The sequence below is a fragment of the Tetrao urogallus genome (assembly GCF_951394365.1).
Source record: "Tetrao urogallus genome assembly, chromosome: 1".
NCBI classification, from domain to species: domain Eukaryota; kingdom Metazoa; phylum Chordata; class Aves; order Galliformes; family Phasianidae; genus Tetrao; species Tetrao urogallus.
In genome coordinates, this window is record NC_136813.1 from 15,247,582 (window position 1) to 15,377,468 (window position 129,887).

General features: G+C 38.6%; 1 protein-coding gene across 1 annotated transcript; it reads right to left on the reverse strand.

Moving 5' to 3' along the window:
- Positions 1-30,979: 30,979 nt before the first annotated feature.
- On the reverse strand, positions 30,980-116,622 carry GUCY1A2 (guanylate cyclase 1 soluble subunit alpha 2; the record flags this gene model as incomplete). Its single annotated transcript, XM_079548077.1, has 5 exons — positions 30,980-31,187; positions 40,799-40,953; positions 71,084-71,227; positions 85,144-85,629; positions 116,566-116,622. 5 exons carry the CDS (start codon positions 116,620-116,622, stop codon positions 30,980-30,982), a joined length of 1,050 nt encoding a protein of 349 aa, XP_079404203.1.
- Positions 116,623-129,887: the final 13,265 nt, after the last annotated feature.

The window sequence follows — 129,887 nt, forward strand, 5'->3', positions numbered from 1 at the left end:
TATAGCTACCAGATATTGTGATGGAGATAGTTATCAAAGCTAGATGTGAATCATTCTATTACCTTTACAACTTTTCTATTCATGCCTGCTTACCTGGTGAAACCACTGGCCCTATTTCCCTGTCTTACTGGGCTGCCCCAGAGCATATAAAAAACTAAACTGCTGATGTGTTTCTACATGTAATGTGTTAGTCATTACTGACTGAGTACTATGAAATCTAATATGAGAAGAAATTGCAGAAATAATAGTTAGACTTACTGGGGAACTGAATATCTGATGCAAAATTCTACCTGATCAGTTAATAAGATGTGAAGAAGAAAAGCATCCACTGTGTTTACTTACTTACTAAGTCTTTTGAAATGAATTATTTTAAGATGATTATTCCATCTCTGAAAAAACAGCAATTATTCTTAGAGATACAACATGAAGGCTTTATTAGTAAAGAAAATCTTACACCATAGTGGTGCACAAACATACATACAGAGAGAACGTTTGCTAAATTAAGTTGGTTTATTGAGATCTTTACATAGGACAATTCTTGCTGGGAAAATAGAATCTCTCAAACAAGATGGTCAGCTGCTGTTTGGTTGATATTGAGGGTCTACAAGTGACTTGGCAGCAGCAACTTCAATTGGATTAGGTGAGACACCCCAAACTGCAATGGATGGGTATTTCTTGTATCCAGGCAGGCCATGGTTCTACATGATTGCTCCTACACAAGCAAGGTCTAAAACACATACAAAAGGCTCTTTTATGAGGCATCTGCATTCATCTGCAGAAATGGCTTCTACTGAGCACATGGTTTGTATTTACAGTTTGGTCAGTTCTGCAACAGGAATGGCCTCAGGGAGTCTCTGGGAAAGCCTCGGTCTCCACATGGAGCATTACTCAGCACTCGCAGGGAGGACAGTGGTGTCAGGGAGTTGGTCTACGTGCAATAGTGGCCCCTGGGTAGTCTCCAGGGTTGCTCAAAATCTCTACCTGGAGAGAAACTCTCAAAATTGATCAAATACTTCACAGTGAAGGCAGTTGGAGTTTGAAAAAGCACTTCGCACATCAACTCATTGAACCAAGCCAGTCCTGTGCCTCATCTGCACAGAGGCAGGCTGAGGAGTTCCTGGTCACCACAGGGAATGAATGGCTAAGTGCCCTACCAGTGTACACTGGCAGATCCTTGCTGTCACAATTATAACTACTGGGCAATCTTAAATTTCATTTTTCTTAGAATGGTTTGGGCTGGAAGGCACTTTTAAGATCATCGAGTTCCAGCCCCCTGCTACAGGCAGGGACACCTCCCTCTAGACCAAGGTGTACTCTCTCCTCTTCATGCCAATCTCCCTGAGCAACCACTCATCTCCAGATCAGATTTACATGTTAAATTGTGTAATTCTTTTGACAGTAGATGTATTTGTAACCAGAACTTCAAAGGAAGGACAGAGATCAAATCTGAGTCTTTTGTCAGATATGATATAAATTATTGCAGCACAAATTTTGCATTTCAGCATTAAAATGACATTCAGTCTCCCTTGGGATGTTTTGATTTCTGAGATTGTCTCAGGTTTATTTTTAATTTTCATGTCATTATGAAATGCACAAAAGATGTGACTCCACCTTAAGCCCATTGCTGCTGGATGTATCTGAAGACACTAAGCATTTGCTTATGCTGGAGCAGAGGAAAATAAAAAAAAATCTCACAGCTTTCCTGACAATTTAAAATACCATTTACTCCCCTGCACAATAAACCCCTACTTCTTCCCACTCTGCCTTTATTTGACTTGTTTCTTTTGTTCTGTACTTCATGCATAATTTCACACCTGCACGATTTCCAAAGAGCTAGGAGATTTTGTTTATCATTTTAAACAATAAAACAGACTACTCAAAGAAACAGATGGACAGCCATTTTGCAGGCTGAAATGAATGGGCCTGGTCTGTTAATGCCAATAGTTATTTCTTTTTTGCAGCCAGCTGAGAAATGTTGTACCCTCAGTAACAATGTTAAAAGGCCGACAAAGCAAAAATCAAGTGTACAAAACCCCACAAAAGGAAGAGTATAAGGAATTTATGCACCACTGAAGTACATACCAAGAGTTTGTCTTGTGATGAGTACCAAGCGATTTGAAGAAAAGGATCCTTCTATAAGTCCTTTGGGGTTAAGTGTGATGTTTGATTTCCCTGGTCAAGTCTATGTACTGCACCAAGTTGGTGTCTGGTGAAATACAGCATGGATTAAGGGCAGTGTTCCTGGTCTGATCTTATCAAGATGCCTGAAAGCAGCATGTCATGAAGGCAATCAGCAACCTGGTATGGAAGATGAGACTTCACAGAATCACAGAGCCAAAGAGTGGTTTAATTTGGAAGGAACCCCTGGAAGTCCTTTGGTTGAATTCAATTTTCCCCATGTTTCATACCACTGTCACGTATGGCCTGGTGTATACCAGTCATGCTGGTGGGTAATAGGTGGTGGCCAGGCTGGAGATGGAATGAAGAGGATGGATCAGTCAAAGCAAGACTATTGCCTTATTGCCAGATATTTATTATATAAGAAGCCAAGTGTGCTATTATTTCCCTTTATCAGAAATAAGGCAATAAGCTGCTAGCAATAGGTTTAGGTTCAGTTTTAATCAATGGGTGCATCTCCTTCTCAGCTTTGCATCATGATATCGCTGGTGAACCCGAGGGGTCCAAATAGGAATGTAAGATCAGGCAGCAAGGACAAAAGGACTCCTGTAAAAGCAGCTGTGCTCCCAGAGTGCATCTCACTTGGCATTTTCTTAACAGTTTCCTGATACTGTTCACAGCGTACAAGACTGTGATCTCCTGTTTCCAGGGGAATATACCTGATGCAATGCTGTTACTCTAAGGACTTGTGCCATCTCTAAGAACTAAGATTATTCCCCCAAATGCAGCTAGATTCAGGACTTTTTCCAGAGGTTGTTAAATATCTGAGCAGCTTTGGACAGAAAAGTTCAGCCTTTGAGATACTCTCCTGTCTATCTGCTCTACAAAACTGTCTAGCCTATGCCAGGAAAGGGGTTTAAGTGCAAATCAGATATATGTGTAAATCTAGAAGTTTAAATCAGATTCTACAAGCATGCAGGGAAAAGCATTACACAACGTTGCCAAGAAAAAGCTCTGAGGAGTTTCTTTAAATGTCTTTCATTTTTTTGGAACTCGATAAATGGCTGAAATCTTCTTGGAGAGGCATTCAACAATTCCAAGGCTCTGCTACAGCGCAGCTAATAGTGTGCCACAATGGGATCATGACATGCAATAGCGGCACAGCACACCTCATGAGGGTAGGTCACACTATTGCAAAATAATTTATGCAAGGCATTGCACCATCGGGTACTATGGAGGTAATTATGTTTATTATCTACGAGCCTACGGTGACACAAATATGCACTGCAAAAGCTGTATCTCACCAAAACAGCAGTCACCCACTGATGTGGTCATGGTTGTTTTACTAATTACAATAAAGTAATATCTCAGGAAAGTTATGAAACCTGGTAATGCAACAGTGCCTGCTACAAGATTTTAATGTTCCGTTATTTATTAGTTTATTGCAATAAGAAAGCTGAAGCATCATTCTCCTACCAAGACTCCAGTCTATGCCTGGGTTTACTCCAGTCCTGCAGAGGAGGACCATTAAGTGCTCCATGTTAACCCCTGGCAGATCTGTGTCTGAGTCCTAGTGTTGAGACCACAAACTGGCGATCGTCATTTGGCGGAGGAGCAAGTGTAGAAACTATCCTGTTGGATGACAGTGAAGATTAGGCTGTTCATAGGGTTGCTTTCTAGAAAAAATGAACTTGAACCTAAAAAGTGCCATACCAGAGCTTTAAGTCAATCTGGGTTTATTTCTGTAGGGCATTTTCTGCTGAGAAGAGAAAGATGTCATTAATAAATAAAGCAAAAGTAAATCATTAGATGAGGATTTTCATCTACAGCTGTGAAGTTCAGACTGAGTGGTAATGGATTTTCCTGATGTGAAAATAAGAGGGGATGTCATAGCACATAATATCTTCGGGCTGTGTTTATGTCTATTGCAGGACAAATCCACCCTTCTGACAATGAGCAGGCAGTACCAGGCAGGGCAAGGGGCTGCAGAGGTGCCAGACACAGTTCCCCTAACAGATAATTTGCTTGCTGGTCTACTAGCAAAACCAAAGGACAAAATGGACCTGCTCCCAAGGCACCAAAACTTCCAACACGGCTTACTGTGCATTAACAACAGAAATTGTACTCTGGGCCTTACTTTGCTTAAGATCATAGAAACATACAATATCCCAAGTTGGAAGGGGCCCATAGGGATCATTAAACTCTAGAATCACATACAAAAGGTTTAAACCAATCGCCTCTTTGGTGTCTTCTAACTCATCGTAGGACTGTGAAAGTGTTGTAATGTGAATTCTGTTGTTGCTGTCTTCACAAACTGGTGTGGGCTGTACCTCACTGTTCTGTTATCTCCTGGAGCTCTCCTGGGGTAGATTATTCTTAATTTTTCATTGTCTGAGGCCATATCCCTTTGGACTTCATTTTCTTTCTTCTCCTTACCCCAGTATTTCCCCCGTGACCCTTTTCTCAGTCTCTGAGTATACCAAGAGAAACAAATTTATGTTTTAGCCACTGTGAAAAATGAATTATCTCTGGCAGACTCATTTTGTACCAGACATCATCACTGAATGAGTCAAACTGGGTTTCCGTGCTAGCAGCTGGAGAACTGTGTGCAGTCATGAGATTTTCAAAAGAAAAAGGAATTGTTTGGGTTTGATTGTTCAGTAACTTGCCTCTTAAATAGTTAGGAAAATAACTTACATATTTGGTAGAAGTTGCTACAGAGAAATTTAAAACCATCTCAGCTCAATCAGGACCATGAATAGCAGAAAGAAAGAGGCTGAATTATGAACACCATTACTTCACATGAAATGGCAAATTAAATTCTGTTAGAACACAACAAATCTGCACAAAAGATGAAAGCACAGGTTTCCTTTTCCCAGGAGGGCAGCCTTACCTGCCTTCGTGTCATTGTCCCCTGTCACTTCTTGGTCTGGTATATTCAGGGAATGGTCTCACTAGAGAATTTGCTTCTCCTTCCTCCTGCTTATGCTTCTCCATAACAGCTCTTTGCTTTTCTACTTCCTACAGTAGATATGATTCATTCTCTTTATGTCATAGTTAACTGAATTCTTCTCCTTTGTCAAAGTTGGTTTTTTCCTACTATTTACATAAATATTTACTTCTTACTTAGTTTCTCCACCATATCTTATTAGGAAAAGCCTATTCTCCAAAAGAGTGGTGAAGCAGTGGCAAAGGCTGCCTGGGGAGGTGGTAGAGTCACCATCTCTGGCGGTGCTCTAGAAACATGAAGATGTGGCACTGAAGGATGTGGTTAGTGGGCAATATTGGTGGTAGGTGGACAGTTGTACTAGATGATCTTACAGGTCTTTTCCAACGTTAATTATTCTATGATTCCATGATTTGTCATTTCAAAAGCATTGCCTTTAAGGTTTATTTCTTCACATCCACCAAACCAACTGAAGCACATAGGGAGAGAAGGAGTTAGAACACACTCCCAATGTGCTATCAGTGAGTCATGTCACTTGTCTGTTCATTTCTGAGCGAGATCCCAGATTTTTCAAAGTTGACAGTGTCAGAGCCTAATTAAGAAATTGAGAATCTAACTGTAAACAGTGACAATGAGAATTGTGTCATAGAGCTTAAAGAAGGAATGCACATACATGATATCGCTTATTTACATAAGGGAAAAAAGCGAGCGGCGGTATCATTACAGTTAACACAGAGAAGTTCCCACTGGATAGTGAAGTGGGCAATGAGTTTATCTGCCTGCATGTCATTAACAGTAAGAGTTGTAAGGAATCTTGTACTATTCATGTGTGTGCAGTGTCCATTTTGTGAAGATCTCTGAATAGTAGCTCCTCTTAATCAAATGAATGCTACAGCATTAACTTTTCATTGTAGAGGAGGAACAGTACAGTGAGAAGTATTCTTCAGAAAACAAAATGTGGGGAGACACGGAGAAGCACGTTCTTTGATACCAGTATAAAATAAATCAGCCTGAGATGAATAGTAATCCTTCCTTTTTCTACTAATAATTTCCTTTTTGATTGCAGAAAGTGTCTTTCTTGAATAGCAGCAGAAACATCAAGAGATATTTGTTTTCTCCTTACAATCTACAATTTCCAGTGCTCAAACTAATTTTAAAACTTGACTTATCCTGGAATTCAAGACTATTACAACTGCCACTATTGGTTGTTCAGAAGACTTTTATAATGGAATACAATACCACTCTTAATTGATTTAAACAGAATCTCATCATCTCCTGACAATGCATTTCTGAAGAGTTTTCTACAGGTAATACACGTATTTCCATTCTTCTTTTCCCCTTAGGAAGTCTTGCTTAGCCTGGCTTATCCTTCACGTCCTTCCATCTTTCATTTTTTCTATAATACTATTTCGGATGGATTTGTGCTCATTTCAGTTCAAGCTCTGTCCTGGATTCTACTTTAATCCTGATCTCTTACATTGTTACAAAATGCTGTGCTATAAGGAAAGCTTTACAAGTAACACAGTATACACACACACAAAGTAAATAATTATATTTGTTGAAGATTATAAATATAATATATGCATTTGTTTCACATTTCATAGACAGGATTTCCTATAAAGGCTTCTCAAGATCTGGAATAGCTAGAACAATATGTCTTAGTCTTATAGGAGTGCTTTTTGGTATTCCAATAACGTAATACTTGGTAACATAAATGGGAAATCAGATCAACTTCTCTCAAAGTGGTGTGTCTTTATATCTGAGAGAAACAAAGGGTCAGAAGATGGAAATCCATGAAGACAGGGAGGGGAGAAATGAAACTGAATACTTCATCATAACTCGCAGGATGGGAACCACCCAAGGATGCTGAGGGAGCTGTTGGAGGTGATAGCCAAGATGCTTTCCATTATCTATCAGTGTTTCTGGTAAACTGGAGAGATCCCGGAGGATTGGAGGCTTGCCACTGTGACTCACATCTAAAAGAAGGTCATAAGGAGGATTCAGAGAACTACAGGCCTTTCAGCCTGACCCCAGTGCTAGGTAACATTATGGAGCAGATCATCTTGAGAGAGATTGCATGGCATGTGCAGGACTGGGAAATCAGGTCTAGACATCATAGGTTCATGAAAGGCAGGTCCTGCTTGACCAACCTATTCTGTGACCAGCCTGGAGGATGAGGGAAAGACTGTTGATGTAGTCTGCCTAAACTTCGGCAGACCTTTCAACACTGTCTCCCATAGCATTCTGGAGAAGCTGGCAGCCCATGGCTTGGACAGGTACACTCTTTGCTGGGTTAAAAACAGGAGGAAGGGCTGGGCCCAGAGAGTGGTAGTGAATAGAGTTAAATCCAGCTGGTGACCAGCTATGAGTGGTGCTCCAAAAGTTGGTACTGGGGCCTGTACTGTTTAACATCTTTACTGATTACCTGGATGAGGGCATTGAGTGCACCCTCAGTAAGTTTGCAGATGACACCAAGCTTGCAGAAAGTGTCTATCTGCCTGGGAGAAGGAAGGCCCTACAGAGGGCTGGATAGATGGATGGAGGCCAATGGGATGAAGTTCAACAAGTCCAGGTCCTGCACTTTAAGCATAACCCCAAGGTAATGCTACAGGCTTGGCATAGAGTGGCTGGAAGACTGTAAAGGAAACGGACCTGGGGCTATTGGTCAGCGCTTAGCTGAACATGACCCAGCAGTGTGCCCAGGTGGCCAAGAAGGCCAATTGCATCCTGGCTTGTATCAGAAATAAGAGGAAATTGCAAGAGCAGGGAAGTGATCAACCCTCTGACCTCAGTACTGCTGCATCTCCAGTAATGTGTTCAGTTTGGCCTCTCACTGCAATACTCTGGGGCCCTGGAATTTGTCCAGAGAAGGGCAATTGAAGCTGGTGAGGGGTCTGGAGAACAAATTTTATGGAGAGCAGCTGATGGAGTTGGAATTGTTTAATCTGGAGAAAAGGAGGCTCAGGGGTGATGTTATTGCTCGCTACAACTGCCTGAAGGGAGGTTGTGGTGAGGTAGGGGTCAGACTCTTCTCCTGTGTAACTGGTAATAAGAGCAGAGGGAATGGCCTCAAGTTGCACCAGAGAAGATTCAGGATGGATGTTAGGAAATAATTCTTCTCAGAGAGAGTGGTCAGGCACTGGAATGGGCTACCCAGGGAGGTGGTGGAGTCACCATCCCTTGAGGTGCTCAAGAAACATTTAGATGTTGTACTTTGGGACATGGTTCAAAGGGAAATATTTGTGATAGGTGGATGTTTGGACTGGATGATCTCAGAGCTCTTTTCCAACCTTGGTGATTCTATGATTCTATGATTATCCAGCTTACCATTTCCAATGCTATGTACCTGAAAAAAGAAGAAAAAAAAAATATATTTTATAGTCCTAATGAGAAGTAATATTTATAAAAGTACTGCAACAGGTAAATAATATCATTCACAATTTGTATGACTTGCCCTAAAATGAGTCAATTGTGCAATAGAATTTCTTCTTACCTGATAGATGACCATTGCCAAGGCTGCTGGCTCTTCAAGGAACAATCTAAGGTCTGTGAGAGGCAGAGCTAAGCACTCACATGTTGCTGGTGGCAGGATTTTGTGTCAGGGAATTGAAGATTACCAATAGCATAACCAAAAGGAGAAGAAAGCAGTAAGCCTTTTTTGGCTGAAGAGCATTGTATGCAGTTTAGTAGACTGCTCCAAGGATCTGATCACCACTCATTTCATGTGCAACATAATAAACTCTGACAGCTCCAAATCGACGACTGAAATAAGAGCAGTATTTGTTCTTTCTCTGTCACTATAGGATAAGCATTCTGTCTGGATCTGTGCACTGAAGGATTATACTGATTTTCTATTACAATACAGTATGTTACACAAGAAATGATAGCGAGGGGCTGTTAGCAGAAGTAACTAAGATGGGAGGAAAAACAACACATATTATATAATACACTTTCCATTTCCATGGACTTCAAGACACATTTTCAGGTTCAATTTAAATAGACGAGTCTTCTTCTCATTTGCTAGTATTACTACTCAAATTACTGTGGTATCAAGTTATATATATATTACAAATTTGTTATTAAATTTATTTTAATATTTTCTGGACCATATTTTATTTTATTGTTCATGATGCACTCTGATACAAGTCATGTCTCCTGGTGTAGGGAACCTGCTTTGGCAGGGGGGTTGGACTCAATGATCTCTGGAGGTCCCTTCCAACCCCTGCAATTCTGTGATTCTGTGATTCTGTGATGTTCTATCACTGATGAGAGATACAAGATCTCCAGTCTTACTCTGGTTAGCTACTTTCCCCTACAAACAGTGTGATGCCTTTGTCTGAGAAATCAGTGCTGACTTCAGCATGAAGTAATTAATTCAGCTGGCTAAATATGGTGTCACGTCACGGTACATGTCACAAGAGACTGATGTGCATGGGTAATTGTGGCCCATGATCTACTGGAGAAATTTCTTTACCTAGACTCTAGAGAGCAAGCAAATTGAACTAGGGTATCTCGATAGCATAAGAGACCTATTTTTAAGGAGTCAATCCAAGATTCCTTGCACAAATATTGATACTTAACCTTCTTTCTCATGTTTTTAAGCAAAGTCATTACATAAGTGGCTGAAAGTCCTTTACTCATCAGTTCTAGCATCATACAAAGAAAGGCACAGAGAATAACAATCCTGATCTTTCAGGAGATACACTAGATGGCAACTGAGTCTTTTGTATCTGTTGGGTGTATTTTTAAGGCCTCCTTACCCTAACAAAGCAACGTGAGCACCTCAAACATTTTGATGATGTTGCATTCTGCACTCAGAGACACCATTTCATCAGACACGTTTAAAGTGTTTCACACACACTTTGAAAAAATTCAGTCTACTGAAAAGGAAACAAGTCAGTGAATGGACGATATTTCCCTTAGGCTTTATCTTACTGTCAGTCACAGAAATACACTTCTTTCCTGAATGAAAACAGTCAGAATTACAGACAGTATTCCAGGTATAATCCCACAAGTACCTCATGATATTGCCCTGTATCTATCAGAAACATCTCTCTTGTGATTGCATTTGATTTTCTCATGTGACATTAGTAGCTGTAATCATACATTTCTCAGTCAGTATCCTTCTATCTCTTTTTCTTCTGTCATTTCTAAATTATGAGCTTCCAGCTATTACAGGAATACCTGCAATTAATCCTGGCACGCATTACTTATCCTTTCATCCTACTTCTGTTTTATGTCTGAAGTCTGTTCCATTCCTCCCTTATTTCACTTGGCTATTACCGTGTTGATAAGAACTCCTATTTTTGTGCCATCAACAGATATAATTGCTCCTCCTCTGCACTAAGGCCTTTAATGAAAATATTGAATAAAACCAGTCCTCAACTTCAGTTTCCATTCTACTGAGCCTGTGCATCTTACACATGCCTGTGTTTTAGGAGTTTAGTAAAACTAAATTACATTATGTGGTATGCATGCATATACAGTGTGGGGAAAAGCTTTTGTTTGTGCAGACTTACAGGCACAGGTCCTTTACTCAGCATTATTTTTTAATTTTCTCTGCCTGTGTACTGAAATCATGGAGAGATATTATATATAAAAAAACTCAAATGATCATTTTTTATTAGATCTGCTATTAAAAATATCTTACACTGTAATCCCAGGAGGCTTATGCTCGAGGAACTCCAGTAGATTCAACACAGTAAAAAGTGCCATCTGCTGAAGATGATGAACCACTCACAAGTCTTTCTTATAACATCAGTCTTGGCCTATTGATGGGTCTTTATCTTCTTAATCCACGTGGGTTTTTTTTGCCTTTCCGGGAACAGGGAAAAATCCGTGAAAGATGACCAGAAACTTGTTTGAGCTGAGAAGTTTCAGCAAAAACCTGCCTTTGCAATCTCCCTTTATGAACTACCTCTGTATGAACTTCTCCAGACAATATCTTTTCCATGCTCCCAGACGTGACCCTGCCTTTTCCTTCAGACCAACTGTGTTGTCCAGTCTGTGCATCGTTTTTGACAGTGTTTCACTATCATAGAGTTATAGAATCATTAAGGCTAGAAAAAACCTGTAAGATCATCTAGCCCAACAGTTCATGTGCCATCAATGCTGCCCACTAAAGCACGTTCCTTAGTACCATGTCTACATGTTTCTTGAACAGCTCACACTATCTCCTCCTAGTGCTGGTATGACTTTCAAATTCTCTTCCTGCTATTCTCCCCAGCAAATCATTCTGATCCCTCTTTTCCCAGTGCCTCCTACATCAGAATTTAAAATAAGATTTTTCTGATTTCTTGAAAGGTTTTTCTACCCAGTACCCAGTCTGTGATAACATCCAGTGGTGAATGCTACACTGTGGAGAACATGATGAGACCTCTGGCTGGGGCACTCTCTGAGGCTCTTGGACCACATAATTAGTGGCTGCCTGATCATAGCACCCCATTCAATGTATTTAAAATAAGATGATGAATCTACCCTCCATCAAATTTTCTAATTGTTTCTATTTTAAGAACTGAAATATTCAGTTGGCACTGAGAGCCATAATTTGATTACACACTCTGTGAGAAAAAAAGTACTTTCTCTTGCATTATTTGCTGCTAATCTGCTGCCTCTAACCTTACTAACTGCCCTCTAATTCTGGCATTGTAAGAAACATAATAATCATTTTCTATCCATTTTCACCACAGTACCCTGAGGCCTTTATCACAGCCACATCTTTTCATATCTAAGCAATTCTTATCTATTTAATTTCTGGAAGACATGCATCTTTGTACATTTGTTTGATTTTTTTTTTTTTAATCGAATCCTTCTGTGCCAAAATTATCTGGACTGCATATGATCTTTAAGCTGAAAGCACTCCTTACAGTCTTAGTGTCATAAATGTACTTCATGAGACAAAGTGAGATCCCTAAAGGCAATGTAATGGCACTAGAAGAGTAACTTCCTCAGCCTGCAAGTCTCTGAGAACTGTTTTTCTCATAATTTCCTGGTTGGGACCTAGTATTCCCCAGGCTATGGAGGACCAGAACTGACTCCTACATATAATTCCCAATTAAACATTCTAAAACATTTTGGAAGAATTTTAAGTAATAACTAGTTAAGACACAAATAGAAAATAACCAATCTCTCTCTTGGAAATTATTCCCCTGTCTTAAACCTAGCTGTGGCAAAGAGCAATAAACGTTCACATGTGAGAAAGAATGAAAGAATAACTCTAACATTTAGTTTTGGCTACCTAAAAGCCATGTGTATTCAGTACTGAAATGTCAGAACCAAACTCCTCTGCCAACATTTTGAATTACCTGAAATTCCATTTTCTCCCAATAACACATTCCCCATAAAAGTAGCGCAACCAATTCTAGTTAACAGTCTTCAATAAAAAAACAGCGAAGCAGAATGAGTCATATTCTCAGTTGGGGATGTAGAAAAGATGACGAAGGAATGAAAAAGTGGGCAACATGAGTAGAATCTGTAAGTCTGATGATGTTACAGTGATCCAGCTTCCTTTGTGCTAACGTGGGTATAAATAAACAAATGTTGGTATTTCATTATAATGACACCCAATTAAAAATTCTGTTCTTCAAGGCTTAATTCTGGTTCTGCTTTTCTACAGAACCAAGAACCAAACAGTCACGGTAAGTAATTATTTACAGTATCACCCAAACCAGGCATTTCCTTTGTAAAAATCTGTTACCTTTTTTAAGCAGCTATTTCCAAAAACTCAGTCAAGAACAAAGGCTTTATTAAGGTTTTTACATGGCGACTGGAGATTTCTGATAAAGAAATACACGTTGTGTACACTTAAGCATCTACCTTTTCTTGTATTTCCCTAGTTTTTTGTTTGACAGTACATCTAGGTATGTAGTTGAAGGGGAGCTTTGAGAGCTAGGAGTGAAAAGGGGTTCTTTTTGTGCAAATATCTTTGTTGATTTCCTGGACTGTTTCCATTCACTTGCGTTTTACTATCCTTAATATTACAATACATAATCCTGCTTTTCATGGGTTAGCTGTCAACAAAGGGAAAATTTCAATGATTCATCGTGAATTTTAATAGACTTTTGCATGATTTATTGATGTAAATATGCTGCAAATAGCTGGTAGGACATTAAAGGGCAAACAAAATGTTTGGGTTTTTTCTTTAACATGGTTTGGAATTGAACAGTGTAAACAGAACATAGTCATCACCACTTTATTTTATGTCATCCCAATCTACCGTCAAATCCTTCTCATATACAAATTCACTTTTTTTTGTCATCTTGATTACCTAGAAATCTTGCATAATGAAATATTATTTACACTGTGTATGACTCACAATTAATTACAAATAAAATTATACAAAATGATTAAAATAGATCATTACATGAAAAGCAAGGAAGATACAGTGGATGTTCAGATCACCTATAAATGCTTACATATTTGTACATGTCTTTCTAATCTGAAATTACTAGATGATATATCTGACGATTTTGATCAGGAATATTGGTTCTTATGTCTGCACTACGAAATGGAAGCAATATTTCCAGACATAATGAGCCACTTAAGAAACATTTATGATACTGCATAGGATGGAGCATAATAATCTTAGAAAAAAAATTGATATTTTTATCAATATAAAATATTGATAAATATTGGTAAAATATAAGCAATTTAATTCATGCCATACAGATACATTGTATATTAAACCAATACTGTAAGATGGCATTGTAAATAAATATGGCAGAGCTGTAACATTTTAAAAATAAGCAATTCACAGGGCATTTGTATCATAAAATAGCAGATGTACAGTATTATTTACATTGCAAACCAAAGAGATAGTAACCCTCATGAAACCTCAGCAAACAATTTGGTCAAACCATTGATCACAGACCTGATTCATAAAATATGCAGGAATGTGGGCAGAACAGACGGAAAAATAAGTCCTTATATATCTGAAATGCTGCATTATGTACTGGGTGTGTGACCCCTCTCTCCAGCCACCCATGCATGAGGTACGGCTGCAGTCCCACCACCCTCGCTCACAGTGTTTGCAGAAGGCTAAAGTACACTTTGAGGCCCCCCGCATCCCTTTTGTTACCTTTTCACTTCAGCACATGCAGGACCGCAGCCTAACTGGCCCATGTAACTACACGTACAATCCAGATGCAGGTCAGGGGAAGTGCTGTCTTGCTCCACACAGAGCGCTTTACACCAGTGCGCCGGATTACGGTTCTGTTAGCAGACTAAGCATTACCCAGCAAATACAACGCTTGCAGGATCAGACCATTGATGTCTTACACAGCAAGGAGGGTGGGATATGGTTTCAAAGCTTTTTGCAGACTTTTAGCCCAAGGACTCCTATTAGCTATAATAACAGCCCAATGATTTTTCATTGCAAGGATGAGGGAGAAGTCTGGTCTATAGTTGTTCAGAACACTTGGTTTTGGGCATGGCAACACTGACAAAGGCTTTGACTGTGCTGTAACAACCTGATTTATTAGTGGAGGTTAGGACCACTATAGATCACTCCTGATTCACTGTAGCATTCAAAATTCACAAAGCCTTGATTTGTGGAAAATGCACCTTATTTGCTGAATCCCAATATGGAATTTGGATATTAATCACTTCAGCAATTAATCATCAAATAATGCTTATTAAAAAGGAAAGTCACCTCCTGCCCCATAGCAGTGCTGTAGCTACTCAGTAAATATTTACCTGCCGAGCTCAGGTACATCTTCTATAAGACCAAAGATCAGCACTGACCGTTGTATTTGAATGGTGCCACTTTCACATGTGGCAATAGGAAACAAGTTTTAAAAGAACACAAATTTTGACAAATGAGTTCTACATCACAACTTTCCTCACTCTTCACACCCTCTCTCCCATTATCTTTTTTGTTCCAGACACATTTCATAAAACAGAGAGCACACAGTAGAAGTCATGTACTACTTTACATACAAAATCCAAAATGCTGCAAATTTCATTTTTTACCCAAGGATTCACCAGAGTGAAATGCATGACCACGTGTCTGTGCTAGGTGAGCAGCATGTCAGCATCTGTTGTGCCTACAAACATCAGCTCCACTGGCTGAGATGAGCCAAGTACATTTGCAAACTTGGTCTGCTCCTAGCAGAAAGCTCAGCATACCCATACAAAACTACTCTAATCTGAAATACAGACTTTTTTGTGCATGTCTGTAGTCTGGCCTTTATCCAGCAGACTTCTAGCAGCCGAGACAGAGCTAATGACACAGTTGAAGAGGTGTCAAAAAAAAATAAAAAGACCAAAAAAAAAAAAAAAAAAGTTATCACAGAAGTGATGAAGCAGTTACTCATCCATTTCATTGCATGGGAAAGCAAGTTTGCAGCAAACTACCCGATGCACTCCCCACTTGTAGGTACTGGAGTAATGCAGAGACATAGATTCACGCTACCTTTCTGAATGGTTGGAGAAAAATAGTAAGTACTGTCTGGATGGTATCTTGAGCACCTGGAAGTGCAAATGAGCTGGTACTTTTCAAACCATGTTATTGCAGTGCTTAGAAAGCAAAGCTCTGACAACGCTTTCCACAGAATACACTACATTTGTGATGATTGAAGTCAGACCTGGCAGCTGAATTGCATTTACAGAATGATTGGATAAAATAACCAGGTAACTTCCCTTTTCAACTCACTCTGTATATAAAACTTCTGGATTTGTTGTAACAGCATCTTATTTGATCACCTATTCACTGATTTCTCTCTGAAATACATAAGTTGGTTATCCTGGTCACAATCAGGAAGAAAATGTTCTTCTGTATAGTTTCTCTGGAAAAAAAAACAAAATTTTTTACTGGTTATTATGTTACTAATATGATAAAAAGTAATTAATGCGAGTTACATACCTGAGGAATAGGTCAAATGAAGTGAGAACTCTCTTGAAGGAAACCCATATGATTTTTTTTAAATAAATTCTCCATATCATTAAACTTCAAGATAAAACAGGAAGCAGAAATTAGAACAATTTTTGATGAAGGCTGTATCCACATCAAAAGGTTCAGAAAATATACCTTCTATAAAGACTCAAGAAATTTTGCAAAACTGAGTAGGTAACGCAAGGTTCTTCAGAATGCACTCAGCTGAATTTCAGAGGGATCTCTGCTGTTCTGTTGGTAACTAGCAACTCATAAATGAGATTATAGATTTATTTATGAATCAGGTACTGTGCAAAGATCATGCGCTAAGAGAGCTCATTACTTTCCCTTTCAAACGCATTTACGAAGGATTAGGGTAGGATAACCACCACAAGTTAACTAGAAGCATGAGAAAAGAGAAGTTGTTGAAGAGAAATGTTACTGTTTAGACAACCTTTAGTACTCAGACAAGGCAAAACTTCTTTGCTTGGTCCTGTAATGAACAATAAAATCTGTATTTTGTTTATAAACATTTATATGAATACTAGCCTAAAACTAGAGGCATTGAAATAGAAGATGTATAGTATATTGTATATTGCTTTCCTTATAGAGTGTACGTTATGTTTCTAATATAGTGACAAACAGTAAAATTTTTTGGACAATCTAAAAGAACCTCATTGTAACAAACAACATTATAGCAGGTCACACTATGAAAGCAAAATGTGAAGCCCCAGTGCAGTGCAGGCATGTCATTAAAAGATAAACTGGAATGTTTTTAGAAGGCTGTTTTACCTTTCCGCTCTCTGTTAACAACATGTCTGCATGTGTTCTGTAAAGTTTCTTCTTCTTGTTTGAGACCTTTAATTCTTTGGATAAAGGAAGAGCAAAGAAGGCAAACTGCCCTCCATTGCTATAGTCAGCAAGACTCATAACATCAAAGTTTAAGTGAAAGGAAGTAGAAAGACAAAAGTATCAACAGAAGCTGACCAGAAGAAGGCCATGAATATATGTTTTGTTTCTTCTAAAGAAGGCCCAGATTATTGGCCTTTTTACTGTTTGCATTTAGTGGAGAGAAAAAAAAAAAAAAAGCAACTCGCCAGAAAGAGATTCAGGACCAACATTCCCTGATTGATCTCTCCAGCCTGCAAGGTTTACAGATAGCGTCTGCTTTTTTGTTTTCCAGCAACACATGGAGAAAGATTCCTTGTTGTGTGGAGGACTGTGTAAACAACAATTCACAGAATGTCAGTTTTAAAACAAGAAGAATAAACTTTAGCTTACATATTTGTCAGAAGCTCATAGGGTCACAGCTATCAAGATATACATTCTATTATAGGAAGAGCAGTACAAATGTTAAAGCTTTTAAGCCTGTATATAATTCACTGCACGCACAATTTTCCCATGGCCTACACATATGGCACATCAATTTATTACATAGATTTGTGTTTCCACAGAGGGATTAATACTGAATTCTGCTGTGCTATACCAGTGCTGCAGCCTTGAATAATTCTTGCTCAATGACACGACACAGGTTTGGTCAGTACATGTATTGCGCACGTCAGCTGCTTCCAGTCAAAGTCACAAATGATAGAACCAAACTTCACTGTTTTGTTTTCAAGTAGATAAGTCTTTGGTTAATAATAAGTTCAGTTGGTCTGGGGAACAGCCATAACTGAAACAGTAATTTTCAACCAGAGGTACTGTAACTTCCAGACCATTAAATGCCAAATAAATTCACAATAACAAAACTGAAATGCAGCATGAGATATTTTGCGCGGGTTCTGTTTCTTTTGGTAGGTGGTTTCCTTTCTTGACAGCTAGGAAAAGTAAGAAACCAGTCTGGATTTTGTTGTTACTCCATTGGTTTCAGTGTGGGAAGATCTTGGCTTACATGCTTTGCTGAGCTTTTTTGTCCACATGAGCTCCCAGTAAGAGTCTAACCTGCCATATTTTTTCCTAGAAGATTACAGGTCACAGTTTGAAAATAATACCAGATTCATGTAGTACTAAATTGATCTCATAACCATTAAGGTAACAGAAGTGTACAGAGATACCACTCTACCTCTCCTATACATTACTGAAACAGAAATATTGCTGTTAGTTGGGTTACTATCAGCTCTACAAGAAATCCTATGCAAACTACTACTGTTCACAAACACCACAGTGCTCTAAACTCTGTCAGAGCTCCAGTATTACTTAATGACATCCAACATTACCTTCATGGTAAGCATTCTTTGTTGATAGTGCAAAGCTGTAATCCCATTACGTAGGGCTGCATTACTTGCGTACATACTTGCAGCATTACAGTGTTACAGAACACAATAAAATCAATTTTCAGAACTCATTGGCACTCAGGGAAGATTGGCCCATTTCCAGGAGAGCAGACCTTGAGTTGGTCAGTATTCACATTTTAGGATACTAAATACTTTCATCCAGTTTGCAAAACAGAGAAGTTAGAAACAAGGGGCAATTCTCCCACCAGAAAGCTGAGAGTAAAACTTTACTGAACTGCTCCTTCCCTTTGCTCTGCTCTGAGCAAACAGTTGACCACTAATGGCTGATAACTCCTAAATTCCTACTCCTAAAACTGAGTACCACAGACTCAGGTGAACATTCTCCTCCCTACAATAAACCAGATTTCTTACTTGTAGCTACATCTTACCTCTGCACATATCTGGCCCTGTTACAGGAGGTGTTTGAAGCAGCTCAGACAGAAATTAGCCCTCAGGTTTTACTTTGGCAACACTGAAATCAAAGGGAAAAGGCAAAAGATAGATCTCTAAGGCATCAAAGGGTAATCATTCTGGAGTTACTTGCAGAGGAAATTTAGATGAGTCTGAACAAATTGCCAGGTAAACCACCAATTTGAGAACTGTATTTGACTCCTGGAGGAAAGTGACAGATCTAAGAAGCAGAAACATGAGGTTTCCTATTCACAGTTTCATAACTTTCATGAGTTTTCCTTTGGATGGGAGGAGTGAGGGGTCAGACAGTATGGAACAAAAAAACTTTCAAATTGTGATCGTTCTTTCAGGAGAATTCTGCATGCAAAGTTCAGCATGTACTGAGAGACTTTGGGATGAGTCTGAATCATGACTTGATGAGTCCAAGCTGTGAAGTCTATGCCAATAACACTGGCTTGTTTTTGAAAAAGTCTTGTAATCATTGATTTATCTCACTAAAGAAATATAAATCACAAGAACTTTATCAGTAAGTAGCACTGAGTTACTTTTCCACAGTTGTCTGTAAGAGCTCCAAACATAGCTGATTAGTATCAGCTATAGGGCTGGAGAAGATCATGCCTTCCACCAAAACAAGGATGGATGCCAAGGATGTGTGACAGCTCAGAATGATCCCAGAAGCAAACGACAAAACTATCTCAGGATAGCTATCAGGCACTGCAGCATCCACATATTTGTGTTTTTCTCAAACATTTTTCTGTATATTTTGTCATATTATGTTCTATAATATAAAGTATAACATGAAATGCGTGCACAACGTGTAGGATGTGAAACACAGACAACTGCTGGTGCTGCTTGTCCTGACATTCCTGTTTCACTACCAGTCCTTAATACTGCAGTAACACCAGATAAATGGAACTGATGCTATCTAAATCTAAAATCAGAAGTATTCCCATCCCCTCTGACAATGATGAGCAATGAGTGCCAAAAGCACAGAATTTACAAATTGTTTACAGTATTTACTAATATTTTTTGGAGAAATTTCATTCACTGATAGAAGTTATTGTGTATACCCTACACTTGACAGTGCCTCAAATCTGAAATGCATAGATTTTACAGACAGTACACAGAAAAGGCACATCCTACAGAATGAATTTCTAAAGAAAGTGGTAAAGATTACAGAATCATTAAAGTTAGAAAAAAACACTATGTTCATCCAGTCCAACCATCAATCCATCCCCACCATGCCCACTAACCCATGCCCTTTTCTTTAACATCTCCAGGGACAGTGCCTGTAGCACCTCTCCGGGCAGCCTGTGCCACTCACTGCCTCACTGCTCCTTCTGAGAAAAAGGATTATTCCTGGACTGTAAGTTGGTCTGCTTCTGAACACAAAAGTAAAAATAATTGCTTAAATCATAGTACAAATTGCATGCAACTGCTGCCAGCCTGATGCAGCTGATAAAGCAGCACCTGAAGGCTGGATCCAGAAGGTGAATAAAACAGAATCAACACTAAATCCTGACATTCTTCCAGTTGGCAACTCTGGTTATTTTGAGTGTAATTTTATAGCTAACTTGCGACAACAAAAACTGCTCAACCCAAAGCTTTTTCTCCATGTTATGACACTTTGATTTGCCTTCACCTCTGCTCCTGAACCAAGCTTCTCTGGCAGACACACTATGCCTATTTTTAGCTCTGTGAGCTACTAATCCAGTTTCTCTGACAACTGCAATTTGCTGGAAGAAGTGACTGGTGTTACGATGTCTCAGAGCTATGAGCCCATTTGAGAAATTAGCGTCTTAGCTGACCTTTAAAGCAAGTGAGAATAATGCGCCTACAGTTGTGCAGGGTTTGGATTTCATTATCACAGCAGCACATACAAAGCAGGATGCCCCTGCTGCACAGCTATGCCTCTCTGATTTGTTTTCCTGGTAATTATAGAAACTGTTTACATGGAAAATCTGCAAGTTTTCTCAGCTAGGGAAGACAATACTGCTCCTAATTCCTTTTCTCTGGAGAGAATGACAGTTCACAGAGCAGAGGACTGTTCTTCCCAAGAACTTTCCCACGGCCTCCCCAACCAGGACTGCAATGGAAATCACTGCAGATGGCCAAGGGCAGGAATGGCGATAGCAGAGATGGAAGGGTGGGAGAAGGATGGGAGTTGTACAGCAGCGCCCCTGAATCTTCCCACTCACCTCTGGTTCAGAGCTCAGTCCAAGGCCCTTTGAAACTCTGGCCCTTGTCCCTGATGTGCTTCTCTCCATGTATACGTTTGCTTTTCCATCAGAAGTTGTAAATACTTAGACTTAGGATAGCAGAACCTCACTCAGTCTCACAGGAGTTCCAAAATCTCTTGGTACTCTGAAGTCTACTGGATCCCAGATAAAAGTGGGCAGCAAGGTATGAGGTTAATAAGCAATATTCTAGCATCAAAAACACCAATGGCTGCAACTTAACTGCTAATTGTAAGGAAATATGTATGCCATGTACTGGGATGCGAATTGTGCCTGGAGTGGGCTTTGTTTGGGCTTCAGTAGAAGACATAGTGCTCACAGATATCCTAGGAAGTGCATTTAGAGACTGGCACGGGGATGCATTCTCCCTCTTAATACATGCTAAATCAACTGAATTCAATCTTGGCCTAACCTAATATGATTTGCTTGGCATTTATGCACCTGAAATTAACTATAAATGACCGTTGGCTGCAATTGCTTTTGAAAACTCCATATATAGAACTGTTTCTGAAGAAATGGCATGAACTCTAAATTATGTCACAGACTTTAGATCTTTGAATCTTTTTGCTTTGACTCAACACTTCCAAACGTGCAGTTTAGACATTTCTAAACAATATTTATTAATGAAGCATGATAGAATCATTAATTTTTTTAAGAGCTAACACTGAATCATATTCCTACACACACCTGGAAGGCATTCAACTCTACTTGAAAAAGTACCTCACTTGTAAAGTTTTATAGCTACTGACATGTTTTGCATTCACCATCTCAACTTAGAGAAATTCTGAGACCTATCCCAGAAAAGTCAAACGGTGAACAAAAATGGGGCATCTGTCTTTCCTTTTTACATTAAGAATTTGTAGATTTCCCTTTTCCTTCACTACTTTTCTCTGCAATCGGAGATTGAACTCACTTGAAATAACTTTCCCTCCTCCAAAAATAATGGATTTCTCATGCAACTCCACTAAAACTCTGAGGATAATCAATTCTAAAACTCATCCTACTGACATCACATACAGCACATTCTTGCATTCTGCAACATAGTAATAGTGCACTCCTGATTATCGAACTTCCAAATGCACAGAATCTTTATTCACTTTCTTCAGATGCATTCTCCCTGTGGGCTCCTTATCCGTACACTCTCAAGATCTGATATGGATTTATAAACCACATTTTAAAAACTTATTTGGGCATTCAGAATCTCAAGATAGTGAGCAAAATGAGTTCTGGCTGTCAGAAGAAGTTTGTGTGACAAAGAATAAGGGATGGAGGAAAAAGTCTTTGGGATTTTGAAAAACTTCCCTCCTAGGGAATGCAAATAACTGGAATGATGCAGCTGTGCTTCAATTGTAAAAAATATTCAGAATGTTTTTTAATCAAACAGAAATGCCACATAAACTTTTACAATGAATATGTTTGTTCCTCTTTTCTCTTTCCCATGTCATTTGTTATCACAGGCTCACTTCTAAAAAAAACCTCTACTTAATAGCTATTAATTTCCAACCACACTCCTTTGCAATAAGCTCCAGAACTGATATTGATGCAATACTGTGTTTCAGCCTCACTAGGGAAGCAAAAAATACCTTAGAGATGCGCTGATAACAAACAAATACTAAAACAGCTTAAGAAGTGCTCTTCTCTGACTATTAATCTGTCTTAACATTAATTTACTGCTGCTTATAAAAGCAGAACTTATCAATTACTTATAACTGTTTTATTGCTCATATTTATCATTCTTGGGTTTATCTTGCATATAATGCTGTTGTTTTTAGGATGGGAGAACAGTCTTACTCAGCAGGCTAGTCTTTAAGACACTCTGTTTACAGCTATAAGCCTTCTCTAATCCTGATCCGTAGTTCCAATTTTGCCCATCCCTATTTAAGTAAATAACAACATGTATTTTTAGAAAATTAGCAAAAAGACAACGCCTCACAAAATCAAATTATTCCACTACATTCTCTTCTCCTTTGGAGAAGAGGATGGAAGGACAAACAATACACAACAGGGTGTTATTGTGTCATTTCATGTTTTGTTAAAAAATGCTTTGTTAGGGTGATAGCTGTCTTACAAGAGTCTACAGCGGAATAGAGTTGCATGGCTGAACTTACTGCTTCAAGAGTAGTCATTTCAAAGTATTGCAAGTATAACTCTAAAAAACAGTTATCTCAATATAAGACCTTCTGCTAATAGTAACTTTGGGCCTACAAAACAAAATCACAAAACCAAAAAATGTATTAACGTTAATATATGAACAATAACCCAGCAACTATTCTTCTGCCCTATAGCATTTGTATACTTTATTATCATCTAATACAACAGAATAACTAGCAAGGTTTATATAGGCATTCTGTCATATGGCTCAGGTGAACATTCATAATGAGATCATAGAATCACAGAACTGCTGGGGTTGGAAGGGACCTCAAAAGACTGTTGAGTCTAAGCCCCATGCTGAAGCAGGCATCTTACAACAGGTTGCCTAGGTAGTGTCCAGGTGAATCTTGAATATCTCCATGGAAGGAAACCTCATAACCACCTTGGGCAACCTATTCCAGTGGTTCTGCTTCATCACCCTTACCATAAAGAAGATCTATGTTATTATTGAACTTTCTATGTTCAAATTTTAAGCCGCTTCTCCTCGTCCTATCACTTTGCACTACTGAGAAGATCCTGGCCTCATCCATTTGCCTTCCGCCTCACTTCAGACACTTATAAACATTAATCAGAACCCCCCCTGTCTTCTTTTCCCCAGGCTGAACAAACCCGGGTTACTCATCCTTTCCTCATACAGAAGACACTCCAGACTCTCTATCATCTTTGTGGCCCTCCAGTTGACTCCTTGTAGGAGAGGTCCCTGCCTTCTTTCAGCTGGGGAGCCCAAAACTTGTCAGAGTAGTCTAAATGTGGTCTCACCATGGCAGAGTAGAGGAGGAGGATCACCTCCCTCAACCTGTTGACCACGCTCTTTTTAACACACCACAAAATCCAGGAGTTGTGATTGGCAACACTTATAGCTTATGTAAGTGGTTCAGACAGCAGAAGGAAGAGATTTCTAGAACTGCAGTAGCCCTTGTTCTGGGTAATCACCATATCAAACCACTGCTCATCCTGGACTGTGCTTATCTGTCCATCTACCAATTCTTTGGCCAATTTAAAACTCTGAAAAGCAGCACAGGCTAAAAGATTTCAGAGACAGCACTGGTCTAGAGAAGCATAAATCAATGGCATCAATCTCACTTTCCTTGGACGTCTTAAAAAACAGATCTTTAGACTCAGTTGTATGTGATCACAAAGAAACAAGCACACCCAGGCAGATTATAGGCAGGTTTTAGGCAGCCTCATGCTGTGTCTAGAATCAGGGGGGGGAGAAGGAGGGGGGGGGGGGGGGGGGGAGGAGGGACAACAAGCACTGAAAGACAGTGTCTTTTTTTTTTTTTTTTTTTTTTTTGTCCAAAATACAACATGTTCAGCCTCACTCACCATTGGAAACTAAAGTCCCAAGAGCTGGCCAGTTTAGCATCTGCCTCCAGATGCTCTTCTTGCTAAGGCTGCCAACAAAGTTGCCACTTTGCATAATTTCTTGTATTGGCCTCTCTAATGAGAGCCCCAACTAGATGCCCCATGCTGTTTCTTTCAGAAGCCATTTAGTTGCTGCAGTGACACTGGGATCAGAGATAACTGGAGGTTAACCTTTCTAAGCCACAGGAACAAGTAAGCATCTGCCAAGGTGAATGACTTGTGACCTATGACTGAGTTGCTGCATTCCCCAGTGTCACTGCTTTATTTGCTTTCATGCATGATTAGAAGCCAAGCCACAAAAGATCAAACATGCATATGAAGTTAAACAGTTCATAGATTTTTGTTGTGAAGTTGCTCATGCATTGCAAATTAATAACATTGTTGAAGAATAACTTCTTGCTACATGGATAAGTCTAGTGCTTAGGAAAGTTAAAATCAGACATGTAGCAGACAGTTACTGCACTGATTTCACCCAAATCCCCCAGTGAAAACTTCTGCTGCGGTCCTCCCCCTCTCTGCAACTGCCTGCTGTGTCACTGTAGCAGTATTGTCTTTGCTACAAATAAGAGCAAGATCAACCCTTTGATCCTACTTTTCCTTTAGATGTAAGCAGTCATGTCAACAACAGATGTTAATAAGAACAATGATAAGAATTTCTCACCATCTGTCATACACTACACATACTATGCTGCAAAACAAAAAAGAGTGGAGGTTTTTTAAATTTTAAATAACAGAATTCTGAACCAGAACAAGCAAGGCAATGCAAGCACAAACAGTAGCAGCAGAAGGTCAAACTCCTGCCTTTGGAGCCTTCTGCAAAATCAGCATCTTCAATTCATGCCATCCTTTACTGCCACCGGCATCCTCAACTCCAGAAAAGCTCAATGAATAACACATTTCTTTGAAGGAAGGGAGCCAACTGTTTCTGGGTTTACTTCCAACTGCACTGTAGCCTTTCTCACAACATCCCTGCATGCTTTGGCATTATTGCTATATTCTTTCCATGTGGCCAGACCCTTTTTCCACATTTCATAAACTTCCTTCTTCCCTTTGAGTTTATCCATGAGTGCAACTTCCATGCAGATTTCCTGCCACTTTTGCTTTATTTCTTACTCTTAGGGATGTACTGATCTTAAGCTTGAAGTGACACCTGAATGTCAGCAAGCTCTCTTGAACCCCCGTTACAGTCTAAACACTCTAACACATAGGACCCTTCCAAGTAGGTTTTCAAAAACATCTAAGTCAGCTCTCTAGAACTCCTGAGTAATGATCCTACTTATTGCCCTGTTTCTTCCACTCAAGATCCTGAACTTCATCATCTCACGAATGCTGCCCTAAACCCTCACATTTCCAGACAGCTCTTCCTTGATTGTAAGAATAAGATCCAGCAGCAAATCTCTCCTTACTGACTTCTCCACTATTTGTGTCAGAAACTTCGCCTCCATACACTGCATGAGTCTCCCAGTCTGTATGTACCTGGCAGCACTGTTTTTCCAGCAACTATCAGACTGACTGAAACCCATGAGAACCACTGACTGTGACTGTGGGGCTGCTTCCAGCTGTTTGTAGAAGGCCTCATCAAAATCCCTCCACTTGATAAGGTGGCCTGTAGTGCACACTCACAACACTCACACTCACCTTAGCCTGCCCCTTAATTTTCACCCACAAGCTCTCTACTTGCTCACTGTCCATTCCCAGGTAGAGCTTGATACATTCCACTTGCCTCCTCATGTAAAAAGCAACTTCACTGCCTCACCATGCTGGTTTGTCTTTCCTAAAGAGACAGCTGTCAAGCTTATGCTTCTTGTTTTGTTGCTAATTTAAGCATGCTGTTATCTGTAGCATTACAAAAGCATAATTTTACAAAGCAATAACAGTGTCCAAAACAGAGTGAGAAGCTCTGCGACTGAGTTAGGGTGGGGAAGTGGGTCTGCTCAGTGTGTTGTCAGCACTCAGCAGAGGTGAGGCAGAAGCCTGACATCAGAAGATGAAAGAGCGCAGAAGATTCTAGACGTTTGTGATGCTGCTGTTAGATTAGTCTTGTTGGCAGATAGAAAGCGTGAGGGTTTCCTCTGCATGCTGAAGAATCTGAAAGCCATTCTGCAGCTACACTTGCCCCAACAACTGATACAAGCTTCACACCCATCTGCAATTCAAATTGGTTTGTGGTATTTTATTTCCCCCTTCATTTTAAAGTCTGCTGGGATAAGAAGGATCTTTATCCTATTATTTTGTTCAGAGGAAGAAATATTTAATGCAATATCAGTAAGCAGAGCATAAGTCTCAGCGCAGAGCTATGGTATGTTTAAATGTTTGCAACACGCCACAGTTCTGCACCATTTGCTTTATACAGAAATATATATATACGTATATATATGAAAGAGAAATGTTAATGGAAAACAGAGAAAAGGTGGATGTCTCTGCAGGCACAGAAGCACCATGAACACAGGAGGGGACACCACTATGAAATTGCATCCGCATACAGATGAACCTCAGTAGGACCAGCTAGTGACAAAGTGCAAGTATTTCTTCTTCAGCATAAGCAATTCCCATACAAGATGGTTTTCTGTTTGCAGAGGCATGTTTCCAGGCCCCACAATGCCTTTCTGAACAGACTGAGATCTGAAAATGGATGTGGGAATGAACAGTGAAGTCAAAACCACAACCACATTTAACAACTATGAGCTTTTTGGAATTAAAAGAGCAAAACCCTATGGGATTCTGCAAGACAGCCACACTATTAAAATTCTGTCTTTGCAGTAACTCTCCCATGCAGCGGCTTTTGTCTTTGTATGGTAGGTATTTCCAGAGTGATACTGAACAAAATTTAATCCGCTGCTCTACAATTTCCTTCACTCTGAGTTCCTGACCTCTGTGCCCTGCATCATAGAAAAGCCTGTGTGACAGTGAGCTTCAAGTAGATGGAGAAATCTGACAGAAAACCTCTAAAAGGTGCTCTGGGGGAATAACTGCTGTTTCTGTTTACTTAGGCCTCATGCCTTCAGTAAGAGAAGTTTGCCTGTGAGTCTGCCTCTGTGGTCAGCCTATGGTCTCCAGTCTGTCTGAGCCTGGATCAGGGGCAAGCTGCACAGAACCAGGCTGTGGCAAAAAGACCAATAACCCCAGCTTGGGCCCATGCATTCTCCTTCCCATGCAGGGAATATGCAGTAGATCTCCTCTCTTTATTTTCAGAGAGGAAAAAAGGATCATCTATTTAATAGGAAATAAAATATCAGGAGGAAATTCCAACTACAATATGTGATTTCTACATTTCAGCACCTCTCTGCCTCAACATCCCAGGGAAAAAACACTGCAAAGTCTTTTATTCATGAAAACAATATCAGGCAAATGAGAACATTTTCTCACTAAAATGAAGTACTGTTGACCAAATGCTGAGTTTGACTATGATCTAACCAACTTCACAGCATTAACCTTGTTAATAAACTATATTTCACTTCATACAGGTGTTCAACGAATAAATGTATAACCAAATACTGCAGGCAGCAGATGCAGCTACTAAGTTAAACAATGCTGAGAATGCTTCATACTTTTCTCTCACTGATCAAGTGCCTCTAGAAAGCCTGCACTTCTCTATTAACTTAACCTGTCCTAACACAGAAGCAAATAGCACAATACATAGCATCAGTGCTGAAGTTTTTGGCATGTTACCTTCACAGAAACTTATAAAAAATGGAGACTGTCTATTATTATACAGTAAATCTGCTCCAATTTGGGGAGCTCTCTCTGTGATTACAGAGATTATCAAACAAACTGTAACTGGAGACTGTGAGGATGGCGCTAAAATTTTTTTGAATGCCTCTTCAGTGTAATAGCTGAATTAGCTTTTAACCATCATTTCTCATTAAAATGTTTCCACGGATCTACCAAGATCACCCACAGAATAAACCTAGGCATTTCCTATTAGCAGCTGTGAGAGACAGGATGTTGAGCAATATGCTTTTGGTATGAACCTCTTCATTTGTTCTCATCACAGAGGACTGTGGGCGGTGAGAAAAGAAACTGAGTTTGGCCAGAGAGATTAGTAATCTGACATTAACACCTACTGAATAATGAGGATGTGCCAGTAAAGTCCAAAAGAAATCTTGATGTATTGATTAGAAGAAAAATGTATTGCTGGGAAAAAGATAATCACTACAGGGAACTGGGTAATGACATCAAAACCACAGCTTTATTAGCTCAGAAGCAATGTTTCTGTTCCCATGACTGAACTGGAACTTTGCTCCATATATAATTCTTGCAGGTCTCACTGATGTTCACCAGAAAAAAAGAAATGAATGCTACATGCTGTGAATATGCAGACTAATGGATGTAGAGTAAAACATCTTGCCTTTTGATGCAGAAAATTCTTGGATTGATGGTTTGGATGGAAATTCTAAAACCTCAAGCCCAAACAATTTTCATCAAGTATTTTTCAGACATAAAGAAAAGCTGCAGATGGTGATTATCAAGGTAGGTAGAAGATAAACTCCTCCAATCCCAAGGATGCTATGGAAAAAATCTTTAACATCAGTGGTCCTCTAAAAAACAAGGGAATTTCTATTTAAGTAATATTCATAGAATCATACACTGGAATGGTTTGGAAGAGACCTTATAAATCGACTAGTTCCAATGCCCCTGCCATGCCCATGCAGATACCTTCTCAGCAAGAAAACATCTTCCATAATAAATTCATGTTTCTTCTACCTGACAAAGTCTGCGTCGGTTCAAAATGGTTCTTTCTCATAGAGGCAGGCTTCATGGGAAGGAAGCATGATTTTTTTTCTGTAACAGGATGGCTGTGCCGTGCTGAATTGTTCCTATCCTGAGTCAAAGAGGAATAATGGAGCACTGTCGTTCCCTCTGCAGAAAGGTATAACTGGGTGATTTGAACATGTGGAGAATGTTATTCAGTAATTTTCAAAAGGCGCTTCAAGATTTGATAACTGAACAAATCCATTAATATGGCCCGAATTTCTGATTAGGATTACAGAAGAGCTGAGCTGTTGAGAGTTTTGTCTTTGATTTCTTCGACCTTTGATCAGGCCATTGTAAAGCTAAGCCAATTTGAAATCACTGCATTAATGTTTTCTAACAATTTACAAAACTAGAAGAATATTGGCTCAATTCAGTAGGACCTTAAAGGAAGTACACCTACAAAAGAAAACTGACTGCTGTCACTTCTGCAAAGGAAAGCCTGAGAAATAAACACTGCTTGAAAATGTGTCTACTGGGAGGACAGATTTACATCTCGTTTCTTGTTTTAGTTGGTTTCACTGAAGAAAATAAAACTATTTTAAATTTAGCCAGGATTGGTTCTTCTTCTTTTTTTTTTTTTTTTTTTTTGTTTGTTTGTTTGTTTGTTTGTTTGTTTTAATTATTCATTTAATTAACATAGACTGCTCTAAATCTTGAACTGGCATTTTCATTAAATCTGAGACATTACTTCCTTCCTCTTTTCAGTATTTTTTGGTTTACATTAGATAAACCTTTCATTCAATCCACCACAGAGGAAATTTCCAAATTAGCATCTTTAATAGCAGATAGGATTTTTAGAGCAGAAGCAGAAGTTCTTTTAAAAAACTGGAAAACCAGTACGCAGAATGCTCCAGAATTTGCTGGACTCTCTCAGAGGAAGGACTTGTACTCAATATCAATTTGGATGGGAATTTGTTGTGGAAAAAAAAGCCCCACTGCGTATAACAGAATTTTCTGTTTGTTAATAAATTGTTATTTTACATTTTGTTTGCTTTGTCCCAGAAACAGTGGACACACAGCACTATAGGACAAATACTGAACATTATTTTGTATTAGCAAGACAATGCTCATCTAAAGTTTAGCATAAACATCAGGTAAAGAGGTTTACCAAAGTGGTTTTTTTTTCCTTTAAAATATTGATTTTTTTTGATGCCAAAAAAAGTCAAAAAAATGACTTCTTCCCATTTGTATAACAATAAGCTTTGATAGGCAGAATATACGAAATATACAGTAACTTCTTCTGAAAAGCTATCTAGGCTTACTCAGCTTACAGTATGTGGAATGTAATTATCCAGAAAGTGAAATATGTATAAAAATAGGTAAAATCCCTACAACATTTGTACTGAATTATAATTCCTCCTGCCAGGAAGGTTACAACAACTCTACAGTACATGTATGAAATGTTTGTTCATAAAGTTAAAAAACATCATTACCGTACTGAAGAACACACTGAATGTAGGAATGCATAATCAGAACTGACTCCCAATTCTGCTTAGCTGGTGCAAATCTACAGAGAACCATCACCCATTCTGCACAAAACAAAACCAACCTCTAATGTGAGAGTTGTTTTTTCGTTTTGTTTGTGTTTGTTTGTCATAAAGGGGCCAGACTCAAGTTTACTAATGAAATTCCTCTGGAAGTGGAAGTACTTGTTCAAACACTTTTTTCCCTATCTCCGCTCTGTTTACCAACAGCAGTCACCCACCTTTAAAATGATTATTGCCTGACATTACATGAAGCTTTTACTGCTTGTTCAGAACAAGGCAGTGAAATAGAAAGAACCTCCGATTCCCCTGGCATGACCCAGTTCTGGGCTTGTGCTTTTTCACGTGTCTTTGATCTGCAGCAGGCCTCATAGGCTGGTCTCCCGGAGGAACATGGTGCCAATGTTGTAAGAAACTTTCCTCACTCTGGCGGATGTGATGGAGGGTTTTGGCTGCTTCTGACCACTTCTGACCTCGAGGAAGTAACAGATCCCAGGAATTTCCTTTGGAAAGTTTTCTGGAAGCTCTTCACGGGAACGAGGGATAAAAATAAAATTTTCTTCCTTTTTCAAAAGCCTAGAAAAAAAGGGAACAGAGAGATGTAAAAAACTATGAAACACATTGCAGACACATTTCTATGGAAGAGATTGGTCCTATGTGATCTCAAATTTAAAAATGAATTTGAAGTATTATGTGACATCCAGAAAATCCTTGACCAGGATCCCCAACCAATCTATACTAACAGTATCACCAACTTCAAGGGCAGTTGAACTAGATGATCTTTAACGGTCCCTTCCCACCAAAATGGTTCTATGATTCTAGACCTGCTGAGATCAGCTGAAGAGAAGGCCCAAATAAATACATACTCTGAAAAACAGTGTCAGCATTCAGAAACTCATATACAAGAAAGAGAATCAAATTTGAAACCAAAATAGGTCCCACAACAGCAAAAACAGATTCAAAAAGAAACAAATCAAATCTGACACTATCCATCAAATGCATCTGCAAGTTTAATTTAGGACACCTGGTTGAGGTCAAGAACAGCTCCAGGCTCATGTGAGGTACGACTCTCCTCCAGCCATGCCATACAAATGGCACAATGTCACAGATCCGATGATACTGCCTGTTGCTATTTGTAGTCTTTCTTCATATTGGAAAAACTTTTTCTGGCTACATCTGATAATTTGGGGCCTTTTAATGAAAACAGCTTAGTTGCAAAATGAAGCAAAAAATCTACACCTTTTCTATTTGTTTCCAGTAAATGAAGAATCAAAAAGAACAATTTTGAGGTAATAGTAAATTCTAAGCACAGTTGGATATATGAAAGTAGCCTTCATCTTTTTCTCAAAGATATTTATTCTTTCAATCAGAGAGAAACTCAAAAACAACAGTGGGAAGAACCTTGTCAACTTCAGCAGATTTTGTAATAGGCTGTTCATTTAGTGTCTCTAAAGCTAATTTCTGGAGAGTAAATGACCGAATGAATCCTGTTGCTGGGTGAATATTCTAGGATTTTCAGCATATTTAATGGAACTTCCTTTACTTTTTTTTTTCTTTTCTTTTTGGCTGGGAGAATCCATGTGAGCTCCTCACAATTTCTCTAACTATGAAGGCATTTTTTCCTCAGCTTTTAAATAATCAGATGGCTGTAAGTCTAACCATGTATTTGCCTTTGAACTTCTGTGGTGGTCTTTGTTTACCATATGGTTTGAGTGTCATAATCTATTTTCCAGGCTGTCAACTTTACGAGCAAAACACAATGATCTTCTTTCCATATTGTGCGAGAGTTTGCAGAGGCCTCTGCAGAGAAGCTTCTTTCCTCTCATCTCCACAATGCTTGCAGTAAATATCTTGTATTTTAAGTCTACCACTTTAATACAATGAAGCAACCCTATTTTTCAAACTAGATTTTGCAAGGAACAGATGAACTCTTTGAACTTTCTGAGCTAAAACCACAAACTTTCACTCCAGACTTTCTTCCCTGAATGGCCCATTCACTGTAGAGCATCTAGCACTGCTAAAAATCAATGGTTTCTTTCTTAGAGCCCAAAATTATCTGATTGTAATGACAGTTACAGATAGATAGATTTAGTTCAGGGCTGGCCTTGAGTTTAATCAATATTTCACACTATTTTCCTCATAGGATGAAAGTGCAAGATATTAATCAAAGACCTTATTTTCAGCTGTTTTGTGAGTTGCAACTTGGTTGTAATGAAATTCTCTGAGATTATCAAAAGTGCCAGCAGTGAAGGGTGACTAACCAATTAGTACAGCTATTTGGATATTTATCCACTGTGGCTTGTGATAGACTCCACATCACTATATTAGGCAATATTTGAATTAGCCTCTCGTCAGAATTTGCCTAGCTGACCTTTTTTTCAGCTCCCAAGTGATCACAGGCAGGAAATAGTCCTCTTTAACAAATATTAATGGAAGCCACTTATAACCATATTCTATGCTACTTACTTTATATGCTTATGAAAAAAAAAAAAAATCTTGATGATTCTAATTAGAAAGGCTTTAAGCAAGATAAAAATGATTTCTTCCAGTCCCGTCCTAAAGTACCGGTTCTTCTTTGGACTCTGTAAACATACTGGTCCTGGCACTCAGTTTCTGAGACAGTGAGATCAGGTTTCAGAAATTGCATCTGATTTCTCATAGCTTTGTGTATACACCAAAAAAGGAGTTATCTGCTTATCCCCAGTGTTTATCAGTGGGGACATTTTTCTCCAGGAAACTTCTCTGCCATATTTAGGCGATTCACAACGTTAAAACAGTACCAGTTGATGTCTGCAACCCAGAGCCACAGCCCTTGCTAAGATTCTTGCCTTCCTCTTCAAGGGTATGAAGAGCTATAAAGTATAGTTCTGCCAAGAGCTGAACGAGTAGTGCAGATTGACAGCAAGAGCAAAGCTGAGCCACACAACTGGCTCTTGCATTTCCCCTCTGACTCTGGGCACTAACTGGTGTAAAACCTTGTGTCTGGAAGCTTGTGGTGGCACCGTGTCCTGGTTGTTAGTCCCAACTTGCTCACCATTCTCAGAGTGCTTTTCTGTGCCTGCTCTGAAAGTCTGGGAATCTATCATTCAGCTTCCAGAAATTATCTGGCAGCTTAAACTCTACATAAAGCATTTCAATCCCCTCAGTGTTTCACAGCCGTAGAGCTCCATTTGAGGTAATGCAACCTCAGCAGTTCAGGAATATGCATATAACAACTAGTCTGAAACTATTCCAAAGCCTTTATCTCAGCAGTCCTTCCTGCATCACTTCTGAATATTTCCCTTAAGAGCGCTTTTGCAAAGGTTTTTATGGTAGGTTATTCACAGGGTCAGAATTCTGGATTCCACTCAAGCAGTTGGATACACAATTTACAATTCAGTGCTTAAACTGTGAGGGTCAGGCTACTCCAGCATTCCTACAAATTGCCTGGAACCAGGTCTACCCTCAATTTGTCTTTTTTGTTGATGTTTCAGGGGAGGAAGAATTTCTTAAATGCTGATTTGTAATTTATTAACTTGACAGCTTCCCCTTCTGATGTGAAATCTTAACAGCTTAAATTCTTATTCTTCCCCTTCCCTGATGGAAACACTATTACTTTCAGACAAAAAGATGGTATCTGAGAATCATCCACTTTTCATTTTCAGGAGTGGAGGGGAGATTGGTATGTTTTCCTGCACATACATGCATTTTAATCTCAGTATAATGAATTTACATGGACTCTAGATAAAATTGATGTTATGATACAATCTGGCAATTTGTTTAGTCAGAGTTAAAACACCCACTCAGAACTGAACATTGATGTAAACTTCTTTAAGATATACAGTTTTGCATTGATCAGTGTTTGAGGTACATTTCTTAAAGAAATACAATGGACTAAATTAAAGGAGAACATATAAATAGAGCCTTCCTAAATAGAGCATGCAGCAAAAAAGAACGAAGTGCTTAGGTCAATCTTCCTTACATGTTATCTTCTGTGACTATAAATTAAGAAAAATTATTTCTGTTCTAACTCTTACAGTGGGAAGCTGCTTCTGATGAAGTGTGCTGAACTGTCTTTACCTTGTTTAGCTCCATTTATTAATTGGTGAAATTAGGAAAAGCTAATTAATGGCTTCACAAATGGATTATCAGTATCCTCTGGGATTGCTGATCTCTTCCTCTGTGCGAATGAGCATTGGTCACTTCACTAGCTGGTCTCTGGTTTCACAAAATACATCAACTCATTTTTTTTCCATATGAATTGTTGTGGCATTAATTGGAAATTGAAAGTCTGCTTATAAAATACACTATATAAGTGTATTAATTTGCCACTGTGATGCTCCAAATCAGTCTACTTGGTCCTAAATGTTAGTGACTTTGAATTTCTCCCACTGTTTTTGTACATACTAGCAAGACTGGAAGACTGAGAAAAACCTGACTGTGCTTGATTCTAATTTATGTCACGTTGTACTTTATGGAAGTTCATGTATTGGTGTTTTTCCTTCAAGTGTAGTAATATTATGAAAGAATTAGTCCTGCTTTTGTATTTAATACATTGCGTATCAAATGCATCTATGCATGGTGCCTATCACTGACTTCTAATATTTCTATTTCTCACCCACTAAGCAGAAGGGTTAACTGTGTCAGCACTCTGATCAGGACATAACAGAACCAGGTGCAGTGATTAGGATTTTGCCATCACTAGGGAAAGCTCACAGGCTTTATATAGACCTAACAATACGGATCTCAGGATCTGTGTGGAGTTGCCTAAGATTGAGTTTATTTCAGTTTTAAAAATGTCTATCAGCCATATCGCTTAAGTAACTTTTAGCTTTAGTTAAGCTGTATGGAACTGTGCAGCATAACATCTACTGTTACCTAACTGACAGTGATCAAACCAGAAATTATCCCATGATCCTCAGATGAGAATGTCAAGCAATGGAGAAGAGAAGTTTGGAACTGGATTCACAAAACACAGCGACTATGGAAGTGCAGCCTCATGGAGGCAGATGACACAGCTTTCAGGAATAAAAGGGAATAGAAAAACAAGAATAAACTAGTGCATTTGGATGAGACTTCTAACACTTGAATTAGACTGATTTTTTTATGTCCATATACAAGCTGTGTTCCCTTTAGTCCACAGCTGAATTCTCTGTCCAATTATACATCTCATGAAAGCCTACATGGTGAACATGGTAAAAAGAAAAAGCTTTTTTAAATGATTGTCAGAAACAAAAATTTTAAAAACCTGAAAAGGCTCTTAGAGGGTAAATCCACTTATCTGCCCATATACAGATAAATACACAAACAGTAGGAAAAAGAACTTACTGAAAATAAAATACTCTGAGGCATTTATGGAAACTCATAATGTTTTAATTAAAAAAAAAAAAAGATAATGACAGATGTAAAAACTTATTTTTAATTACAAAAAAGTAAAATGAGTTCCATGTAACAGCATAAAGATTCAAAATCTTGCAGGTTTTAATTGATTGTAAAGGCTGAGGGGCAATTTAGGCAAATGAACTGGCAACGACCTGACCCAGCTCCATGCAAAACGACCCTCGGTGGCTCTCTGTCCTAATCACATCGGGAGGTGGCTTACAGGCTGATCATCTTTGCCTACACTCAGGTGCTTGATGTATTGCCTAGCACGTGACAATGGGATCTGTATCCCATCCTTGCTTGAAGTACCTTATCTGTAAGGGAAATATGTACTAGAAAAGGTCATATGAGGAAAGAAGAGGGGAAAAAAAAAGTTATTATTAAAATAGTTACTTGATCGAACGCAACAATTCAGTTTACCTGCTTTTGATAACAGTGCTGAAGTTCTAAGGCGTTATGTTTAAACACTATCAAGAAAACAGAATTAAAGTAGATGCATTATATTAGTATCAGATAAATATTATTATTCAAGGCTGAAACAAATAATTAAAAAGTAATTAATCTTTCTTCCATACTGAACAGGAGACTGAAAAATATGATTTTCCTTGCGTATGGAAAATATGGTAATTTTATTCAGTTCAGGGCAATATAAATCAATTACATAAGCCTATAGCTGGATTTGCCAGTTTAATACAGGAATGGGAAATGTGTTATTCTCCTACTCCTTCCAGGCAACGTGTTTAATAAGGGCCAGCCTGGGACCAGTCTCTACAATTTCCGTGTGTTTCACCAGAAGTTTTACCAGTGCTGTTCAGTGCTTTTCATTGTACAGTACTCAGTGATTCAAAGCAACCAGTGCTCTGTAATCCTTCTGTCAGAAGATCTGTCTGTGTCAAGAGAACAAGGTGTTTTGAAAAGAACTGATCTTTTATCACCAGCAGATTCAAAGCCCACATTTGTAAAAGACGCTGTCTTATACCGCAAGCAAGTCTGCCTCAGGCTCACTGCTGCTGCTAAGCAACACCACATCTTATTTATTTAAACTCTCCTTCTCACACAGGCAGATTATGGGCTCATAGGGAAGTGTCTGAACCGTTAATAAGCATACTGATGTACGATTATCATTTGAACGCTGATGACACTTTGTAACGCATAATTTATATTGTAAAATGAAAGCTGATAAGTATGAGACATGTTTGCAGTATCTGCATGCTTTGTAAGTACAAAATATATTATTGGAATCATCATGGTAGACACACATGCATTATGATAAATGCCAGTAATTAAAAGGAATTCTGTTATTTTCATTCTAATTGTGGAATTAGCTACTTTGTAGAATACTGCTTCTTAGATAATAAAAATATTCAATGAGTAAATGGCAACACAGAATGATCATAGAATCATGGAATCACAGAATCCTAGAATGGCCTGGGTTGAAGAGGACCACAATGATCATCCAGTTTCAACCCCCTGCTATGTGCAGAGTCACCACCCACCAGACCAGGCTGCCCAGAGCCACATCCAGCCTGGCCTTGAATGCCTGCAGGGACGGGGCATCCACAGCCTCCTTGGGCAACCTGTTCCAGTGTGACACCGCCCTCTGTGTGAAAAACTTCCTCCTAATTTCTAACCTAAACCTCCCCTGTCTCATTTTAAGACCATTCCCCCTTGTCCTATCACTATCCCCCCATGTTACTTGCACTTACAGCTCTCTGAATTGAGCCCTGATTTTGCAATCTTTTGCAATAACATTACCACATCATCACTCACTTTTTCACTACCTTCCTTTTTTTTTTTTGAAGCTAAAGTCAAAATGTGTAGTATTCTGGATGATAAAATCAGAGATGATGATCACATTAGGTGAAAGCTTGGCCATGCTGAAACAACTTGACTTTCATCAACAATCCAGTGGTTTCAAGACATACTCCCATATTATACCAAAATGTCACCTGATACTGCATGGCTCCTCCATGACTGTTTTGTAAATTGTTTTTTGCTTGCAGGTAGCCATGGGAATCTTTCAGTGCTCCTATTCTACAGACTGTGTTTTCAACAGACTTGAGCAGTCCAAAAATAACACAAGTCTGAACTGTTAAATCGGTATATGTTTTTCTATGGATTCACCAGAAAATCAATATCCAAAACCATTCAGAAGTAAACTTTGTGTAAAGAACTAAAGTACAATCTTGTCTTTTTGTCTTTTACTTTATTTTCACAATGTCTACTTGAAAAAAAAAATAACTGGATCCCTTCAGTGAAAGTTGCTATTGTTCACCAAATTTCAAAAGCTGTCAGTTATACACAACATATGAAACTATTCTAGATACACAGTTGATGCTGTGACATTAAGCAGGTTATTTTTTCTTTTTCAGTAGAATGTGTAGGCTAACATCAAAAATTATCAATTTCTTCATTTAGGTCTACAATTTCATCAACAGGCACTCAGGCTGCTAACTGGACAATCATATATGTCCAATCCACTTGTCAAGCAAGCCAGTAGGTTGGACGCTCATAGACATCAGACCCATAAAATAATTCAGGCTGGGAAGCACCACAAGAGCTTTCTCATCCAAACTATTGCTCACAAGAAGATAAATGCTGAAGTCAGACTAGATTGCTCAGAGCTGCACTCAGTCAGGTCTTGAAAACATTCAAAGATGGAGAATGCTCAGTCTCTGTGCACAGCCTATGCCACTGTCCAGCTGTCCTCATGGGAAAGAGTATTCCTGCATAAGCAGGCTGAGCTTCTCCTCTTTATGTCCACTATCTCTTGCCCTCCCACATCACCATATTCTGGACAGCTCAGATTTTTCTCCTTGATGATCTCTCTCTGACCACTGGAGTATGCTGTCAGTTCAATACAATTGTATATGAATACATATTTCCTATATATTTATAGAAATCATTTTTATTTAAATGAGTAGATTTTCTATACCTGACAGTAACTTAGGTCTATGCTTCTCTTGCACATTACCAGAAAACGACATGAACCTGCTTCTGCACACAATGCAAAAGTCTCTTTGGATTTTCTGCCTCTTGTTCAATTAGCTACACTTGCGACCCTTTCCATAAATCTGATCTCAAGTAAATGGGCTCTTCAGATAAGGAACATTTTATTCACTAGTTTTAATTACTTTTTAGCTTTTATTTCTGACTGCTTTCTATTTCAGCATATCAGAAGCTTCAATGCTTGGATGAAGAAATTCCATTTAAAGCCTTAATTTACACAGGTAGTTTTGGGAAAATAAATACTGAGAGTCACAGGTCTGTAAAAGAAAAAAAAAAAAAGAGAGAGAGAAAGAAAGAAAGGGAAGAAGTATTGTTTGAGAAATTTCTGACAGGCTTACTGCAGAGGAACAGCCTGAAAACCTGAGCAAAACTGTACTTCAAAAATTACTTCAGAGTGTAGAAAAAAAGAGTGAGATTTAGATCTCCTGCCCAAAAACAGTGAACATAGCAGTCATAATCCAAGCACAGAAATTCTTATAGTCAAGCTGTCAAATTTGAACAATAAGGAACACCTTTCATTATTTTAGGAGATGTTCTTCATAACCTGATTTAATCAAGCCTTTGCTTGATTATTTGCATAATTTCTTCAAAGAGGCAGTGATTGCACTTTGCCATTTCCAAACTTTTTTCTTATATTAAGAAAATACTTTTATCAAGTGTTTCTTCACAGTGCTAAGAAACTTTGTTGCCAAGAAAGCATAAAAACTCCTTGGTGTCACTGTCAAAATTAAAAGCTTTCTCCTGAGCCAGTGGAAACATGCTTCATCTACTGTGTACAGCGGGTGAAAAGAAAACCCTTGTCTGAAAGCTGTGATAGTACACAAAAAGATGGCACTATGAGAGACACTGCCCATGAAATAAAAATCATAGAATATCCTGAGTTGAAAGGGACCCATTAGAATCATCAAGTCCAACCCCTGGTTCCACACAGCACCACCCAAAATCCAAACCTGGTGTCTGAGCGCCGTGCAAAAGCTCCCCGAGCTCCAGCAGCCCTGGGCAGGCTGTTCCATGCCCACCGCCCTCTGGTGCTGCCATGAGGCCTCCCCTCAGCCTGCTGTGCTCTGGGCTGAGCACACCAGGGACCTCAGCCGCTCCTCGTACCCCTTGTCCTGCAGATCCTTCACCATCTCTGCAGCCCTCCTTTGGACTCCCCCTAATAGCTTTATGCCCGTCTCATACTGCGGCACCCAAACCAGCACCCAGGGCAGGAGGTGAGGCTGCACAGCGCAGAGCAGAGGGCGCAGCCCCTCTCCCTGCCCTTTGGCAGTGCTGGGCCTGGGGCGCCCCGGTTGGCCCTTCGGGCTGTCAGGGTACACTGCTGACTCACACTCAACTTGCCGAAATTCAGAATCCCCAGATCCCTCTTCCTGCTCTCCACTCTGGTTCCCCAGCTTGTACATTGATCCAGAGTTGCCCTACTCTAGGTGCTTGCTCTTGCTTCAGTTTCTTGCTGCTGCTGATCCCTCAGCCCTCCAATTTATCAATATCTGTAATTCTTCCCTCCTCTCAAGGGAATTAACAGCTCCTCTCAGTTTAGTACCATTCGCCCACTTCTGTTAGATGGTATTTTAGGTAGAAACTGCTGGCCCTCCTGTTGTGCTCCTTTGCTTTCACTGCCTCAGTTTTCTACACGTTCTGATACAAACATGCAAATGAATGCCTGAGAACATCATGCAATTGCTCTTTCCAATTATTCTGCAACCTACTGACTTTGTGCTGTAGTTCACATGCCAAGTGAGGGCAGAGCATGCTTTAAGAACTCACTGTAAACAGATTGTAACAAAAAAGCACTATGAAAAGCTAAGAGCACTTACTGGTATGTGGTTGGACTGACATTGATGCGACGCGGATGACTTCCCGACTCAAACTTGCTTGCAAGGGTGACATTGTTTCCAAAGAGACAGTAGCGCGGCATTCTTACACCAACAACGCCGGCCAGCACTGATCCTGAGTGAATGCCTATTCTCATCTGCAAAAACATGAGATTTGTGTCAGTTTGTCTATCTTGTGCTGCATGTGTTAATGGCATCAGCTCTAACTTACAAGTCGGCCAAAGCAACCCTGTCAAAGAAATAATAAATCAGAGAACGCAGAATGAAAGGAAGTAGGCTCCCCATTCCACAGGCTCAGATCAGATGCTGTTAAAAAAGGGGAAGAAGTCAAACATGGTATCTTTTCACTAAAAGCATTTTTGTCTGCTGCTTCTGTGTCCACTGTGCTGGAGAATACCACAGTCAAAACAGGAATCACAAACAGGACAGAACCAAACAGCCAACTGTTACTGCAATATCAGTAATTTATTTACACAAATAGATAGACCACAGAGGGTTTGTCACCAGTTCTGATGCAGGCTTTAAAACAAGACCAAATTTTCTCAGGCTGGAAGGAAGAACAGTAAAATAGAGTGAATGAATATGGTACCTTTTTTTCCATCATTTTTTTCCTGCCAAAGGGCTAAGGCTGATTTTCTCCTTTTGACAGATAGAGAGATAATGCAACAGTGAAGATGAGGAAATTAAGGCAGCAGTGATTTTAAAAATCATTTAATCCTCCCCAAAATAGGAAGGTATAAATTCCAAGAGAAAGGAAAAAAAAAAAAACAAGAAAAAAAAAACGAAAAAAAAACCCAACCTTGTAATCACTCCCTTGAAACTCTCTGAGATGTGGATATCAAACTGATCCTAAAAGCTTGGAGTCGCCCTCCAAGGTTCCTTTAGAACAAGTAATCAGTTCAATTTATTCATAAATTTTAGCAACCTATTTTGTTTGACAATATAGGGAGGTCTTTTTCTCTTGTTAACTTCATAAAATTAAGAAAAAAGAAAAGAGGCTTATATTACTAGCTTCTGAGGACACTTTTACTTGTAACAACTGTACTGAGACAACGTAGAATCATAGAATCATAGAATGGCCTGAGTTGAAAAGGACTACAATGATCATCAATCATTGTTTCAACCTCTCTGCTATGTGCAGGTCGCCAACCACCAGACCAGGCTGCCCAGAGCCACATCCAGCCTGGCCTTGAATGCCTCCAGGGATGGGGCATCCACGACCTCCTTGGGCAACCTGTTCCAGTGCTTCACCACCCTCTGTGTGAAAAACTTCCTCCTAATATCTAACCTAAATCTCCCCTGTCTCAGTTTAAGACCATTCCCCCTTGTCCTATCACTGTCCACCCTTGTAAACAGCCGTTCCCCCTCCTGTTTATAAGCTCCCTTCAAGTGCTGGAAGGTTGCTATGAGGTCTCCCCGGAGCCTTCTCTTCTCCAAGCTGAATAATCTCACTTCCCTCAATCTTTCTTCATAGGAGATTACTCCAGCCCTCTGATCATCAACATGCAGGAAACAAATAATAAAGCAGAGGATCCAATGGAGACTGATTGAGCGACTTATTCATACCAACCTGTACTCCATTTGACTTATTCAACTCACATTTATCACAGTGTGTTTTTGACTAATAATCCCTATTTTTAATAACCGTTAATGTCTGCCTAAATACAAATAAAATAATAAAATTACTATCTTGCTAGATTACATACCAGAATATATTGTTGAGAAATCACTCTTAGCTTTGTACCCTTGGTGCTTTTGAAGTTCTATGAACATGTGGGATCCCACATTATTTCACTCCCTATAGTTCTTCCCATGTGTCCTAGGCTTTTACCACACAGCTAAGCACCCTTCTCATTTTGTTCATCTCTTAAATGCCACCAGCAGTAGGTATGGAATTATATTTGCCATACACTAAGCCCATGCTAACCTAAGAAGACAATGTTCTGTATTGTGCGATATAACTTTCAGCTATCCCACGGGCACCATAAAACCTTCAATCCTCTCAGTAATGCTGTTAATTACAGGCTAGAAATAATAAATAAATAAATCTGTGAACAAACAGCACTGGAATTTCATTGGGCTTTCAAACCTTTACTATAGTTTGAAAGGCAGCTGCTGAAATTCCCCAAATACTATATCCCACTGGGCTGGGAAGCACCCACAAACTTGCTTTGGCTGCAAACATCTATGCAAATCCATCACATCTACATTATTTTGACAGTATTTAGGAGCATGAAGATCTCCAGCTTTTGCACAACATATTGCTCATTTACAATGGAAAAGAGTGGTTCTGTGTCAAAAAGTGAACAGGTCTCCTGAATGTTAAGAGATAAGAACTGCTTATGCCTGTACCTGCCCTCAGCAAAGGAGCAGACAGCCTTGTTCACACAAAAGTACAGCCTTCAATGAACAATAAAGCAGTATTTGCAATGTCTTGTTTTTCTGAGATAGGGGGATTAGTTATGTTGTACAGAATTTTATTTAAGAGCACAGCCTTATTTGTCTACCTGTACTCTGCACATTTAATAAAGGCTCACAAATAAACCACTCACTGTGACCTGTTCTAGAGAATATTCAATTACATGTGAAGGCCAGACCAAAACTACAAGAAAGAGCACTAGCTTTATTTTTCTGTTGGAAAGAGATGAGAGTATATACTAGACTGGAAGGAAATCCTGGTAGCAATAATAAATAAATGAAGGCACTAATAAAATAAAATTAACTTTTACAAGTGAAAGATGAAAGTTGTTGATGTTTGGTTTTCACTTCCACTCTTTAAGAGCTTCTTTTCACACGTCCACCTAATTCCTTTATCATTCAGGGCTTAAATAACAGAGAAATTTACTCAGGGTTTCCAAATAGTTGAAAAACTGTTAGGCTGTCCTGTTATTGATTTTGATCAATATATGTCCTCACACTGACAACCAACATAATGTATTAAAATTCATATTTCCCTTCAGTCAAAACTGAGAAATTTAATTAAAATCTTCCTCTATTATGTGTATTTAGAGGAGTAAACAATGTTCCAAACTGTAATGATACCTGAACATTTATTATTTTAAAATTATTCTTCAAGGTTTTTAAGTACATGGTGCTGTGCAAAAGTATCCGTGCTAAACTCAGAAGAAAAGAAAGGACATCAGATACATTTCCTGACAGGTGGCAGTATGAAGAATTGGACGAGGACATGATAATGAGGAATTATTCTTCCTGATGAAAGGCAGAACAGGAAAAAAAGACAAGCCCATGATATCTTTCTCTTTGTCTGACAGTAAGGAGTACTTGATGCTGTAAAATGCAAGCAAACTTTCTCATTCAAACTTTCTCATTCATGGTACATGTAATCCTTCTCCTGGTAAGCCCAGGGCAAAAATGCATGACGATTTCCAAAAATATGTCTGTGACCTTTATTTCAGAGATTTCCAGAGCCAAAATAAATTCTTCTTTTGTAAAGGAAAGGAAAAGTGTTTGTTGCTGACGCTTCCTCCTCAAATATGAACCATGATAACATTTCCTGGGAGTGGTATTTGATGCAATATGCAGTACAAGTACATATCCTTCCCACCACACAGGAAAGGACCTTAATAAGCAGTTCTCACACTCTGAAAAACATACTCCCATGCTTGAAAGAAAAGTCCCAGATTGCCTGACAGGTGAACTGCATCCAGGTGGTGTCAAAACCCACCTTCATATAGCTGCCTGCTTAATGCAGAGCATGTGCTGAAGAGGTGAGGGTGGGCTGGAAGTAGGCGACGCAGTTTCAGCAGCAGCAATCCTGCATGCAGCCAGCCTGGAGGGTTTCAAACCAAATAATGTGACCAGATGGCAGCTGCTCAAGCTTTGTGCTGAGCCAGTAGCAAAGCTCAGGCAATATGAAGCAGGACCTACAGGGAAGTATTCCCAGGCACATGGACATCCCAGGCCACCATTTAAATACCATTGAAGCATTCTGCTGATCATTATTTTGGACATCAATTTTCAGTAATCATAGAATGACAGAACCGTGTGAGAAGGAAGGTACCCTTAAAAGCCATCTGATCCAACTCCTCTGCAAGAAGCAGGGACACCTACAGCTAGATCAGGTTGCTCAGGGCCCCATCCAGCCTGACTTTCAATGTTTTCAGGGACGGGACATCTATCACCTCTCTGGATAACCTGTGCCAGTGCCTCACCACCCTTAGTGTAAAAAACGTTTTCCTTTTATCCAATCTGAGCCTCCCCTCCTTCAGTTTGAAACAATTACTCCTTGTCCAATGATATACTTGGATATCTGTACACTTCCATTTCTCAAAGAATAACTCATCACTTTCTGCCCTAACATACTGAGCAGTATTCAGTGTTTAGGTAGAAACTTTCTTTATTCTGCCCCTGTAGTCACCTTTAGAGAGTCACCTCTCACAGCATGTCTTAGGTATTAGTCCATGACCCACTGCCAGATCCTCTCAAACAGAAAATGCCCAGTTCTGTAAGATCTTATCTTCTCTAATATTTGTGGCAACTTCTAACAACACCACTATCTCTGAATCTCAACGTATGCATTACACAGGGATATTTATTTGTGAAATGTGTTACTGCAAAATAGGCTATTCAAAGCTCAGAGCTCTAAAATCAGGGCACACACTGGTGAGTCGTGGTTCCTTTCTACTCCTTCAAAGAACTGCATGTTGACAGGACCGACAGCTATGCCCTGACATATGCTTTAGTGTGGGGGTTATTTGTATTCTTAGATAGATTTATAAATATCACAGTGTCTTTCTGGAAAGGGACATATGACACCACAGCTCACTACAGAATTGTTGCCAAGGAACAGACCTGCTCAGAGGAAAATTTAGATCATTTTGAATTTCACAAGGTGTTCCATTGAACAAAACTACAGAATACATTTCCCCTATATTAGAACAACATTAAAAGAAATGAACACGGCTTTTTTTCTAATGAGAATTTCCTAGATTTCTTATTCATAGACTTATAATTATTTAGCCTGTCTGAAATAAGAGACCGAAAATTATACACAGGAAAAATAAAATACAATAATGAACTAACACATTGAATTTCTTTGATCAATAAGTCTATGAAATATTTATTGGGTAAAGAAATTGTAGTTTGTGTGAAGGCTACAACTACTTGACTAGTGTGATCCACATAATATATGTGCAGTACAGGGCTATGGTCTTCTTCTACAGTCATCTCCACTGAATGAGGAACAAGCAACTGTGAAGTATGTCCTTGTATAGAAGCCTCAGATATGAATAAAATTTATTTTCTCCTTCCCTTATGTCCTTCTGCTACGAGCTAAGGGAGCCCTTCTTTGAGCAGTGGTCAGATTAGGCAACTTTTTTCCAGAGTTTCCCTAAAACCTCTTTTATTCTATGATTCTGTATTTTATGCCCTATAATGGAAAATTTGATCACTATAAGTGTTTATCAGCAGTCTGAGGTATAATTAGATGAAGAAAAAATCATAGACAAAGTGCCAGTTTGGGGATTCATTATTTCCAGCCCCAGGTTTATGTGGGGGCGTTTTTTGGAGTCAAATCCTATCTTGACACACCGCCTGAATTCACTACGGGATTTCTCAAGGTTTTGGTTACAAGAGAAGATGAGTCTGACCCATCTGACCTAAAATGACTTAGTACAAGAGGATAATGTGGGTTGAGGAGGATAAAGTATGTAGATGAGAACTTAAAGCATTCTGAATGGAGGAGTAGGCCCTATGTCCACCCCCTAAGACTCAAAAGAAGAGAATAGCATTAATGTCCTTCATAAGTTGCTTCTTCCTCACCAACCAAAATGTTGCATTTCATTATTGATATAGCATTTAATCAAAAATATTATCTTTTGTTTTGCTTTTAATCGCAATTTTCACAGCAGGATTTTAATTACTATGTGAAACTGCGTGTTCAGGCACATCAAAAAGAGCTAATCATTCAAGCAAGCCCACATACCAGTGGTGGATTTTTCCTAGCCTCCTCTCCACTGATACCCAAAAAAAGAAAAAAAAGTCATCAGAATGTTCTGTTTGAGCCTTAGTGTAGGAGGACATCTTTGTCTCAGAGTGCCATCATATGACATACACTGAATGGATTGGGTGATATTTTAATGAGGATGAATGACACATGCTCAAAATATTTAAGGGAACAAAAAAACCCTCTATGCTAAAAGAAAAGTTGGGTAAAAGTGTTTTAACCTTAAGAAACAGTCTTCCATACTTTTGTTAATTTTTTCATTTAAAATAGGTTTCAGCTAACTTCAACAACCTCAAAGTCAGTAATGAAGTTAGGTAGCTTGTGTAAACTAGACTTCTAGACTCATTCTAAAGCAAGGAGATAAATAATCTCAAAGGCACACTTCTTCATATTCCTAAGCTGGCACCTGTAAAGAGCTGGAAGAATCACATCTGGAGGTGCTCAACTCTTTTGGTGGAATAGAGAGGGGCTCTCAATGGTGATATTAGCTTGAACACTTGACACACAGACAGCTAAAGATAAGAGAAGTGTATCAAACTCTGAGAATTATGCTTAAAATGAGCTACACTTCTGTGCATAAATGAACACACAAACAAATTGTGATGGAGAAGCCACTGTCAGAAGGTCCCTATGCAGAACAGCAGAAATTTCTTCAGCTGTTTTAACATAATGGCCTTTGAATTTAGCCCACAATCTTTGTAAATGTAAAAGGAAATGACCTTGCAATGGAAAAGTCCTACTTTGTCTTTTGATGACACATGGATGAAACTCTCGTTGATCTGCTTTGAGAAGACCTTTAAAACCTGTAAGCAAAGATCTGCTGCATAACCGATTAAAAAGCTGCAGAAACCACTGACGTATAAGAATCATGTAGTGTTTTTATTACAAGCAACGTTATCCAGCCTTCATACAATAATGATGAGTCTGTACTGAGAAACTACCTGAGTGCATTGACACTGTTAAAGAGAGCTAAATTGATGCCAATGTCATTTAAATCTTTACCAATGCAATATGTGTTAGTAATTTCTTTACAATTGCTACATATTGCTACAATAAAAATTAAAAAATTGACTAGGAACCCATTCCTGCATATAGACACAGTAGATTGCAGAGAAATAATTAAAAGGCAAGTTTCACAAATATACCTGTTCATAAGGTGGTGAAAGAGAGAAACCAGTTCTTCAGTCAACTCAACTCTCAGTCTTACACAGAATATATACAATTAAATTAAAACAATTACTGGAGTCAAATCCACATGTGCTCTCTTTGGAAAAGCAGTATCCATAAATTCTGAAAACAGGGTGATTGAAGAAATACAGTAAGTCAAGGAATGAGTAGGTGGATGGTAACATGCTAATAATACCCCAAACAGTGCGTAAGAAATGCTTAATGTTCTGAGTTATCATAGCCAGAAAATAGTTTGCTTCCTTATTAAGAAAGGAGCCATCATCACAGGGATTTGAATACTAAACATTTAGAATGACCACAGCCTCTTTCCTGTGCCTAGCTAGAGGATAAATTAGCTTCTTCTCAGGTACAGAAGGTTTCCATGTTACAACAGGAATTTGTGCATACTTTAAAGCAGTCATATTTCAGTATTACAACATCTCATAATATTAGACAATTCTTACACATCACACCTATCTCTAAAACAATAATGATTCTTTTGGTTCCTTTGATTGTTCATCTCTTCTTTTTTAAGAACTTCAATTTCTATAAACTTAACAAAAGACAATATAAGAGCTACATTACTATCATGATTTTTGTAGAATTCACTCATTCCCCCTTGCAGAAAAAATGATAGAAAACAAAGCATGGGAACATGTACTTTTGGCTTTAGCACGTGTGTCCTATAAACAATAGTCAAAGTTATGACACATATGTAAAAATTATAATTTCCCATTTGTATGTTATGGAGGTTGTAAATACATGTATTCAAACACGTTAATATGCTTAAAGAAAATCTCTGTCCGTCTATGGAACCTTTTATCAACAGATTAATTTTTCTGTAAGCCACAAACATATACACACAGAGATAAAAGCATATCTGTGCATGTGTGGAAGACCAATAGAGAAAGATTAAAAGAGTTTAAGCCTGAATTATCCTTGCATGTTCATTTGAAAACCTCTAGACAAATTAAACAGTGATTTAGTTCTGGATGAAGTAGCACATGACACCATGGCATTTCTAAAAAACTGTGTCACTGCTGCCCAGCCAACTTGTAACTCTGCTAATTGGGTGAGTTTGGCAGCTGAAGGGCACAGATATCTAGCCCTGTAATTTACTTTGCCAATATCATAATAAATTGCTTCTTTCTTTCTATTTCTCTTGTCTGACTGTGCTTTATTTGGAACTTTTCCAGTCAATTTTTGCCGTAAATCTATCTCTCTTTGGTCATCCTTTCTTAACTTCTTTATCTTCCATCCTTTAGCCCTTTCCTTCCTGATACAAGTAAGTTGTTGTTTTAGAAAGAGTGCCTTTTAGCTCTGGTGAACTGAGCTTTTCATACTCCACGTACTTGTCAGATATGTAATTGGTATAATTGAAAATAGGAGTAAAATATAAAAATTCTTCTCCAACAAAGAAAAAGAGCAGCCAACTTGGCAACACTTCTCCCTTAAACCCCTTAAATAAATGTTTGCCTTTAAAAGTGAATTCAGCTTTTATCTGATGATACATAACAAAATCAACCCCAGAAAAGAAGCAGAATTAAAGCAACGTTCAATCACCTTAAATAAATCAACATGTCCAAAGTAGGAAAACAGAGGAGAAAAGAAGAAGTGGAAAGTAGTCTTTAAATTTATAGATTTCTTAAATGTATGGAGATTTTTGAGATTAATATGGACTATTTTGTAAGACAATGATTACTTAGTATGTCATCTGAGGAGACCATGCAGTCCAAATGAGTAAATAAATTAGCAACTGAACTTACTAATAACATAATAGTACTTTCAAAATCAATAAACAACAGAAATAACATTGGAAAGTTAAATATAGTTATTATTACATAGAGAGGAAAACAAAAAAACTGTATTTGATATTATTGCTTATTTAGCCTTAATAAATTAAGACAAAATAGTTGTAGAGAAATAAATCATTAGACATTTCAGAGTCTGTGGTTTTATGAAGATACCAATTTAATCATTCTTATTCACATTTAACTTAAGTTGAAATAAAGCACGAAATACACCTGAACTTTGTCTTCCATTTACTTGTGCCTAGTAAATAAAAATAAACCATGCCACATTTTATTTAATGTGTACAGCAATGATCTGCAATAAAGAACACATATTTTAAGTTCACTGATCACACAAACTGAACTCATCTAGGAATATTCTCCAAACTAAAAATGCACAACTCAGTAGAGAAAATCAGAAATTTCTATTAAAGATCTGCTAGGAAACAGCCAAGAAGAACTTAAGTTAGTATGCAATCTGGTCACATATAGAGGAGCCAATCTGGGGCCAAAAGCATTGTAATTAGACTCTAAGTAATTTCTTCCTTCAGAATTAATTCTAGCTTACCTACACCACAAATACTAAGTTAAAACCTAGGTACCGTCAACATGAACGGTATCAGAAAAGTTCAATAATCTGCTCAGATCCTTGAAAGGATTTGTTGGGGGGTGGGAGGCGGGCAGCAAAGAACACTAAATATTCATAGTTTTGCTAACTATTTCTCAGTAGTAGGAACATGAGAATCATTTACAAATATCTGCAATTTGTTACTGTCAAAGAGTGAAATATGTCAGATAAATATTCATAGAAATTGAGGTCTACATATTGCAGCCAGGTCTACATACACTAATGCCAACAAACTCCTGAGGAAACTGTTAAGTTATACCACACAGATCTTTAACACATTATTCTAGTTCTGCTAATATGCTTCAATTTTACATCAAACTAGTCATGTTTGTTTGGCGTTGTCCTTTTCCTCATCACAAACAATCACTGTTAGCTGTAGTTTGGTGGTTAATTCTGCTTCCTAAGGAAAAGAATAAAAATAAACTCTTTCATGTGAAATGTTTTGGCAGTTATACATTCAGAATCCACATGGATGAGAGAATGAGAAAATCCTTTGATTGCTTCACTAAAGAGCAGTAACTTCCAGAGTAAAATGTATCAACATATTACATTGATTTTGATTCAATAAAACAGCAGTTTTGAAGCAAGTGCCCTGTTTATCCTCTCTTCCTCTACACTGCTTGATTTTAACGAGCAGTTTAGATGTGTATGAAGCAGGTGCATAGATGTCTGTGAGAGGAAATTAAAGGAAATTAAAAAAAAATAAAGGACTAGCTGTGCTCAAAGTAAGGAAGTCTCTTAGAGGCATATCAAGGTGCAAATCAACACTTGTTCTTTCAGATCACGTATAGTGGAGGAATTCAGTCAAAGAAACAAAATTAGTCCAAGTGAGAACTCCAAAACATTGAGAGTAGAAGTAAGGGCCTCATCCACTCATCCATCCTTTGTAGCACTTAGAATCATAGAATCATAGAATCACAAGGTTGGAAACGACCTACAAGGTCATCCAGTCCAACTGTCCTCCCACTACCATCGTTGCTACCACAAGCACTAAACCACATCTTGTAGCTCCTCATCCAGACGCCTCTTGAACACTGCCAGGGACGGCGACTCCACCACCTCTCTGGGCAGCCATTCCAGTGCCTGACCACTTTATGAAAGAAAAAGTTATTCCTTATGTCCAACCTAAACCTCCTCTGGTACAACTTGTGGCCATTTCCACAGGTCCTGTTTGTTGCCATGGAGAAGAGGCCAAACCCCTCCTCACCACAACCTCCCTTCAGGAAGTTGTAGAATGCAGTGAAGAAGACAATTTGTTTGATCATCAGTGACAAGAGCAAGAGACCAAGCCTAATTACCTAATATTAGCCAGACAAGGCTATGATTACGCACTGAAAATTTACTTTCTAAAATTCAAATCAGTGAGTGACATTTTAGAACAATTAGTTCATTGCTAAGTAAAAACGTTATGACTGTATTAGAAATATTCAGGACTGAAATGTAAAATGAAAACAATGACATCGTTAATTAGAGTTGTAAGGCCCATAAAATTATGAGATTCGCTTCTATAAAGTGCTGTAGATGAACCTTCAATGAGATTAGTCAAAACACATTTAAAATTTCTCTTTGCAAAATTGTTTAATCCCAGAAGCTTCCCACATGAAGGGTTTGGCTTCATACATTTCAAAGCTGTTGCATGTTAAATTCCAATTACTTTATAAAAGGTAGGCAGCATGAGCACAAAAGGTACTTGTAACAATAGACTTCATTGTGGTGTGTCTCAGAGATTATTATAAAGCAGCTACTGTAGTGGACTGCGTCTGATTAGTCACCACAATTTTTCTTCATTTAGTCTTTCTTAGAAATTGATCTTGGTTTGTAAGCAAATTGACGGAATTCGAATGCTCTTATAAATAATCCCCATGGGGATAAGAAGAAGAATGTTCAGACTGTGTGTTCCATAGTCACCATTCCCCAGTGTCTAGAATGAGTAACATAATTTCCTTTTCTCTCCTTTGAAGTAAATTAATTATTTTCTATAAAAATAAACAAGTGCATTATTTGCATCATCTGCCATCCAAATTCACTAACGTAGTGGAACTTAAAATGTAAATGTGAGCAAAAGAAAGTAAATATTTTCCTGTAAGGTGTACATTTAATTAATGTGTGTTTAAACAATACAACATGCCATAAAAAAAAAAAAAAAATAAATAAAAAATTAGACCAACGTGTGAAGTACACATTAATCAGGAAGTACACTTTTGTAGTCATCATGAGGAAATGCAGTCAAGCAGGCATGAGATCTTTGTATCTCATTTTTTATTTATATATATTTTGCCAGCTCAAAGGCTATTTTTCCATTTCAAATATCTTAAAGGTTATATCTGCCCTCTAAGGTTTCAGTAAGGCATAGAGAATCCAAATTAACTTCAAATGAGCTTGTTGAGATCTGCGTCAGTATAACCACAAAATAGACTGGGACATCCCAAATGGCTACAAGGACTAAAGTCCTGACTCAAATTGCAGCAGTCACCAACACCTACAAAAAATACCAGAAAAGACAAGTACAAAGTTCATCTCTCTCCTCATTGCCAGCATGTTTCTGATCTTGTCTTTCTTTGTTTTTTTCAAAGTTAAGCATTGGATGGGTTCCTCAAATGTTCTTTGGATTAAAGAAAGGCTTTTCTTGTAACCCACACTAATTAATGACAGTATATTTGACTGCAGCTACTTTTTCCTTCCTTTGCGTTCCTGGCTGTAAGGACAAGGCAGTAAAAAAAAAGTCCTTAAAATGTAACTCAGCAGCAAAAGTCCCTCCTCCTCTCTATACATCCTTGACTCTACTTAAACAAATGAGTTCAGTAGAAAAATGGCATACAATGTTAAATACTGTTTGTAGGAACAGAATTTCTAACTTTGCCTAGAGACTCACAAAAACCCTCCTCCAAAAACGATTTATAAAAGCAGCAGTTGTGACAAGGTGCCTTTTCTGTGAAGTTTTTAAATGCTGCCTCTGATATAACCTCAGTCTGGTCTGATAGCATTTAAAACAAACGGTGCCATCAAATCACATGATTTGGGCTGACAGCTTTAGCACCCAGTTAGCCCCGTGCTGACACCAACAGCTGTCTGAGTACTTGTAGCACATCTCCTGAATTGCACAAAAAACAGTCTTCAAGCTCTTTACTGAATCAAAGGTTGCTGGGAAATTATTTGGGTCAAAGAGAAGGTAGGGTAGAAGGAAGGAATGTCAGCTGGTGAGTTTGTAGCATGCTATGGGATGGTTACAATGACTGGATTTACAGATTACAGCTACGGGGAAGGGAGGAGAGGCTGTAGCAATTAGAATATAAAACACAGACTTTGGGGCATTCATAGAAAGGATGGCAAAGCCCGTTTAGCCGCACTAATCTAGTTTAAGTGTTGTGACTCCCAAAACCTAAAGAACATAACCTATATGTCTGTGCATAATCACATGATGTAAATGATCATTTTTCTTATAGAAAGTATCTCATAAGTAAAGTTTCAGTGCTGGATAAAACAAAGGAATGCATCAGCCACTTCCTCATTTTAGAACCTTGTCCCACCAAATTGGCAGCATACTCGGGAAATGATTGCAACAGAATGTGAAGGCATTATGCATAATACTGTCATCATGGGGCAAGACATATCAGATGGATTTAGAAATGTCTGCAAACAGAATGAATTAAAATGGACGTTTTATCTCCATGGCAAAGTAAACTACACTCACATCTGGATAACGCCCACATCCTGCTGAGGAAGACACAACCAAGCATTTTCTTACTGAACAGGAAGCAGCAGTACAACTGCTAGTACAGATCTCTCTCACACCAATTTCCACAAATTTCAGTGTTTTATACTGCCTATCAACCTGTTGCATGATTCTTAAGCACACAGGCTTGGCAATTACAGATGTACAATCACTAACCATTATTAAAGAAGCCACTATTGGCTTCTTTCTGCTTTTGCTTTATTGGTATGGTTAGAGGAAGGTAAAGAGAATAATTTTTAGGAAGTTATCAGGGTTCCATGTTGTTTTTCTATCTATAGAAAATAAAATAAAAAGTATTCCTCTGTTGCAATTTGGTTACACAAACAAGAATCTACAGAGTGATTTTTTGAGTTTCAGATGTCCTGTAAACATAGAGAAGGTTAATTTGACTCCAACATTCTATGCTCTTGGAAGGAAGGAAGGAAGGAAGGAAGGAAGGAAGGAAGGAAGGAAGGAAGGAAGGAAGGAAGGAAGGAAGGAAGGAAGGAAGGAAGGAAGGAAGGAAGGAAGGAAGGAAGGAAGGAAGGAAGGAAGGAAGGAAGGAAGGAAGGAAGGAAGGAAGGAAGGAAGGAAGGAAGGAAGGAAGGAAGGAAGGAAGGAAGGAAGGAAGGAAGGAAGGAAGGAAGGAAGGAAGGAAGGAAGGAAGGAAGGAAGGAAGGAAGGAAGGAAGGAAAAGATTATTTTTACAAAATATTGCTTAGCTCTTAGTTTTCACTTTGATATTAATGTTATGTGGGCTGTGTAAAAATGAAGCTTGCTGTTAGGATTAGCAAGAAAAACATTCAGTTCCATATGAACTGCAATTTTAAAAACTTTTTATGTGAAACAAAACTGAGATCATTCAAAATATGAAATGAAGAAAACACGACAGTCTCGAGAACATCCATTATGCTATTTTGAGGTTTCTGATACCAGATTACCTGAAGTGTGAGACACTGAGTTTTGCCTAACACAAATCACTGAGTCTGAAGTTAGTTTTCTAAACTCCTCCTTACCAATAGTTGATCTGGAATGGGTCTGGGTGAGATCTGAGGCACTTTTATCCTTCCAGAACTGTCATCTTCAAAAAGCAGAAATATTAGAATCATACGATCACAGAATATCCCAAATTGGAAGAGTCCCACAGGCATCATCACGTCCAACCTGTCTCCATACAAGGACCACCCAAATGGAAACCCAGTGCCTTAAAGCGTTGTCCAAATGCTCCTTGAACTCCAGCAGCTTGGGATCATGCCCACTGTCCTGGGGCCCTGAGGAGCCTGTTCCATGCCCACCACCCCCTGGTGAAGAACCTTTTCCTAGCAGCCAGCCTTACTCTCTCCTGATGCAGCTCCATGCCATTTCATCAGGTCCTGTTGCTGTCAACAGACAGCAGAGATCAGTGCCTACCTCTCTGATCTGCCTAGAAGTAATATATTTCACAGAAGAATTAGAAGAATCTGTGTTTTCCAAAGCATGCAACCTTTAACAAAATGAGAAAAATAAATAATAATCTCATAGGATCACAGAATGGTTGAGTTTAGAAGGGACCTCTGGATCCCATTGGACCACCTCCTCCTCCAGCAGGGACACCCAGAGCATAGTTCTCAGGTCCACATCCACATGGTTTTGGAAGATCCTCAAGGAAGAGACCCCACAGCCTCTGTGCAGCCTGTGCCAGTGCTCCATCACCTGCACAGCACAGCAGTGCTCCTGGCATTCAGAGGGAATCTCCTGTGTTTCAGCTTGTGTCCACTGCCTCCTGTCCTGGCACTGGGCACCACTGAGCAGAACCTGGCTCTGTCTTCTTTGCCCTCTCCCTTCAGATATTCATGGACACTGACAGGATCTCCTCAGCCTCCTTTTCTCCAGGATGAGCAGTCCCAGCTCTCTCAGCCTCACCCCATAGGAGAGTTGCTCCAGTCCCTTCATCATCTTAGTGGTCATTTGCTGTATTTGCCTTCAGCTGGCTCTACTTAGGGAAAAGTCAAAGGAAGATATACCTGATTTACACTTCTATGGTGAGTTACATCCAGCTTTATAGGATGACTATGTAGAATGCCATGGTTAGCCTCCTTGGAAGCTATATTGGAAAATGTGAGCATATTATAGTTTGCAGATTAGACAGCATGGCTCTGTAAGTTTGTGTAGACATAACTGGAGATATAGTCCTCTGCTAGGAAAAAAACCTTATTTCACTGTGCAAAAATGTGTTTACAAACAAACATTTTGATTTTGAATGGTTCATTTCTTTCTGGTCACTCACAACTGAAAACTTACTTTACTGGAGGACTGATATTTGCAAAATTAATCTCATCTGTAAACAGTAGTGTTCTTGTGTGAACAAGAGTAGTCTTTAATATTTAGGTTATCATCATTCATTCAAATGCACTATAAGGTTATGCTCTGTACAGCTAACAAGGATGTCACATAATTTAGGTAAACAATATACACAACGTTCACAAAATGCAACAAATAGAAAAAAATCAAGGAAGAGTAATGAAATCAGAAAGGCTAAAAACTCTTTGGCAAATGCTCAGAAATTATGAAAGCTTTGAGAATAGAAGGATGTTATAGTCTCTTCAAAATGTTTATATAACTAGTAATTTGACAAGCTCTCCACTGAACCACTGGGGAGGAAATGCTCCATGCAACCATGAAATGCTGTAGAGTGACCAGACTGAAATAGATACCATGACCTCATTCATACCAGACAGAATTTTTGCACTTTTTGTTTTGTTTTGTTATCTGAGCTATCCTGGATATAAAATGCTCCATTTCTTCAGAAAAAGAACTTGACTTCAGCCATAGACATCTATAACCAGAAACAGGCAATAAATCAGATAAGAATATAAGAACAACTATGTTGTATCAGACCGAAAGACCATCTAGTCCAATGATGTGTCTATGAAAATACACTTGAAGAAAGAGGACAGTATGCAAAGGATGATACTCTGAAGACAAATGGGACAAAGGACTTAATTAAACAAAGGACTCGCTGAAGCCTGTGAAAAATCTTTTCCTTTAGATAGAGAAAATGTTTCAGAACAAAAGAATGTAATCATGCTTTGTTCTTCACAAAAGTTTAAGAAAAGGGAGACTGTAAAACTGAATATCAAACACCTTCCTAAGAAATGCAAGGCTTTGTGGTATATGAAAAGAGAAATAAATTTAAAAATAAAATAAAAAAAAAAATCCACGTCATATTTTAATTTCTACCTTTGAGAAAGTTCTTACAAAGTGAAACGGAGACTGGTGCTTTGGACTTAGAAATAATACCAAGCTGAATACTTGATACAACTGCCTTTTTTTTTTTTTTACTTTGACTAAATTCTTGAAGACAGACATACTTATTATACAGTGGAAAAGTTTCACTTTTTCTAAATATGCCTAGCTATTTCAACAAACTGGTATTCAGAAATGGTAGCTTCAGCACAGGAACTCAAAGACTGAATAAAGACAGCTAAATACATAAGATTTTCTACTCAAGTCAAAGGACATGAGCTCAGCTCTCAAATCACTAGGATGTACAAATATATACTTAGCTAACCAAGTTTAAAATCAATCAATTACCTAAAATTCCTGGAGCATTTTTGGTAAAATAGATAGGAATTGTTAGCAATATCAGAAATGATTATCAATGGTATTTCCTAAGTTCAAGCAAGCAGTGTGTTTTGAGATTATAAACCTTTTAGTAATATTGAAAAGAAAGTACAATAACCAGTTACGGAAGATGGTCTATAAAACAGAAAGCTCTATATACTGTGCAAAGACAACCACAAGATGCAGTCAAAAATCACAGACAATAATAGATGAAAATCCTATCAAAAGACAGCATAAAAACTTTTACAATTAACTTTAGACATTTTGGATTTAGACTGAATAGTGATTTTCGTTGTCCTTCCTGATATGCCCTTCAGTAGTTTGTTTTTCAGAACAAAAAACTCATTTATTTACTGACAAACAGATTACCAACAAAAAACAAAAAACCAGTTACTGAAATAATAAGAAAATATTTGTGCCATTAAACATTCTTTCTTTGCCATTGTCACTGTCATAGACTCAAAAAAAACAGAAAACACTTATTGAAGTTAAGGCTCGAACGGCTTAAGTAAAACAGGCTGATCCTCTCAACAGAAATGAGAACTGTAATTCAGTGCTGTTTGTGGCCGCAGTTTAATTTCTAAATGACCAGCCTTCAGAAATAGCAATAGCAAAGTAGTAACAGCAATTAGTTTCACACCAAAAGAGCCTTTATTTTTAGGATATAATTTTTTTTTAATTATTATTATTATTATTTTCCTTATTAAGGTAGCTATTACTTGTTTTCATCCATTTTCTAAAAGCATCACAAATAAGCCTTCTACCAAGTAAGCTGTCATGGAGAGAAAAACAGGCATTTTACAGAGATGACAGAAAAGGTGTGTTTTTAATAATTATGGATTCAATGATACTTTCCACTGAAATGATATAAGATTTGTCTCTGCTTTCACAGAAGACTGAATATTTACTCTTTTATAATGAACATGTAATGCTTCCAGGATGAACATCAAATTTCAAGAATATATCACCACTTCAGATAAGCATTTTTTAATCAGTTTCTTTTGAAATTTTAAGATAACAGTGGGAGCTTTAAGCGATCTTATAGTATTTAGCTGAAAATCAAGATTATTTTGCACACTCCAGGAGAGCTTCATCTCAGCAAGAAGAGAAATGAAATTTTCCAGGGTCATGTGTTTGATGGAGTGCTTCCCATTTCCAGGAAGGAGAAATGAGATCTCAGAAATATACCATTTCCCACCTCTCTCTTACAGACTGATTCTTCTTCCTTTAAGAAAGCTTCAACCTAGACAAAAATCATATCTTCCTTCTGGATAATAGTCACTTGGATCCATCAAAGTTCTAACAGCTGGAAGAAATTCCAATATATCCTAAGACATTTTTGTTTATGCCACTTTCCTCTTTCTTTTCATTGCCCTAATCAAATAGCTCAAATTCAAGGAAGAAGTCAAGTAGCCCTTTTATTAACTCAGCATCCTTAAAGTATTTTGACTTGTTTCTTCTCCTTTTCTGTTTGTAACTAATGTTTTTACCTCTCCTCTCCTCTCCTCTCCTCTCCTCTCCTCTCCTCTCCTCTCCTCTCCTCTCCTCTCCTCTCCTCTCCTCTCCTCTCCTCTCCTCTCCTCTCCTCTCCTCTCCTCTCCTCCCCTCTCCTCCCCTCTCCTCCCCTCTCCTCCCCTCTCCTCCCCTCTCCTCTCCTCTCCTCTCCTCTCCTCTCCTCTCCTCTCCTCTCCTCTCCTCTCCTCTCCTCTCCTCTCCTCTCCTCTCCTCTCCTCTCCTCTCCTCTCCTCTCCTCTCCTCTCCTCTCCTCTCCTCTCCTCTCCTCTCCTCTCCTCTCCTCTCCTTTCCATTTCCTCTTCTTTTTTAAATATTAAAGCAAAATTCAAACTCAAACATGAAATATACTAAAATACAGAGATTATTTTGTCTAAATAATAGCTCAAATCATTCAGTATAGAGTCTCTGAAAGTGATTATTTACACTGAATGACTTTTACCCTAGTTTGAACAGAAGAAGCTCTTGCAAGTTCCTCTGAAGTACTGGCATTTTTTCCAAAAATACTCTATGCCTCATATGAAGGGAAGCTGAAATACCATTAAACATTTATTTTATGGATGTATTTATGACAGGAAATGCATTCTTCCATGGGGATGAAACTATTCTAAAACAGTTAAACAATGCTGCTGAACTTGTCAGCTTCAAACAGAAGGCCAAGTATTACCCTTCGGCATCCACCCCACATCTGAACTGTTTGCTCAAATATAGCACAGAGCAGTGACTCACTGTTTAGCACCACATAATGACAACAGTTAAGTGACAGAGCTTTTTAAAGGGTGCTTAAAACAGCAGACTTTGACTTTTACTCTCAGAATTGAGTGTCTTGTGGGGAATAGAGGAAGGAAAGCAGTGAATTATCGTTAACAAATACAATTTATTTTTTCTTGGCTTTGTGAAGGAGATGTTGACAGCTGTCTCTAGAAGTCCCGTAACTGAGGACAACAGAGTATGGAGCCTGAGCTGCATAAAGGTTACACGTCTACGGAATTACACAGTGGGACTGAGACAGACACTGTTCTCCATGGGACAACCCAAAGGTAGCTCTTGTGGAATGCTGCACAAGGTTCTGCTGGCAATTCAGGCCCAAAAAAAAACAGGTTACTGAGGTGCTCTTCCTTGCAAGATGGAACACCTTTCTATATGAGAGCTCTTTCTCCAATGAGTATAATCCTCCCAGCAAAAATAGATTAGCAGAAGGAGTAACCCACAAAAGGGACAAAATAACTAGCCTGTAATTGGGAAGAAAATAGAGCTATGTCTTTTAAATGCATTACAGAAATGGATGCAGCAAAAAACTACATGCAACTCAGCTTCATTTTTTAATTGTTGTCTTTTTATTTCCAGTGGACCTCACGCAGTAGGAAAAAAAGGAGGGGAGAAAAGAAGATGGAAAAGAGATCCCTTCTTGCATCTTTTTCTCCTATCAGATTGAGGGTGAAAGCAGAGGGAGCTGTGTTAGTGCTGTCACATAGCACATTTGTTGTGCCCAAGCTGTGTTACCCAGGAGGATGTGTTACTTCCGTAGACTGGAGAGCTTCTAGAGATATACCATCTCTTTCTTTTAAAAAAAGCCCAGATTAAAGGAGGCAGATTTGCCTCGTTCACCACTAAACTCCACAATTTTGTGGCTGTAGATAAAAATAGTTGGATGCCCCTCCTTGAGCAAGGAAGTTAGATCAGATGACATACAGAGGTCCCTTACAAATTCAACCATTCAATCATCCTGTGATTCTGTAATTAGGCAGCTTCACTCTTTGGAGGCTTGAATGAAAGAAAGAAAATGAAGGGACATTGGTGACTCTGAGAAGAAAATACTGCAGAGCCTAGAAAAGACAACACACGTCTGAAATGACAATAATGGAGGTTCCTCATTCTTATTACTGGCACCATCCAGAAGAGGCTTCCTTGATTTTAAGGTGCAGACAGCTTGGACACTGGAGTACAAGGAGAGGCAGATGCTGCAGCAATGCAGCATAAGGCAGGCATTTCCTCCCTGCAGCCTGTCCGTGAGAAAGTCAGTGACTATTAACTCAGCTGGGAGGTAATTCAAGCCTAGCAGATTTTTCTGTTCATGCACATGTAATTGAACTGCAAAAAATCCAATAAAACACTATTTTAATGCAAAAATTTGTGCTTGTTTCTCAGTGCATTACTACTTACTTCCTCTGACTCCTCATAGGATTGCGTATGATAATATCACTCATATCACTCTTTATTTAGTTTTTTTTTGTGCAGTGTTTTCCATTTCTTCTACATCTCAGAAGAGAGGAAAAATAGTTTGATAGTTGGTAATGGAAACCTAACTTCTATAAGAATGACAGGAAGACATATTGAGGGAAGGAGAGAACAGACATTTAGGAATATGGACCCTTGACTTAAGAGAAATAATAGTTCAAAACTCAGCTACCATGGGTTCCCTAGCTCAATTCTTTTCCTTTTCATGGATAACTTTATTTATAATTTTCGGGGGAGGGGGGAGAAGGGGGGGTTGTGGTTTGGTTTGGTTTGTTTTTTTCTACAAATGCATAACACCATTGTGCATTTGTGGATTTTCACTTTTTAAACATTTTCATCCACTGTTACCTCTGTGAAGATGTAACAAAATTCCTGTGTATACAGGATTATTAATTAGGATTACAGTGGTTATTAATTAACCTAGTGGGTGTGTTGACAGTTAATTTTAATTTTATTTTTTGCTATTATCATTTGTTTGTTTGCTTCTGTCTAATAAAGCATTGAAGAGTTAATGGCAGTAATAAGAATAGAAAGTAGAAATGCTTCAGCATGGAAACTCTCCACAGCAGCAAATCAGAATGAGAACATGCAATTTCAGCAGATGTGCAAAGTGCCCTCCCTGCCCAAGCCAAGGGGCAAAATGGTTTTTCATAGGATGTCTTTCATCCTAAATAGCCAAGAATGCTTTTTCTTTTTCTTCTTTTCCTTTTTCTTTTCCTTTTCTCTTTCCTTTTTCTTCTGATTCTTCTGATTATTCTTCTTTGTCTTTTTGTTTTAATTCTTTTTCTTCTTTTTCTTTCCCAAACGGCAAAAATTTCAATTTTTTACTCAGTTTAAATTCTTTTTCTTTTCTTTTCTTTTCTTTTCTTTTCTTTTCTTTTCTTTTCTTTTCTTTTCTTTTCTTTTCTTTTCTTTTCTTTTCTTTTCTTTTCTTTTCTTTTCTTTTCTTTTCTTTTCTTTTCTTTTCTTTTCTTTTCTTTTCTTTTCTTTTCTTTTCTTTTCTTTTCTTTTTAATCCAAGTGGCTGCCACAGCCAATGACCTCCTAATGCTTCTTGAGAGAAAATGTCTCCAATCAGAAATTCACCAAAATGTGGTAAATATGTCTTACGAGAATCAGTCCAGGCACTTCTACAGCAGTTTTTGATTTTGGTAATTCAGTGTTTGCATCTAAAAAGTGTTTTCCATGGGAAATTCCTAACTACCACTAGCCAGACATCTGGAATATTACTTAGAGGCATTTGTATCTGAAATGAGTGCTAAACCGTGAGAATCAGAGCAGTGACCTTAAACCTAACCCCACAGTCCAGCTGCACATCCTGTGGCCACAAATCTCATGTAGGAACTAAGTCTTGAAACCATCACCAATATTCCATGTGTATGTACTTACATTAAGAGGTGCAGGTGAAGAAATTATCTGCTCCTTGTGAGGCACTGGGACAAAATTATGAGCTACAAACAGCCATCAAAGCAAGGTTCTGTCTGCCTTAGCAAACAGGCCATATCACTGAATTACAGAAACACATGGGTTAAACCCAAATTCTGTGAATAAGAAAGAATTGTGAAAATGTAGTAGTCACTGTGAATTAATAAACAATGGAAAAGTCCACACAGTGCCCCAGGTACTGGCTTTTACAAGTGTGATTTATTTTTGCCATGGAGACAAGAGTAGACAGAATAAGGCTTTCTGCTCTCCCATTCTCCTGGGAGAACACTGTCAGAGAAAGCATTGCATGAGAAGAATGCCCAAGTCCAAAGACAAATCTTCTTCCAGCAATCATCACATTATTAATTAGCACATCACTAATCACCACTCATCTTTCAGGTCTCTTCCTCCCAGCAGTCAGAAGAAGAGCATATTCATAGCCTTCTAATTAATTAAATTTGGGCTTACATCTTGTTGCCAATGCTAATATCAAGCTTCTGTACCCTGCAATTTTATGCATAGCAGGCAGATCCTCATGTTGTGCAGGATCAAACCCTGGAAGCTCTGGAAGCCTACCTTTACCAGCTACCAGGATTTCACTTTGGTATCCAATGAAAACAAGAAATGCACGCTATCTGAAACAATAACCAACCGTCTGGACAACATCCCTCTTCCCAGAATAAACAGCTAACAAAATTTCCAGACCAACATGATAAAATCCCTTCCAAAGAATAAAAGTTGAAAATAGTGGGTGTGGCTTTAGTAATAATGATAAAGATTATTATTAAATCAGACAAAAGGAAGCACTTGAGTAAAAATGATTGGAGGGCCGAGGAAGGTTTGAATTTTCCCTTAAGGCAGCCTAACAAAACCTACAATTTCCCAGAAGCCTACAGAGATGTGCTGTAATTCAGATCTGCCCCTCTCATTTTGCTTTTCCAAAGGCAGGTATGGCATCAGGAACGCTCCTCAAGTCCGAGGAACTGACTTTGGATCACCACCTCCCAAGCACTCTCTCAAGAAAAAGCACCAAGATTTTCCTTGAGACATGCAGCTCTGAAGGACAACCAAAGGAGTCACACTGCCCAGATGTTGGTAAGCCTGTCAAACTAAACACCTTTGTGTGGACTCGTTCATCAATTTTTAGTCAAAATCTCTCTGAATTAATGTCTTTATTTTGTGGAATTGTTTCGGATTTTTTTCTTTTAACACAATCAAATTTCTTATTTGCAGCTATCCATCCTGAAGTGGGGCATTCTATTCCTCCCCAGTGCTGATTCAGGCATTGGGTACAAGGCAAAGTTGCTAGGAGACAGCAGACGGAGCTAGAAGCATCACCGCAAGCACAGCTCCTCGCACTGCTGATGGGAACGCCTGCATCAGCAGTCATCCTTTCAACAACTTAAAACAAAACAGACAGCCTGTTACTGCTTACATAAAGATGCACATTTGGCGAGGACCACTGTGTTGCTATAACGCTCACATGCCACAGTCTAAATTAAAACAAGGCAAGACACACTGAAAAGGACTACACGGATAACATTTACTGATGTACTCTCCTTCACATTACGTTTGGGAATGGCTGCTTTGTTTAGAAACTAATAAAAAGCATGCATTCAAGCAAAACACAGCATTTTCATTCGACTTGTGTTCAAGCCCAACTGCCTTATTACCATAATGCAAGAGGGGATAATTAAGGAGTAGGCAGAAGAAGCTACAGGCGCTAAGATTCATTGCCCATTACCATGCGTCATGTCTCACCATGGACATGAGCCATTACAACACACAGAGCCTTTTTTCCTCTTCAGTATGCTTACTCAGAGCCACACCTCACGCTTATTAATATTTACCACTTAGCATGCAAAGATTAGAAGCTGATAAGAATCAGACTTTCACTGTTCTAGTCATCATGAACGGGTATTTAATTAGACAACACATCAGAACTAATGCAGTGGTATGGCTGTAAAGTCTGATGGCTTAGGTTTGCTGCAGAAATGTTTCACTTGCAAAACAGTCACCTGCTCTGTCCATACAGGAAGCTAAAATATAGAAGGCCTGATATCATCTAAAATGTGAATGGGAAGCCCATGACCAAACAAGATTTGAAACGTGTCAGTTCAGCTCCCTTCTCTGGCATTATCCATACTCCTGCAATCTCATTAGCTCTCAGAGGTAAGGGTATTTGTCACGCTTATCTGACAAATATTCATTCAAATATTTTATTATGAAGTAACCAGTGAAAGTATGTCAGATGAACACAGAATAAAATAGCTATATTTTCTCCATTTACAGAGTAAGAGTAACAAGTTTTGATGCATTTGCCTACGCTGCCAGAATTCAAAATTAGATGAGGTTAATCCCACCCTTGATATGAAATGCTCCCTCAGCTGTGCTGCCTTTCCTTCGCTGGCTGATAGATAAAAGACAGGCTTTGTGTTGAGAGAATTAGTACCAGCCTGCATTGTTTGAGTGCAGCTCGTAAATCCAATAAGAAAACAGGTTTGATAATGCACATTTGAAAGTTACAAGCTGCAAATGCATCAAGCACCGTATCTTGATAACAAAGCATTATGCCGAGGACCAGTCTATGTGCCCTGTAATCCCAACTGAATATAGGGTCTCATCTACCTTACCTGAAAGTTGATTAATCCAGTTGAAACCAATTTCAGCTGGAAAACCTCCTGCACTACTCTATTTGGATTATGTCATCACTAGCAGGTAAGAAAACAGAAAACTGAGTTTTCTGACTGAAGTGTTTACAGGCCTAGTTCTCCCAGCATTGTTAACAAAACTTTGAAAGATGCATGACATTTTTGAGCTGCAGTGGAACATCTTCCAAAACATGTATGAATTACCATGATAAGGCCTAATCTTCTTCATGTTTTAGGCAGAAATACCTGTGCACAACAAATCTACACAACTGCAGTTAATTTCAGCAGCTTTATGTAAACCATTCATTTGTCCTCAGTGTGTTCCCAGTTCTGTATCTGTTCATGACCTCGCTATGACCACCTTCATGCACTGAAAAAAGAAGCTGACAGTCTTTGAGAATAACCCCTCGGGAAAACATCATTAGCCAAAACCAGGTATGTTCTGCCAGCCCAGACCGTTTAACAACAAACTGCAAAGGAAGCCTTTCTTGCCTTTGGGATGCATGCTGCCTGAATAATTGGGCAGGACTTAAAAAGGGATGCCTCTGATAATATATTATGGGTTTAAACACATTAAATGAGATACATATTGTGACCTTTATTTCTAAAGGTCTACTCTCTGGAGAATTCTTCTTACAGCATCATCTCTAGCTATTAAAATTAATATACTTCCACTTTATCTAAAGAGATAGAGTATGATAAATATTAAACATTCAAGTAATGCTCACTTAAATGCAGAAGGCAATTTTAAATCAATATTTTCAAACTACAGTCATAGGGCACTACGTTTAATTAGTGGCACAGAAGCAAAATCAAATCAGAGCTTCCTGACTAAAAAGCATTTTGCTGAAAGGGTATATAACCAGTTCTACACGTAGTGTGTGAGCCAAAAGCCCTTCCTTTTACTAAGGCCCTTAGATTAATGGGATTTTGCCTCAAATAGAAGTAAGAAAATATTGCACAGGGACCTGGATCTTCCACTGCTTACATGAGAGCAATCACTCCATTTTCTGTTACAAATATTTATTTCAGAAAGAGGAGACTGCTACAGCACTGACAACAGGACTTATGCAGACTGCTATAATATAGCCCACTCTCTCTTTCTGTCAAGATTTTTCATTACTGTGCAAATCACATTTCATTGGAGTTGCTATAAGGAGTGCAGGCACAGGGTCTTCATTCTGGTAAGCATTTCTTCTGCCTTTGGCAGCTGCACACCACGGTGCCCTCAGCAGCATGCCATGCGCTCTGATCCACAGGGTGAGACCAGGGATATAAAACAGACATGCCTCATGCACCTTGCCACCATCCTGAGGTCCATCACTGCTTTCTAGTCAGGTAGTCTAGGTATCGCTCTAAGGAGCAGGCTCTTCAGAACGTGCAGAATGAATATTGATAACTGTAAACCCAGACAAGAACTTTCATTTGATTGCCTGCTAATAATAAATAATACTAAAAATCCTATCCTTAATTCCCACTTATGTAGTATAGTCTTTTTCATTCCATCATTTACTTTTTCTCGCTGACTTTCTGAGTCTATTTCTGAGGTTGTCAGTGTCACTCAGGAAGATGTCAATAAGCTGCTATCACAGGGATGATCACTTCAAGCAGTACAAAAAGCAAACATTTGAATTCAGTCCCGAGATGACAACAAAATATATTCATCAAAGTAATTTAGAAAATATATGTATTCCATAAACTATAATCATGAAGTCAGAGATGTCTAATTGAGTAATCGTCAAATAAAAAGCACTGCATATCACAATTGCAGTTGGGTTTCCCTAGAGCTGAAATCTCTGCAAGCAAGACAACCCAGAAACATGCGTAACTTAAGTCTGCCTAAAAGACATTGCCTTCTGCAATAAAGAGCCATCTTCAGTGTGCGTCACTGCCAATCACACCCTACAAAGCTGGCGGTAATTTCTGAACTCTATTTCCAGTGCTGATCTGCAATAGCTTCAATAAGACTACGTCTCTGGAAGAGAAATCCACTGCAAACACCAAGGAGATGTTAGCATGTTTGCTTCTTTTTCGAAGACGCTTTCAAAACAGAGTAACCATGTGGTAACAGTCAGCCAGTTAACAGAAATCAAAGTTCAAGTCACTGTGGCGTCATTTATTATATAAAGTGGCTGGGAATAATTTCCTCTTATTCAGTCAATGCTTGTAAGCCAGATTCTAGGGGGAGGAATCACAACACTGTTGTTTACTCCTGAGATCAGAGGGACTCTTATATTTAGGAATTATGTTTTGAAAACTTGTCTCAGAGGAACGAAGGCCACAGCTGATCCTGGCAAAAAAAGGTTTGGGTATGAGGATAACTGCTCTCTGATTTCAAGCTCTCCAACATCCAAACACTGATATAGGATATTCAACATGAGAAAACAAAAGCTGCTTTTAGCATTCTGTATTCAACACATTTGGCAATGACTCAAGGAATGTAAATTTGTAATACAAATTTCTGATAAGAATTAGAGTCAAAATATGGTCAAAATACTGTGCTTGTTTTGTCACGCACACCAACAGGACCAGTTCAAAGTAACCACATTACAATACATTACAGTTCCTCATTGAGAAGTCATGCCACTTCACATCTTCTAGTTTGCACAGTGTACTTCCTAACTAATGTTCATGAATATATGAAATATTTTTGTGGAAATGCCTTATAGCAAAGGATATGAAACAATTAGACTCTTATTAATGGCATGGAGCCGAATCCATTTTTATAAACATCTAGGGAATCTGTAAACTTCAGGTGGATGATGTACGTGATGTATTTGTTAGTAAAAATCTGTGGCACGATGAGCACCTTCAAAGCTTTGTACATAAGAAACTAATAAAAAAAAGAGATCACTCCATGCTACGCAGCATTGGCTGGAAGTTAATCATGCCAATTTGATTTAGGAGTAATGCATCCACATTTAGCTGCAATGATAACTGACATAACTACTAAGAAAGCTACGCATTCTTTGCCATTTGTAGGAGGGTTCATCTGACAGTGAAGAAGCTTACAATGTGAATACCCAAATTTAGGTTAGGTTTACAAAATTCCCATACAGACAACTGGAAAAAAAAAACCAACACATTTTTAGGGTGTGATTCACCTCATCCCTGTGCAGATACATAAACTAGGACAAATTAGAGCTGACTTTTGTAAAAGCCCTTATTCCTATAATTTTACAGGGTATATACACAGGAGAGATGAATCCTTAAAATCAAATCAACACTGGAATTCAACAGCATTCGGATAATGTCTCAGATGTTGCATTTGAATTCTAGGTGGTCCTTTGTGGAGCCAGAAATTGGATTCAATCTTCCTTGTGGTTTCCTGCCACCTGAGGTTATTTTATGATTCTACGCCTCTATATACTTTCTTAAGCATAAATTAGCAGTCTCAGTACAAAGGCAACAATAACTGTGTAAGGCTTTTTGTCACTCTGGTTGGTATCACTGGTCCTCCTGCCTTGAAGTCACACTTAAAACTGAAAACAGGATAATTAACATCCACTGAGGACCTTCTCAGCACCTCTATTTTCAATATAAGTTATAACAAACTGACAGTTTTTCTTCTGAATTCAAAAGGAAACTCATTAGGACTTTTTGAATATATGCAGCTGTTCCTAGCATTTTCTTCTTTGCAAGTGTCTTTCTCATGCATTGTCTTTATGGTCTTTCTTTTATAGGTTTTCTTACAAAGTCACTGAAATAATAAAGAATTTTTCTTAAAAAAAAAATGTAGTAATGGAAACATTCACTGTGACTTTAAGAGTAAAACAAACATGTAAAATTTCCCTATGATTGCAAGAATTATTTATATAGTACAAAGATAGAAAGGATCTGGAAGGCAGATCTCCAGCATGTGACGGTGAAGCTAGACTGTATTGATCATCTATATTCACTGGAAAAATAGAGAACTTATCAAACAACCTGGAAAAACTACTTTGTAGGGTGTAAGTGAACACCAATCTGAAACAGTTCTGAATCAAAACTGAAAACCAAAAACATCTTCTGGTATCTTCAGAAAATATTTGTCTTCTAATTCTAATTCTGAGTTCAATAAAAGACTTTGTGAAGCTTTTACAAAATTATTCTTCAATATCCAAAATCCAAGGTACTTTCACGGAAAGTTAGGCTTTTAAATAAGTGGCCATTTTATGGTAAATAAATAGATATTTCACAATTTTAAAGAAAAATTTCATCAGAAGCATGAGTACCAAAGAATACAAACATTTCATCCTTATATTTTCATTTGAATATTGTCTTGCTGTATTTCCTGGAGTTTTTACATTAGCTGTTCATGCTCTCCTTCTTGGGCATGGCAACACATCTGGATTAAATCTCTCCTGATTCACCACATACAAAGACTTCAAGAAATATAATTCAAGGTATCATTTAATAGAGATGAGTTTGAACTCAAGAATATATAATTTTACTGCTCAAGGATCATCACAGATTTATTATTTTTTCAAAACCATTTATTTTCTGACAGGTTTTAAAACCAAAGAGTTGTTTTAGAAATTCATAACACAGTCCCCTCCCAGAAAAAGAGAAAAAAAAAATAATCCATGTTTTCAAGCCTCCCTTTTTAGCACATATAAGGAATCACAGTTTGCAAAGTGTAATTCAACCAAGATGTAAATCCTATGGGAACTCTGTCCAGCCTTCTCATCTAGCTACATATGACTTTTGTTATTGGCTTTAGACAGAGTTGAATAATTGTTCTAAATAATCTCCCCATTTTCTTTGAAAATAAAAAGAACAATTTAACCAAAACCAGGAGTGAGTAAAATGAAGGCAATATGTAAACTGAGCCTTGCATAGGAAAGACATGTATCTATCCCCATGGACTTTGTTTCCTGCTGAATTTCCACTTTGTACCTAAATGTTATCCATGTCACGTGCCAGTGGCTACAAGGTTGTTGTAAGATCAAAAGATGCAGAATGGCAGAGAGGACCTTCAAAAAAGTACAAAAGGACATGCTTTCCACCTCCTGCTGCCTCCTGTACCAGTCTAGGAAAAAGAACTGGTGGTGCGTGGGAAGGAAGAACAGTGTCACCAAGAGCAAGCAGTCCCCACACAATTGTATTCAGGTCAACAACTTTTTGGAAAAAAAGATGTGCCCCTTAGAGTCGCAGAACTATCTGAATGCATCTATAGCAGAGCTGAAGTTCTGGAGCCTACTTCTGAAATGAATTTTTTAAATGCCATTCCATGTGTTAGCTTGCAGCATGGCACAGTCCTGGAGCATGTGAATCATCTCCTTCTCACACTAACTGAACTGGAAGTGTCTAGCAGTGCACCTAGTGCCACAAATAGACTTTCAATGCATATAACAAAGTGACAGCTAACACAAAGCAGACCCCCACACACAGCAAAATGTGCATTATGTGGATGTTAAGTTATGCGCTGTGCTTAAAAAACTAGGCACGAATATTGATGAGGACCACTGAAATATATAAAGTCATATCTTGCAGTAATTTTTAATTCTTGCAGTAGACTTCTACTGACAGAATATAGTGGAGTTAATCAGGCCGATGTACCACTGATGAACTGAGAAGAAAGAGCAAAAGATTTACCTTAATAGGGCTCCCATCTGGAGTGAGAACCTCTTCTGATAGCTCCATCATCTTAAGTGCCATCAAGGCAATGGCTTTAGCATGGCTAAGGCTTTTCTTGTGGAGCCCTGCTGCGACGCAGTACGCATCACCTATTGTTTCCACCTGCAGCAATCAGACAAATCAAATGTTAAAGTAAGATAATGAGAAGAGATAACTACCATTAGTTATCTGCAATTAAATAGCATTGCTTAAAAACATGTGAGCAAAACATCCATAAAATAAGCAGATAGACAGCAGAGCAGAATTAACCTGAGTTTGCAAACAGGTGCAGTCAAAATCTGACACGTGATGGCATAGCGGTTTGTCAATATTACAACCAAAGAAGATCACTACATCTAAAACAATGTATGCCATCAGCTGAGATATGACATTTTCCCACAGCAGTAATGAAGAAAACTCTATTATCGTAAAAGAGAAATTGCTTGCAGCTTTGGCACTATTTTGGTTGAGTTTGCTGTTTGGTAAGAGCAGTTCTACATGATTATAATTCATAATTATTATCTGCTCTGCTAGAAAAGTACATTAAGAAGAGAATTAGAAGAAGCAAAATGTCACCATAAAAAACAGTGAAGAGTCTATGACTGCTCATTAGGAGGCAGCTCGTCCTGGTATAGGGGAGAATTTAAAAATAGATGTTACTGCTACAGACTTTTGACTGCATCTGTCTCTGTTATTTTCAAATGAGAAACGTTGCCTCTCTCTCTTCAGCACAGGCTGAGAGTGAACTCCCTGCCTTCAGGCATCAAGTGCAGCAGGCGGTTCCCTCTGGTCTTTTCAGACAGGACTTCTTTATCTCTCATCCTTTATTTTCTTTAAAGAAAGCTGTCCCTCAGGAGGAAGCAGGAGCAAAAGAAATTACGAAAGCCCTCTGGCTCTGGTTGAAGGCAGCACTGAAGCCCTTGAGTTTTGCAGTTTTATTGACAGCATTGTGATTTCTAGTCTGCCTACGCTCACATCTGCATCATATTCTGCACAAAGCCCATTAACACATGCCCAAGGAGACTAAGCCCTCAAGGCTTCTTGCTAATCCAACTTGGCTTTCACCCTGCACCCAACACTACAGGAATGGCAGAAAAAAGCTTCATAAAAAGTTGGCATGAGAAGAAAGAAGATATTGAGCAAGGAGTTATTCAACAAATAAATACAGATGATTCTTCTTTCTGCATGGACTCTGCCAATAGTGGACCTTCTTAGATTAATTTTCAGTGCAGAGAAACAGAATTAAAGTAATTGCCTCAAAAAGTAAGCATTATATGTAAACATGTCCAGAGCAGGAATCTAGAACAGCAGTATGAGTAAATGCCTCCCACCATCAGACATGAAGAAGCTGTTACTAGCCCATTGCTAAGCTCAACTCTTTAGGATTTCCTGGTGATTGTACAGGAGGATACACAGCAGTGACTTGGGGTTTCTTGTGAGCTGACGACGAACAGATGGTCAAAAGTTTTCAACTACAGAAGGAAGAATTTCTAGCCATTAACTGACATCCTGACCTACAGTTATCTGTTCTTCCATTATTGTTGATTTAGGCTCACTTGTGTCTGTTTCACTGAGTTTTTCATTAGCTGGGGACTTAATATATAGCTCAAACAGAAAAGAAAGAAGGTTGAATTAAGATGTCAAAATTATTTCAATTTATAAAAATATGATATATAATTTTTATGTTCAATTAACAATAAAAGAAGCCAGGAATCATCACAGCTACTTACACAGCTACACAAAAGCCTTCTCTTTCTGTAATTCCTTGAAAATTTTTTGAAAACGTCCAAAAGATTTTCAGTCAGGCCCACAGCAAACCAAAGATTAATGTTCATAATTAATTGATGTAGTTGTATGTACTCTACAATTCAGAATCTGTTTCTTGATAAATATCCTCAGACTGCTAAACACTGCAGAGTGACAATAAGTAAGACTCCCTGCAGATACAGTACATCTACTACAGGCATGAACAGTACTCTTTATAGAGGTTGAGCTCTACAGTAATTGTCCTGCAGTCACTTACTTACTCTTAATTTGAATGGATTTTAGTTGGAATATGATTTCCAGACGGAAGAGAAGCCCAGAAGACAGAATATAATGTCTGAAGTATGGTAACTGGAGAACAGAGGTTAATAAACTACCTCTGGAGCAACACCAGCAGGTTTCTTCTAAGTACAAGGAGCTACAGTTTCTGCTCTGCTACTTAACTGAAAAACTGGAATGATGTCCCCCTGGTATAACACTGGGGTGCTAATTCAGTGGCAGTTCAGAACAGAATGTGCAGCACTCTTCCTCATAAATAAATGAATATGCACAAGGAATTCCTCATACGAACTACTATAAGCAATGAAGGAACTGGAGTGTCACACTTCATTTCACAATATTATGTTCACAGTGGAGGGGAAAAGATCATTTTGTAAGTGAAACTTGTAATGGCAAGTATAACATTTTCATCTAAAATATTCAGGAACCCTAACACTCTAAGGAAACTTACTAGCACAATTTGGAAAGAAAATGCCCATAAAAATGTACAAATGATCATTAAACAGAATTTGTTACCATCATGATCTTAAATTCCTACAGTAATAGCAAAAATTAAATCCCCTGAAAGAAGCACCTGGTGAAGGTGAAATGGCTGTGGTTGTTGCCTTGTATAACTCAGTAGGTTTCCTGTAAAAGCATAATAGATAATTTGGGTTAAAACTGTTACAGCAGAGTGGTGGTTGTCGATTTTTTATGTATAGAGCTGAAAGTTCAATGCGTGTGTGTTCGTTTCTTATGGGTTAACTAAAGCATCAAGAAAACTTCTTGAGTAAGATTAAAAGATTAAAACTAAATTTCCACAAAAGAATGGGCATTAAAATTAAAAACATAACCTGCTTTGCTTCATGAAGCACGTTTACTTTTGCAGTTTGTCCATTGTAGATCCATTATATTCCCTAAAAGTACATGTGTACCATTGTTCCTATCTTCTGAACACTCAATAGGCTGTGCAGGTATTTATTATCTCACTCACAAAGATTATGATATTTAGTGCCTCTTTGCCCTAAAGTAATCTGTTCCAGTGTCTCTACAGACTGTTAAACTGACTTTAGCAAAAATAAATACATAAATAAATTGGAAATAAAAAGTTGGCTTTCTTTCACTTTTATAGGTAAACAGAGTTAAGTAAGTACTGTCTTTAATTCAAAGTGTCATCCAGAAATAAAAGCCTGAAATGCAGGTTGTACTAGTAATCTTATTTCAAGTTGCCTGTTCCACTGACACAAAATTAACTGCTATTGCAGCACTTCTCAAGCCAAATCCAATCAAGGGACATTCTGTATCTTCTTTATATACATATATATATATATATATATATATATATATATATAAAACGTGTGTGTGTGTATGTGTGTATGCACAGAAATAAAAGACTTTTTTTTTTTTTTCTCACAAGACAATGGCAAAAAAAGATTACTGCTCAACAAAGAATGAAAATCTACAGGATACACCTGGATATCTCTATGAGCAGCCTGTGCCAGTGTCTCATTGATCTTTGAGTAAAGAATTTCTTCCTAACGTCTAATCTAAATCTCCCTTCTCTTTGTTTAAAACCATTCCTTCTTTGTCCTATCACTGTATCTGTATATCTCTATCTACCTGCTGACTTTGAAACTTGAGGTATATTTACAGCAAACTATTTTTTTTCTAGTGGATGACAGTCAATACCTCACTAGATGGTCTGAAAACTCAATCTAGCTTTCATCTTTAGATAGTACTTATGCTGACTGGAGCAGAACCAGTCCACTCAACTCAAAGTATTCCTTAAAATATCACAGAAAATGTCCACCAACACCAACCAAGGCAAGAGCTTGCTCATTTTTCCCACTTGCTTCCTCTTACTTTGATATTGGTAATGAGAAAAAAGGCCTGTGTAAGAGGTCGTCCAGGAGCATTATGGTCTTCCCTAATCTTAGACCCAGGGCCACAAGGTATTTGAGAATATGCCAGGTTCGAACAGAATAAACAGATATTTCTCAGCCCTTTCCGTCCTCGATTTCTCATTCTCCACCTATAGAATAATAGATATTTTTTCAAATTCAGTTAAGTTCCTACATAAATCAAATCCTGCTGTCTCACCTGTTTCTGTTAATCACCAGAAGTATTTATTTCTTTTTAAGTATGTGGTCAGAATCACAGTAACCTTAAGTTGGCGGTAAACTTGAAATATTGAACAGCTTCTCTCTACTCCACAGCATTTAAAGCATATATACTATCTTTGGCTGAAGGGTAGCTTACTTCTAAACTGTTTATCACTTATGAGCAGTCAGCCAATGGCTGGAAAGTCTCTTACTGCTGGGAGATATTCTATAAAGTCTCACTGTGTAACAGTGAAATAATGACAAACAGCAGTTGCTATGATAAAGTTTCTTCTTTAGGAGTTTCAGAATGAAAATACGTAAATAAGCAGCATGGAAAGAGATAATGGCCTGGATGATTGTAATTTCATTCTCTTCCCCTTCCTCCTTTGACTTTTCTCAACAACAACAAAAAAATTCTGCTGGTTTGCATGTGATTTTTCTCTCCACATAAAAGAGGATAGATAATATTCCATCTTAAAATATTGGCTTGTCATTTCACTTCTCTTCCAGGCATATTTCCACTCTCCCCCCACATAAAGGCACATTGTTCAAGGTGCATCCATAAAGTACATAATCCTTGTATTTCAGGCAATAAATCTCAAAATGAAAGGCTAAAAAGAAGTCTGCCAAATGTACTGACATTTCATAAGTAGCTATTCTAAGGGCCTTTTGTACTTCTTCAAGTTCCCACATTTGGATGTGGCACCCTGGCATTTAGATAATTGAGGTGATAGTTGCCACTGCTTTTTCCCCCTTTTACTGTATGTTTTAATTTCAGACTGAAAAATTTGCTATACAAATTGCAATGGGAAAAAGTGAAGGTGAAAATTATTACCACTTTCTGTTATCTTCATGATGTAACATATAAACTGGTCAAAGAGTCATTATAGTAATGGTAAAATATTTTTTAAAATGGCAATAATGAAATCTGCTGGGTTTTCTTTTATTTTCTGATTTGTAACCTCCTGGGAAGGGGAGTGGAGGGAAGGAAAAGAGGAGGGGAGGGGAGGGGACCAGCAGGTGAGTGTCTGCCAGAATGTCAGCCTATATCTTCCTTTAATGACCGTGAGTGAAACTGACACCTCAGTCTCCTTGGTTGATGCAATGTTGTTTATATTTCTCTTTTTAACTAAAATTAATACCCTTGAATACTCCATTGCCTCTTAGTCAATCCCAGACATTACTGCCTGTCCCCATGGGACTATGCAGTACGTAGCTCTTTGAACAGAGATCATCATTTCCATTTGCAAAACTCATGGAAAGTCAGGCCTTGAACTAATCAGTACTCTAAAGCACCTTATTGAGGGGCAGCACAATGCTTGGTGGTGTTGGGAATTACTCCAGTACCAATATGACATAAAGCAATGGAATTAGGAAAGAAGTAATTCTGGATTGATGCTGATTACATGACAGAAATTAAAATGTAGTAAACCTCATTTTAATCAATCAAAATACACTCCATGCATTAAGGAATATGGCATGATACTAAAGAATATCACATGATTAAATAGCCACAACCTCAAATTATATGAAAAGAAAGAAGCAACATACCTAGCACATAGGCTACAAGTATATAAGGTGGAGACTATCCGGGTGAGTTTGGCTCATCTAACCAAAGACATCTATAATGTGGTTCTTACGAGATATTCATTCCCAGTTCTGTTTATATTGAATGGACAGAAATGGAAATGCTAGCAGATGCTGTGCTAACCACCTCACATAGAAAAAGATGAACCTCATATGAAAAAAGTTTCATGCTCATCCTGTAATATTGTACTTTTACTTTATTTAAAGTAAGTCTAGATGAACAATTATTTACTGCAAATAGCATATTTTCATATTCTCTGTCCCAGAATCATGTAAGAGAAGGTTCTAACAAGACCATGGGAAGAGGAAGAAGAGAAAATGAAACATGGAAGGCCGTGGAAGGCTGAATTTTAGGAGTAGAACAGGTCAAGTTTTGGGAAACTGAACAGGCTTTCAATAAAGCTGGTACCTAGAAATAAAGATAAATAAGTGGTAACAAAGCTAATCCCTAGAAAGATAGATGAACAATTGGAAAACCTTCATATGATCCATACTTTAGGCTCCTTTGCACTCAAAGATAAATCTAGAATCTAGGCTTGGAACAGAATTTATTGGAGAATAGGAAGCTTAATTGATTCCTATGATTACATTAAAAAAAAAAAAAAAAAAAAAAGACTTTAAGCTTATTAATTTGTTTTGAAGACCTGAAAGTAATTTCTCAATATGGAAATTTGGAAAGTCATGATATGTTCCTGGCTGTCTCTTAGTCAGATTAAGCTCCGTGCACACTTCTGCTCCTGCACTTATTGGAGCACACCCTTGCTTTCTGCACACTTAGGCTGCATTCCCATGGGATTACATAAATATATAAGGAGGTTGTTTCTTAAGTCTCTTTTCAGCATGGTGCCAGGATTCAGGATAGGAATGCACCTGGAAGTGGAAGATGGGAAGTGTTCTCAGGTACTGCATGTGTTATCCTTTTCAGCTATATTTCTTTACAACTGCAAAACTGAAGCACAAAATACCTCAAAACAATGTATTTATTTTATTAAAGCTAAAATATTTTTTGCCTAAAGGAATACAGCAAAATTCAACCTTAAGAAGAAATTCTTGCATTTGACTCTATAAAAAACATTCAAAGTAATTACTACCTCCCATTGGGTTTTCTTTCATCTGTTTTCCGCCCTAAGTCGTAGAGCTGAAGACTTAGGGAAAAGCTAAGGTATATGGAACGTGGTGCTCTAAAATTGTCATTTGGACACCATTATTCCTGTCCATTACTTCTACTTCAACCACAAATAAAATACCTTTTTAATTGGTATAGGACAAAGACTGAAGAATAGGGAGATATCTCCATTTATATTGTCAGTAGTCTCAGTACTCACTATAGGCAGCAATTTATTTAATATCTGTATTCTACCTCAAGACGATATTGAAATCTCCTGTAATTTCTTCTACCCATCTCCTTCTGAATACATCTCTGCAAATCACTAATAACTTTACAATACTGTAATTCGGGATGAGAATAATACCCTGCTTCAGTGACACTGAATAAAGCCTCTAATTTAAGCTATTCAATTATAAATTTTCTATAGTCAATGAAAAGAAAAAAAATGTCCATGGCACGATTTACTCTATCGTGAAGTCTGGAAACACCATTTTTCTACCCTACAGGAGGACTCATATCTCAACATCTTCACTTAATTTACTGAGTGAAGAGGCTGGAGCTGTGAGTGCTCAGCTGGGAGAAGAGGAGGCTCAGTAGAATCTCTTCAGTGTCTATTAATACCTGAAGGGAGAGAGCAAAGAGGATGGAGACAGGCTCTGCTTAATGGTGCCCACTGCCATGACAAGAGTCAATAGGCACAAACTGGAACATGACAAGTTCCTTCTGAACACCAGAAAACACTTCTGTGCTGTGCAAGTGATGGAGGGCTGGCACAGGCTGCCCAAAGGCTGTGGAGTTTCATCCTTGGAAATCTCCCAGAAGCAATGTGGATGTGGTCCTGGGGATGTGGTCCTGAGGATGCTGCTCCAGGTGTCCTTGCTTGAACAGGGCTTGGGCCAGAGGTCCCTTCAAACCTCAAGCATTCTGTGAAAATGTGATTCTGTGACCCTGAGGTAATTTCCAGACCTACTTTTTTATGGCTATATATAAAGGCAGAACACTTATCTTTTTCCAAGTATCCAAAACTCGTTTTCTTTATGTTGTGTGAACTGAAATTAAAGTTTAGTCCTATTTGTATTTTCAAGTATCCTCTATATCATTGCACAGAAAAGCTTTGAAATACAGTTGAATCATGAGATGCTGTGAAGTTTAAAAATGTTGATTAGCTTAAAGTACTTAGGGCTGGTTTTAGTTGTTAGTCATTTCGGCTTTTGGCTTTTTTTCCAGAAATGAATTCTACATGTTGGATACAGCATTATTTATAAATCCATCAATTCTTTGGGATACTTTAAAAAGGAATTTTTTTATTTTTTAATTTTTTTAAGCTTTCAGCAATTTAAAAATAGGATATGGGAATAATCTCATTTAGTTTCAATCTCAGTGTTTGAATCTCTTATTTTCAGCTCTGAACTTCAAAAATTAACTCCCAAGCAATGAACAATTGTGCTTCATCTTCAAGGTAACCCTCAATGCTTTTATGATGCTGAATTCTGCTTTCAGAAATAGTTTAGTGTATGGAAATCCCCTCCCACATGAGAAGTGAATTCCAAGTATCAACGAAGTTCAGAAATCTCTGGTAAAGCTAAGTATCTTACTACAAATCCCCGCTCCTTCCCTAGAGCCTAATTATGAAGCAATCGTTCTTACCAGACCTGAGGGCATTTTATTTTTAGCGAGTTTAATGACGCCACATGCTTGCAAATTCACGTGCATTTTACAAGAGTTTTATTCCAACTTCTTTCTACAGCATCTACTTAGCATCTTAAAAATAATCTTTCAGTATCCATTCTTTCATCTACACATTTATTCAGTGTGCTGTTTTTCTTATTAAAGGAAAACAGACAAACGGTTCCTGCTGTGTAGAACTAATACCCAGCATTTTAAAAGTTGTTTTTTCCTCATTAGTTATAATAGAGACATGCTAGAAGACTTACAGTTTACATTAGGCCAACATCAGGTTTGCACACATCAGTCATGGAAAACGTAAGGCATAGTATATAAACAATTTAACTCTTTTGTTGGTCAGAGTCAAACGGTAAAAATCTCATTGAATGTTTATGATGAATAGAATCTGGTTAGCATTCTGCCTTATGTGAGGTATTTGCAAAGTCAAAGTAAAGAACTGTCTAATAAAATAAGCACACATTAAAATAAATAAGTTTCACAGATGAAGCACACTTAAGTTCAATGTGACAAGCCTTGTCCTCAGGCAAGGTCTTAGTTTATTGCAGCTACCTCTGGTAGTATGCTCTAGAGCTGAGACAATGCTGGTCTTTGAAATGGAAATATCTTAGACTGATGGAACGTGAAATCAATATTCTCCAGTCTTTCAGGGAGACTAAAAGGGAAAAACATGACACAAGCAAACAAAGTGCTCAAGTATGAATGATGTTTTTTAAAAAAACCTAGCATCAGGGAGCCCTGCGTGCTGCAACGAGGTATGCTCTTGGACAGAAGTCTTTTTCAGCCACTATAACTGGACTTTCTTTTTGGTATGGAGAAGGGAGCACTAAAGAAGAATAAACTTCTGGGTCGTACCCAAGCAAAAAGTCAGGAGGTAGCCAGGATTCACAATCAAACTGAGGTCTTGGGAAGCACTCCCACAACCTGCAGGTTGGACATAGGCTCAATGCTCCCAGACAACATGAAAGATATGGAATGAGACACATAAATGTGCACTTCTCAGGCAAGACAATAATGGAAGAAGGAAGTAGAAAAAAAAAAAAGACAGAAGTAAACCTATAGAAGCATGGTATTCATGAAGAAGAAATCATATACAGAAGCAGAAGCCCTGGATTCTTTAGAGAATTCTTGGGTGATTAATTGCCTAGAGCAGGAGAACATGTACTCATGTTTTAGTGCTTTGTACAGGTCTGTATGTACATAAAGAGTAACTGTTTTGGAGCCTGAATGTATGTTTGCTTCATTTGCACATCTCCCTAAACACAAAAAATGTGAATCCTCCACAAGGTTGAAGCAAGATACAGGCTTAAAGAAATAGGAAGTCTTTAAGTATCTGGCAGCTCTCTGTTGAGAATATAGCAGATCTGTAGCACAATTTCAGACAAACAGGAGTCTTCTGTAGGTTTTTCTTTGTTCATTTTTAAACATAACCCTATAGCGCTTCTGAGTTTCCCCCAAAACATAGGTGTCCCATCTTGGCCCAGACTTCATAAGGGAGTGAGAGACTCTGTGTCACAGCAAAGAATGTATGGCCAAAGAAACTACCACAGCATCTTGTATCCTTATGCAATAAAAGACAAGGGAGGGAAAAGGGGTCTTTTCAGAAAGCTAACAAGGGGAAAAGAGCTGATGACACCCATCCAGGCAAAAAAAAAAAACAACTGAACAACAAAAATAGGTTAAATAATCCTGCATCAAAGACATTACTTGGAGGGAGAAACAGAGGCTGCAGGAAGCTTGAACATGAAAGATTTCAGTCTTCAAGACTAAGTTTTAAATGCTAGCTATGGCTGCAGCATATCTAAATAGCTAATATCTAAGTAGTAGATGGCTTAGCCGAAGCATCATTTCCCAGCTCTTGGCTCGTAATAACATGAATTCAGATACAGATAAAAATGGGTCAAAACAAAAACACAGTCAGGCCAACCAGGATATGTTTTACCCTAATCATTTGCTTTCAAAATTTATTAATATCCATCTCAGTGCTTCTTCTCCTGGAGTCCGTGTTTCTATCTGCATGTCTATAGTCACTAACTTATAAAGCAGCTCTGGTCTTCAGAATTGCACCCGTATCGCTATGATTTGCACTCCCTTCTGGACAGCATTCTTCTCTCCCACTCATCAGTATCAAGACAAATATGATTAGCTCAGACAGTGAACAGCACCAGTTTCCAAAGGCATTGCCAGGTCTCAGCTTTCTTGCATCCTCTATCGGTTGTACTACCTCACAAGTGCCCTATTCATCTTCTCATCAGTTGTATGCAAGAAAATTCTTTCTAAATTTCAGTCTAAAATATAAATTGCTAGAACTGTCACCCATGCTGATATCACAATGCATCTCAGTTACTGCTTTGTTCTCCCTAAGCCTGTAGAAATGTAACCTGCCATCTCTGGCATCTATTCCATATGCTACTGCTTTGAAGTTTATTGTCTGAGCCCATCATTCGCTCATGACATTCGTACCTGTGCATCCTCCTGCTGGATACTCTTTCCCTTTCTCATCACTTACAGGTACGTACTTTCATTTCCAAGGAATTTCAAAGTCTAATTCATCCTCCTTCAGCCCTCTTCAAGACTTTCTTTTTCTGTACCAACAGCTCATTACGCTTGCCCTCCATGTTCTACTTGTTAAATACAAGTATCTCTGTTCTTCAGTTGCATTCCCCATTTATCTGTAAATATTCCTGAATAAATAGTACGAGACAACTGAAAAGTATTACATTCATTGTCTGACTCCAAAATTAGAAGCACTGAGGTTCTGAATTCGTAATGCTGTAGCAGTAAAGCTGGGTGAATAATTTACAGCATGAAGCTTATTTAATGAATTTTGCTTAATTTTCTGTTTATAGAATGATGAATTTGGTCTTCAGAAGTACTGTACCAATAATTTTTGCAAATTATTTTTTCCACATTGCTGAAGCATAAGCAAATTTGAAAACAGTTGTGTTTTGATGTTCAGGATAAATTTCTGTTACAGGACTATGTCTTAAAAGTAGGCTGTCAGTACAAACACTGGTGATGATATATCTAAAACTCACTGCCTGAGAATAACTTCTGAAATAGTAGCTGTGGTGGTGGTGATCATCCCTATTAATAAAATTAGTTTCAAAAATATCATCTGGGAAAAAAAAAAAAAAGGAAGAGATACGAGCACATAAGTTACTTTTATTTTAAAATGCAAATGCTTTTTCAAAAGGAGTTGTGTTTATATCTTAAGCCTGATTCTCTAAGGAAATGAAAGATGGTTCAGTGGCTGAGTTTTTTGTCCTTTTGTAATGCTTAATTGAGTCGCATTCACTTAATCCCACTGTAACTTTTTTGGACTCCTAATTAAGAAAAGAAAAATAAATGGGAAAAATAAAAATAAAAAAGAGATTTCAAAGACCCATATCCTGCAGGTTGAGAGAAGATTCATGCCTGGATCAGTGTGGGAGATTCAGAACATTGTTCCCAGCTGCAGAACTGGCTGTCGTGTGAACCCAGCAACAACAGGATCCCACTGGCATTCTGAGCTCCACAACCAGCAAGCATAGCACACACACACAGCTCCAAAACAAGCGCACGCTACCTTACTTGTAGGGGTCAAGACTGTGGACAGAACCTGAAGACAGGGATGGGGTGTAGGGATGCTCAGGATGCATGAGGGAGTAGGGAAATGAAGGCAAACCTGCAATGAAGGGATCTGAGGAAGACCCAGCAGTTCTTCTTCCTTAAGGCAGTAACGGTGGATAAATAATGTTTGAGGTGTAAGACAACCTTCCATAGAAAAACAGGCTTTGTTTATTCTTCTGCTCATTACATGGAGGTCTTAATTTCTTTTTTTTTTTTTGAGTACACATACTTGATGTGTAAATCTCATCTTGCCCATCTCAGCAGCCATCATCTTACACAACTGATCAGAACAATGTTGCTATGCAGTAACTTCTTCCATCTAAAGTGCCAGAAAGTAGTGAAAGGCAGTAATGCACGGTCTAAATGGCCTAATCTTCACAACTAATGTAAAAATATTCCTTCATAGTGTTTTCAGAGGACTCTGCCAACCTGCCCTCCATACAGATCAGAGGTTATTAGATACTTTATTTCCTATTGCTATGCAATCATAGTTTTTAACAAAAGAGTGTCCTGAATGCCTCAGAACAGATAACTAAAATTAAGCTCTGGGAAAACACTGACTACATCTATATATCCTACAGAGCATACAAAATGGAGTCACAAGGTACAGCTTTTAATGGTGGGTCAGAAGCTCCTCGAGTCTTATTGTCAGAGCTGACTTGAGAACCAGCACAGTAACAGCAGACTAATACAAACCAACATCAAAGTTCCCATCTTTTCTAGCTACAACACACACACACACACACAAAAAAAAAAAAAAAAAAAAAAAAGTAGAAGAAGAAATGAGTGTTGATACCTTCCATTCTAGTCTTCTAGTCTTCCTACAGCATGACATTGGCTTCTGAGCATTAGTAACAGTAACCAGTAGCCTAGGAGCTCAAAACTAATTTAAAGCATGATGTTTTATCTTGGTAGTGTCATATCAACTTATATCTTTGCAATATACATTTCTACCCATGGCAGTTATTAAAACTTTGCAGCAACAATAGCTATTATTATTTGAGTAGAGAATTAATATTTTTGGAAGCCTGTTAGAGAGTACTGGATGATAAAAACTAAAGGAATGCCAGTACTGTGAGGACCTCCTCTCTACAGTCTATGAACAAAAACTATTTAATGCAAGTGGAAAACCGGTGATTCAGTTTGAAAGCCTCAGATGGAAAATGAAGTCAACATATAATTTTAAAACTATGATTTTTTTCTTTGATGTATTCAAAGTTATAAAAATACACTTGTTCTGCTTTTCCTATCACAAAATCAAAATGTATGCTATATACAAAACATATTTTCTATTACACAGGATAATTACACAGGTAGTATTTTAACTATACTAATTAAATTCTGTCTCCCTTCTTTTTTCCTCTCAAATACCTGGAAACCAAATCCCCTCAAGAGAATGAAGGAGCTGCAGTCTGTAACAAGGACTAACAGTGTGACAATTCCTTTTTGCAGGGCAGTAAAGGACTGGGGCACAACACTAATATCTCACACTCATTCCATTTACTATGAATGGACAGCTGCTGTTCTCTTCCTAATCTTGAGTGGAAGGTTAAATCTAAACCGAAAGAACATTCAGGCTCTGCTGAAACAGAGAATACTCTAGTGCTTTTCAGAAGCTAAGGACATCACTGAGGTCTTCATCATCCTTACTGCACTATAACTGAAGTGTCACTTAAAGAAAACCAGACTATTACACAGGAGGTGTGTACCCCTATAGGAAAAAAGGAATGTTGGACATACATTGCCATGAGGTAAACATGATGACAGCACAACATTAAAGTATTTGATTTCAATGAACAAATTTCAGATTCCTTTTTTCCTGTGATGTAAATAATTGCCTTTCACACTTTTGGAGGGGAGATACTGGTAACTTTTTCCATCTTAGTTTCCATTAGATTTTACTAACTTAAGACTTCGGCTATTACCTTGTAGATGTCCAGGAATCCACACTGATGGTCAAACCGTGTGTAGAGTTCATTCAGCATGCTGATGACTTGCATGGGTGTGCACTGCGCACAGATGGCTGTAAAGCCAACAATATCTGAGAAGAGCATGGTGACATCATCAAACTTCCTGGCCTGAACTTGCTGTCCCTGCCACAGCTGCTGAGCCACTTCTTCAGGGAAAATAGAAATAAGGAGATCGACTGTTTTCTTTTTCTCCTCTTCCAGGGCTTGGTGTGTGCGTTCTAGCGTTGCCTTCAGTTTATCCATTCTTTTTTTCAAGCCATCTTGGGCCTTTGCTTGCTCCCCAACCAATATAACATCACGAGTAGCATCATGGATAGGTATGTCCGACAGATGGAGGCCTCGGCCCATCAGTTCATCCAGCTTGTCCACACAGGGAGACCCCAGAAACAAAATTGAATTGGATTCTGGCACATGAATCATTTGTCCCTTAACTTCCATCACCTGCAAAATAAAACCAGATATTAGAACAGCGAAGATCACCTGATAAATGGATTTCTCATCTAATTCCTCCCTATTTACTCTTCAGTTGAAATGATAAGCATAAACTGCAGCCTTTTACACAGTTGCATCTTAAACACCTGTTCAAATAATAAGACTCACATAGTCTGCTCATCAAGGTAAGTCAGAAAATAGTCTATATTCACACAAAAAATTTCCCAAATCGAGCATGGGACTCCATTTTAGCTCGATCAGATCAGAAAGCAACCACAATAACACGTATTTCTCAGAAAGGGTGTAAATAATGCTTCTAAGTTGTGCTCCTTGAACATACCTGGCCTTAAAAGCAAATTCATGAGTAGCTTTTTATCTGTTAATTAGAAACAAATTTTAAAATCATTAATTAAAGAAAATTAAAGGTTAACTACAACTATCTGAAAGCAGTCTAGGTGAAGTAGCTTCTGTTTTTTTTGCTGCTTGGAAGCAGCGTCACGATCCCAGGCGCTGGTGCTTATGGGGGACTTCAATTGTCCAGATATTTGCTGGAAAAGCAATGTGGCCAGGCATGCGCGGTCCAGATGGTTCCTGCAATGTGTTGAAGACAACTTCTTGATGCAGGTGGTTGAGGAACCGACGAGGAGAGGGGTACTGCTGGACCTTATTCTCACTAATAGAGAAGGGCTTGTGAGGGAAGTAAAGGTCGGGGGTAGCTTGGGTTGCAGTGACCACAAGATGGTGGAGTTCAAGATCCTGAGTGGAAGAAGTAAAGCAAAAAGTAGGATTGCTATCCTGGACTTTAGGAGAGCCGACTTCGATCTCTTCCGGGACCTACTTGGAGCTGTCTCATGGGCTAGGGTGTTGGAAGACAAGGGGGCCTGTGAGAGCTGGTGGGCATTTAAGCAGCTCTTCTTCCAAGCTCAGGATCGGTGTGTCCCTGTGAGGAAGAAATCGGGAAAGGGTGGCAGGAGACCTGTGTGGATGAGCAAGGAGCTCGTGCACAAACTCAAAGGAAAGAAGAAAGCCCATGAAATGTGGAAAAAGGGTCTGACTACTTGGGAAGAATACAGGAATGTTGTCAGGGTCTGCAGGGATGCGACAAGGAAGGCTAAAGCCCGCCTGGAATTAAATCTGGCAAAGGGGATAAAGGATAATAAAAAAGGTTTTTTCAAGTACGTTAACAGTAAAAGGAAGACTAGGGAGAATGTGGCTCCCCTGCTAAGTGACGGGGGTGTGCTGGTAACGGGGGATGCTGAGAAGGCGGAGATACTGAATGCCTTCTTTGCTTCTGTTTTCAGTGAAAAAGCTCCCACTCGGGAATCTGAGACCCTGGGGGTGAGTGAGAGGATCTGGGGAATGGAAGACCTCCCTTCTGTCAGGGAAGAGGTGGTCCAGGAGCGCCTAGGCAACACAAATCCATGGGACCTGATGGGATTCATCCACAGGAGCTGAGGGAGCTGGCAGAGGTGGTTGCTGAACCGCTTTCGGTCATCTTTGAGAAGTCTTGGAGGACGGGGGAGGTGCCTGAAGACTGGAGGATAGCCAGTGACACTCCGGTCTTCAAAAAGGGCAAGAAGGAAGACCCAGGTAATTATAGGCCAGTCAGCCTCACCTCTGTCCCTGGAAAGGTGATGGAACAGCTGGTGCTGGATGTCATCTCCAGACAACTGGAAGAAAAGGAGGTTATCAGGAGTAGTCAGCACGGGTTCACAAGGGGGAGGTCGTGCTTGACCAACCTGGTAGCCTTCTATGATGTTGTCTCTGGCTGGGTGGATGGGGGGAGAGCAGTGGATGTAGTCTACCTTGATTTCAGCAAGGCTTTTGATACTGTCCCCCACGACATCCTTATAACAAAGCTGAGGAAGTGTGGGATAGATGAGTGGACAGTGAGGTGGGTTGAGAACTGGCTGACTGGCAGAGCACAGAGGGTCGTTGTTGGTGGTGCAGAGTCCGGTTGGAGGCCTGTAACCAGCGGTGTTCCTCAGGGGTCTGTGCTGGGTCCGGTCTTGTTCAACATCTTCATCAATGACCTTGATGAGGGGATAATGGCCACCCTCAGCAAGTTTGCTGATGATACGAAGTTGGGAGGATTGGCTGACACGCCTGAAGGCTGTTTTGCCATTCAGCAAGACATGGATAGGCTGGAGAGCTGGGCAGAAAAAAACCGGATGAGGTTTAACAAAAGCAAGTGTAGAGTCTTGCATCTGGGGAGGAATAATTGCATGCACCGGTACAGGTTGGGGGATGACCTGCTGGAGGGGAGCTCTGCGGAGAGGGACCTGGGTGTCCTGGTGGACGACAGGTTGGCCATGAGCCAGCAGTGTGCCCCTGTAGCCAAAAAGGCCAATGGCTTACTGGGGTGCATTAAAAAGAGCGTGGCCAGCAGGTCGAGGGAGGTGATCCTCCCCCTCTACTCTGCCCTGGTGAGGCCTCATCTGGAGTACTGCGTCCAGTTCTGGGCTCCCCAGTACAAAAAAGACAGGGATCTCTTGGAAAGAGTCCAGCGGAGGGCCACGAAGATGGTGAAGGGCCTGGAGCATCTCTCCTATGAGGAAAGGCTGAGTGAACTGGGTCTGTTCAGCCTTGGGAAGAGAAGACTGAGAGGGGACCTGATCCAGGTCTATAAATATCTAAGGTGTGGGGGGCAGAATGGCGAGGCCAGACTGTTTTCAGTGGTGAGTGGAGACAGGACAAGGGGAAACGGCCGGAAACTGCAGCATAGGAAGTTCCGCACAAATGTGCGCAAGAACTTCTTTACAGTGAGGTGACGGAGCACTGGAACAGGCTGCCCAGGGAGGTGGTGGAGTCTCCTTCTCTGGAGATGTTCAAGACCTACCTGGATGCCTACCTGTGCGATCTGGTGTAGGGAACCTGCTTTGGCAGGGGGGTTGGACACGATGATCTCTGGAGGTCCCTTCCAACCCCTACAATTCTGTGATTCTGTGATTCTGTGATTCTTTTTAAGGAAACACCTACTAATTCAAATGTTCTCATGCTATAGAGGAGTCTAGTAAGAGCAGACACGAAGAAGAACTCCTATAAAATAATTAACGCCACGGAAAAAGTTTATCAGTGCCTCTATTTCCCATTTGCTTTCTCACGTATGCAGTGTATTTGATGGATGACATTCTGTTAGAGTTCACAGATTTCTTCCTGATAAAGATCCATACAGTTTGTATTTGCAGAATGGAAGAGAAAACAAAAGAGAAGAATTATCAGAAAAGATCAGGTGGTATACTGTCCTGCTGGATAGATTTTGCATTTGGCTGTTAAATGGCCATACATGCCATCTTCTGAGTCCAGTAGTTGATACAGATGAGTCCCTGGCTTGTCACCTCTTGTTACCTTTCAGTGCATTTGACAGAGAGTTTTTCTATTTTCCATACCTAGAACATCACTGGCATACAAAATAAATGTACATTGTCAGTTTCCTTTTCCACTTTCAGGTGAAAACAGGCTGTTAGCTCCAAAGAGTGTGACCATGTCCCCAAGATGAGCCTGTAGTGCCTGTGGTGCCCAGAACTAGAACAAGCTGCCCAGAGATGTGGTCTGTTCCCCTTCCCTGGACACATTCAAGGTCAGACTGGAGGGACTCTGAGCAACCTGATGGAGCTATAGGTGGCCCTGTTCACTGCAGGGGAGTTGGACAAGATGACTTTTAAAGGTCCCTTCCAATTCAAACAATTCTATGATAAGCAAGGCAAGTCACTGGGCCTCAGAACTTGCTTCTGCTGTCAGCCTGCTGCTAGATGGGAAGAAAAATAATGCACCTCTCTGTGCTCCTGCTTCCCTTCTGTCTCATTCTGAGATGTTTCTCTGGTCAGTGTGGTTCAGCAGTCCTGGTTCTGCCCCCCTCCACCTCCTTGTGTACTCCCAGCTCCTCGCCCAGCAGAAGGGTATGAGAAGCTGAAATGTCCTTGACTCTATGTAAGCACTGCACAGCACCAACTCAAAAAACAGTATGTTATCAGCATTATTTTTCTCCCAAAACCAAAATATAGGATCATACCAGCCACTATAAAGAAAATTAACTCTATCTCAACTAAAACCAGGACAGTGTCCTGATTCAATTCCAACTTTACCCTCTTCAGCCTGGAAAAGAGAAGGCTCTGAGACCTCATATCCACCTTGCTATACCTGAAAGGGCCTACAGGAAAGCTGGGGAGTATCTTTTGGGCAGGTAGCAACAGGATGAGTGGAAATGGTATTAAAGTGAAAGAGGTTAGATTTAGACTAGATAGATGAAGAAATTCATTACTGTGGGGATGGTGAGACACTGGAATAGATTGTCCAGAGAGGTTCTGGATGCCCTCTACCTAGAAGCATTCTCCCAGTCTTTGCAAAGGCCTTTTCCTTTCAAAGAAGATTCAGAGATGATTCAGCTCTATTCCAGGGGGCTTTGAACTGCAGCTATGATTCAGTACGATCTTCATCTCCTTCTTTTGGAGTGCGCTGCTTCTCAGATCCCTCTCTGTATCTTCAAGTATAACTGAACAAGCTAGTCATAGTCAAATTGCACTTCTGGGCAGCTCCCCAGAGCTGGGCAGCTTTACACCCAGACCATAAGCTTATAGGCAATTAGAATTACATCATCTATCTTTCTTGCAAGCAGGGAAAGATTGAAATGTTTCTGTCATCTGTTATATTTCATTACTGCTACATTTCATTGCTTTCCTGGCTCTTTAATTATCATCTCGCAGAATAAGTTAGAACAAATCCACTGTTTTCAGAGGACATTTTCCTGATCTACAGTGGTAAAATGGAAAACAAAACATTTTGAAATGAACATCTGCATCTTGTGCTTTATAGGATTACATTGCTGTGAAATTATGGTACATCATAAGTAGCCCTAGGAAATAAAAAAATAAAAAATAAAAAACCCCAATCATTTTATTTTCACTGCAAACCCACTGCAAAGAAAGGGGAGCACACAGTAGAGTCCCTGACTGTCCAGGATTCTTCCAGCCTCCCTCTCCCAAATGATCCAACCAGGGAACACTGGCAGACTCTAACACCACCATTTACAAGATGAGACAATCTCCTACAGTGCTGTACGTCAGCAGCTACCTCAGCACGTCACTTAGGCTCTGCAAGATCTGGGTTAAAAACACTAAAATTAAGTATGAGTCTTCTGGAAAATATCAATGGGAACATGAGAGAGTATTTCCAAGAAATATCTTGGGGGCTTAAAAATAATTTTCTGCCCCATGTTTTGCAGCCTTTGCAGATTTTAAGGGACCTTCCCTCTGACTTTGATCAGTACACAAACCTTCCTAAATTGTGATAAAAGTCTTCTCTTTTTAGGGCTTTTCATTAGGAATGGGTTAGGAAACATAGAGCGCTATGCCACACTTCTGTAAACAGCTCATCTCACATGCTAGACTTCATTCAATGAACAAATTCAATGACAATAAACAGACCTTCTTCTTAAAATGGCATATAATTAATTAAAGGACTGGGGGGACTGGAAGAAAATCAAGCTATGATGAAGAAGACTAGAGAGCATTCATGGTACCCAGAAAACAACTTAATCCCAGAACAGAGAAAGCATGAGTGTACATTGAGGACAAGAGTATAGGACAACTTCTAGAAAGGTGAATTAGCTGCTAAGCTAAAATCTAAATCAGTTGGACATTCTTTAAATGTCTTCTCTTATCTTTAGATACAAACAAAGCATCTGAATTAAAAAAAAAACCAAAATCCTAACAAAACACTAGCTTCCATTACAGACATCTGCTGAAAAAGCAAAGAGAAACACATGTAATCTCTGCAGAAATGAAAAAGTATTTATTTTTTCAGTTGAGTAAATGTGGCAAAGTTTGCTCAGCACAACTCAGGAGTTTCTCAGGTTCTTGTTGAGGTAGAACCCTGAGCATTTGTTTACAAGCTGGATTTCCACCTCAATGCATTGTCAACAGAACATAATTCCGCACAGCAGCAAAGTGACTGTTACGAATTTCTGATTATTTATAGAAGTCTCTGGGGCGTTATGTAATGCACAACAGTCTCCAAACTAAAGCGAGCAAATTTAACATTTTATGTGTGTTAGATACTTCATGAACATAAAATGGCAGCAAGAATGTTGTAGGGAACTCCACTTTAGGAAATATAAAACACTGGTTATATATATTGGAAATATATATTCGTTTTTCCACAACATAAAAGAGATGATAATGTATCATAGAATCATACAATCATCAAATGGCTTTGGTTGCAAGGGATCTCAAGGATCATCAAATTCTAACCCCTTGCCACTGACAAGTATGCTTGCCTGCACAACTAAATATTTGAAACTTTGTCACTCTTCTTTTTGGGAGAAATTATCAGCTGGAATAGAGTGGTGACCAGCACCCAGAGCAACATAATACTCAGTACATCCCACTAGACACAATTTTATAAAAACTGAAGAACCTGCAGAGAAATCTTTTTACATATATCAATGATAAATTAATTAGAACAATCTGCATTTCAAAGGCAGTTTGAAAAAAACACGTCATTTTATTTTTATCTTTGTTTGCATCACTCTATTCCAGCATCAAAGTCCTTTCAATTCCTTTTGAATTATTTAACAACAAAAAGAACATTTGAGCTATTCAACAACAGTTGCAGCTGACTGAAAGACACCAAGGATGGGATTGTAGCTTTTTGTCCCTTAAAATTTATCCTGTTCCATACATCTTTCCATTTTTTTTTTTTTTCATAGAATCATAGAATGGCCTGGGTTGAAAAGGACCACAATGATCATCGAGTTTCAACCCTCTTCTATGTGCAGGGTCACCAACCACCAGACCAGGCTGCCCAGAGCCACATCCAGCCTGGCCTTGAATGCCTGCAGGGATGGGGCATCTATAACATCCTTTGGCAACCTGTTCCAATGTGTCACCACCCTCTGAGTGAAAACTCTTCTTTTTGGCTGGTTCAGCTTCTATACAGCAGTGTGCAGTCATGCCAGGGAAAAAAAAATATTAAGAATTAAAAGTACTCTGGAAGCTCTTCTCTGAATTGGGTCTCTTCTTGATATATGTTGTGCAAACACATCAAATCATATTATTCTTGTTTCATCACGCTTAAAATACAAAATTTGTGACTTCATACTCAGGATGACACAAGTAATATCATCAAAACTATCACCCTGGTTAAAACCAAAAAAGTTTTGTGTATTTTTGTGATCAAAGCTAATTACTTTATGATGTAAAGGACTTTATAATTGACAACTATTAGTTGTTAATTGGTTACAGAGAGATTCTTATTGATACCTACCAATATCAATCAAGCGACATTTCATAGGAATGTGCCAGTAAACTCTGAAGGCAGTGGAAAGGCTCCCATTCAACAGATAATTGTTACCTCTTAGACTGTTTCCAACAGAGTTTCACAACCAGATAAGCATGAGTCCATAAACCCATTCTGCACCTAATCACTCCATTAGTGATATTCAGCTTCTAGGAAAAGCTTCTCATTTGAATTTGCCCACTTATCAGAAAGTACTCCTGCTCATTCTATGATATCCTTCTCCAAATACCTTTCGGTTACAGCTTTGTATTTTCTTGGTGTTTTTTTTTTTTTTTTTTAAATCAAAATACAAGGAAATGGTTAAATGAGAATATAGGTTTATTCATGAGAACAGCAGGCAGTGAGCAGAAGAAACAGCTTTCTCTCTTGATCTGTGCAGAACAGATATATATATAGCAACCATTAGGAGACATGACATTTCATCACCAGCATAGGTATCTCAAAGCTGCAATTAGAAGGTCTCTGAGCCTGTTCACTAACCAGCTTGCAGACATTTTTCTCCATTAGGATTTATATGTTCCAGTTCCTTCCCTGTTCTATTTCATCTTAAATACACAACTGCTCCAAATTCCTGCCAGTGTCACACCATAAAAATTGATTAGAGTTCTATGCTGTTATTTTTATTTTTTTTTCTCTTTATTGTCCCTCCTACCAAATACTTTTGTGGCTTTGATTAAAAAAAATAACATCATTATAAGGTGATATTAAGATGAATCAATTCTGATCTCTTGGCGAAATTTTCAGAACACCAGGACAAGAGATTTCTGTTTTCCCCAGTATAATCATTCTACCATTAGATATAATTGAAAAGAATCTTTACATTTCTGACTGAAGTTTCCGAAAACACCCTCAGATGATTTTAGAAAGAACTGTACCGTGAACTTAGAATTAAATTTTCTCTGTTTTTCTTAAAAAGTTTAAATTTCTTTCTGTATGTCCAACACAATGCCTTATACTGTTAGTACACCCTTCATCAGTAACTTTCTACTAGTTGCTGTATTTGACCTATACCAGTAAAAGAAAATCTTCACGTGGAGTCTTTCCCAGGTCAAGTAAAAGATTTGAATTTGGAAAGAATGCATGCATAGTCCCAGGCTGAGGGTGTCATTTTAATGAATTCCGCAATGTATTCATTTTACAATCCATAAAGAAATAAAAAGCAAATACATACATTAAAATGTCTTTAGTTTAATAATAATAAATAGAACACAGATTGTGAGAAGCAAGTCCTGATGTAGTGAATATATACATCTCTAGATCTGTTAAAATACTTGCTTAGCTTCCACTCTGTTCATTGCAATTAACTGATATTTTATTTGAATTGAAAACAAAGGAAATTAAAAGAATTAGGCAGAAAGTAGTATTTTAAAATCAAGAAATAATCCCATTTGCCTTATTATTCCAGTACAAGATGAAGAAAACAGTTAAAACAATTTTCTATGGCCCAGGCTGATAAGGAGAGAGAAACAGAAGGATGTCCCCAAGGTTTTAACTGCTTAGTATCACTGCAGAGGGGCCAGCAAAGCCTTAAGGGGAATTGGAGGGAGGGAAGGACAAGAGGGTTGGTCCTTCAAATGCAAAGGGATTAGGCAATTGTGTAAATGAGTGTAGGAAGGTCCTGCAGAGGGATCTGGATAGGCTGGATCAATGGGCTTTCAACAACTATATAAGCTTTAACTTGACCAAGTGCTAGATCCTGCATTTGCTACAAAAACCCCATGCTTTACTACAGGCTTGGGGCAGAGTGGTTGGAAAGCTGCATAGAGAAAAACAATTTGGGAATGTTAGTTAACAGCCAGGTGAACAAGAGCCAGCAGCGTGCCCAGGTGGTCAAGAAGGCCAGTGGCATCCTGCCCTGTATCAGCAAAGTCAGCAGGAACAGGGAGGTGACTGTCCCTCTGTGCTCAGCTCTGGTGAGGCCGCACCTCGAGTACTGTGTTCAGTTTTGGATCCCTCACTACAAGAAAGACATCGAGGCCCCAGAGTGTGTCCAGAGAAGAGCAACAGAGCTGGAGAAGGATCTGGTCTTACAGGGAGCAGTTGAGGGAACTGACATTCTGGAGAACAGGAGGCTCAAGGGAGACCTTATCACTCTCTAGTCATCTGAAGGGAAGTTGGCGGTGAGGTGTGGGTCGGCCTCTTCTCCCACATAACAGTGACAGGACAAGAGATAATGGCCTTAAATTGCACTAGGGAACGTTCAGGTTGGATATTAGGAAAAATTTATAGTCAGAGTGGTAAAGTACTGGCACAGGCTGCCCACGAAGGTGGTGGGCTCACCATCCCTGGAGGTTTTCAAGGGTAGATGTGGAACCAAGAGACATGGTCTAGAGCAGCCATAGGCATGGGCTGATTATTGGACTAGATGATCTTATTGGTCTTTCCAACCTTAATGATTCTGTAATTCTCTGATTCTATGATTCCATGCAAATGAGAGGCCCAGCTGTTATTACAGCAAAGGGGGAAAGTTATTCTATAAATGCTGAGAACTGCAGCCTTAGGGAGTTCCCCAACAGCCTGTAGGTTTCTGTCCTCAGACATCTCAGGGGAGGTTTGCACATTTAGTCATTATTTGCAGTGGGTGGGCAGACCACAGCCAGCCCATCCCCAGAAGCCATGTCTGCCCGTAGCATAGTGCTCTGCCTCAGCTGAAGAGCCCTGCTGGGGAGGGGAAAATATTTGCTCAAGCACAGCATGATGCTAACACAGCTACCTGGCTTTTGGATTAGAGCCAGTTTACCCTTCACAGACTGAAAGACTGAGCAGAGCTAATCTGAAGCTGCCTACCAACACACACAGGACCACCTTCATCTAATTTATGCAAAATCCTGAGACCTGAAGCTAATTTGGAGCTGTGAAATCCCTAAACAGTGGAACACGTGAAGTGTAATATCAGCATTTTGACTCCCATGATCTTTTGAGTATTAAAGCCTTTAAGCATAAAATCCTGATGCCAAAAGTCAGTTTGAAGAACAAGATCTAGTTGCTTTTCAGAATCTCACCCTTCGTATTCCTGTTTCCTTCAGAACGGTCAGAAGATCTTTGCTTCTCATTCATGACTGCTGAGCCTCTCTTGCTATTGGCTGGAATTAATCCTTCTGGAATTATGAAGGACCTAGGCTGAGCAGTGGTCGAAGGAGCAAGGGGTATTTGCAGCTCCTCATTCAGTAGCTCCTCTCTCTGAATTTCTGATAAAGAAGACTTCCTGAGAAGAATCTAAAATAAAATGCTCTTAATGGAAATTAGTTTATGATAGTTTTTTACCTGGAAATCTGCAGCCTTCTGTGGTGATGAGCCACAGTAAGTCTTATTAGGGTTTATTAGTAAGGTTTATTAAACGTCTGTTCTACCTACTTCTTTTGCCACATATTTTCACTAATTACACTGCATTTTATTTATTTTGCTTAACATAGACCGATGTTGACTGAAATAAATTTACATGGCACAGGCTTATTTCTTTCACATGCACAAATGCACTTGAAAACACTCAGCTCCTTGAGCAGAAGTCATGATCTACATGGATGCAACAAGCCACAAGATTGATCTTAGTAACACAGTCTGGTCTTAGTAACACAGTTTTGTCTTCATTTAATTTCATAGCGTCGTGATAGAATGGTTTAGGTTGGAAGGGACCTTGAAGTTCATAAAGCCTGAACTCCTACCATGGGCAGGGTTGCCACTCACTAGATCAGGCTGCCCAGGGTCCCATCCAGCCTGACCATCCAACACCTCCAGGGATGGGGCATCCATAAGTTCTCGAGGCACCTGCTGAGTAAAGAATTTCTTCCTAACATCTAACCTCAATCTCCCCTCTTTTAGTTTAAAGCCATTCCCCCTTGTCCTATTGCTACCTGTCTGTGTAATTTGAACTAAATACTGTAGTGCTGTACATTACACAGTAGTATGTAGATTTTTTCTAATTTTACACTGGAAATCCCAACTCATCCTGTCTTCTGAGCATTTTAACCATTTATATTTTATGGTCCTCAAACTAACGCAAACACACACACAAAAAAACTTCCACTAGTTTAAATATAACTTGCAACATTTGTCTAGACATGATGACCTTCAGAATGTTTAATTTTGGCATTTATTACACTATCTCTTACTAAAGCACTAAAAGTGCTTACAGCACTTCAAGGAATACTGAATGTTATTATGAAGGTGATGATTCCATTAAATAAAATTCTAATCTTCAAAATGAATCTGGATAATGCACTGAGAGCACAAAAAATAGGACCTTAGTTTCTTAGTGTGATCATATAATTTATTTATAAAGTAATTATACGTAAAAGTAAACCAGTTCTCCAATAATCATCAAAATAAGGGACAGCAAAATTTAGTAGCTCTTAATCACACTGTAAAAAAAATCTTTTTATATAAATCAATGGGATTACTTACAGCTCAGGCTGAGCTCTGATTTCTTCTATTAAAAAAAAAAAAAAGAGATAAACTTTTACTGCATTATCATGTCCTGTAAATTTGACCGTTTATATTTGCCAAGGAAGAGAGAGAAAATTTAGATAACTATCCAGCTCCAGGTAAGAGGAAACTGCATGGAACAGCAAACCAATGACTGTCTAGTTCTATGTTAAGACATAAACGTTCCCAAATAATAGAAGTCTGCTTTTTGCTTAGAGAAAGTTTCCAACAGTTTTAAAAATGCATGGTTCTCTGGGAGGGATACTCGAGCACTAAGAAGGCCTAATCTGAGTTGGGTGAAGCTAATAGAGAAGCTGTCACCAGTGGCAGTGCACTCTAGGATGGAGAGTTACAAATGTGTGGAAAATCCCTCATTTCTTAAGTGACAAAATACACTTTTTTTGGAGGAAACAAAAGATTCTGGGTTATTTTTACCAACAGGTACAACAAAAATCCATTGTGTCAGTTTATTTTAACAAATTGAAATAGTCTGGCATGAACAACTCTCTGATAAAATTTGAGATAGCTAAACAGTAGCCATACTCCTAAATTTCTTCCCACGTTTGTGAAAGGAAATAACACCTTTTTGGTCAGCAGAAAAGAAAATAAGGCATTGTTTACCAAAAACTCATTTAGATGGATCAGTGATTTATGAAAAGATGGGATTATTAAACCTCTTTCTTTCTTTTCTGTTGAAGTCCTTCAATCAACCTAAAACACCTTTATATTTCACAAAAGCAAAACGACTGAAATATGTTACATGTCCACAAACCACCAAAGTACTTCAGATGCAGCTAAGTCCCCAGAGTAAAACATCCGAATTCAGTAGAGAGAACTTAACTGCGGGTTCCTCTCTTTGCTACAATCATATATAGTATTTAAACACTGATGACCACACATGAAATATACCACCTCTGCTTATTGTGAAGGTACACAACATCCTGATGCTTGTATTTCATAAAAGTAGCTACCAAGTGAAGTCAACAGAGGAATTAAAGCTCTTTCTGTGAAAGTTTGCCAGAGAAGAGCTTCCATATTCTCAGATATGTATTGCTACCTTCAGAATACCAGAATGCTAAAATCTGCAGAGCAACATCCAATCTCAGTTTCACATGTATAAATCACCAAAGTCAGAACTCCCTTAGCACTAAGGGAAATAAGAAGAAATTACAGCAACATATCTGACACACAGCACCTGAACATTTAACCTGTTATGTCATGACACTCTTGTTACACAAAGTAAAATTCATAATTTTGCATTGAAACAAGAACACTGAAGAAAGGAAAAATTCCAACTGTTTTAGTCTGCAATTGACTAAATCTAGTCAATCTGAGAAATAACCCTGGCACTTAAGTTCATTAGTAAAACAACCTGTGAACTAATCCTTCTGGAGTGAGAATTTTAATTTGGCAATACTTCAGAGACATCTATTTTTAACTTCACGTTTTGCTACATTTGGTGTTAGTTTCATATTTAGAGCTGTTATAGCCACAGAGCTCCAACAATGTTGACTTTTGCTCTTCAGTCACCCTCAAATACAGTTCATCCCTGAGGTAAGATTGGTAGATGCATCCCTCATACTCATGGTGACAACAGCTGGCCAAAAACATCCTGGTTACATGTTTTTGTATAGGGAAATGATGGTTCAGGGAAAGCAAAATATTTATTGAGCATACATTAATTAAATTAAAAGATAAAATAAAATATGTATCTACATGGTCTCAAAGTTTTTCAGTTCCATCATGAGTAGAAATAAAATTATAAGACTTAAAACGAACTGTTTTGCCCTTATTGAACCAAACACTTTCAATCTTACTGAGAGGAAGACACTATGTTCAGCAATTTCTGTCTACCTCAACATTTTGAAGAAACAAGTTGCAATATTCACATTCAAGGGAAAAAATTACAAAATGGCAGAATTCTCTCTTATTATGGAATCTGAAGTTTTGATTAATTCTGATGAAGATAGGTCATTTAAAGGTCACACTGACCACACAGGGCACTATGTTCTGAACTGCAATTAATAGGAACAGTTTCCTGTTCAGGAGTTATTAATTAAAAAAAAAAAAAAAAAAAAAAAAAAAAAAAGTTGTATTAATCATAGAATCATAGAATCATAGAATCACCAAGGTTGGAAAAGACCTAAGAGATCATCCAGTCCAACCGTTCACCTATTCCCAATAGCTCCCACTAAACCATGTCCCTCAGCACAACATCCAGCCTTTCCTTGAACACCCCCAGGCTCGATGACTCCACCACCTCCCTGGGCAGTCCATTCCAGTGCCTGACCACCCTTTCTGAAAAGTAATACTTCCTAATGTCCAGCCTGAATCTCCCCTGCCGTAGCTTGAAGCCATTCCCTCTGGTCCTATCACTAATGACACAAGAGAAGAGGCCGACCCCCAGCTCACTACAACCTCCCTTCAGGAAGTTATAGAGAGCAATGAGGTCTCCCCTGAGCCTCCTCTTCTCCAGGCTGAACATTCCCAGTTCCTTCAGCCTCTCCTCATATGGCCTGTGTTCCAGACCCCTCACCAGCTTTGTTGCCCTCCTCTGAACACGTTCCAGGGCCTCAATATCTTTCTTGCAGTGAGGGGCCCAAAACTGGACACAGTACTCGAGGTGCGGCCTCACTAGTGCTAGTATTATTTCAAAATATGTCCCTACTTAAAAATATACTGTTGGTATGAACAGATAGTTTGATATTATTAGATTGAAATTAGGGCTGCATTGTAAATGCTTAAATTAAATCTCATTTTGTGATATTTGGGCCAAGAAGAACAGAAATCTTTATTTCCTGATGCAACACAGCACACTTACAAGAACTCATCTGAGATGAATTCCTTTCCACTAGCTATTCTTTACAAACATCAGCACTGTACTGCTAACAGCAATCAACTCACAAAATCACAGAATCACAGAATGGCCAGGGTTGGAAGGAATCTCAAGGATCATGAATCTCCAGCCCCCCTGCCACATGCAGGGCCACCAACCTCCCCACTTAATACTAGACCAGGCTGCCCAGGGCCCCATCCAACCTGGCCTTGAACACCGCCAGGGACGGGGCATCCACAACCTCTCTGGGCAGTCTGTTCCAGCACCTCACCACTCTCTCTGGAAAGAACTTCCCTCTGACATCCAACCTCAATCTTCCCTCCTTCAACTCAAAACCATTTCCCCTTGTCCTACTGTTATCTACCCTTTCAGAGTTGATTTCCCTCCTCTTTGTTGGCTCCCTTTAGGTACTGAAAGGCTGCAATGAGGTCACCCCGCAGCCTTCTTTTCTCCAGGCTGAAAAGCTCAGCTTCCTCAGCCTGTCTTTGTAAGGGAGGTTCTCCAGCCCCCTGATCATCTTTGTGGCACTCCTCTGGACCCACTGGACCACTCTGGACTCAGTTGTTTTGGCTATATGATGCAGTGCCAAAGGGACATGCCCTCCTCCTCTCCACCTTGATCATTGTTCACCTATATAGGTAATATCAGAATACATTTTTCTTGGTCAAAGCAGAAATATTACAAAGCACACTTTCTTAGGCTGATGTTGCTGTACTGCTGCATTCTGGTTAAACGGGCAATTTCAGAACAGCCTGTCTCTGGCAATCTGGATTATCTTTACAAACTTCTGACAAGTCAGGCTGAATTCCTAACACAGAGGTAATGATTTTCTTGTCCTTCTTTATACGTCAGTCTTGGAATACAGTGTATTTTCAGAAAGAGACTGATAACATACTTATGGTGCTGTGATAACAATGACCATACTGAAGCTGCTGCATCAGATTAGTCCATGGTGCTTCTATTCTTGTGCCCACTGCTAGTGACCAGTATGAGACACCCACACTAGGTTATAAACGTGCTTCCGAATTCTGATATTTTACAGCATTCTTCCACTCCTTCCTATTTTCAATTGCAGAACATAGAAAGTTACCTATTTAGTGGATCTGATGCTAAAAGGCACAAGATCTATTGATTCTCCAGTCAGAGATTCTGTTTTCAATTATTCTAGAGACAAATCTCATTTTCCTTGAAGGGAATACATGCCTCTAAAATGAAGGTGGTCATAAGTACTGGAATGCAAAAAAGAAAACATCCACAAATAACCACAACTCCCCCAAAAAAAACTGCTTCTGATGACCAGCACTAAATTTTATCAAGAGAAAATCAGGGCCTTTGAAATACATCTTGTTCAGCACCCACCATCACACCTGCATAGCTTGGTCATACTATCCAGTATTTTTTTAACCTCGGGAAAAATAAATATATAACACTACCTACAGTATCATGGTCCCAACACAGGGTTTGGGCTGTCTCAAAGCTGAAAGATCACAAGACAATGTAATGTTACATTATTCAAGTAAATTATTCTGGATTTCTATTTCACATTAATATTCTTTACAGAATCTTATATCAAATGTGAAATGTTGGTGATAAAGAACACAAAATCAGAGACTGGAAATAAAATTCACTTCAGTTCTGAGTACAAAGACTCCCCTATTCATTTAAGAAGAGAAGATAGAATTAATAAAATGAATTTATAGTTAGGAAGAGTCCACATTTTTTTGTTTTAAATTATATAAGCTGCTTTGGAGTCAGTGATATATATATATATATATATAATACTTTCAGTAGATATGAGTGTTTGTTTTATTCTCTTTGGCAGAGGAGAGAGTTGTACACAGAGAAGAGCAAATGCTGTCTTTAAAAGAAAGTGGAATAAAGAAGAATTAAATACAATATAAACTTTACTTCATGTGCCTAGAACCCCTTTCCTTTCTATCTTGGATGATTCAAGACTGTACTTAATTTGTTTTCCTAATCTTCCAGCATAATTCCTCCTTTTCTGGAATGTACGCAATATCAAGTGTAAACAAATATACCAATAAATGTAGTTTCTGACGCACTTGTACAACCACACAACAAATCTAAACTTGGCTCTATCATCTTTCCTTGCCATATCTTTGCATATCTTCCCAAAGCAGCCTCAGTAATTACTGACATCATAGGGCACAATTACGGACTTTGAATCAAAACAAAAGGCAGCAGATTGCAATAATTTTAGATGGTAATGAATCTAACATTAGATTATCAAAAAATCTAATGAGAACTAAACAGATTTGAAATGATATGTTCAAATCAGAATTAAATTTTGTACTTCTTTCGTAAAAATGAACAATTTAAACTTCCTGAAAGTGTTATAGTATCTAGATGACAAGCTGTAATGGTTCTTCCCTCACAAAGAACATCAGAAAGGACGTAAGTTTAATTTATGTTACACGCGTTCTTGGAACACATGCACATTGGTGAAAAACAAACAGCTAAAATATAAAGAAAAATCTGTCAAAACATGAAAGAGTGAAGCAGACAAATCAGCATCACTCAGTTATTTTGCATATCAGAACTTACTAGAACAAGTCTGTCAAAACATAAAAGAGGAGTGAAGCAGACAAATCAGTGTCACTCTTAGGCATTTTGCATATCAGAACTTACCAGAACAAATTTATTTCCGAGCGCGTATCTGTGAGCACAATCTAAACATGGCTCTTTGGAGAAACTACTTGCAAAAATAAATATGCCAAAGGTCACATGAGAAATCCATGCAAGATTTTGGCTCTAAACAGTAGTAAGTCAGCTCTCCTCTGAGTTCCCAGATTATCACAGGACCCACTCAAAACTGATTTTCCACAAAGTTAAACAATATAAAGGTTCTTTCCAAGCTATTATATTGAATACTGTATACAAAAGACCCTCTCCTTTCCTGTTTAATTTTAATAGAACATTTTTTTTTGCTAAACCATATGTTATTTTTCTAAAATCCCACCTTTGGAAATGTAAATATATGTTTGTTTGGTTTTTTTTGCTATTTAATGAACTATGAGTTATCTAAGATCCAAACACTATTTCTAGACCTATCTATCACCTTCTGGGTGATATAAATAATGGGCTACGCCTTCAAACAGGTATGATTCTGTCAGCAGTCACAACACCTAGGACAGTTAAGCAACAGAAAATGAGCAATGTGTGTCCTTTCCTACTAGTTTTTAATTTCTGGATGAAAGAACAAAAGGCCCTGATAAGGAAAACGTCTTGGTTTTTCTTCTCTCTAATACTTCGGCTTCCTTATCTGTTAGCCAACATTATATATTCTGTCTGTTTCCACACAGACTTAAAAAGAAATTAAATTCAGAAAGTCTTACTGATAGAGCCAATTATATACTACATTGCCTCACTAACAAGAAATATCAATCCAACTGGGGCAAATCCTTCTCTCATTTATACAGAATATATACAAAAATAAGCTCATTGAGTCAACACATTTACACCAGATTTACAGCACTGTGATTGAAAGAATTCTTCTCTGTTTTGGATGAGAGAAAGAGGATTTGGCAGGAAAAAGAAAATTATCATAAAGCAAATTCCGACTCCAGCTCTCTTCTTATTGAGGAAGTCACTCTGAATTCAATAGAAATAGGATCAAAGCAGCATTCAAGCTTGATCAAACTGTTCGTTTTTTATGTAGCAATTATTGTTATATTATCTGCAAATAAAACAGCCATTAAAAGATTACAAATATTCAGAGCAAAATTATAAAATATAACCTCTGCAGCCATACAGAAGGAACTACAATTTTCTTTAACCTAAGTCTCTTCAAAAAACAACTAATGAACAAAAAGAACAGCTTAATGAATAAATACACTTTCCCTCAGATGCTAATACTGTTGACATTTTTCCTCTTGACTGCACTCTGAAGGTAAATTTGTACTTAGGAGACATAATAAAGCAAAAAATGAGAAATTATATTGTTACTGTTAGCCAACCATGTCCAATTTCATACCAGTTTTCATACAGCAGCAAGTATGTGCCCCTTTAATTAAAGAAATTTACTTAATTTGGCACAGCCTGTAGCATGCCTTTTGTCTCCTAGGACAATGCTGAAGCCATCCACTCCATTAGCCAAGGGGTTTAAAAACCCAAAGATTGTTGGATCTGTAGTTCAAATTGAAAAGCCAAATTAGGGAGTAAAAAAGCATGACAACATGGAGAGTGTCTTTTAATAGCCTGCCATTTACAGACTACATGAATGGAACTATATTAAAATATACGTATGGATTTTATTATAATATCATAGAATCATAGAATGGCCAGGGTTGAAAAGGACCACAATGATCATCTAGTTTCAACTCCCCTGCTATGTGCAGGGTCAATATCCATTAGTTTTCCTGCTGCCAGCACTTTGCAAGTTGGTTTTTCCCAGTGTATATTTTCCCTCTACTCCACAAAGATTGTAGCTTGAGAAGTGTAGGAAGGCAATGTGACAGAGAAGTGATTGACACAAGACCATAATCTCTGTGATTCTTTTATTAACATTCTCATTAGCCAGCGAGAACCAAGAGGAAGCTCCAAAGAAAGGACTTAGATGCCTGAAACACGACTTGAAGCGTCCCTTCCGCACAAGTATAAGCTGCAAGTGAAGGGGTCTCACACACCATTAAGGGGCACAAAAGCTCCTTGAACATCTCTCTGCTGGCCTTAAACACCTGCAGATTTTTGTGTGCGCATCCCAGAGGTGCTCGCTCCATCTGGGGCCCATAGAGGCCAGCCTCCAAAGATATGCCATGCATCCCAGCAGAGCCTCACAGGACAAGTACCCTTTCAACACACCTGCTGTCATGGATAACGCTCTGGTTCCAAATCCTAAATTGGCACAGAGTCTTCTCTTCTTGCCCTTGATCTATGCCCAGAAATTTGAGGAATTTTCAACAGTGTCCTTCAGGCTGCATTTCCTATTGCTTCCCAGCCTTAGAGCAAAGGGCTTTCTGCTTTGTCTTATCAGAAGCCCAGGCACCTCTCCCAGGTCAGCCCCCTTGGGGAACAAACATATATATTACCTACAAGCTAGATGTTTCACCACCTCTCTTTCTTTTCATATTCAGCATGTGGTTTTAGCTCTCTTTCAGATAAGGGCAGGCAGGGCTGGTAGGGCTGCTCAGTAATTTTCCCCTTAGCAAGCTGCCCACTCCTAGGTGGGCTCATCAGGACACGAGGAAGCAAGTTGTGTGCTGGCTCTGTTCTCATCTGCATGTGCAGCAAGCGTGGGATGAGCAACAGAACAGACAGCACCTATTTTTGGTAATGATAAGTTTTTTCTAATCCAGTTAGCATGATCTTGTGTGAGGTAAATAAAATTAAATAAATTATGCCTGTTTCTACCTGATAGGCCCTAATTCCTTGTGTTAAATCAACTTCTAATGACTCTTCAGCATGTCACTAGTTTTCACTTGCAAGTCTCACCCAATTTTAATATGCAGCTCTCCAGAGCTAATCAGGATAATTCATCAAATCAGGCTGCTACAAAGGGAAAATAAAAACCTTAGGTGATAGTGCTTTTATGGTACATTTAACAAATGTCTTTCAGTTTATTTCCACTAAAACAAATCTGATACTCCCATAGATAACAGTAAGGATTCATTATGGCCTCTGCTACTCATACCAAACATAGATGATTTTGTAATGGTATTATTGCAAAAATGTATTTTTTAAACGTTTGGATTTGCTGTAGAAGTGAACTGTGCTGCAAACAAATGTCTCGCTCCATTTACTCTTTGCAGAAAATGAAATATGCCAGGCTGACACTTTCCAAACCTGCTGTTCAATTCTATTATTAATAACAAAGATTGGCTAGTGATCTGAGCCTATTACTTGCTACTCGTATCAAAAATTCTATTATCTTTTCTGTAGGAAATAATTTAAACATGCTCTGATCTGTCCAGCTGATGAAAGAGTCAACAATCCTCCCTTCTGTAATGCATATATTTTGGAGATAAAATAATATTATCAGAGGTCAGATCCTAAAGTTTTGGTGCATTCAGTCCAATCCATCCTTTTCAGAGAACCACATAAGCATATGCCGAGATTCAAGGAGGCACTTACATCTAACAGATCTACTAATGGGTAACAGTACTTGACTGAAATCAATACTAGACTGAGCAAAAGCCAAACTGAAGCAAATGAATAGATGTTTACTTTTAGAAAACACATTTAAAAGATCAAACGTTTAAAAATATCTTTATGCAGCCTTCTTCTATCACTTAAGAAGGTCCAAAAAACATCAAGGAAGTCTTCAATCTTCATGATGTTTATATTTGATTCTTAAATGATTAAAAACACTAAAAAGCCATTACTCAGTATCTCAGTGGTTGATTTATGAAGCAAATGTCCTAGCAAGGGAACAAATATAACTCTAATATTTTATATCTTTCTAATTTAATATTCTAATATTTAATATCTTGCAACTCTAATATTAATAGATTACCAATGATATTACAGTAAAAAAAATACATTTTTATGGAACAAATCCTTTTCTTGAAACAGTAAACTGCTGCCAACCAGAAAAAAAAATAGGTAGACAAGACTCAGAATCTAGTACGAGAACTGTTATCATAAAGAAGACTCTTCCAACTTACAGTCTAGTAAAGAAAATCAAACTGAAGGAGAAGATGTATACATATTTCACTAAAAAAAAAAAAAAAATACAGATAATGGCTACTAAAAGAAATTATACATGAAAAAGACATAAGATGCATTTCAATAGTCATGAATATGACAAATCCCACTGACTACTCATACAATTGCATGGTGAACCATCATCAACTTGAGGTTTTATTTTGGGTTACAGGAGTGTGTATTCTTATTATCTCACAATGGCACATTGCTGTTTTCCACATCGCTACCTGTTCAAGTCTTGGGGTTTCAAGCAAATAAGGACATAAATCTAATAATCATGGCACATAAAGCATAGAACGAAGCAATTCTAAACCTGATGTAAAGGTTTAATACATTGGCCATTACACTGGCATTAACATTTGAGGTGCCCTGCAGCACCTTGGCTTTGTATTCCTGCTTCAAAAGAGAACAGGTCTCCTACTCTTTCTGACAGGGTTATCTGATAAGAAATCTGATAAGGATTTCTTATTATCTTCTGGGCATCGCCAGAGGACACAAAGTGGACAAATGAATCAAACACTGGTGCCAATCTAGTATATGTATATACTAGATATATACATATCTAGTAGTATATAGTATATGACACATATGTCCCCAAAAAACAATTGAGAAGCCTGTATATTCAGCATATAGCCAGATTGCTGGAATGTATCTGAATATGTATGTGAAATGTAAGATTTCTCCTGTTTGCAGACTCTCCAACAAGGTGTTTCAGAACTCAAGATCAATCTTCTGGAAAGATGAGGGTTCTCTGAACTAACTTTCTGCAACTTCCACACTGAAATTGGAGCCTGCACAGAACAGAATGAAAGGTTCATACGTCTCATAGCTCAATGATTAATAAAAAAAGAATGTATCTTTTAATTGTTTATGTGAAATGGCAGATTCAGGACTGCACTTCAGAAGCAAGACCTAGCACTGCTCTCCAGGAGCTTCCTTTCTGAACATCAGCCTCCAAAGGGCAACCAGCCCACATGATCAGACTAGTGCCTATCCAAAACAAAATCCACAGATACACAAATAATGAAGATTCTGAATACAAAACATTAACTGTTTTGCTTTCCAAATCTGTTTCTTAGTGCTCCACAGTGCTTGCTAGTGTAGATACAGTCACCTCTCATGAATGGTTCTGTTTTTAATCCAATGCTTACTTAGAGTAAAATTCACAAATAGCCTTAGAAGCTAATTTCCTGTACGCCAAGCTGTGTCCAACATGCCCTTTTTTGACTCCTGAGCTACGCCAGTCTAAATTTATGCCAACTTGCTAGCATGCGTAACTAAAGATAAACTTGAAAATCAGCTATGAAATTGTCGTGATCCCAATTGTTCCCTCCCTGGAAACTCAAGCAGTCGTCTCATACAAATGCTAATTGAATGCAGCACACTCCTGATGGACTGAATGTCACTTTACCCAGGTTGGAATTGCCATGAGTGATCTGCAGCACTGCACGAACAGGTCCTGTGTCATGTCTGGTTGTCATACAATTATGCTGTCAGCTGCCACTAGCTAGAGCTGCTTATCTACCACAACTAAGGAGCGGCTTTAGGAGACTATCAATTTCTGAGATTATTGTCTTCTACTTGTTTTACAACACAAACTATGGATAGGATTCTCAAAAACATGTTTATTTAGGAGTGTAACTCTTATTATACATATACATATATAACATATACAAAGTTTGGCCTTTGTTCTTAACCTAGCAGCTTCTGAAAATGCTGTTGTGCTACCATACACCATGCAGGTTTTGGTCTTTACATTCAAGTATCATTTTTTCACACCGTGTTCTATGGCTGCAAATAATAAAAGTAGTTGGTATAATCTGAAAGCCAGCAAGCTCTGCGCTTTCTGAATTTTAATGAAGCCCATTCTAAAACTGCGTTATTCAGTATTTAACATTTCAGCCCTTTGGCAAGGCATCAAGTTGAGACACGGTAGAATATTTTTTTCATATCACATACAGGTTTATTTTTTGGTAACAGGAATATAAGCAAGTTTCAAAAAAAAATATTTAAAGAAATTATAATTCATCCTCCATCTCATATGCTTTTATACCTGGTTACAAAGACTCAGACTTAAAACCAGACAGTCTGCCTCTAGCCGTGCATTTTACTAAGGCAGAGTGGGTATAAAATGCTCATGGCACTTTCAGTGCACTTTCTGGTCCTTTTCATTAGTTTGATTCACAGATCATTAAGGATCTGACACTTAATTTTGCCCATTTCTCTACTGCTGGAGACAATCACATCATTTTCATAAAAGTAGAAGTGCCATTTCTGAAGCAGTGAGACATTTGAGTATATGCTGCATATCAGTTCCACTTGCTGCGGCACTATAGGAGACCCAAGCAAGCTCAGACATGACAGTACCGACAGCCAGGTATGCCCACACCAGATGGCAGGTATCTTTCCAAATCAGCCAGATGAATTTCTTCATCCTCATACTTCCATTTATGGAAGGAACAATGAATTAGTGATCTGATTAATGTTAATAAACATCTAAATGAAGTTGAGAGGCAAATGGGTAAGGCCAGACTCCTTTCAGTGGTGTATATCAATAGGACAAGGAGAAATGGCCTAAAACTAAAACATAGGAAGTTCCATACAAACACGCAGAAAAACTTAATAGTAAGGGTGATGGAGCACTGAACAGGTTGTCCAGTGAGCTTGTGGAGTCTCCTTCCATGGAGATATTCAAGACCCATCTGGATTCTTTTTTGTGTAACCTATTGTAGGAAACCTACTTTAGCAAGGGAGTTGAATTCAATCTCTTGAGGTCCCTTCTAACCCCCACAATTCTGAGATTCTGTAATTCTGTAATTTACACTAATCCAGCATGTGCTGTAAAGCATACAAAACTCTTCACCAGACAGAGTAAGGACACTTCTGGGGAAGTGAGATGCTGTCTTTCTAGTAATTTTCTTTACATGCAAGAGGTTATAGGAAGATTCAGATGTAAGAGTCACAGTTTGAGAAAGATATGTCAGAATAGTTGGTTGTGGAAAAGAAAAAAAAAGGGATGATTAAGTAGTAATGGCCAGCAGGCTGGAAAAGCGCCCAGTCAGGGGATCTGTAAGCTCTCAAGATACCAACTTTTAGCAGATTTCAGGAAGACACTGATTTTTTTTTCCTGTTCTGTTAGCAGATCAGTCAGCTAAAAAGCTTTGTATTTAAGAATTGCAAGTAAATAAAACTTTGCCTCAGTCCTAGGCCAGTTCATTTGTATTGAAGAGAGTGAAACAGAAATACTGTACAACTTGAGAGGTACAGCAAAGAAAACAGAATAATTCCCAAGGAAAACACAATATTTTTGAAAGGAACGTGCAGCAAAAGGAGAGAGCATATATAATATTTAGAAAGTCCTTAATGAGGAAATGTTACTGCTGGATAGGGTAGTATGCCTGAAGTGGCATAAGGGAAGAAATGAAAAATAGAGAGTGCTCTGTTTTTAAAGGAAGAGTGTAAAGATGAGGATATTTAAAGGACTTGCATTTGGTTCTTCCTTAATTATCTAATAAATAAAAAAATAACATTGATATTGAGGTGACAAAATTGATATGAAATAGAGCAGCCAGAAGTGCTGACGGAGATCTGTAATACAGACACTAAAGGTACTGACCTTCTAAGATTAATGCTCCAATCTCATACTGATAGAAGGGAACATTCAGTACTACAAGAGAGAATTAAAACCAGAAGAGGAATATTCTTTTCATTTAACATTGGACAACTGACTGGAAATGGCTGTGTGACCTGTGTGGCAGAGAGGCCCATAGAACATGCATCCCACTTCACACTAGCCGCCATGTAATGCTGCTTTGCTTGGGTCTTTCTCTCCTCGAAATAATACCCAAAAAAGCAATATGGATGAACACTTTGGCCACAAGGATATATGAATCCGTTGTTCTATTCTGTATCACTTTCTAAGCCATTGTCCCCATCCCAAATAGACATTTTAAGATAAGATAAAGGTCCTGGTTTTAGCTGAGACAGTGTTAATAGCAGACACTGCTAACAACACACCAGTCTTTTGGTTGTTGCTGAGTGATGGGAGCACACTCATCAAGCACAACCAAGCCATTTGGTGAGGAAGAGCCACTGTCTTTACGGTGTGGTGATAGGCACCAGGACAGGTAGCCTGAATTAGGCCAGGGGTTATTCTGTACTATATGATGGCAGGCAGAAGGCCATAAAGTTGTGGGGAGTTGGCCGGGGGAGGACTCTGCTGAGGGGTTGGCAGAGTATTGGTCAGTGGGAGGTGAGACATTGTGCTAGCATTGGAGCATTGGTTGGCAGGCAGTTGTTTTGTCAGCTAGGCGTTGGGTGGAAAGTAATTGAAAGTAATCGAATGGCAGAGAGATATATATATAGTTATCACTACATTTTGTTTCCATTTTCCTTTTCTGTCGGTAAATAGTTTTTATCTCAACCCACGGTTCTGTTTTGTTTCCAATTCTCTCCCTCATCCCTCATGTGAGGAGTGAGCCAAGCGCTGTGTGGTGCTAAGCTGCTGTCGGGTTACACCACAACAGTCCAAAGTACAATTAAAGCCATCACAGGCTCAGGTATGGAGCTCACTGAATATCTTCAGTGAATGAAGGCGTTGCAATGAATATATTGCATACATGCTGGTTTGTTGATGACCTTTTTTTTTTTTAAGTGAGGAATTCTGATTGTTAACACGTAACTGAGCTATCAACACATAATTACATGCTTCTATGCACCACAGGGAAAGCATTTTTCTCATAAATATAACTTAAAGGCCATAAACTATTTAACTGTACCTGTAAAGAACTGTTCACTGTCATGATCCAATGCCATCTAAGCATTTTAGATGCATTACCCTTCACATTATGAAAAAGTGAAAAATCAGTGTCTAAAAGCTATTCTGTTCGTATCATAGGCAACAATACAAGTCTCTTTTCTAATAAAGATGGACAAATATTTCCTATTAACAGATCTTATTTTTCATTGTTTTTAACATTGTCATATTTGAACCAAAGTCTAAGATAAAGCAAATCAAACCCAATAAAGTAGGAAAAGCAATTGTTACACTGGTGATTTCTAATGCTCTTTGGCATAAGAGGATAATTTGAAATGTGGGATCTGTACTGAGCACGTGGTCTTGCCATTCTATGTCAACTCATTCAAGTTAACAAACGGAGAGTTCCTTTAAGAATGTGTTTAGAAAGCTGGTGTAAAATTTTAGCAAATATCTGCACTCTGTTGTCTACAGGGCTAAAAGGTATTTTCCTGCAGTTTCAGCTCTGGAGCACTAGGGAGGCATTACTGGGAAACAGCTTACCTTGTCCGTATCTATCTTTCTGGACAAAAGAGGCAAAATGAAGACAGAATCTGGTTTTTTTTGTTTGTTTGATTCTTTTTTGTTGTTTTTTTGTTTGTTTGTTTGTTTGTTTGTTTTGTTTGTTTTTTTTTTGGTTTTTTTTGGTAGTATACAGAGAAAATAAAATCTACTTCTCTACAAGCAGGTATTTGTAGGCATAATTTCAATTCACTTAGGGACCCTACTTATCTTGCTCCATAGCAAGTTATTGTTCTTGCAACACGCAAATATTATTTACATATTTGTTGGTTAATCAGGCAGTACTGTAGCTTTCAATTTTCTGTCACATCACAGACAAAAGCACTCTGAACTGGAGCCACTTATTGAAAATCTTTACAGGAGAAAGAATTCTAGACTTAATAGCAAGAATAGCAAAAATGAAGAACTGTTTCCAAAGGCACATCAAGGACCTATGTTAATTCCAAGCTTTCAACTTCAGTTTTTAAGGAAGATGGGTTAATAGATTTTATTTACCACAAAGATCTATTTGAAAAAAACAAATCATAAAAATATTTGAGAATTTTAACAACAACACTGTTCAGAGGAGGTCTTCCCTGTTAGATAGGCACTGTGCCCTCTGTACTAAATTCTCTGTCCTGAAATACAGAAATAATACACAATACAGAAATAATACAAAATATCAGCCTTACATTGATTGCAAAAGTAACGCCTATGTTGTAAAATAGAAAATCACTTTTTCCAACTGATCAACTGATCAAAAGCAACTAGCAGTTCAAAACTCCAGAAGTATGCATACAGCGACTGTTCTGACAATAATTTAACCATTCATTTCTGTGACACATAATCTGTGTATTACTTTTAATAGTTTATCTATTGTATTAAGAGGTTCAACAAACACATACGTCCAAAAAGAAAAAAAGAAAGAAAAAAAAAAACAGAAAAAATAGAAATCCCTCTCAATTTTGAAACAAGACAGAATTTTAACTGAAAAGTTTAACGTGCTGAACTTAAACTAGTGCAAAGCTCTTATGCAAGCATCAATTGGAACAATGATTTCAATGTGCAATGCAATGCTCTTAGCACCACAGTACATCTTCAATGGAAATCAAGAAAGAAAGATGAATAAATAAAGATGAAAAAAGAAAGAATTGTTTGAAAAGAATTAATGAAAATGAAATACTGGATATCCATATCAAAATTGGTATAAGTACAGGAAAAGTTAACTTCCATGAGAGAAACCAAAGTAGTTATGGTACACTTCTATTTCATTGAACAGTTGAGGCTGGAAGGGGTCTTTTGTAATTGTAATTGTAATAAAGACTTAAAAACATTTTGAAAGTTAAGAGCATGGCCACCTTCTGTAGTGTGTGCCTTGTACCAGAGGCACCTGGCAATGCAGAGAATTAACAAACCAGTTCCTACAGAGGTGAATGAATATGGGCAGAGCAGCAGAAACTGAGCAAGAAGTGAAAAATTGTGCATACTGAAGTTTAATGAAGACCCTTTTAAAGTAAAAAAAGTAGTGAAAATGTTCTGTAAAACAGCCTTACTGTGAAAGAAGCTTGGATAGGATGCTATGATACCACCTTTTAATCTGAAGGCACAGATGACAGAGGGCAATGCAAGCCACACAGAAAGATATTTAGCGGTGTCACCATAGGAACCATTTTGCAAAAGCACATAGGAGCAAAAAGCCTGACTGATGGATGCATTTGGTTAAAACAAAAACAAAAACAGTAAATAAACCTGAAATGTAAAATCAGTTATAATGTACTTTGACTGGAAGACAGCACCACATGGTGCCTGTTGCATAGGCAAATCAAGATTAGAGAGAAATTGTAGTTCAGTTCAATGTAAAGACATTGCAGATGCACACTGAAATATGCAGTCATCACAGAAGGAAATGTTAAAGCAATCCAGAAGAGAACAAAATGAGAAAAAATGGATATCTTCCACACATAGTGAAACAAACTGGCAATGGAGGCAAACTGTTTCCTTGGAGACATCAAAACAAGAGTTACACGACTTTCAGTCAGCAGTATTTTCCAACAACATAGTAGGAGCTACACTGAAGGCTTGATCTGAGGATTAAGTACATTTTATGTCAGCAGAATAATTTCTCTCAAATGAGCAGAATCATACTGTTACAAAGTCACAGAATCACAGAATCACAGAATCACAGAATCACCCGGGTTGGAAGGGACCTCAAGGATCATGTAGTTCCAACCCCCCTGCCTAGCAGGGCCACCAAACATGCACATTTAGATCAGGTTGCCCAGGATCCCGTCCAACCTGGCCTTGAACACGTCCAAGGACGGGGCATCCACAACCTCCCTGGGCAGCCCGTTCCAGGGCCTAACCACTCTCCTTGTAAAGAACTTCCCCCTAACATCCAACCTAAATCTTCCCTCCTTCAACTTGGATCCATTTCCCCTAGTCCTGCTATTGTCAGTCCTTTTGAAGAGTTTTCTCCCCTCCTGGGTGTAGGTTCCCTTCAGGTATTGATAGGCTGCAATGAGGTCACCCCGCAGCCTTCTCTTCTCCAGGCTGAACAAGCCCAACTCCCTCAGCCTGTCCTCACAAATACTTCTTTTCATTATTATTTACTTTTTTTAATGGATCTGTTCTAAGCCTTAAATTCTGTAGGTTTTGTAGGTTCAAATCCCGACTCAGATTTTCAGCCTGTATATACAATAGGTCAAATCACATTTCTTTGCTTCTGAGCTACCCTGGATCTCACAGACATCAATGTCAGAGCAAAAATTTTAAGCCAATTCTTTTTAATTAAAAAATAAAATAAAATCTACTACGGAATTATGGACTTTATATAATGGTAGCATCCAAAAAAGCAACAAAATCATCAACAAAACTCATGGATTGAACTTCAGTTTCTGTATACGTCACCTCAAAGCTATGAGATTTCCATAGACTTTAAGGTGATATAAAAACAGTAAATGATTAGACTTTGATTAGACAGGAGAAAAAAACAGCCCCATTGGTCTCATTTCTCATCTAACGATGTATTATTATACGAATGAAATCTTCCTCTGCCATTGGGCATGGCCATTCATATCTCATATCTCATAAGAGAGTTCCCTACCCATCTGGATCTGGATTACTAGATCTGTGGGTTAAGAGTTGGTACACTCAGCAGAACAATAAATGTACACAAGTTAACAACAAATACTTTTAAATGGGAAATTAGAAAATATCTCCAACCGTCAAGGCACCAAGTGTTGGAAAAGTCCTGCAAACAGGAGAATGAGTGGTAAAATAAAATCTAATTGATTTTAAATGACACTTGATTATTTCATGAAAAAGTTGTCTGCAATCACAGGAAATCAGGCCTCTAGGCCCTAAAATATGCGCTGTTACTGGAATTACAATGAAAAATAACATAAAATGAAAAAATCATTTTTTTTCAAAGTTGGAAGCATTGAAGAAACAGAATTATTACAGAGGATCAAAAAGGAAAACTAAAACACCTGACAACATTGGAGAATGAGTAAATTACAGGCTGGTGTAGTAAGACTATATAAAGGTACTAAAATAGCTGAATATAGCCAAACGGATGAAGAAATGAGCTGAACATAATACTACAGTCATTTAGGTATGTTACTTACTGACCTCATAGCAACTAATTTACTCTTTCCAAATTACAGCTTTGTTAAGTACAAATGGGACTAATGTCCATTTTACTAGATCTAAAAGCAGCCAATCACTTCACTGTGTACCAGTCTCTAATCTACAGAAAAAAATTTAAAACAAAATTCCAGATATTAAAAGGAAGTGTTGTTAGTTCTGAATTTTTCTGAGGGTTTTTTTGTGTTGTTTTTTTTAAGAACACTTTTTTTCCCCCTAAAAACAGCAATACAACAATTTTATCAGAGCTTTAAGTGCAATTTAATTCATAAAGATCTCAATGGAAAGAGTTCTAAGTGTTTTACTTGCTGGAAAGAACAGAGGTAAAACACCTGCTACATCAACAGAGATTACTAAGAGCATGGTAGTATGATGAAAATTCAAAGCAATGAGCATGAATAATGAGATGCATTTTTGAAATGTGGTCAGGCCACAGATCTCTTGAGATGAAGGTATAACAGAGTCATAAATACTCTCGAGAAAAGATTCAAATACAGGTGCAAATATGGTAAAATGAAATCTGAATGCGTACCTTCAGCAGAGCAGCACCAGGGAGAACAGTTTCACTACGCACCCCAGCATGCCACCTCCTCATACCAGCAGTGCAATAACACCTTGCACTGCTGATGTTTATAAATGTTGGTGTGAGGTTGAAAATTCTTAAGAAAGTCCATGAAGAACATCTTACAAGCAAGAAAAGTAGGACCACATAAATCTAATGAGATTCAGCAAGGTCAAGTGCAAGGTGGGGCAATCCCACGTATGTGTATGGACCAAAAGAACTCACCAAGTGCAGCTCTGCTCCAAAGGACTTGAGGGTCCGACTGGATGAAAAGCTGGACATGAACCAGCTGTGTGCTCCTATAGCCCAGAAGGCCAGCAGTATCCTGGGCTGCAACAAGAGAGGGAGGTGATGGTTCCTCTGTGCTCTGCCCTCATGAGGCCCCACCTGGAGTGCTGCATGCAGGCCTGGGGCCCCCAGTACAGGAGGGAGTGGAGCTGCTGCAGCAGGTGCACAGGAGGACTGGAAGGATGATCAGAGGGCTGGAGCACATCACCTATGAAGACAGGCTGCGGGAAGCGGGCTTATTTAACCTGGAAAGGAGATAGTCTTCCAGTACTACAGATAGTGGTAAGACAAGGGGAAGTGGTTTTAAACTACAAGAAAGGAGATTTAGGTTAGATGTCAGGGGGAAAATCTTTACTCAGAGGGTGGTGAGACACTGGCACAGGCTGCCTAGAGAAGCTGTGGATGCCTGTCCCTGGAGGTGTTCAAGGCCAGGTCGGATGGGGCCCTGGGCAGCCTTCATTTAGTGCCTGACTTACTGGCTGGCAACCCTGCCTATAGCAGAGTGGTTGGAACTGGATGATCTCTGAGCTCCCTTCTAAGCCAAGCCATTCTAAGATACTACAGTTCTATGGTTCTATGACACCTTCCTTGATTCTGTGATCCGTAAAGTTTATCATTTTTTATGCTTTGGCATGCCTAGGAAGCAAATTAATTAGACTGGCATTTTGTTGTGCTATGTAAACACAGAAAAAAAGACTATGCTTCCTTAAAAAAAAAAAAAGTTTTCTTTTCTAGTTTCTAAACCAGATTTTTTTCTCTGTTAAATATGAAGCTCATAATTTTATATTAAATTCTGTTTGATCCTTTGCACTCTGTCTGAAATGGGTCATGTTCCATACCATCATTAACTGTGATTCAAAAATATTATTTATTTCATTAAATCAAGTTGAACAAAGTAATAAAGGAAAGACTTCCGTTCCAGCACTTCAGACTTATCCTGGAAAGAGCTAAGAGCAGAGCTTGGTTTTATTTTTTTATTTTTTGGCTGACTCAATTTCACTGTATTAATACACCTGAGAAGACCTATCTGAGGAGGAGATGATAGGGGTTGTCTCAGTAGGGCCTTGCCCATACAGTCTGCAAAATAACTGCAATCAGCTCACACTCTCTGCATTCTCACTGCAAACTGAAATCTGCGCTACTTTAATTCATGAGCAAAAAAAAAAGCTTTTTGTATCCTTGCTTGCTTTATCCCTCTCAAAATTCATGTTGTAAGAAAATTCCAAGACAGAAAAAGCATGAGTTAAGATAACAGCATTTTATTGCATAAAATGATAAATCTAGACTGAGTAAATCTAGACTAAGAACTAAAATCTAGGTTAAGAACAGAGCTGTCAAGAGAACAAAAAGGAACTATGTATGTATCTGCCAGCTAGGCCAAAGATTCACGCAAGAACACAGCCTAGCACATTGCTGTGATGATCATGATTTCATATGGTATTCTGTTTTTAAAGGCTTGCCTTTGCAGACAAACCTACAAATGAAAAATACAGAGACTATTCCTCTTACAGATTTTGAAAATATTAGATACGCTGTTATTATACATTCATTTTCTATTGTCTTCCGACAGATTCTATTCTAAAGAATGACTCTGTGTAGCAGCCACTTTTATTAAACGTATTCAGCCACTGCCATGCCTGTCTTTGGCATTTGTTATGTACTACTGTTTTACAATTGCGCTTCTTTGTTTTGGCAGCATCTTACAACATTTTCAGTGTCGCTTTTGTTTTTTTTTTCAAATACTTCTTTGTCACTGAGTTTAAAGATAATTTTTAAAAATGTATATAAATTTTACTGTGTTTAATATGTTAAAGTTTTCTCAGATATTTTTAAGAGTTTTTACTGGAAAGACTTTCTATTGTCCAGGCAATAGATTCAGTTCAAGGTCTTTGCTGTGTGGATGTGAGAACAGACTTCAAATGTTTTGGACTGTGAAAATGAAATCAGGACTGCCGTTTTGGCCTTATGTCAACAGATAGCATAGCTTATCATGTGATGTTGTATTTAGCCAACAATTTCAGACCAAAACAAAGCAAACATTTTGTTCTTATTGGAATTCTGAAATGGACAAACATCAACTTGCTCGACATCTTTATTATTATTACAGCTTATCTTCTCTGTGCAAGATTTCATTCATATACAAATAATACTTGCAGAGTAACATCATAACTAAACAAACACATGAAATGTTGAATCGTAAAGCTTTAGCCATCAAGTTATGTGAGAAACACTTTGTCCTTTAAAACCATTTTGTCTCTTTTTTTTTTCCTTCCTGCTTATTGTATCAATTATTTTTACTGAGGAGAACTTCTAAGATACATGGCACAGCAAGGCAACTTATGTCAGACCTATAATATGAGCATAAGGAAGTAAAAAGAGAAACATTTCTGCTTCAAAAGCCTCAGCTTTCTTACTTGTGGTGCACTATCAGGTGCCTGTTGGCCATGCAGACTGAGCCCAGGAGCTGAGCATCACAAGCTTCCCTAAAGTGAGAACTCTTCTCTCATCTGTCCTTGCTCAAAAAAAAATTGCTATGAAGAGGTTCAGAACATGTTTTTCAAATAATGAATGTTTGTTTATATAATGGCTCAGATTTAAAAAATAAAGTTAAATATCTCCATTCTGCTTAGAATGCTGCAGTGCCTAATACAGACAGCCTTCTACTTATTTGCACAAAAGTTGACCATTTTTCAGAACTCAATCTGCAAGAAAAATTATATGCTAAAAAGGTATATATACCAGTCAAGAGACTTGTGTTAAAAAAAGAGAAAAAAACATTTTAAATTTCTAATTAAACCTACCATGTAAAAACATCATAGAAATTTGTGAGTCAGTACTGATATCGATACAAACTGACCTCATATGCTAACTAATGATGAAACTTCAAATACATTTCCAGACTTCAGTGCACCTCAAATGGTTTATCAGGTCCCAAATATATCAGAAATAAATAAGATTTTATTTAGCAACATAGCAAGGAAGTTTTTTCACTTGATACTGGCAGGCAAATACTTCAAAGGAAAAATTTTATAAATGTCTAAGCAGGACCCAGGTATGCTATACATTCTTGCAATGTGTACTCATAACATCTACCTTCATTTTTAATTTATCAGTGCATTTCCTAATATAAGCATGTTTAATAATTATATATGTGATCTCAGAGTCCTGTGTACATTTTGTTTGTGTATTACCAGAATATCTGCAGAAAGCTCATTGTGCTGCCGTATGCACATAGCATGACCACCTAAATGGTATAATACAAGTAAGGATTGCAGATATTGTTCTTTCTTCCAAAAGTAAAACTGGCCATATCCCATATTTTACATCAACCAAAATTATCATTTTAAAATATTATCATAGGCTCATGGAATCACTAAAGTTGGAAAAGACCTCTAAGATCATCTAGTCCGACCTCCTACCTATGTTCATATAGTTAGTAAATTCTTCTATCAGAAAAAGAAAAAAGTAAGAATATTCTGAATTTCCAACTATCAGCAATGGTGTGACCTTGCTGTTGTGTTCTCATTTACTTAGCAGAAATCTGTGAAGTAGTAAATGCAAACCCTTCAGTAATAAACTATAAGGAAAATCAAGCAATTTGATACTTTAAAGGTAAGTGCAAAGGTACACCAACAGCATTACATTGTGAAAAATATATTTCTTCACCTCTTCCATTTGGACTCCTGTGCAAAGCAGATAAGAAAGAAAGGCAACCGAACAACTGCCCTTAATCTCTTTAAAAAATTGACAATAACAGAAAACCAGACTTTCTGAATTACAGTTCAACTTTCTGCTATACAATACAGCTCTTTTTTGATCCCAGCAGTTGGCAATGTAAAGGAATGCATTTTTGTCTGTAATCATCTCACTGAATACCTCAGTAACAATCCTGCCTTCTTTGAAGTTATTTGCATAAATCCTGTTGCATTTAATTGGAGAGAGAACTTTGTTACCAATGAAGATCAACATTAGTTAATTCCTTGTACATCAAATTTTTGTGCATTTGCTGTGTCAAGTACAAGATTTTGATTGGCTGTGTCAGCCTCTTCATTGTCTATGTAGGAACTCGTTTGTTCCCTTACTGCAGCATTTTAGCTCTACCCAAGTCCCACTGTTTTAGAAAAATAATTTATAACAAACACATTCACAGTAAATGGGTCCCAGTAAGTAGGACACGCAGATATACTTCTCAGGTTGTTTCTGATTCTAGTTTAAAACAATCCTCCCCCTCTTGTTCCTCGAGCAGAAGTTATTTTAAATCTGGATTATTATCCTGAACAAGAATAGTTACCTTATTAGGCTCTTCTCACACATCTGCAGTAGCAGATTGACAAATACCCTTTATTGGTACAGTCTTCAAAGTGAATAAACATACAAATGAAACACATTTCTCATTCTTTCTCATTCCCTTCTGCAAAAGGAAAGACAGGATTGCTGAAAGTCCTTTATAATCCACTGCAGGATATCAGTCCTGCTCAGCAGAATGCCTTATTTCTGTTTCACAGAATGGAGAGGTTTGGAAGGAACCTCAAGGATCACATATCTCCAACCCCTCTGCCACATGCAGGCCACCAACCTCCCCATTTAATACTAGACCAGGCTGCCCAGGGCCCCATCCAACCTGGCCTTGAACACCTCCAGGGACGGGGCATCCACAACCTCTCTGGGCAGCCTGTTCCAGCACCTCACCACTCTCTCTGTAAAGAACTTCCCTCTGACATCCAACCTGAATCATCCCTCAACTTAAAATCATTTCCCCTTGTCCTGCTGTTATCTACCCTTTCAAAGAGTTGATATTTTCTCTAACAAGTAGGAAAGCACCAGGCAGCCTTTAGGCGGATTACTCCCTACAAATACAGATATTGTAGAATTACATGGGGAAACATCTGTTAAGCTTAAAACTCCCAGGGCATTCTTTATGATTCATGTCGCACTTCTTTCAAAGAGGCAAACCTCATATGCTTTTTAATATATGCAGGAATCAGGAAGCATCACTTTTTTAATTCTATAGCAAGTTAACAAATGCTGACCATCCTGATCATCTGTACAGTTTTCAGCTCAGCAGCTGCAATTAACACATGAAGGAATCCTAAAATTTAATAACATTCCAGCTTCCTACAAAATGGTAGGATTGGATGGATTGCCTTCTGCACATAATATTTCCACTTTCCCATTCATGTGCAAAAGCTCCATTTCATCAGCAACTACTAATGTTTGATGTAATAATACACTGCAGAAAGCAATTAGGAAAGCATGAGGCTGCTTCTAATCTGGTAGCTAGCTCCTTCTGACATGAGTTGGAATGACATGAGCCAGGAAAAGTGTCACACTCAAGTCTCCTTTCAGAAAGGGCTGAGTGCAAACATTCAACAGTGACCTGGAGACTTTGTGGAATCACAGAATGGCTTAAGCTGGAGGGGACCTTAAAGATCACCAACTCCAACCCCCGCCATGGGCAGGGCTGCCATTCACCAGATTAGGCAGCCCAGGTCCCTATCCAGCCTGGCCTTGAATGCCTCCAGGGATGGGGCATCCGCAGCTTCTTTTGGCAAAGAAACATAGCAGTGTGGTGGCGTTCAAGCAGAACTACACTGTGCACAGAAGCGTTGTGCATTGAAGGGAGAAGATTCCCCCTCTCCAGAATGCTGGTGAAACACAGATAGAAAGAGATAGAAAGTGGTTACAAAGGGATTAGAAGGTAGTCAAAAAAAAAAAAAAAAAAAAAAAAAAAAAGGAAGAACATGTCCCAGACCATTTTGGTCAAAAATATATGGTAGTTAAAAGTGATATCAGAAAGAAAGTTCTTGTTCTGAGAAATTCTGTGCTTGTATTCCTTGTATTCCTTGCATTCCCACCACTGCAGAGGACCTACACTTTGCAGGCTTCTTTCCTATAGATGTAAGCACTGAGAGGCAGGGAGGTGGCATCAGCTCTGGGTGTTTCTCTTGTGGACAGGCAGAAGGTACTAGAAAAGTAAGGGCGGTGGCGTTTATGAAAACAAGATAACAATAACAGCGCAAGTTGTATGTCAGAAATTGAATCACAAATGACTGTTACATACAGAGTTGTAGCAAATCAAGCTTATACCGCAAAATGAGCATATATATATATCTGTGCTCAACCATGACATATGAGAATGTTCTATTTTTTCCTACAGAGTATGTCTGCTTATATCTGAGCAATCTGATGCATAGACCACATCATCCTACATCCTACATATCTACCTACAGGCATGATCCACAGCATCTTTTGTGTAACGCTTGAGTATAAGAATGGCAAATAAATAGAAATTATTTGTAGGGGCACTTGTCTGAAAGACTGAGCCTCTCCCAGATAACATCATATCCACTTGCATACACTTGAAGAACCTCATGTTTAGACCAAAATTTCAAACTGAAAGCATTTAGATGTTGTTGCCAGCATACAGATTGCCCAAAACTAATCAATAAAACCCTAAAGAACTCCACAAATGCTTTAACAGGGCATCACCACTGAATTTTGAAATGGAGAAAAGTAGTCAGTTGTTGGATCCAAAACAGTATACAAGCCCACCAACAACACTTTATGTTCTCTAAACATTTTTTTTATATATTTTTTTCCCACTAGCAAGAAACTTAGTATTGGATGGGAAGATGGTACTAAGAAGCCTAATGGACTTCTCTACATCTAGATGAGGACCAACACTGAACAGCTGCAGCACCAACAGTGAGGTGGGATAGTTTGGGAAGAAAAGAATTAGAATCTGAAATGCAGCAAGAGCAGGAGTGATCCAGTGTAGTAGCTAAAAGCGATGTCTTGGACAGACAGTAACTAATTGTACATATCACTTGTTCCCAGCAGGTACAGTGCCACGGGCACAGAACAGCATGCTTGCAGAGAGGCAGGCATGGGGAATTGGCATCCCTCCCTGCACAAACCGGCCTCCACAGGGGCAGGCTGCTTCTTGCATCTGCTGGAGTTCAGCATGGGGTGCAAATCTCATCTTTCAGGTGTTTCATCAGGAGCTCATGGATCCACATGACTGAACTCCTTCACTTTTCCAGACAAGCAGGTCACATGCAGAATTCTCCTGGCTGACTCCACTGCCCATGCTAACTCTTGACCCTTATTTTTGGAAATTTTTGGGAAATTATTAACTGGCACTAGACAAAAATTATGTCAAGGAGTATCTCACAATTACAAATAATTCCTCACAGAGTGTCCAAACATTTCCTGGCAATGCTCAGATTATTAGTCCAGATACAGTTAGACAGCCAGTAAAGAGCAGAGCCACGAACCTGGTCAGAGAAGTGGTCATGCAGGTGAGGAGGGCACGAGAGCAGGTGAGAGGGAAGGCACAGGGTCCCACCAGGGCGCAAGACAGATATGCTGTTTGCTTCACATACAGCCAGCTCATTTACTGATTAATACAGTTTGTTTTAAAAACTACTCTAAAATACATACTTATTCTCCATCACATCTGTCTTTTGAAAGGAAGTAGGGTTAGCTATTTGCCAGTACAGAATATTACTGATTTGCTTCATGGATGCTCAGCTGCAACAAAGCTGGGACTGGCAGAGTAGAACAAAACAGTTGTATAACAATTGGAGAAAAGCAGCACTGCTGCAAGACTTAGGCAGGCATCAGCGGTCTTCACTCAGCTGAAACAGCAAAAAAGCCTGAGCCCTGAAGCAGAGCTATCAGCGAAAAAAGAAGAGTTCCTCCAGATCTACAACATACCTTTCCCACCATAACCATTCAGGAAACAACAACACGTTTTCTAGGTTTATTAACTCTCAAGCAGCGGTGCACACTCTGGGAGAATTTCTGAACATTTCTGTGCCCTGGGACCCTTGGGAAGTTGTTTTCCTGCTGACACTGCATAGTCTCTTGTCCTACAGTGGTGTTAATCTTGCAGCACTCCTAAGCCAAACAGCCAGTGTGAATACTACAGTGGCTACTTCTACAGCAACTATCAAAGAAATGAGCTTTGAGGCACAAGACTCACAAATTAGCACACCCAGAAAGATACAGTTTATACCATTCTTAAAGTCACAGTTTGTTGAGTAATAAATTAGCCTTATAGAGAAAAATTTTTAAAAAGTGTTTTTTTAAAGGATAATTATTTATGATAGATCTTTTAAGCTCAAAAAAAAAAAAAAAAAATCCTCCCATACAGTATTGATGAAGTTGAAGACTCCTATTTAGAAATAAAAGTCTAACTCCCTGAACACGCCGCATGGACAACTTCTGCTACCAAAGGAGTTTCAAGACATTTCTAGGAGCAGCCTACAAATTTATTTTCTGCAATTTAATTTCAAGCTAAAGGCTATATTTTGCCCTCCTTACTCAAAATAATACTTCTACAAAAGTAATTCTATTGAAACCAGGCTGAAGAAAAATGATAAGACAAATCAGGAAAGAAGATTTATTTCTCCCAAAGTCAAGTATTAAATTTTTGGTCAGTATTATCAGCATGATTTACCTGGATTGGAATTGTAGCTTGATTTATGTTATCATCTAGGGGTCAGGAGATCCTGACCACATCTGCTGGCACTTCTCATTTCTTCTGTCTCTTTGCTAAATCTCACTACACCAACACTCATCAAATGAATTGCTATTTCTGTTGTTACAGTTGTTCTCAGGATATTCTACTAAAAGCAACTTGGGATTTCTGGACAGTGCAGATGGTGGGCAAGTAGGATGGTTCTGCCAGTTCTGCCAGTCTGGTCTGATACCCTGGTGTGCTGAACACATTTAACAAGCCCATATATGATTATATGACATCATGGGAAAAAGCAGAATTGGAGCAAATAAGTCAGTTATTTTTGAATACTGTTTATGGATTTGTCAATGTTATTCCCATGTCCCCAGAACTCTCTGCGGAGTTCTCCGTCACCCAAAATGGCCCTGAAAGCCTTTCAGTACTCTCTGGTGCTGCTGAACATAGCTAGGAAATCTCTCAGATGGCTCTGCATTTTTGGCTGACAGAGAATATTCTCAGCTATTTTATCCCCATATTCCCAGGAACAACTGCCAGAAACTTGATGTTCGAGATCCAAAACAGAAGTTATCCAATAACTGAATTTGAAGCCCTCATGCACAAAGAGGAAACAGACTGAATGAGCAGTCCACTGAGACAAGCAAGAAAATTCAGTGTCCTTTCAATATGCTTTATGCTTCTTTAAACACTGCACAGCGTTCACATCTCTGCAGTTGTCAGTTTTTCACAGCATATTTTTCCTTATCATGAGAAAACAAATACAATTCAATAAAGCTGAAAATTCAAAGTTCTTTCGGTATGAAGGATCTCCTTTAATATTTGCCAAGCAAATATTTTTACCCTAGGGTTTCAAATACAGCCTCTCCTGTTCTTTTCTTGGTAGCTCTCCTTTCACTGGCATAACAGAACTCTGGGAATAGGCAGGAGATCTCTTCATTCTTTTTGCCTGACTTCTGCCAGGTATAATACCCATCAAGGCAGAAAGAACTTTCAAATGGGAGTGATCCAAAAACCTGCAAACCTGCACTGCAAACGGCTCAGAGACACAGAAAGCACAGCTGACAATTATCCCCAGGCATAAGCCACTCAAACATTCCCTCTGCTGGATGTCTTTGAGGTAACACAGCAGAAAGCATTGAAGGTTTTGCAAACTCAACAAAACAAAACAAAAAGGCATAAGCTCTTTTATACATAGGTAGTGCATTTAAAATGTAATTAATTTAGAATTCATTGACCATTCCCCATGAAATTTTTGAACTAATGTAATAAATAAGGAATTATCAAATTGAGTATCATCCCTTCCTAAGCAAAACAATGCAGACAAAGAAAAGCTGCTTTGGTGCATGAAATCATCCAACACACTTTTTGGGGGGAAGATTAAAAGATGCATTTAAACAGCCGGGGTCCTCAGCATCGGTGGAAGGAGGGGACACACCTGAGCCCCAAAGTCACACTTCATGACTTTTCTGCAGCGTCACCAACCTTCTCTTCTCATACAGAACCAGTAGAGCAGCATATTGAGCTGTCGGACTTACTCTCTTTTCTCACTGCACACACAAAAGAAGTCATTTTGCATCGATTTTTCTTTCTTCCTCGAGCCAGTCAGCGTGCCTTTGCTTTTCTTTTGTGACTAACATCTTGGCCCTTGAACAGCCACAACAGAAAGCTTTTGAAGTTTATCCTCACTTAAATGTCCTTGCCCAGTAAAGTATCTGCTTAAGGAACAGATTTTTTAATAGATTGTTTGCAAATTTGGGATCATTCCTCAAATTCTCCCAAATACAGCAAAGACTGAAGATTTTTATGCTCCAAGATTCTGTTTGATGAATTTCAGGAGTAGTTATCTTTGTAAACTGTCAACATAAGGCATCTTTTTTAAAAAATGTGATAATAGTACCTGTATTGTCATATGAAGGTTCCACTAAAACCATGTTTTCATAGGAACATTTCTTAAGCTACCAGTCCAACATCTGAGGATGGAAGTACTAGACTCAAATACTGAGAAACTGCGTGATCATATCCTAACAATCCCAGTCACAACAATGATCTGCTAAAGCCACTGGCACATTCATAGGAAAATGCTGTGGGAAAGACATAGCAATTCCTTGCTAAAATCCTTATTTATGCAGATCAAATCATACGCTCATGAGAGTTCACTTTAGGTACAAAATCTTTATGCATGTAGGTAAGGCAAAAAGGATTCAATCTATGTATTTTCAAAGAAAGAGAAAGGCAATGCAAAAATGAAAATAAAATATATTTATATTCCCGTAAGAGCCGCACAGATACTGCTCTGCCAGTGATCTCACAGTTAAGTATCATTACAAAAAAGCTGCTGTACAGTGTGAACAAGCAAATCAATTCCGCTTCTTTGAAGCAAAGAAGGAGCATTACAAATATCATAAAATAAATTACACTCACAAGGGGAGTAGACACTGTACTCGCCAAAGTGTTCAACATAATACTTGAATGCTTCTTCACCTAAGATTGAATTGCAAAATGTTGACTTCCATTCGTGGTGCCAAAGCAACAAACATTTATTATTTGTATGCAACCACAAAGAGGAATGAGTTCATCCAGTTTTGAAATAATATAGGAGGAAAATTTGTATTAGGGATATCTCACACGTGTGTTCTGTGGATGAAGGACATTTAGCTTTTCAGATACTCATTCTAAATCCTTACTGACAAAAGCCAAAGGTAAAAATACTATTTTATGGATTAACTGATTTCACTTTCTTTAACCAAAATGTTACTGATTTTTTTTATAGTTTTTTTAAAGAAACTGCATCACAGACATTTTTAGCTGAAGAGAATATGTACAGCTATAAAAAGAGGATTAAAAAAAAAAAAAAACATGAATTAGACAAACTACAAAAAAATTAAGTAAAACTCAAGACAGCACATTACAGAACTTCATATTTTTATTATTTTCTCTCTTTTACAACTTAGCAGAGGTAGAAGAACCTTGGCACGTATCTGTGTTCCATCTAAGCAGTATTTTGTGGTTTTTGTAACTCCTACATCAAATATATTGGGTACTGACATAACTTCTGTCTTAGCACATTCTATAAACCCATGCGTGCTGAAGGTACATACCCAGATCAGCACATCCACAGACATCCAAGCACTGGTCAGGCTAAATCACTGGATACTGACTCCATTCTCTGCAGTGAAAAGAACTGCAAGGGAAAAGCTCACTCTACTTGAGAGAATACTCCTAGCTTCCTCAACAGGCTCTTTCTTTGCAGCAAAAGGTGTGCTAAAATGCTTATTAGAACTGCAGGAAGGGACTACTTGCCCAATGATAGGTAGTCTGCTGTTATTGAGACTGTCAGTCACTGCCCTTGGAAGACTGAGGAGATTAGAGCTTTTTAATATCACACATAGTCACTAATTCTAAAAGGCAGCACAACGTGACCCAGTCAAACTCATTCACATCACCATTTCCACTTTGCCTCCACTAAGGTTGTCATTATTGCTCCAAGATTACACAAACACTGCACCTATGTATTAGGAAATCAGCACCTGGCTTTTGCAACTCATATTTGTATATCCTGACTTTTGCAAATCACTATTATCTTACTATTTCATACAACCACTAATTATTCTTAGTGGAGCAACATGCAAAATAAGCTAGATGGTGCATCATGATAGCACCCTTTTTCTCTGAGTTTCCAACCCCAAAACTGATTATGTTTGACTCAGTTTTAAGTTCCTAAAATGAAAAAAGGAATCAAAAAAGGAGAACAAATCACATGAAAAACAATTTGCTGTCAGCTGTCTATTCTGCTTAGGTCTGTGGCTGGTAGAACAAACATTTTGTGGAAATTTTCAACAATTCATACCTTTGTCTCAGTGGAAATAAAGCATGGTCAATCCAGGACAAGATGCATGTATGGTAAACATAAACAAACTGCTATATTTAGAGATCTTATGCACTATTACAATACAAACCAAGAAGACTAGATACACGTAAGGTAGCATTTGATGACCTAAAGCTTAAAGTCCAACATAAGTCCAAAAGTATCAAGCTACATTCAAGATCAAACAGGAGACCACTGTCCTTGTCTGAGATTTCAAGGCAAAACATAATGCGGAGGGCAAAAGTGGGAAAGTGCTACTCCCCAGTCTCTTTGGCCACGCACAGGGCCATTCATACCATATAACCATAGGATATCCCAAGTTGAAGAGGCCCCTCAGTGATCAATCACTGAGTCCAACTCCCATATTCAAACACGACTACCTAAAATTCAAACCCTATGACTGAGGATGTTGTCCAAACGCTCCCTGAGCTCCAGCACTGGGGCCGTGCCCACAGCCCTGGGCAGCTGTTCCATGCCCACCGCCCTCTGGTGCAGCCCCTTTCCCTCACCCCCAGCCGCCCTCCCCTGACGCAGCTCCATGCCGTTCCCTGTCGCTGTCACACAGAGCAGAGCTCAGCGCTGCCCTCCGCTCCCTGTGAGGAGCTGTGGCCGCCATCAGGCCTCTCCTCATCCTGCTCTGCTCTGGGCTGAGCACACCCAGGCACCTCAGCTGCTCCTTTGCCCTCCAAGCCATTCCCCATCTTTGTTGCCTCCTTTGGACTCTCCCTAATAACTTCATGGCCCTCCAATATTGTGGGCCCAAACTGGCGCCCAGTGCTGAATGTGAGGCCACACAGTGCAGAGCAGAGGGCACAACCCCTCCCCCCACCCGGTCTGGAGCACCCAGGGGACACTGCTGACCCAAACTCAACTAGCTAATGACCAGAACCCACATGTCGCTTTCCACAGGGG